General features: G+C 51.2%; 3 protein-coding genes across 8 annotated transcripts; 2 read left to right on the top strand and 1 right to left on the bottom strand.

Annotated features, from left to right (window-relative positions):
* Nucleotides 1-66,158: 66,158 nt before the first annotated feature.
* Nucleotides 66,159-73,279, top strand: NUP50 (nucleoporin 50). Of its 2 annotated transcripts, none has more exons than XM_020977474.2 (8): nt 66,159-66,501; nt 67,041-67,119; nt 67,288-67,371; nt 68,274-68,454; nt 68,857-69,459; nt 69,691-69,772; nt 71,934-72,052; nt 72,923-73,279. In XM_020977474.2, the coding sequence occupies exons 2-8, from the start codon at nt 67,051-67,053 to the stop codon at nt 73,123-73,125; spliced, it is 1,341 nt and encodes a 446-aa protein (XP_020833133.1). In that variant the 5' UTR covers nt 66,159-66,501; nt 67,041-67,050; the 3' UTR covers nt 73,126-73,279. The 2 variants fall into 2 exon arrangements, with proteins under 2 accessions (XP_020833133.1, XP_020833132.1); XM_020977473.2 differs by lacking the exon at nt 66,159-66,501 and adding an exon at nt 66,646-66,727.
* Nucleotides 73,280-75,880: 2,601 nt separating this feature from the next.
* On the bottom strand, nt 75,881-110,521 carry KIAA0930 (KIAA0930 ortholog). Of its 5 annotated transcripts, XR_013483818.1 has the most exons (11): nt 110,082-110,521; nt 88,647-88,804; nt 86,006-86,113; nt 85,586-85,663; nt 84,580-84,681; nt 83,950-84,090; nt 83,387-83,581; nt 82,272-82,434; nt 81,704-81,862; nt 76,974-79,619; nt 75,881-76,441 (listed from the first exon to the last, which is right to left on the bottom strand). XR_013483818.1 is itself a non-coding variant. In XM_020977475.2 (10 exons), exons 1-10 carry the CDS (start codon nt 110,272-110,274, stop codon nt 79,579-79,581), a joined length of 1,338 nt encoding a protein of 445 aa, XP_020833134.1. In that variant the 5' UTR covers nt 110,275-110,521; the 3' UTR covers nt 75,881-79,578. The 5 variants fall into 5 exon arrangements, 4 of the variants coding, with proteins under 4 accessions (XP_020833134.1, XP_020833138.1, XP_020833136.1 ...); XM_020977475.2 differs by having other exon boundaries at nt 75,881-79,619; XM_020977479.2 differs by having other exon boundaries at nt 75,881-79,619; nt 83,950-84,009.
* Nucleotides 110,522-131,086: 20,565 nt separating this feature from the next.
* Nucleotides 131,087-140,888, top strand: UPK3A (uroplakin 3A). The gene is made up of 6 exons (XM_020977467.2): nt 131,087-131,208; nt 131,692-131,847; nt 133,738-134,017; nt 135,525-135,607; nt 138,349-138,481; nt 139,867-140,888. The coding sequence occupies exons 1-6, from the start codon at nt 131,157-131,159 to the stop codon at nt 140,024-140,026; spliced, it is 864 nt and encodes a 287-aa protein (XP_020833126.1). The 5' UTR covers nt 131,087-131,156; the 3' UTR covers nt 140,027-140,888.
* Nucleotides 140,889-141,103: the final 215 nt, after the last annotated feature.

The following is a 141,103-nucleotide window of genomic DNA, read 5'->3' as shown; positions in this document are numbered from 1 at the left end:
CGTGGAGAGGCAGAAGTTTCAAGAATCCAAGACATGATAAGACTGTGGGAGAGAGCAGTATTGTCCATTAACACAAGGAAGCAGCCTGGGACTGAGAGTCAGGAGACAAGTATTCTAGTCCAAAGGTGTCAAGTACAATGTGGCCCATAATCCTCCTGAATACAGCCAAATCCAGATGAAAATGTAATTGGGAGATACGTAAGCAAAGAAAAATACATAAAACATAGATATTGCATCTTAAAACTAAGTGAGTATGCAGTCACAGGGATCCTAATTACAGATGAAGGGCCCCCATTTCCGTATGAGTTTGATACTACTGTTCTAAACCAGCTTTGCCCTTGGCCTCTATACTTTTCTGCTTGGCAACTATATTAAGTGCTTGCTGACAAAGGAGTTTTTAAGGCTCTTTTGGTCTCCTCATTATGGCAGATTTTTACATCTGTTAAGTTTTTGCATGAAATCATTGTAGTCTCTGTCTATGTCCATTCTTCCATTCATATCTCATTTTTTATTATCAATAACTTTTAACAATGGATAACAATGGATCTCTGAGAAAGAGAGGGAGAAATATATATGGGATACTGTGGTGATGATGGAAACAGAAAATACTGGTAAAAACTTATTTTTAAAATGTTGATCAGTATGGGATTGTTTACATTGCATCCTACATCTTTTCCCTTTGGGTTTTTTTTTTCTTTCTCATAGTTTTGTCCTAATAAGTTCATGGAAAACAGACTTCGGTTTTTGTCTTTGTATTCCCAGGACCTAGCACAGTGCCCATCTTCTAGCAGATGCTTAATAAATCCTTTTTGCTTGACTAGCTTGGCCTTTGAACAAGTCAGTGGCCTAACTGTGCTCAGCTGATCAGGGGATGACTTCATGGTGGGAACAAGTCATTTTCTGCCTCTTCAAATACAATCAATTTCATTTTTGGTGATGTTATTCTATGCCACGTTCAGTACCTTCTGATGCTTTCCTCCAAGAAAATATTTGTCATGTATAGTGATGAGGCTTCCAAGGATTCTAGAGGTCTTTGGATTCTCTCATGTCTTTTTTCCAATATATTTTTCACCATCCTCCCTTATTCACACCTTTGCTCAGAAATCTCCAACATCAAAGTATTTATTGATTTCATTTGGAGTAATTGGCAATAATGATTCCATTGATAAGGGGAAAAACTTCAGGGGTGCACTTTGGAAGGCCACATCAAGTTCTTCATAGACTATCTCCTTCTTTGTTCTCTACAGCACACACTGCAGATCTTTTCCTAGTGGTCTTTTTGCAAATATTTAGAATGAGTACTGCAATGTAGGAGGGCCAAACAAAATGAAAGTATGTTTCTTCTTGGCTTTGGACCAACGATAAAACTGACTCCATCACCTCCTTTTTTTTGCCCCCCCAAGAAGTACTTGTGAGCCATCCTTCTAATCAACTTCCTTCTTTCTTCTGGTTTCCTTTACAATAAGAAGGTCCAGATCGATAAGATTCTCTTCTCCCAGCAGTGTGTCCCACCTGTTGGTCACTGGACAAGGATCCCACCTGTAGAGTTGCAGCCCAGTTAAAGTTTGCATTTGGTCTAAAACCAATGATTCTTGGGCTCTTCTCTCCCCTTTCCCACCACTCTGCAACTGTCACTATAGAAGCCCTGAGGGCCATTTTCTATTTTTTCATTATTCTGTAATTTGCCAGGGCCAAAGAATTAATCACCAGGTGTCCAGCATCCAGGTACTGGATGAACTGCTTGGCACTTAGTTAGACTGAGTCATGGAAAGCAGACTGTTATAGCCAGGGAAGTACTCAAGCCCTTCCTCTGTGGTAACAGCTACTGGGACTTGCATTCTAGTTGTCAGAGACTTTAAGGATCCAAGGTCCCCATTATTGCCTCATGAGGCATCCTAAGAGTACCCTGGGAAAGATGATTCCAGCTTATACCCTGAGAGCGCCTGAGGTTGCTCAACTCATTTAAGCCTCATGCTAGGACAGCCTAGGGAGGCTGGAACTGTGGGCATTAGTATACAGATTTTACAGATAAGAAAAATGAGGCTCACAAAAGAGAAGGAACTCACTTAGAGTCACACAGCTAGTAAATGTCAGAGGTGTGATCTGAACTCAGTACTTCTGGATCCAGTACTATGACTAGGCTGTGACACTTTACTGCTATTGTTCTATTATCTATTATCTATATCTATGTATCAGTTTAAATGGAGTTAAGTGAAGGGCAGGGAGTGAGTCTTATGCATCCAGAACCAAGCTCCAGGACCACTCCCCAAGGATGTAAACAACCAACACCTTTTGAATGTTTTGTATTATCATTACTACCATACAAACAAATAATACCTTTTGTGGTCTACTTTCCAGTTAAGAGACAACAAAAAATAGTGGGAGGAGCATGGGATTTGGGGGTAGAGGTACTGGGTTCTCCTTCCATCTCTCCTACTTTTTGCCTGGTATGGCTTGGTACAGGTCACTTCAATTTTTCACTTTCTTATATGTTCAGCTTAAATTTTCTCATGTATAAAATGCAGGGACTAGAGAACATCAAAAGGTTCTTACTCTTTTAAATTCTAGTCTGGTCCCCATTAGAGCCCCATGAAGTAGACAGGGCAGGTAGCTGTATCTCCATTAAACAGAGTAGAAGCCAAGGCACAGAGGGTAAGTGACTCTCTCAAGGTCACACAGCTAATTGCATCAAAGCCAGGGATTGAACCATGATCTCCTGATTTCTGCAGTCCACTAAAACCCACTTGCTCACATTCACTTCCACCCCTATCTAGGTACACCTCTCCTATCCTGCACTTTGGGGTAGAGAGAGAGGAGTGTTAAACATGTGCAGGCCTACATATTTATTAAAATAATGTTTCATCAAATATAAAATTAAATTCCATTCAACATAAATTTGCTTGGAATATATTATGAAGGCAATGAGTATCACCACATAAAGAAGTACCTCCTTCAATCAGGTGATGTTGGGGAGGGAAGAGGTAACTTAAAAAGGACTTTCCCTCCTCCCAACAGAAAAGAGGAGGAAGGGGTCCTTCCAGATGACAAATTCCTCTCCCTTCCCCCTTTCCACCCCCCCCCAGTTACAGCTAGCCTGGCTATAACAAACTGGGAGTTTCCAATTTTAACCTAAGGGCAAAGGTCCAAATCCACATAGATCCATTTCTCTGGACTTTTATAGAGCTTTTTTAAAAAATACAGGTTATTAATAAAATCATCACAGGTTGGCTCCCTCAATTCAGAGTCAATGTCTGACCCCTTGAACAGAGTTAAGCCCAAGACCTATTTAAATCTTGTATATGGAAGCTAGCCACTAGCATCTCCCATTTGTACTCTGTGTGCAATTAAAGACTTACATACACCCAACGCAATTAAATTTTATCTGAAGATTGCTGACTGCTATCTAAAACAGCAAAGAAATAGCTTAAAAGAAATTGAGAGCTCTGGGTTTAAACATCTGCCCTTTCAGATGAAAAGAAAGGGGGGAAAAGAAAGAGGCACTGTACCAGCCACTCCAGCTTCTTAGGCAGGAGAAAGATCGCCAATGATCAGCCATCCCATACTCTGGTCAGCACTCTGCCATCTGTCCCTCGTGGACAGAGGTTCTGACTGCCTCTGCTATTGACCCATCTGTGCATCTTTGTGTCTGCCTCTCAGGCTGCTGCTGGAGCGACCACAACCTGCTGCTCCTCTCCAGAACCAAAAGCCAAAAACCTCCACACTTTTGCTACTCATGCTGCTCTATCTCACACAAGCCCTACCCAGTGGAGCTGCAGTGCTCATTCTTGGGTTTGCAATCCAAGAAAGTTCAACTTCATCTATCCTCATGCACTTCTGTGTCTCAGACACACTCTTTCTAACAGCAAGAAGCAGAGGAGGGGAAAGCAAATTTTAAAAGAGTTCACCAAGATCCAACTAAGCAGAATCCTCCATGAAACTGAGGTGGGGTGATAGGTGTGGCAAAGATCTGTGAGGATGTTTCAGAGCACCCTCTTTTCACTGTGAAGGACAGCAAAGTCACCACATTTAGGATATACCACGACCTTCTCAGCTGTGCTGACTCAGACAGTAATAGGACTAGGGTGTGGAGGGTTGGGAGAGCAATTACCCTCAACCAGTTGTGCTTAGAACAGGTTCAAACTGGGCATGACACAATTTGAAAGACATTGCGAAATTGATTCATAAAGTGTCTGAAGGAAAGGACATCGAAGGCTTGGGGAGAAAACTCAGACCTTAGTATTGTCACCAAAAAAGAATCACTTGCTGAGTGAAGTGAGCAGAGACAGGAGAACAGTGTACACAGTAACAGCAACTGTGCAATGACCAACTTTGTCAGACTTAGCCCTCCTCAGCAATGCAAGGATTTAAGACAACTCCAAAAGACCCATGATGAAAAATGCTATCCACATCCAGAGAAAGAACTATGGAGTCTGAATGCAGACTGAAGCATATGATTTTCTCTTTTTCTGTTGGTTTTATTTTTCTTTCTCATGGTTTTTCCCTTTTGTTCTGATTCTTCTTTCACAAAATGACTAATGTGGAAATATGTTTAATATAATCATACATGTATAGCCTATATCAGATTGCATGCAGTCTTGAGGAGGAAGGAGCGGAGGGGGGAATTTAGAACTCAGAATCTTATAAAAGTGAATGTTGAAAACTAAAACTTAATTAATTTTTAAAAAAGAATCAAGGCAACTATATCTATAACCAGCTATCCCCATACCAAAATTTCCATTTCTATGGACTGGGTTCCATCTATAAAATTTTATGAGAATAATTCACAGACATCTTAAGGTCATCCTTGATGAAGATATAAGAAGGGAATGACATTCTTCAACAGAGTTCATCTTTACAGTGCAGCAACACACACTTGCCATTGAAATAAGAACATAAACATTGTAGTTGTACACAGTAACAGCCACGTTGTGTGATGACTACCATTGATAGACTTAGCCCTTCTCAGGAATGCAAGGATCTAAGACATCTCCAAAAGTCTCATGATGAAAAATGCTATCCACATCCAGAGAAAGAACCATGGAGTCTGAATGCAGATCGAAGCAGACTGTTTGCTACTTTTTTTCTTCTCTTGGGTTTTGTTTCCTCTTTCTGGTGGTTCCTCCTATTGGTTCTAGTTCTTCCTTACAACATAACTAATATGAAAATATGTTTAATAGGAATGTATATGTAAAGTCTATATCAGATTGTGCAACGTCTTGGGGATGGAGGGGGGGAAAGAGGAGGAGAAAAATTTTAAACCCAAAAGCTTATGGAAGTGATTGTTGATAAATCAAAATAAATTAAGAAAAAATTTTTTAAAAGAATATAGACAATACATGACTCCCCTGTATTTATTGAATGATTATTTTTAAAAACTTCATTCAGTAGCACAAAATATCACTTTCAAAGCTCTCCTAAACAAGCTATCGCCCACCTAAGTCACAGAAGATTCCTTGACAAGTGTGACAAGATGTATAACTTTGCCCAAAGATCTTAGATTACAAATATTAAGCAATACACGAAACAGAGAGAAGTATCTTTACCAAAGGCAATTAACGCTGTCATGGAGCTGATCACCTACAGATAGCGAGAGCCTCCAAATGCCCAAGGCTGCAATCCATCGGTCAATCAACAAGCATTTTATGATCATATATTATGGACCAAGCCCCTTGCTAAGTGCCGGGGATATGAAGAAAAAAGTGACACTACCTTCTGTCAAGGAAGACAACAGGTACGTGTGTGTATATGTATGTATATACACACAAACACATATGCAAGCTCAACTGAACTTTGTTAGGAAAACACGAGGAGGATGGGCCTCCTGAAGAAGGTGTTTAAACCAAGTTTCAAAGAAAGCCAGGAATTCCAAGAGGTGAGGATGAGCATTCCAGACAAGAGGGAAGGATCACTGTTCAAACAAAAATACTGGACACACACTGAATAAATACTGGCTCACACACAGACTGGTATGATTGTTTTTAATGTATGTAGATGCTGTTTTGATGAATTAAAAAAAATTAAGTTTAAAATGTTAATGAATTCATAGTTGCTTTTTTGTCTATAGGTTTTCTCTATCAATATGTACCAATGGTAAAACTACTATTTTATGGATGTCTGTGTGTGGGTGTGGGTGTGGGTGGGTGGGTGGGTGTGTACACTTTTTCCCCTCAAGGGATTCTTTTACTCAAGTGCAAAATCTTCTTTGGCATTCAAAGCCCTTCATGGCCTGTCCCCTTCTACCTTTCCAGTCTTCCTACACCTTACTCCCCAACACTTACTCTTCAGCCCAAGGACAGTGGGCTTCTGGGGTTCCACCAATGAGACTCTCAATCTCTTGGTTCTGGGCATTTTCTTTAACTGTTCCCCATAATCTCCTTCCTCATCTCTGCCTCCTGGCTTCCTTTGCTTCTTTCAGGTCCCATCTTCTACAGGAAACCTTTCCCAGTCTCTCAGTCCTAGTACCTTTCCTCTGCTAATTATTTCCTATTTATCCTCTATATATCTTGTACATCCCCATTGGATTGTAAGCTTCTTGAGGACAGGAACTATCTTTTTGCTTCTTTTTGTATCCCCAGTACTTAGCACAGTGCCTGGCACACAGTAGGCACTTAATAAATGTTTGTTGATTGAAAGTGAGTCAGGAACCACCGGTCTAGCCCACATTTATTTTGTCCACAGGAATAGCATAAAAGACTTCAAATATAATCATCTGGGGAAAGCTTTTTTGTGGAGAAGGGGCCAGCCATACAGACAAACTATGGTCTCCCTCTCTCCCTCTCTCCCTTTCTCCCTCTTTCTCTCTGTCTCTGTGTGTCTGTCTGTCTCTGTGTATATGTGTTTCTCTCTCTCTCCATCTCTCTCTGTGGTTGACCAATTGCTGGGCAAGAAAGTCAGTGTACCTGAAGCAACCAGGACCCCTGAGAAAGAGACAAGAGGAAGCATGTTCCAGGAAAGTCAAATCACCAGTACCACCTTGACCACCATCTCCCCTCCAATGCAAATGAGATAGCCCAAGAGCCTTGGGAATAGGAGTGTCTCCCAAACCTGCTTCCAACCCAGCCCCCAGAGCCATTAATGAGGGAAGAAATCACTGTGGAGAGGGGGTCCACCTTTCTCATCACCATCAGCAACAGCTTCTGGCCAACAGGGAGCTCTGGGAATGGCAGCACCCCCCAGATCACCAGTCCTACTTCCAGCCTAGCCCTTGAAACCATCCTTTTGGGAAGCAACCCCCAAGGGGAAGCAGCCTGGCACCTGCTTCTGCTGGGGCTGTAGCCACAGCTACTGAAGACTCAGAAAAGAACATTCTCACTCACCAAAAAATACAGTAACACTGCCAAATGGTTCAACTTCAGAAACAGATGTGATTGTATTGATAGAAATGACACTTAAGAAGATAATCACTGTCTGATTAACTCCCAAGGACCACAGGCCTTTTTCCTTGTGCAGCTGAACCATCCTGTATGGGCTGGCTCCTGTGAGGATGTGAGTTCCTGGAGATCAGAGGCTCTCTTGCTTAACTATTGGCATCCCCAGCATTTAGCGTAGTGCACAGCACATAAGTGTTTAATCATGCCTCTCCTGGGCACTAAGCACATTCTACCTGACACTGTGTCAATATACTGCCTGCCCAACAAGATCGTGAGCTCCACAAAGTCAGGGGTAAGCCCCAAATGCAGAGTCTTGCCTAGTGAGGACATTCAATAGATATTTAATCAAATGCTCTTTCTCTGTCTGCCTCTGTCTTTGTCTGTCTCTATCCATCTCTCTCTGTCTCCCTTTGTCTCTCTGTCTCTTTGTCTCTGTCTGTCTGTCTCTTTCTCTGTCTCTCCCTTTCCCCTTTCTCTCTCTCTGTCTCTCTCTCCCTGTCTCTCTCTGTCTCTCTGTCTCTGTGTGTGTTTCTGCCTCTGCGTGTGTGTCTGTCTGTCTCTCTGTGTGTGTCTATCTCTGTCTCTCTGTCTCTGTCTATCACTGTCTCTCTGTCTCTGTCTCTCTCGCCTCTTCTTCTCTGTCAGAAAGTGCCTGGGCCAGGAGCTCCCCTGGAGCAGCAGTCTGTTTTCAGGTGCTGCACATACTATCAAAAGCTGCAGCTTTGAGGTCCTCACCTGCTGAGCCCAGGGCCTCACAGAAGTTTCTATTATTAGTAATAACTCTCCAGTTAGTACTTTCATGCTAAAATCATTCTACATTCCAAAGAAATTGTTCAGTTCTCTTTGGAACATGAGGCACTACTCTCTTCATGTATGTGAGATTTAAAAAAATGCCTCAGGGCATCCATTCTCATAACCACTTAGAATTCATTGTCTATCTGCCTTTAGTAGATGGGGTAGGGGGAGCAGAGCAGGTTTTGTACTGGGTTCAAATCCAGCTCTGCCGCTAACTCATCCTATGACCTTTCATGCCTTAGCATCCCCATTTCCAAAACAGGAGTAAAATACTTCCACAATCTACTGTGGAGGGGGTCATGACTGGAGTTTCCAAAAGACCCCCAGGTCTGTACATAACACCACCACCCATACCAGCTCCCATGTTCATAACCTCAGGGTCATCCTTGACTCTTCCCTGTCCCAGATCTCTCCTCTTAGCAGCCCCACTCCCATCCCCCCACCTGTCTTTTCCCATGCTGTGACCCTATGAAAACACTCATTACCTTCCACCTGAACCATTGCAATAATCTGCTAACAGGACCTATCACTTTCACTAAGCTTTCCTTTTTCATGCTTATACGTGGTTATATTTCTTCTCCACTTGAAAATCTTCTGTAGCAACTTGTTGCTAAGTAAAATGGAATGGAAGCTCCCCTGCATAGAATCCAGTGCCCCCCTCTCCCCCACCCACACCCCACCATGATCTGACACTGCTCAGCTGGAGTCCAGTGGGCAGCAGCATGCCTTGGTCTGGAAGTAGCATGGTTTTCTGGGATGGAGGGTTTCATGGACCCATGATTTCATCTACTAGGGAATTCCTGCCACTGATGCCACTTATCCATGGGTACCATGATATTCCCCTCTGTACCTTCCAGACCCCAGCCAAACGAGATGGTTCTCTAACCCCCAGACACATCCTGCTCTCACGGGGCTTCTGGAAAGGACACATTTGGTGACATTGTAAATCAGTGTAGACAGGGGAACTGTTCATGATAAAATGAGGTCAGATGAGATCGAAGGCTCAAAGTGCTTTACAGATGCTGATTTGAGCTTGCCACCCTCAGGATGGACACCAGGCCACCCACAGTAAAGTAGCATCGGAAGAGGGAGTATCTACATTAGGAAGTTCCCTAATGGATGAAATCATAGGCCCAGGACTCCCTCCTACTTCCCCCCTCCCAAAAGACTCCTAACCCCTGAAGGAGATAAAACAGCAATATTATGGCCATGATTACTATCACAGCATTGGGCAGCTAGGTGGTGTAGTGGACAGAGCACTGGGCTTGGAATCAGGAAGACTAATTCTGGCCTTAGACACAGACAGCTGTGTGACCTTGGGCAAGTGACTTAACCTATGTTTGCCTAGGAGGCAGCTAGATGGCTCAGTGAATAGAGCACTGGGCTTAGAGTCAGGAAGACCTCAGAAACTTACTAGCTGTATGACCCTGGGCAAGTCACTTAATCTCTATTTGTCTTAATCTACCAGAGAAGGAAACAGCAAACTGCTCCACTATCTTTACCAAGAAAAGCCCATGGACACTGTGGTCCAAGGGGTCACGTAGAATCCAACACAACTGAACAACAAGAACAAAGAGAAGCTGGGAACCAGGGCCACCACCCACCCTTCTTGGGAACTCCTGTTCCTTTGGGGAGTTGAGACCATACTTTCTTCCTGAGGAGAGAACATGCTGCCAAACACCCTCTGTTCATCAGAACAGCCCAGAATAGACAGGTACAGCTTGTGTCAGTGGAGAGAAGCCAGAACATGGGGCTGCTCGCACTTACCTCTTCATTTCCCTTTGATGTATTTTGGTTCTGCTCCAGCTGAGAGGTGTGAGCCCACAGGTGTGGTCACCTTAATGGATTCATTTTCCAAAACATCAGTTTGTCTTGCCCTTGGTCTGAGTCCACTCCTCCCCACTTAGGATACGAAGCTAGATCCTACACTGAACTCCATAGAGCAACTCAGTAGAGCTGTGATAACCAAGCCTTAGCAAATGTGTGGTATCTGATGAGCACATTTCTGAACCTCCATTGTCTCCACAAGATATAGGGAGCTTAGTGACTGATTAGACATGAAACCCAGATGTAAGCAGACCTATTTCAGGGAGAGTAAGAAACATGTCACAAGACAAATGCTTACCAACAGAGTCTGTGGCCATGTTTCATTATGGCTTCACCTGTAGTAACCTGATCAAACTCCAGCCAGCCCTTGGCTTCCTCTACTACCCAGAAATGATCAGAGATTGTAAGGGAATTTTCTTCCCCTCCCCCTACTTTGCCACTGGTCATGACACCTTTGAAGCAGATCTATTCACCCAGGAGGAGATACGTTATCTAGCAATTCCTACAGTTCATCAGTTAGAGAGAGTTTGAGGCATGACTGAAGGGACAGAGGCACATGCTTTCTAGACAGACACAGATGCAGAGAGTCAGTGATTCAAGGGAGGAAGTATTTCAAAGGAGAGTGACCCCTGGCAGTATAGAAGAGAGACAACTTTGGATTCAAAGGAGAAAGAGCCTTGGCAATAGAGAGAAAAGATAATAAGAGGAGCAGTCCCTGGAGCCCAGCCAAGCAGCCCACTTAGAAAATATGTACCCAGCAGGGATCTGCATGAGGACTCCAAGAGAAGAGAAAGAACATTAGGATTTTGCAGCATGTGACATTCTGAGTTGTCCTGGCTACATGTGTCCCCCCTCCTATGTGCCTCAATACCAAGTACTATACTCTGAACAAGTACTGTACCTTGAATGGGCAGAATTTTGACAGCCCAAGCTATGAGTTTTTATTACCAATATCCCCTTACAAGGAGACAGAGCCTTTCATCACTTAAAGTGTTGACCCAATGCCATATAATTAGTTAGCTTCAGAGTCAGGGCTTGAACTGTTCCAAGCCTGGAGCTATTAAGTTTTTACCCACTCTTCCCATAGAGGTTTTAAAACCACTGTTGTGGTTATCATCTTAGTAAACACTTTTGACCTAGTTGTGTCTGCTGGCTGATCATGAATGGGAAGTCCACTACTGGGAGCTTATCAGCCATAGTTTTAGTACTGCACACTAACAGAACATCATACCTAAAATCTGGGAGTAGCAGCTGTACTCTAGGAACCCAGTCCACAAATATGAATGAATGTAAGCTAGGAGAGTAGTCCAAAGGAGGTGTTACATAAACAAATCAAAACAGCATATTGACCAAATCTGAACATGTGTGCCTTATTCTGACTTTCAGTTGACCACAGGGATTCCTAACTTTGTATCATGGATTCCTTTGTCTGATTGGTGAATTTTACGGACCCCTTCTAAGTGCACAAAATAAAGCACATAGACTTACAAAGGAAGCCAATTACATTTACATGAAGTCATGAAAATGCTTTTAAAACAAGGTCACAGCCCCCAGGTTGAGAATCCCTCTATTATTTCTTTACCAAAAGATGAGAAACATGCCCCACTGTCATGACCCTTTTCAAAGTACTTAAAAACATGTTTAGTTATTTGAGTCTCAGAAAAGCCCTGTATGCCTTTCTTTTACAGAGAAGGAAACCAAGACCCAGGGAAGGAAGGTGACTTTCCCAAGGCCACAGAGTCATTGAGGAGCAGAGCTGGGACCAAGCCCAGGGCTTCTGACTTCCAGCCCTGACACCCTCCTCATTTCCTCTCAATGAAGGATTAACAAAATGCTGAGAAGGAGAATTAGGTCAAGTCCAAATTCATACACTCCCCTGTCCTTTGGCTTCCTGCTAATGCATGTCTTGAGTTCTGAAAACTGATAAGGATGACTAATGATAGTGGGTTTAAGAAATAAGATCCTGAGGGGCAGCTAGGTGGTGCAGTGGATAGAGCACTGATCCTGGAATCAGGACCACCTGAGTTCAAATCCAACCTCAGACATACTCACTAGCTGTGTGACTCTGGGCAAGTCACTTGACCCCAATTGCCTCACCAAAAAAAAAAAAAAAAGAAAGAGAAGAAAAGAAATAAGATCCTGAGAGTCACGAGTCCTGGGATCTAGTTCTGATTCTGTAGTTCCCTGGTTGTACAGTCTTAGGCAAACCTTGGAAGACTTTTCTCTCTCCACACATGACCAAAAGTCCTGCCCTTCTATGGAGATGGCAGACACAACCCTGCCTATACTTCAGGACCTCCCCACCTAGGAGAAACACCTTCTCTCCTTGCTAAGTGTGGGGGATACAAAAGCAAGAATGACACAGTCCAGGCCCTGGGATCATACAGCTAATAAGGGTCTGAGTCAGGATTAGAACTCAGGTCTTCCTGATTCTCAGTCCAGCACTCTATCCACTGTGCCACCCAGCTGCCTCATCAAATCACAGCCTTAGAAGCGGCAGGTACCTCACTGATCACCTAGCCCAACTCCCTCATTTGCCAGACAAGGAAATGGAGGCAGCAAGAATTGCAGTGCTTTGCCTTAGATCACATAGCTGGGGAGTAGGGGGCAGCTAGGTGGTGCAGTGGATAGAGCACTGGCCCTGAAGTAAGGAAGACCTGAGTTCAAATCTGAACTCAGACCAAACACTTGACACTTACTAGCTGTGTGACCCTGGGCAAGTCACTTAACCCCAATTGCCTAAAAAAAAAATTGGTCACATAGCTGTGGAGTAGTTAGTAGAGGTGGGGTTTGAACCTGGGTCCTCTTACTATAAATCACAAGCTTCTTTCCTCCATTTCTAGTATATTTGTGCCACAAATTGTTCAGCCATGACAATCGGAGCACCCACTTTTTTCTGGCTTTTTTCCTCTACAATAAAAAGGTTGTTCTTGTTGTAGTGGTCAGGAGGTGCCCTTCAATCATGGAATGGCTGGACACCTTACAGGGTATGGATAGAATGGTGAACCATTTAGCCATTAGAAAAGATGAAAGGGATGGTTCCAGTGAAACCTGGGAAAACTTGTCTGATTTGATGCAGAGTGAAATGAGTAGAATCAGGAGAATGATGTATGCAACAGACACTGTAAAGACAAACAACTTGGAAAGATTTCATGCTGGCTAGTTTCCCCTGAAGGTATCAGCAGCCTCACTTATTATACTTCCAATTCAACAGGTCCTCAACTGAATTTACTGTCTTCACCAAAAACTTTACCATCACCACCAAAAGGTTGTCCTTCCCCCAAAGTTCTCTATTTCTATTGACCCAATTTAATAAGAAGTTTATTAAGCTCCTACTATGTGCTAGGCCCCACTATGTACTAGGGGCAGCTAAGTGGCGCAGTGAATAGAGTACCGGGCCTGAAGTCAGGAAGACTTATCTTCCCAAGTTTGAATCTGGCCTCAGACACTTCCCAGCTATGTGATCCTGGGCAAGTTACTTCACCCCATTTGCCTCAATTTCCTCATCTGTAAAATGAGCTGGACAAGGAAATGGCAAACCACTTCAGTACTTTTGTCAAGAAAACTCCAGGGGGCAGCCAGGTGGTGCACTGGATAGAGCACTGGCCCTGGAGTCTGGAGGACCTGAGTTCAAATCTGGCCTCAGACACCTGATACTCACTAGCTGTGTGACCCTGGGCAAGTCACTTAACCCTAATTGCCTCACCCAAAAAAAAAATAGAACAGGGGATATCAGAGCTGGGAGGGACACTCAGGATTGGGTCCAACAGCTTCATTTTACAGATAAAGAAAGAGGCCTCAGAGGGAGGGAACCTAGGACTGATCCAGGACTAGAACCCTCATACCTGTTCATTTATAGTTCAAGGATCTTGTACCTAAGCTCTCAAGAAGGTCCCTGAAAGTTTTCTTTTCTCCTGGAGAAGTAAAGTTACATATGCCAAAATGCCAGAGTTATTTTCTAAAGGGGAATGCCATGGGTTGGGTTATTTTCTTTCCTATCCAAGCTGAACAGGAGCAAGTCTACACCCTGTGCTATGTTTAGGAACGAGGGAGGCATTTTTGTTTATTAAAAGAAATGAGAGCAGCCTCCAGTATAACAGGGATGGTTCAGCAATCTTGAATTATTTAACCTCCTTTCTCCTTATTGAGAACATGGAGCTAAGATATGGGGGGGGGGTCATGGATCCAGGGGAGAGAAGCAGTTTGGGTAGAATGTGCTGGATTCATCCCCCTCTGATTTGGGGGGGGGGTAGGAAAGAGAGACAGACAGAGAGAAAGAGAGACAGAGACAGAAACAGAGAGAGACAGAAACACACAGAGAGATACAGAAAGGAGAGAGAGAATGTGTCAGGAGCCAGAGATGGCAGAGAACTGGGGTCACATCCAACCTCTGATACTACCTAAATGAATTTTACACCCATTACCACAGATGAACATCTGAACATCATAACAACCATTTACTAAATGGTCTCTGAAGTCCTTCCAGTTCTAGAAATGTTTCTGTGATCCTATGGTTTCCAAAGGTCTCTTCCAACTCTAAATCTGTGATCATCAGAGTTGGGTTTGAATCCCAATTCTGGCAGCTACTAATCATGTCACCTTGAGCAAGGCCCTTAATCTCTCTGACTCTCAGTTTTCTTATCTATAAATGGGGCTATTAGCACTGGCAGTATCTACTTCCCAAGGGTTGTTGGGATGTTCATCTGGGCTAATGGATGTAAAATTCATCCCAAATGAGATGTGCCCACCATCCATGACAATAATGACAATTCTCTGAAAGTCTGCCCCTTCTTTCAGCATAGGGCCCTCAGGGAGGGCTTGGTGCCAGGCTTATTGGCCAAATGGTCCCTCTAGCAGAAGCTGATGACAAAGACAGAAGGCCCCACAGACATTCATCCCCTGAGGACCTGGAATTCTGAGGAGGATGGATGGGGAGAGCTAGAAAGTCCCATGAAAAGGGTCTTGATAAGCAGAGGTCAGAGCTTGGGGTAGGAGGGACTTGCAACACATTTTGGCAATATACCAAGACTGCTTTCTGAGCAAGGGCCAACCCTCTGTCTCTGAAGGGCCATGTCACCTGCAGGCTGACCCCTTGGGAATAGCTTCTTAGGCCACAGCAGCCCATTGAATCAAGGAAACCACGCCTTGAGGTATACACAGCATGCTCTTCCATCTTGAAGACCCTCTCTCCAATCACCAAGGCTCCCAAATCTGCACCATTAAGAATTTCTGAAGCATCCACCATGACTGCACCCCATCCATCCTACCCCCACTGGAAGTGTTAGTTTCTTCTGAGAGATCTTTCTATTATGACAATTTTTCATTCTGCATAAAAGGGGTAGTAGTGTTTGAGACAGAGAAGAGAACTTGGACAAGGTAACAGAATCACTAGCAAGCCGGGACTTGACCTCCAGCTCCCTCACTACATGTCAGCACATGACCATCTCTATAAAGTGCATGCCAAGTACATCCTACATTTCTATGACACACTTCACAAAAGGTTTTCCCTCCAAACAACCTTGTGGGGTTACATAATATCAGCACCCCCATTTTACAGATGAGGAAACTGAGGCCCAGACAGGTTAAGAGCCTTGGCCAGGTCAAACAGTTGGGATGTGAATCCAGGACATTAACTCAGGTCCTCTCCTTCCAAATCTCAAGTTCTGTCCATTCTGTAGCTGGGACAAGCAGGGAACACTGCGTCTTAGCTGAACCTTGTATCTCCCGCAATCTTGGTTCAATAGTTTGTAATGAGAGAGTCCTGGCTTGGGAGACAGGAGAATCTGGGTTCTCTTCCCATCTGAGCCAGAGTCATTTCAAGCATCCCAAAGCTGACATCGCAACAATGCCAGAAGTTCTGAGGCACAGGTATCACTGTTCATTTTACTACTGTGCAAACTGAGGAGCTGTCCAGGGTCCTACAGACTGTCAGTCATTAAAGAGAGACGGCAGAGGGAAGAGAAGTGGGAGGGGCTGAGAGCAAGGAGTTGAGGCAGGGAAGGCCACAGACACTAGTTTATCCCTTGGCCTCTTTGCTGGAGGCAGTTGTGGTACAGGCCAAGAATACAGTCCCAGCAGCTTCTGGCCAAACAGCAGGAACCAGCCTAAAGTAGTCAGGAGTGAACTGGGAGAGGGCAAAGCACCTGAAGGCCTATAATGGGCACACACAGAACACAGACCCAGAATCATAACAGTGTCCAAATACAGATGATTCCCCACCCTCCCCTCTGGCACACCATGGCCACCACCTCCACGTCTCCTATCCAGCCACAGAGAGACAAGGGGTGCCATAGCCCCCAGAATGGCTAGCATCATGGCCTCCCACTGTCCATCAACTTATGGACAGAGGTGAAGAAACAAGTTTGCTATCCAGGTGCAGAGGTAGGAAAAGGGAAAGAGACTAAGTTCCCCCAGACTGCCCACTCCTCTCTACCCACCCTGCCCTCCCCTTTCTTCTCCCTTTCTCCTCTCCCTCCCTCTCCCTTGGGATGAGGCCAGAAAGCTGAATGAAGAGGACAAAGGGCAGGGGAAGTGAGAGCTGGGGAATGTGCGGCCAAAGGGACAGTGACTTTGACTCACTCTTTTCCTGTGCACCTTTTACTTCTTCCCTCACACACAGACACCTTTAGATTGATCTAATTGTTTGTTTTTTCACTGTGGCTAACTTAAATCTTTCTCCCTTTAACTTCTTCCCTCCCTTCTCCCCTATTACTGTGGCCAAGCCAAAAAGAAAAAAACCTAATCCCTCTTCCACATGTGACACCTTTTGATACTTAAAGACAGGGATCATGTCCCATCTAAGTCTCTACATCCCAAGTCACTTCGACAAATTTCCATATGGCATGATGCTGTGCTCTCCCCACTCCTGGGGATTCTAGTGCAGCCCCCACTTTGGGCTCATCTCCCACTGATCACTCATAATAACAGGTAGGGCTCCCCAAAGGCAGCTGACTACTACACCCCTCCATCCTGGGGGTTCTGGCTTCTAGCACTGGAGCTCTGAAGGGCTCGCTGGCATACTCCCTATTATCCATCAGTACTATTGGATTCCAGTATATTTTTACAAAAGTATTTCTTATGAAAGTATAGCAAGAATAGTTGTTACAAAGGCATCCCTCCCCCCAAACTAGAGTACACTCTACCCTTGCAGACAAGGTCTCTGGGAAGAGTAGATTGAAATAGGTACAAAGGGAGGCATACATGTAGGGAGACCTCAGGATTCCTGGCCCTGGGAGTTCTTTTTTCCCTTTGTGGACCCTCCTGAAATTCCCCTTGGGTGTAGCTTGTCTACTGGGCTCCAAATGCCAGTGGCTGTCTAGAAACCATAGCCAGCCCTTCACATTCCCTGAAACTGCTTCTGGTTTTGGGTAACTTTTTCGGTTGCTGGCCATTGCCACCTGAGTGGCCACTGCTGCCACCTCCAGTGGACTCTGTTACTAACTCTGGTTGCCAGGAGGATGTCTGACGATTCTGATGGATCTCTCCATAACAAGGTTAGCACCTGTGTGATTCCATCTCTGGATTCACAATCACCTAAGATCAGGGATGGACAAGCAGAAGAGAAACAGAGGTGCTGTGTGCTCATGGGCATATGGCAAACAAGTGGGAGATGCAGCAACTTCCCTCCTCATTCCTGTAAACTCACATCAGTTTTTTGCCATGACCACTTCCAAGAAGATGAATGAGACTAAGAGGCTGGCAGGCCATCCCCTCTGTATGGGACTCTGTTCAAACTCAGCAACCCAAGTCACCCATTACTCCATCTCTAGAGCCAATGAGAAGCCTATTCATGACCACAGAAGACTCATCCCTCAATCCCACATGGCTTCCTACACTTCCCATGATGCACTGGAGCCAGGCTGGGGAAATTAGCATGTGCTCTGTGTAACCCACCAGAGAGAACAAATCTTATGGTGCTCCAAGGACTGGGCTCCTAATACCCAGAACCCCCATTCCTCAGAATCCCAGAAGTGCCGGGGCATTCAGGAGGGTCTGGGCAGGTGTCTCCTCCATATGGTCCATGAGCTGCTCATTCAGGCTCTGCTTTAATACCTCCCAGTTGTGGTAAAACAAGGCCGGCTCCCCCAGGCAGCCCCTCTCACTGGGGGACAGATCCTATTGCTGGAAGCTGTTCTTTCTACCAATCCAGGACCTGCCTCCCACTAACTTCCAGGGAGAACAAGTATCATCCCTCTTCCCTCAAACAGCTTCTCGATAACTGAACATAGATCCAAGGTGATCCCCACCCCCACCTGCCCCAGCCCAATCTTCTCTTCCCCAATTCAATGCAATGTGCATTTATTGCACATCTGCCATGAGCCAAGCCTTGAGCTCAGGGCTAGGGATGCAGACAGAAATGAAGTAGGAGCTTACAGTCAAACAGACAAGACAAGGTGGATCGGTAGGTAGATACAACATAACTACAATGTAAAAGGAAGCGTTGCTCAGTGGATCGTGTCCACGGAGCCAGAAAAATCTGAGAAATTCTAACCTCTATAAGAAATGAGCAGGCAGACTTGAGAAAAACCTGGAAAGACTTACATGAATTGATGCTGAGTGAAGTGAGCAGAACCAGGAGAACATTGTACACAGTAGCACCCACGTTGTGCGATGACCAGCTTCAACAGAGTTAGCTCTTCTCGGCAATACAATGATCCAAGGCAATGCCAAAAGACTCATGACAGAAAATGCTATCCACATTCAGAAAAAGAACTATAGATTCCGAATGAGGATTGAAGCATGCTATTTTCACTTTGGGTTTTTTGAGGGTTTTTTCCTTTCTCATAGCTTTTCCCTTTTGTTCTGATTCTTCTTTCACAACATGATTAATGTGGACATCTTTCCATGATTGCACATGTATAATCTACATCAGATTGCTTGCCATATTGGGGAGGGAGGAGGGAAGGGAGGGAGGGAGAAAAAATTTGGAACTCAAAATCTTATTAAAAAATCTAGCCTTTGACACATTCTGGCTGTGTGACCCCAGACAAGTCACTTAATGCCTCAGTGACTTTCTAGGACTGTACAAGTTATGGAGAAGGTGTCCTTATGCATAGGTAGAAGAAGCTTCCTCACCTGGGAGGCCTCCATATCAATGAAGGCATAAACCTACTCCTCATCCCTCTCTCTAGATAAACAAACATAGCTGGGGAAAAGAATGCTAATGCCCTGAGGATCGGGAAAGGCTTCCAGGAGAGGGCACTGAAGTGGAGCCTTGAAGGGACCTAGGAACTCCGAGAGTCAGGGGTGAGGAGTGTGTATCACTAGCATGGCAGGCAGCCTGCTTGTAGGCATGCAGACAGGAGACGCACAGGGAACGGCAGGGAAGTCAGCTGGGTTGAAATGTGGAAAGGGTACCAAGCCTGGACTGTGACACAGATTGTTGGGGGCCTTCAATGTCTGACTCCAAAGCTTGTCCACTCACCATCCTGTGGGCAATGGGGAGCCACAGAAGCTTCCTAGGCAAGACCCGTGTTTCACATCTCTGAAATGCTCCCCACCTTCACCCCAGGGTCTGAAGAATGATCCAGCCAGCCAAGAGCTTTGTGTTTGAGGAAGACATGAAGGGATGACATGAAGGAAATGCAGGTCACTCCCCCTGATATCACCTCAAAGAAAGTTTAATTATTTGTGTGAATGTATTTTCCTCCTAATTAGAGTGAAAGTTCCTCAAGGGCAGGGAGCATGTCTTTTGGGAAGAATCTTAACATCCCAGAATCTTAAACATGGAAATCTTGGATCATGGAATCTTAGCATGAAATCATTGAATCATAGAGCCAGAGTATCTTAGCATTTTAGATCCATACAATATTAGAATCAGGAAATAGCAAAGATCACACTTTGGGGGATAAGGAGTCACTCTTCAGTAAAAACTGGGAAAAGTGCAGAGTCTGGGAGGAATCGGATTTAGACCCACATCTCACACCATACAAGCTCCAAGTGGCCATGGTGCCTCCCTAGAAACAGATGAGGAGCAGGGAAGGAGATGCTTTTCACAGTTACAGAAAGGGCAAGAGTTCTTTACCAAACAAAAGATGGAATCACAGATTCAAAATGGACAGTTTTGATTACATAGAACTAAAAAGTTTCCGCACAAACAAAATCAGTATAGTTAAAAGAAGAATGAAAAGTTGACAGGGAAAAATTCACTGATAAATTCTTAACATCCAAGATATATAGGGAACTGGTTCAAATATGTAAGACCAGGAGCTATTCCTAAATAGATAAAAGATCAAATGATATGAACAAACAATTATCAAAAGAAGAAAGTTGAGCTATCATCAACCATGTAAAAGTAATCACTAACAATAAAATAAAAATGAATTTTTAAAACTCTGAAGTTCCACTTTATACCCATCAGATTGGCAAAGATACCAAAATGCCCAACAAAAGGAAAATGGCCATTAATTGAAGGGCAGTGAGAGGTTGGGGACACAAATGCACTGTTGGTGGAGCTGGGGCTCTACTCACAAAAGTCAATAAACTATTCCTACCCTTTGACCCCATTTTACTACTACTGAGCTTTATATATCCCAGAGAGATCAAAAAGGGGAAAGACCCGCATCTACAAAAAAAATTTATAGCACCTTCTTTTATTGTAGCAAAGACCTGGAAACAAAGCATATGTCCATCAACTGAGGAATTGCTGAGCAAATTACAGTACATGAAAGGAATGGAATGTTACTGCACTGTAAAAAACAGCAAAAAAGGTGAATTCATAGAAACTTGGGAAAACTTGTGTAAACTGATACAGAGTAAAGTCTATAGAAGCAGGAAAATAACTTAAATGAAAACTGCAGTGCTATAAAGGCAAACAACTTGGAACTGCTCTCAAAATTCTGCCTGATGTAATGAACGGTCATGACTCCAGAAGCCTGGGGGTGGATCATCCCTTCTGCCTCTAGACAGAGAGGTGACAGGCAGAGGCCAGAAAAGCTCTGCATGTTCTACCATGACCAGGGTGGAGATCTGTCTTGCTGAACTGTATTTTTTTGTTACTAGGAAGGGCATTTTTAAAAAACTTCAAATTAACATTTTGTTTGTTTGAGGCAGGAAAGTTATGGGGTGATGATAGAGTAATAAAAATTAAAAAAAGAAAGACCATAAATGAAAGAAACATTTGTCAAATCCATCAAGCAGAGAAAAGGACATTCAAAAGGAGTCAGCCAATCCAGCTGTGTTGAGATGGCCATGTGAAACGTAGTACGTACTTTATTTTTTTAATTACACATAACTGAGGTTCATGGTTTCAAATGCAATTCTCTTGTCTGGTTCTTTGTAGACATGGAGATGGTCATTTTGTTGATGTCTGTCAAATTCCTGCTTAAATGGAATTAAAATTTTAAAAGAAGAATTGGGAGTAAGAGAGCCACTGCAATATTGTGAGGAGAGTTTGACATGTTAGAAATTATGTATAAGAGAGACAATTCTGACAGTAGCACGAAGGCATGGTAAGAGGGAACTGAGAGTCAAATTGGGGAAAATAAGGCCCTCAGCACCCCAGGGTCATGGAATCTCAAGAATGGGAAGGGCCTGAGGACATTCGGTCTGGTCCATCCCTCTGCTGCAAGCTCTTCTACAAAACCTCTGATGTCCAACCTTCATGTTAAGACCTTCCTCTACTGAGGGGAATCCCACCCCCAGAGAACATGGTCCATTTGGGGATCATCCCAGTTACCAGGAAGTCCTTTCATGCTTCAAGGCTAAATGGGTACAAATCACCAGATGAAATTTAAAAGAGTGTGTGTGTTTGCATATGTGCATACACTTCCCCCCCCCAACCTGGTTAAACATATCAGCCCCTGTACAATGCCGCCACCTCGCACACTGGTCCATAAACATTGTCTAAGCTCAGCAGGAGAGGGGGAGAAGGCTTGAGGAATGACCAGACTGGAGGCCTGGGAACTGGACACTGGAAATTAGTAATAATAACAATAGTCATTGGAACTTACTTAGTGCTTCAAGACTCTCACAGGGCTTTGCATCCCTCACCTGACTGGAGCCTTCCTACACCCCAGCATGACCCCCTTTGGCAGCCAGTCTGCTGAAGCTTGGAGATCCCTCTCACCAAAATGGTTTGCAAATGCATAAAATAGACTACAGAGGGTTATAAAGGAAACCAACCACACTGAAAGAGTTATCCAGGCATTTAAAGAATAACTAGCATTTAGGCCGTGTTGTTTGTATCTATCTAGCGGTAGCATTTTTGGTAATAGCTGACATTTATATGGGAGTAAAGTGTTAAAAGTCCAAAAAGATAGAAAGTTTGTGAAAAGCTTGAACAGGCTAATTGATTGAGGCATTTCCACATGACCCTAGAGGTAAGAGAGAGCCATGGGAGTTTACCAAGGAAGGGACAGTGTCTGGATTAGACCTATTGTTTAGCAAAATCACTTTCACAGCCCAGTAGGGGAGTGCCTGGAGGCCTCAAGGATCCTGCCAAAGTCTAAACCAGAGGGAACTCTAGTTGAACTCGGTGGGTGGCAGTGTCAGAGGAGAGAAAGGAACAGCGTTTCTTAAACTGTGGGTTGCATCTAGAAAAATTTGGCCACAGTAAAAGATTTCTGCACATGTAACAACCAAAAAGTAATTAAAAATCAAACTTGCGTAATGAATCCGAGGTGTTTCTGGCAGTGCTTGCCCATATTGCATCAGACAACCTCACTGAAGCCTTGCACAGTTTGCACGTGCATGCCCTCAGGCAAGGAAAAGCCAATGATCATTGCCAAAAGGTGGAAAGGCGTGTAGCCAGCAGAAAAATTTAGAAGCCCTGGTATAGAAAATGAAATGCCAAGATTTGACTTAGACTGACTATGTGAAGCACCAAGGATAGCCCTGAGCTTTCCAGCCTGGGTGCCGGGGAGGGAGGTACTGCCACAGTAGGAGGGAGGTTGGGAAGAAGAGTTTGGAACAGACAATGAGTTCTGCTTTGAACACGTGGAGCCTGAGATGTCTGCAGGACGGTCAGTTCTAGATGTCCAGAAGGCAGTCCGAGATGAGAGCAGAGAGGCGGGGCTGGCCAACCAGACCTTGGAGTCCATGGGAGCCGATGAAGTACCCGAGGGAAGCCAGAGAAGAGAGGGCCCAGGCCTAATCCTCAGCAGAGTGCCTCGGCTGGGGGTGGGTAGGACATGGAGCCCCCCGTAAGAGCTAACTCCAGCACCACCTCCTAAGGGAAGCCTCTCCTGCCCCTCCAGGTGGCTGAGGCTCTTTGGGCCTCCTCAACTCTCTCACCTGTGTTTCCTGCCTGGGTCTTACATCATCCGATGGAAGGGAAGCCCTTGACCTGCCCTCTGTCTGGGGATCCCCAGCATTGAACACAATATAGTAGACCCTTCAGAAAGGTGCTGTTGGATGAAACTCTAGATCTCTAAATTGGAGGGAGAAAGGGGCTGGACTAGATGCCCCAGAGGCCAGTGATCTGAGAGGCTCTCCCCTTGGGGGGGCTGAGGTGGAAGCCTTCTGCCTAGCACTGGTGGCCCTGCCTTCTGGATTGTGGCAGGCTGATGTGGGTACAGGAAAGGGGAAGAGGGGGAGGAGCTCAAGTCTGAAGGGAAACGTTACAGACCAATCAGAAGCCCAGGGTCACACAGAGAGTGGAGGAGAAAGCAGCAGGCCTGAACCAGGTGGAGACAAGAAGGTAGCAAGGAGAAGCAGGGGAAGGAGGCTCTTAATGCTGGAGATGATGACTCGGACTCCTCTAGTCTAGAGGACTAAGTGGTTTCCTTTCCATGGAAGTTTTGGAAGGCCAGGGGGCCCACACACCCACGTGCTCTCAAGCGGGCATGCATATGTGTGAACGCGCGCGTGCACACACACACACACACACACACACACACACACACACTTCCAAAGTTCATCAAAAAAGCGTCCCCACTGCAAGGCAAATGTCTTTGGTCATTGCAACTCGGGAAAATAGTTCAAAGTCATGGTCAGATTGGGATCTGCCTTGATATGGGCACTCCCCATACCAATGTAACCACAGAGCTGCCCAGCCACTAGTGGACCAGGGATGATTAACATGTACTATTAAAACTCAAAGCTGGCCTGTCCCTAGACCTCCAGGGTTAACAGGCATTAGGCATTGTATAACAGTTAATTATTTCATCCTCACTACACCTTTGGGAGGCAAATGACTAATCTAAGGTCATACAGTCCCTTCTGCTTCCCCTGATTACCCTGAAGATTCAGCTCCTCCCCAGCCCTCCCCCACACCCACCTTCTTCTGGAAATCTTTCCTGGTTCTAGCTGCTAATGCCTCCCCCCGTGATGATGGGTACTTTTTATCTGCTTTGATGTGGTTTCTATATTGCTATACAGTTATTCATCATATCCTCCATTCAGATATGAGTTCCTCAAGGGCAGGTCCTGGTTCCCTTTTGTGGCAGCACTTGCCACAGCTCCTGGCCACAGAGGAACCCCTTAATAAAAATTGATTGAAACTGAAGCTGGCAATGCTGGTAGACAAGAGTGAGAACCAGGGCCTCAGGCACCCAGTGCCTGCCTCTGCTGTGAAAGCCGAGCAATCTTACACTGATTTCTGTTCTTCTGGTTTGGGGGGTCTGGGTTCTGGAGGTTTGGGGGGAAAGGAAGAGAGGAAGGCTTGTGCGAGGCGTTAACACAGGCTGAAGACAACTCCTTAGGTGATGGAGAGAGCTCAAAGTAGACAATGCTCCAGGAAGAAATACAGCCCTAGCCCAAGAGGAGGAATGTGAGTGAGCCCGGGCTCAGAATGAGATTGTCCATTCTCCAGTTCTCTCTCCTCAGGAGACAAATGGAGTCTTTGTAGAAGGCTCTGGGAGAGTTTTGTTAACTACATTGTATCCTGAAGACAATGGCTTGTGATGGGGGGAGGGGGGCTCATTGTCATACAACCCCATTGTTACACTTTCTACTCAGGCTTCCTTTTTCAGAGCCGGTGGGGAAATGAATGGGGGGGGGGGGAAGAACACAGTGTTTGCAGAACATGTTGAGCGCATTGACAGCTAGTTAATGGAAGTTACATATTAATTAACGATGTGTTAGTGTTGGGTGATATTTACATGTTTCCTGAACCCCTAATTCTGCACAGGGTCCAAAATGTCACTTTCTTGGAGCTTGACTAGCCCATGACTTTAGGAGAACTAGAATGTCAGAGTTAGAAGTGACTCAGAACACAAAGCATGGAATGTCAGAGGGGGAGGGGCCTTAGAACAGGGGATGTCAGGGCTGGAAAGGGCTTCAAAGAGCATCTTGTTCATCCACCTTAGTTTCCAGATGTGGACACTGAACAGAGAGGACACGTTTCATGTAGGGGCAAAACCAGGACTCTCCCTCTCCCCACCCCTACCCCCAGGTCTCTTGACTCCAATGGCTGGTGGTACTTTGTCCCCTGTCTTGGCCACGCAGCAGCTTCGAGTCAGCACACCAGGCTCTCTTGATTAAGTGGTGGACCCCCTCTGTGTAAAGGGCCATGGCTGGAGGCGGGGGAGGGAAGAAGGGGAGGGGAAACCCCAACTTTCAGAGGTTATTCCAGCCACCCACAGTTACAGAGGACTTCCCAACATAGAATCAAAACTTGCCTTCCTACAGCATCTCCTGGCATACCTGGGTTTGGCGTCTGGGAACAAGAAAGCAAACGCCATCCTTCTTCCCACCTGAGGCACACCCACTTCATCCCTCAGTCTAGCTGCACCTCCCAGGGCATCATCTCCAGCCCCCATCCTGGTCTCCTTCCTGTGGACTCATTCATGTGTGCAACCTCCTTCCTCAGATGAGGTGCCCAACCCTAAATGGGGAGGGCCCTCGGAGTGGCCTCCCTGCTCTGAGATCCTTGCACCTTCTGAGCAACTCCCAGGCCCCAGGAGCCAGCTGGCCTCACAAAAGTTGGGGGATGCGAGCCTAAGTCATGGGGCTAGAGTTTTCTTGGGCCTCAGTGAAACACCATGCAGCATCCTCAGCAAGCCCCCCTGAACCTCATTCACCCAGCTCCAGCCCTTAAAGGCCCCTTCGAAACCAGGCCAAACTGGAGCTGAGCTGAGCAAAGTACGCTTTCCTGCCCAGAACAGACCTGCATTTCATGCTTGGATATGGCCCGAATCACTTCAGCTCTGGCTGTTCTCTCTCTTTTTCTGTTTCCTCCCCTGCCCCCCACTTCAAAGCAGTGTGTGTGTGTGTGTGTGTGTGTGTGTGTGTGTGTGTGTGTGTGTGTGTAAAGTCTCTTGAATTAAGAGCAGCACCATGACTAGGTTGAAAAAGAAATGAAATTGGTTTTAAATAACACAGTTATGGGTGTTTAAAAGATTGCATGCTGAGCCTAGCGCATACATTAGCCGTCTTCGCTTCAAGGAAAAGAGAACCCCAGGGGCTGTGCTGCGCCTATTCCTACACTGGACAGACCCCCGCATCCCCCACTTTGGCAGAGGGAAATTATTGTCCCTGTTGTATTTGATTTCGGGAGGAGGGGTGAGAAGGAGGAGCCAGGAGCATGAACAATGACCAGACTGCCAGGTTTAAAAGGAAAGGAAAAGCCCCACCTTTGTGGGCCAGTATGAAGGCCACAGTGCCCACTGGCCCCAGAGGAATAGATGCTGGCCAAATCCCAGCAGGTCTATATGGAGAGAGAGGGGTGTCCTTGCTCACGATCAGGAACAATGAACACCTGATGGGGGGGGAGGTCTGGGCTGTGACCTTAGATACTAAACAGAGAGCCAGAAGTGATGGACCAAGAGAAGATGGGACGTCTGATCGGCAGGCAGGCTGCGAGGTGGGAAAGGAGTTCAGAGCTCAGCTTCCCAATAGAGGTGGTGAAAGCCAGTTCCTTCAATCAATCAATCAACCAGTAAACATTTACTAGGTTCCTACTATGTGCCAGGTACTGTATTCAGTACTGGGGATCCCAAGACAAAAGCTAAATTGCCCATGGCCTCAGGGAGCTTCCATTCTAAAGAGGAAGACAACAGGTATCCCTACAATTGTATACAGAATAACTTCAGGTCGCTGATGAAGGGATGACATTCATGACTGAGAAACCCAGGCAGGCTTCCTGGAGGAGGTGGTGCTTGGGCTGAGTCTTGAAGGACAGCGGGGGTTCCAAGAGGCAGAAGTGAGGAGACAGAGGATGCCGGGCAATGAGGATGCCTATTGTAATGACACAAAGCCCGTCAGTCAGTCAGTCACCAAGCAGTGATAAGGTGCTTCCTATGTGCCAGGCACTGTGCTGAGTGCTGAGAAAACAGCCCATCCTAGAGCCCTTCACATTCCATCAGGGGAGATACTGTTACATGCACAGATATGTGCACATGCACACAGAATAAAAGGAAGTAAATCTCAGAGGGGAGGCACGGGCAGAGCAGGAAGGCCTCCTTGCAGAAGATTTGAGCTGAGACCTGAAAGAAGGCAGGAAAACTGGGAGGGAGAAGCTAAGAGGAAGAATAACCAGGCATGGGATGGGGAGCAGGGTAGTGAAAGGGAAGAGTGATGGGGGGGTGCACGTGTGTGTGTGTGTGTGTGTGTGTGTGTGTGTGTGTGTGTGTGTGTGTAAAACGGGGAGGGGGTCATTATGGCTCTACCACAGAGGATGAACAAGAGAATAATGTGTAAGAAGACTGGGAAGACAGGAAGGGTCCAGGATCAAAAGAGACTTCAGCGTCAAACAGGAATTTACATTTGATCCTGGAGGTAATGGTGAACCACTTGAGTTTATTGGGCAGGGTTGACATGATCAGAAGACCTGGCTGTGTAGAGTTGGTAGCAATGAGGCAAGGAAATGGATTTAGGAGTCATTAGAAGAGTCCAAGCAGGAGGTGCTAAGGTCCTGCACACCAGGATGATGACATCATCAGAGAAGAAAGTGGTTCAGAAGTAGAGACAAGAGGCACTGTGAAGTTAAGACCACAAGCTCTGGCAACAGGCAGCTGTTCTGAGCAAGTAGAGGCATGGGTGGGAGCCTGGGAGGCTGGGGATGCCATCAGATCCAGCTCATTGTTCTGGCTGCCCTGTCACCCACATCATAATGTGCTTGGAGATCTTTTGGCATCTAACCAATCAGCACCTAGAGGCATTCTGCAGGCGCGATTGCTTGTATGAACTTATGTCAGATTTAACTTTATTTCTATTTAATTTCATCTTACAAGATGAAAGTATTAGGGCCGGCTTCAAATATCCGAAAGCCAATCATGGGGAAAAGGGATTAACATTACCATGCAGGACTGTTGGTTATTAAGGGATTAATATTCCACAATAACATTCAGTGGTGTTATGTAGTAAAGACGTGCTTTAGAAACCTTAAAGTGCTATGTGGTTTAGTTATTATTATTGATGTTTCTAGGCCCCCTCTGAGCTCTGAAATTCCTTGTTCTAAGGCCCTTCCCAGTTTGGACATTCCCTGTTCTAAAATCCTTCCCCCTCACATTCCCTGTTCTAAGGCCCCTTCAAACTCTGCCATTATGAGGCCTCTCCCATATCTAACATTCCCTGTTAAAAGGTCTGACCTTTTATGTTCCAAGGCCCCTCCTAGTTTTTACATCCTCTGTTTGAAGGCCCCTCCCAGCCCTGACATTCCCTGTTCTAAGGCCCCTCCCAGCTCTGATATTCCCAACTCCAACATACTGGGATTTTATGATTGGAGGCTCAGAGTGGTTAAAGTTTGCCCTTGAAAGGTTCAGGTCAGAGAAGCAAAAGTCAGTATAAAGGTTTTGGGTTTGGAAGGGATTGGGGACCTGGGCCCTCTGGGCCCAAGGACCTAGCCAGCCTTCAGAAAGATGGATAACTAACACACAAATACAGAATGAATTTCTTTTTTTTTTCCAAACTTGGTGACTTTTGTTCTGCAGAAGTCACCTGAAGTCATCCCGTGAGTCAATGCTAGGGCCAAGATCCCATCCCAGGTCTTCTGGCTTTACTTTCTCTGCTCCTGCCCTCAGGGCATTGGGGGAGGGATATGTTCAGGATGGGGGCTACACAACATTATGAAGAAAATACCACAATAGCAGTCCTACTTCTGCCCCTCCATACAGCTCACAAAATAATTTCTCCATAACGTCCTGGAAAGTAGGTCATTCAATGATTATAAATCCCAATGTTTCAGATCAGGAAACTGAAGCCCAGAGAAGGCAAGTGATAATAATATTTACAAATTGATTTCCTCAGCACAATTCCTGAGATGTGTAGAAAAATGAACATTAGCCTCATTTCACAGATAAAGAGAGGGCCAGAGGGTTAAGCACCTTACCAAGCTGTGGAAGCTGAAGTCAACATTGTTCTCACTGTATATGCCCCTACTCTTCCCTGTTGCTCAGAGCTGGTTGTGGGGAGTGAGAGGACCAAGCTGAGGGGAGGACTCCAGGCCCCAGATGGTGACGTAGTTCCTTGATGGGCTGTCTGCTGGAGCTGCTCACTCCACTCCATGATGGGCTCACTATGGCCAGATGAAATTAGATGTCCCAACCTGGACAAAAGAGCCACTCGTAGGAGACCTCCTGCCAGGAAAGCTTTGATCTTTTCCTAGGGCCACACACATCTCCAGTCCACTTTCTTTCTGTGCCTTGAGTCCTAGGCCCAGATTTCTTTCCTGATTCCTGACTCTTTGCTTCCTGAACCAAGCATTGAGTGAAAAGTAAACAAACTTAAACTGTACATTTCCTAGAACTCCTAGGAAATGACTTGGAACTACTAGAAAAGCTGCAGCTCAAAGACTTTCAGATGTTTGATCTGTTATGTATTGTGATCTAGTTATCATACACTATTTGCTTATTCATTGAGTCTAGATAAAAAGTAATCTCTATAGGCAGCATCCGAACTATTGATGTTAGACCAAAGTCATGTGCACTGGAATTCTGCTAGCTCAAAAAGACTTTGGGGCTTTACCAGTAGGTGGGGGCTCAGAGCTAATGTCTAGTTGAGTAGCTCTTCCCATCTGCTCACCCCTTGATGATTAGTTAGAATTGCTCTACACAGAGAGCTGGAGCTTTTACAGCCCACGAGGTCTTTGGCTCCATGGAAACCTAAGAGAGCTTGGTAGTCATTCAGAGCTATAGATGCACCTGTACATGGGCAAAGCATCAGGATGCCTGGAGACTTCCCCATTGCTTAAAATATGATACTTAAAATCAAGTTCTCTCCTGTGTAAGGATATGCTTGGTACTGCCTAGCACAAATCACAGAGAGGCCAAAGATGTCTCCTTATCTACCTATTCCTTTGTTTGAAATGTCCACCATTAGACCCTCTCCTCTGAGTAAAAGCTATAGTGGACAGTGTTTTCAGAATGGCATGTCAAGATAGGGGTGGGGTGGGTTCTGAGAAGTCTAGTCATTGAAGGGAAGCTTAGTCACACTTTCTGCCATGACAGTGTTCTCCTAGCCAATATTAGTCATTAACACCTTAGCATGACTAAATTTATCAGAAAGCTAATGAGACCTTGGCATGTAGGGATAGGGACAAGGAAAGAACCCAGAATATGGCCTGGAAGATAGATCTGTGTCATATAATGGGGAGTCCTGACCCCCAGTAGTAGCAGCACAGGGAGGTGAGTGGGAAGACAATCAAGGACTTCAGGATCTTACAACTGTAAAACCATTATGGGTGTGGGGGTGGCAGCTAAGGGGTGCACTGTATTGAGTACCAGGCCTGGAGTCAGGAAGTTCAAATCTGGCCTCAGATACTTACTAGCTGGGTAACCCTGGGCAAGTCACTCAGTCCTGTTGGCCTCTGTTTTTTCATCTGTAAAATGAGCTGGAGAAGGATATGGTAAACCATTCCAGTATTTCTGCCAAGAACACCTCAACTGGGGTCACACAGAGGGTCAGACATGGCTGAAATGACTGAACAACAATAACCACAGACCCATGGAATCACATACCACTAGAATCATAGACTCTAGAACTGAAGGGTTGGAAAAGACCTTATAAGTAATCATCTAGAGTTCTAGACCGACTTCTCTCCCAATACAAACATCCATCCTTTTGCCAGTGGTCACCTAACCTCTTCTTGAGAACTTCCCTGGATAGGGAGCTCACTACCTCTCTACAGTAACAAACATCGCCTACTTCCCAGGCTGGGCCCTAGTGACAGCAGCCACATTCTTCCCCCACATGGGGCATGCTGTGGATTGATGGCTCCTCCCTTCTGCTTCTCAGATATCACCTGGCATGATTCCTGGCCTCAGACCTTCTTGACCCTCTTGTGGCTGGCAAAGGGAGACTAACAAGCTGCCAGGCTGGGGAGATGAGCTGAGTGAGTCGGCACACACGTGGGTTCAGGAACGAGGCAAAATTTACACTCACACTGTGTCAACAGCTCAACTCTATTTTTGTCTGCTTGGTGTCTTCAGGATTCTGATTCATCCATGCTGTTTAAAGATGTCTGTATCTTTAGAACTCAGAGAGGGGCAGCTTGAGAAGATGCTAGGGAGAGTGTGCGAGGAGAGCTCAAGGCTCTCAACTGAGATCTACCAGTTTGCCATCCCAGAATCCTTAACTAGCTGCCTGGGAAGGGCTTCTGATCCATCTCACACCCAGTTCAGGCTCCCACAATTGTTTATCCGGATCTCACTTTTCTCATCAGTAAACCAAAGGTGTTGGACTAGGCGCTGTCCAAGGTTCTTTCTGGCTCTAAATTCCACAATCCTGACCCCTGGTGGTGGTGCCAGGCACGGCAGAAAGAACCACGACCTGGGAGTCAGGATCTTAACAATTACAAATTCATTCTGAATATTGGCCCTGCTGCTCCAAGGTGGGTGACCTTGGCATGGATTGAATTTCATTTCTCTGGGCCTCTATTTCCTCACCTGTAATGTGAAGATCAGAATCCCTGCCCCGGAGCCTTAAAATGAGATCACAGAAAACACACCATAAACTTCAAAAAACAAAAGGGACTGGACCTGTGAGGTCATTGGCATAGGGAACCCCCGGGTGAGCAAACTCCCTCTACCAATGTGTATCAGCACCTCCTCTGATTTAATCTTAGAGAGCTGCCCAGAGGACTTTGAGGCAGTTTGTGTCAGAGGGGAGACTTGAACCTGGGCCTTCCTCCCTCCAATTCTGGCCCTACACACACTGTGGAGCATTAGATAGGGGCAGGATAGTCTTACATCCCACAAACTGTTCCATTGTCTCCCCTGCCACCCATGTCTCAGGGGCCAAGGGACTCTGGTATTTTTCTCACCACCTTTTCCCTTAAACAAGAGGATGGGAGTGCTTTGTTCCTGCCTTTTTCTCCCCAGGGCCTCCTCTGAGGGTCCAACAGACCTGTGTTCTCACTGACACAGCTCCTTCCTACATCAGGGTTGCCAGCCACCCATCCATATATGCTCTCGTTCTATGTGGTTCTTGCCCAGGCCTTCCAAAAGATCAGCTCCAATCCATGTACTAGTGGCCTGTCTCCAGATCACTTGACATGACATTGGTCTGCGTGCATTGGTCCATGAACACAACAACACTTCCTTGGTTACCCCAGCTCATTCGTGTAGCATCAATCCTCCCTGTTTCAAAGAGGTTTTAAATCTCTGTGATGGTATCTTTTATGCTGTCCTGGGCACACAATTCTACACTAATACTGTGTTGTAGCCCACTGGGCCCATCTTCTTTGGATAATTTGCAGCCTTGTCTTTGGGAAGAGTGGCAGTACAAGATTCACTGACATAGCAACACTTCTGCTTCAGGGAGAAGTGTGGGGGTGTAGCTGGATAGTTAGCTTTCTAAATGCAAAGCAGTCCACCCTCCTCTTCTTCAGTTTTGGGCCCAGGGCATTGTCCATCCATAGTGTCTGTCTGAAATATCTGTGCTTGATAGATGAGCTTCGGAGGCTGCCCATCTAGCTGTATAGTTTAGTCTAGCCATTTGGGATTCTTTATCCACTTGGTTTTTCCTGTGTGGATAGTTAGGCAAAACTCTGATTACACTATAATTGATTACTACGTGAGTACAGATCTCTCTTAAGAACTGTTCTAGGGCTTGATGCAATGAGCACAGTGTCATCTGCAAACAGGGACATCTGGAGAATCTCACTGTCTATGGAGAATTCTTCTTGCATTTGGACCCTGCACTGAATATTCTACATGAACTGCTGAAGGCTGAAGTAAGCAGAGTCAAGTAAACAATTTACACAGTAAATGGAAAGACCAATCACCACAAAACAACTGAAAAGGAAGGTTCTAAATTACACAAAACAAGGTTGGCCCCAAAGGATTAGGGATATGAGAAGAATCCTGCTGCTTTGGGGGGGGGGGCAGATCTAGAACACCGTGTACACTGCTCCAGTGTGTTAGTGCTTCTTCCTCCCTTTCCAGTCTTCTTCCATCTTACTCCGCCCATGTATTCTGTGGTCCACTTATGCTGGCATCCTGGCTATTCTTCACACAGGACACCTTAGATTCTGACCATTTTCCCTGACTGTTTCCTATGCCTGGATTTTCAAAAATCAAATAAGAGAAGTAGGGGGGAAATTGGGGAAAGGAATGAGCAATGCAAGAAAATCATGAAAAAAATCATGGGGAAAAAGTCAATAGCTTGATAAAGGAAGAACACAAAATACTAAAGAAAATAACACCTTATAATAAACAGAATAGGCCAAATTGCTTTTTTTTTAAAAGGCACAAAAATCCACTGAAGAAAAGAACTACTTAAAAAGCAGAATGAGCCTAATGGAAAAGGAGGCATAAAACTCCCTGAAGAAAATAATTTTTAAAAAATTAGAATTGGGCAAATGGAATCTAATGACTTCATAAGACAACAAAAAACAATAAAACAAAATCAAAAGAATGAAAAAATAGAAGAAAATGTGAAATATCTCATTAAAAACAACTTATCTGGAAAATAAACCAAGGAGAGACCATTTAAGAATTATTGGACTTTCTGAAAGCCATGATCAAAAAAGAGCCTAGACTTTATATTTTGAGAAATTATCAAAGAAAACTGCCCTAATATCCTGGAACCAGAGGGTAAAATAGAAATTGGAAGAATATGCCAATCACCTCTTGAAAGAGATCCCAAAATGAAAACTCCCAGGAATATGATAGCCAAATTCCAGAGCTACCAGGTCAAGGAGGAAATATAGCAAGCAGCCAGAAAGAAACAATTAAAATATCATGGAACCACAAGATTTCATAACTTCTACATTACAAGATCAGAAGGTTTGGAATCTGTACTTCTAGAGGGAGCAAAGAACTAGGATTAACAACCAAGAATGACCTACCCAGTATAACTAAGTATAATCCTTCAAGGGGAAAATGGGTTTTTTTAGGCAATTGGGGTTAAGTGATTTGTCCTGGGTCACACAGCTAGTAAGTGTCTGAGGCCATATTTGAACTCAGGTCCTCCTGACTCCAGGGCTCTATCCTCCACTGTGCCACCTAGCTGCCCCCCCCAAAATGGATTTTTGATGAAATAGAGGACTGTTGAGCATTCCTGATGAAAAGACTGAATAGAAAATTTGACATTTAAATACAGGACTCAAGAGAAGCATAAAAAGGTAAACAGGAAAGAGAGATAGTAAGGTATTTGACAAGGTTAAACTTTTCACATTCCTAAATGGGAAGATGATACTTGTAACTCCTAAGAACTTTATAATTATTAGGAGAAAGGAAAGGAGAATGAGAGAAGAGGAAAAAAAGAGGTGAGGAGAGGAGATGGGAAAGGAGAGGAGAGGGAAAGGAATCTAGCTTTTTGATTTAGGGAAAAGAGAAGCAATACAGAGAGCCAAAAAACCTGCAAGAGAGCAAGACAAAAGCAAGAAGCCAGAAGGCCCAAGCTGGAAGGGCCCAACTCAGCTTCCTCTAAGATCAAGCTTACATCGTTCAACATTACAAACTCTGGAAGCTCTTGATGACTGAGGGAGGTGGTACCCCTTCTCCCAGGAAAGAGATTATTTGGAATTGAGGGAGACCTCCTTCATTCATAAATAGAGAGCCTTCTGGACCTATGGGGATCACAGTTTCAAATCAAGGGGGTCCTGCCTTTCCTAAAAAACAGAAATGTGCCCCTCGATCTACTCCTTGTTGGGGAATGACTACCTTTCTCTGAGACAAGCTGCCCAAGCTGGCGGTGACTAAGGGAAAGTCCAGGTCATTATTCTCCTTGTCTTAACAGCTAGAAAATACCTTGCTCTAGGTGACTAACTACCATTACCCCCAGGATGGATGAATGGAAAGGTTCATAATAGAACCTACTGATAAAGGAAGAGAACAACAGAGCATGAAGGGACCACTATTATGGTGAAGAAGTCCCAACCTAAGTCAAGGAACAGGCTGCATTTTGCCACCAGCACCACCAAGAATAAAGTCCCTCTGCCCTGGAGAAAGATGGGGCACCCACTCGGCTCTGGGTTGTTCTCCAAAAGTGCCAGGCAAAGTTCTTGCTTAGATTACTACCTGCCTTGTACCCCCAACTCCAGAATCAAAGGATCACAAGGTAAGAACTACAGGGAAATCTCAGAGATCATCTCATCCAACTCCCTCATTTTACAAGCATGGAACCTGAGTCCCAGGGGTGTAAAGTGACTTCCCTGAAGTCACAAGGGTGGTAAATAGTATAGCCAGAATTTGAATGCAGCTCCTCCAACACCAAACCCAGCAGTCTGTGGTCCTGACTAGCTGTGAGGGTGACATGATGGTGGTCTGATCCTGCATATCCTTGGAATAACCCTCCCCTAAAACTACCACTATGAGTGGCCCAAGTGGTCAGGTGGAGACACCCCTGTATCCTGGTGGACTACCCTACTGAATAAGTGGTCACTAGGTTTCCAACTGAAGACCTGCAGTGACTTGGGAAGCTCACTCCCTCCCAGGCAGCTTAGGCCCCTTTGGACAGCTCTGTGAGGCTGTCCTTTACAATTTGTAGTCTAAATCTGCCCCTCTAAAACTTCCAATCATTTATCCCTAGGTCCATTCTTGGGGACCAAACATCTATGTTGAATTTGCTTTTCCTTGTGCTAGAGCTTCAGATATGTGGAGAGACTTATCAGGGCCCCAGGAAGACACATCCTCAGCATCCGAAGGGTCTTTAACAGCTGTAAATCTAAATGGTGACTTAGAGCCATGCCAGGAACCCTGGGGCAACCACCTGTCCATTGGATGAGGGGACCCATCCAACAGTGCCAGATTCCCTGCCAAAGAAATCTTCTGACCACCACTCTTTGTCACAAGGAGAGGGTGGCTCCATTACCACCTCCCTGGGGCAAATGCTTTGTTTTTTTCTAGGAAAGTTTGGGAGGGGGGTGGTGACATTTTCCATTTCTATTTTCATTCATCAGCGTTAGTCATTGCCAACAGCTCCTGAGTGAGTCTCCCTCCTTCAGCTGCCTGCTGGATATCCCTTTGGGATGGTGCTTCTGCTAACCTCCCAACAGAGATCTCCCTAGGAAGTCTGTGCCATGGGCCAAAATGACCCTGGTCATTTACAGAAAACCAAACCCCAATCAAATGTCCCTCAACAAGCCATTTCCCATATGTGGGCCTCACTTTCTTCATCTTTATAATGGGAACACTCATATCTGCCCTGTCAGGCTTACCAGCATGCTGTGAAAAAAGACAAAAGCACTTTGAGAACCTTCCAGTGTGACAGGTAATGCCAGGCTCTGTCATTCCACTGGGTCACCAGGGCTCCCTCTCTAACACAGAGTCCAGTGCCTCTAGGAAGCTAAGAGGGGCTATGCACCAAAACATTCCTCTCAGCCTTTCAGGCCACCTGTGAGCTCATCATCTTCCTCTTCCCCCCACCCCTCCTCCCACTTGGCGCACCACAGGAGGGCACCGCCAGCTCCCAGGTACCCCAGGGCATCCTCCCAGCATGAGCCTCACCCCCTAGTTCAGGCTTACATCACCTCGTGGCTGCTCTAGTACATCAGCCTGCATTAGTCTCTCCTTTCTACAATCACCCTCCACAAAATTGCCAAAAAGTATTCCTAAAGCATGGGTCTAGAATATTCAGTGGCTCCCCAGCACCTAAAGGGTAAAATACAACCTGCTCAGCTTTGCTTAAACCCCTCACAGTCTGACTCTGGCTGACCAGGTCTATTTCACAGAGTGTCCCTCTTACTCTTTGGCCTCTTCCATCTCTGTGGAACAGTGGGATTTCAACCACCCAGCAGAGAGACAGACAGAAGCAGCAGGCACACTGCGGACCCCAAGGTCCCAGCCAAGAGCAGGAGAGTGAACGGGAAAGCCCCATGCCAGGCAGCCACGGTGAGGCAGGGCTCCAAAGTTTTGAGTCAAACATTCATTGGGAATCACATGATCCTGTCCACATCCCTTTGCCTACTCTCCGGAGGCCAATCAAACCAAACTACACTGTTCTGGGAAGTCCTAGGTTCAGAGCAGCCTGTGAACCATCTGGGGGTGGCTGGAATGGAAGAGAACATGAGGGTGTGAGGTTGGGCAGAAGACGTGTCATGACCTATCATTATTGACTTTTACTGATCTGGATCGTGGCTAGGCATGTTGTCTGTGTGCCCGTGGGGAGCCTTGTTGGTACAGTCAGACAGCCCACACAGTCCCACCAGATATTACAGCTGTGCAGGGCACTGGAAGAAGACCCCTTTGGCTGGAATGGAAGACACAAGAAGGGAAGCCTGGAAAGATGGGCCAGAGGCAGACCCTGAAAGGCTGTAGATGCCCAATCTCAGTGTTGCTGTTTTGTCCTACAGACAACGGGAAGCTGCTGAAGTTTCATGAGCAAGGGAGAGGCACAGCCAGATCTGTCCCATCACCTACCCCCGGAGTGCCTTCTGTAAGGGATTGTCCTCCTTGGGGGGGGCCGCCAGGAAGCAGCCTCACCTCTGGACTCCTAGACCCCTGCTAGGACCCTGGTCCACCAGAGATGCTCAAGCACAGTCCACTGGCCCTTTCCTATCTCCCTCCACCTGCCCCACCCAACCTGTGGCCATCAGCTCCTCTCTGGCTTAGATCCACCCTGATGCTTCCTCATACTCTGACTAGAGTCACACAAGAGGCCAAACAAAAGTGATACAGAAAATTAATGCAGGAGGCAGGGCACTGGTGCAGAGGGGGCAGGGAGTGAAGACAGCCCCTCGCCAGACCCTGCTCCAGGGCTGATAAAAAATGTGATTATCCCCATCTCACCGAGGATGGACCGAGCCTCCAGAACACAGACTGATTTGTTCACAAACACAGAGCAAAGCAAAAGAAAAACCACAGGAGATGCTGGGCTGAGGCTACCCTCAGAGCATCCAATGCCCTCATTCTACAGATGAGGAAACTGAGGCCCAAAGAGGGGAAGTGAACTGTCCAAATGCATCCAGGTAGTAAATGTTAGAAGCCAGGTTTGAACTGGGTCCTCTGGATTCCAAGCCCCGTCCAACTGCCTTTCTAGCAGAAACCCAGACTCTATTTGATGTCCTAAGGTTCCTACCAGTTCTACGTTCTATGATTGAAGGTCTTGGCATGCTCTTAATCTTATGTTCCACCTCCAACATCACACAGTTCTTTCTATTTTTGGTTCTGAAGATTCACTGATGTGTGCTGGTTTTACATTACAAACAATTACAAATTGCTGCTACTTCTCGAGAGGTCAAACAGCTAAGGAAAACGAATGATGGAGTGACCTCATTCGAAGGTCCACAACACATCCCAAATGTGGCTCCCACACACCACTCTATTTTTAAAAATTAGCACAAATCTCTTTTCTCCCCCACCTGATTGAAAAAGAAACAAATGCCTTGTGACAAACGTCCACAATGAATCAAAACAAATTCCCTGAATGCCTACGCATAAAAATTCAAGCTGTCCCAAATGTCTTAGTGCAGGTTCAGGCTGTTAAAGCTCAAAATTGCACCAAGACCTTTGGGACGCCCTGCGTCTGCATCTCATTCTTCTCCACAAATGCAGGACCTCTCTCTGCTGGAGGATACGTCTCATCACTGGTCCTCACTGTGCTGACTTTGGCCTCTTGCCTGTCTGCAAAGGCGTTTGACGGCCTCGTTGTCATTGGCTACGTCATTCTCCTGGTTCTGCTCCCTTCCCCTGGGTCAGTTCAGACAAGTCTTCTCATGTCTCTGAAATCATCTCACTCTTCATTTCTTGCAGTGCAATCATTCACCATCACGTTCAGAGACCACAGGTTCTTCAACAGCTCCTAAACTCACAGGCTTCCCCTTCATTTCCAGGTTTTGGTGAGAGAGAGAGAGAGAGAGAGAGAGAGAGAGAGAGAGAGAGAGAGAGAGAGACAGAGACAGACAGACAGACAGAGACAGAGAGAGGAGAGAGACAGAGACAGAGAAACAGAGAGACAGAGACAGAGAGAGGAGAGAGACAGAGACAGAGAGAGAGGAGAGAGACAGAGACAGAGAGAGAGGAGAGAGACAGAGAGAGAGACAGAAAGACAGAGAGAGAGACAGAGAGAGAGAGAAAGAGAAGCACAATTCAACAGGATTTCACTACAGCTCCATTCAGATGGATTAGACTGGGAAGCATCAAAGACTCGGGAAAGGGCATTTGGCTCAAAATCTGGGGCCCTGGAGTTAGAATCAAGACCGCTGGCGACTCTGCTTTTCCCGTCATGGCTGTGTTCTCCCATTCTGTATTGGAATGATGGGGACAGAGAGAGGAAAGAGACAGAGACAGAGAGAGAGACAGAGACAGAGACAGACAGACAGAGACAGAGGAGAGAGACAGAGAGAGGAAAGAGACACACAGAGAGAGAGGAGAGAGACAGAGAGAGACAGAGAGAGAGAGACAGAGAGAGACAGAGAGAGAGAGAAGCACAATGCAACAGGATTTCACCACAGCTCCATTCAGATGGATTAGACTGGGAAGCATCAAAGAGTCAGGAAAGGGCAACATTTGGCTCAAAATCTGGGGCCCTGGAGTTAGAATCAAGACCGTTGGTGACTCTGCTTTTCCTGTCATGGCTGTGTTCTCCCATTCTATATCGGAATGATGGGGTGAAGAGGGATCTGAGAGCCTGGAACACAGAATGTCAGGGCCAGTAGGCATTCCAGATCATTAACATCAGAGTTGGAAGGGATCTTAGAACACATGATGTCAAAGCTGGAGAAGCCTTAGAACAGAGACCATCAGAGCAGGGAAGGAGATCAGAACATGGGATGTCAGGGCCAGGAAGAACCTTACAACGTGGAATGTCAGAGACAGAAGGGTCCTTGGACACCACCAAGTCAAACCTCTTCATTTTTTCACATAAGGACTAGGAAGCCCTCCTTCAGCCTCTCAGCTAATTTTGGTTTCTTGCACAAAGCCATCTCCCAGGCTGCTTTTCCTCCGGCCTGAATCTGTGTGGTGACTCAAACCCCCAGAATCCTTGGAAACTAACTCTGTGACACCCTGGGATGGACCTCGCCATGGCTTTCAGAGGGAACTTCTGGAGGGGAAAGCCACATAGCAACTCCCTGAGAACTGTCTTGGAGCTGCCCCCGGAGGAAGAGCTGGGAGCACATGGCTCGTGTCTGCTCACGGAATGCTTTACTATGCACCTGCAACACTTTAACAAGTCAAGCCCAACAATCCTCTTTGAATCAATCTCTCGTGTCACCCTTAGAGATGACTTCCTTTGGCTTAAACACTGATTCCTGTTACATGCAGTGTCCTGGGGAAGCGGGTCCCAGTGGAAGTAGGACTTAATCCCTCATACTTTAGTGTGAATAAAGGATTAGGGATTTGGGTTTATACTGAGGCAGCTAGGCTGAGCTGTGGATAAAGTGTTAGATGTGGGGTCAGGAATTACTGAGTTCAAATCTTGACTCAGACTACGATGTGACTCTGGGCAAATCATTTAACCTCTGTGCACCTCAGTTTCCTCTTCTGTAAAAGGGGAATATAATAATAGTACCTGCTTTCCAAGGTTGTGGTGAGGATCAAATGACTTAATCTTTGTAAAGTATGTTCTTTGCAACCTTAAAGTTATATAAACATTAGTTAATGTTGTTATTATTATTACCTGTATGTTGATTTAAGCTTAGAAGGCCTAGACAGTTGGTGGTCTCATAGGTCCTCTCAATAACCCAGCAATCCTGGGTACCAATCTTGGCCACTTCTTATAGGGGAGAGGTGGCTAACTAACCCTAGCACACACAGTCAGCAGCAGAAGTGGGGAGAAGCGAAGGCTTCTCACACCAAGGCCAATGTGCTTTCTGCCGAGCCTCTTAGCCCAGGCTCATGTGCTCAGGCACATGGTACAGGCTTAACGTGTTTGTTGACTGACTGCCTGCCCCATCTCTCTGAGGAATTAGAATTTAAAACAGCACCTGCAAGTGTGTATGGGGGGAGAAGGGGGGCAGGACAGGTGGTACATCTTATTTTAATTAAATTCACAGACTGAGAAGACTAAAAAACATATAGACAAATGGGATTTTCCAAAAACATTCCCTTGGGATTGATCCTCATTATAAGAAAATCAGGCTTCTCAGACAATTCTTGTTATTAAAATACAAGCAGTTGAAACTAGAGGAGACAGAACTTTCTCCAGCAGGGCTCTGGGACAGCAGCTGGGCAAGATGAGAGGCACCAGCCACCCTGAGAATTAGGACATTCAACCTGGAGGGACCTCCCCGATGGTCTGGGCCACAGCCCAAAGAGGAGCAAGACTGAGCCCAAGGTCCCCAAACGAGTGATGGGTGAGGCCTGGAACGAAATCTTACGATTCCTGGTCCAGTACAAAGTACTCTGCCGGTTTCTTGTAATTCACAAACTGTCCCACGAGCTAGAATGGAAGACTGGCAACACATCACAGGACTGAGAGCTGGAGGGAACCCCAGCTCTTACTTACAGAATAAGGAAGTCAAGAACAAATACGGGCACAGAGGGGCACAGACAGTCGCCCAAGCGAGGCAGTGACTTCAAGGGGGGTGCCCCTTGCAACAAAGGAAATGCCGCTGGGGGCTCAAGGAAGGAATGCCAGTGAGCGGGAGCTGCGTTCACCCACAGGCACACATTTTCCGGTTTGACTCATTCTCCCACGGACCCATAAGTATCTGTGGCACACTGTGCCCAGATTTGGGGGGGAGGGAGGCTGGGCCTTCTTTCTGTGTCACCTGAGTGAAGGCCCTTCTCTCCAAAAGCTAACTGAAGCCTGGCTGACTGATGTTCATGGAAAACCCACAACAAAACTCCTACCCAGCCTCCCTAGGACTCTGAAGACAGCAGCAGGCAGTGGACCCTGTGAGGATCCAGAGCATAGAAGAGAGGGCCCCAGAGAGGGCCTGGCCAGTCCTGTCTGGCCAGCCCCCTCCCCAACCACCCCTCCTAGGCAGCGCTGGGTCCATGAACCACAAGTGGGTCCATCCTGCCATTGTTCTTGATGGAGATCTGCCCCCCTTCTCCACTGTGGCCACGCTCACTACCCCCACCACTCTTCAAAGCAAAGTGCCCTCCCTGCCTGGTCTCCCCTCCCACCAGAACATAAACTCTGCAAGCAGAGGCACCACCTGGACGTCCATCTGCAGGCCCACTAAGCACCGAAAAACTTCCTTCATTCCTCTCTTCTTTAGACAAGGCCCCCTGTTCCTCCTCACAAGAATTGCTTCTGTTTGTGCCGTATTTCTGTGGTGTTTTAAGTTTGACAAAAGGCTTTCTTCAAAACAATGCCATGAGGCAGACAGACATTGAAGACAGTATTATGCCCATTTTACAGAAGAGAAAACTGAGGCTTAGAGAAGAGCCTTTTGCTGAAGCACAGGAGGGGTGGAGTAGGCATTGTCCAACAATGGGTCAACCCATCACAGCCCACAGAACCACTTTCTCTGTCTAACCCTAACCCTAACCCTAACCCTAAATACCAATGAGAATAGCAAGAGCTATAACCCTCCCCACTTCGGACTGGTGGCCTGCCCTGCAGGCGCTGTCTGCCTGTGGCTGGGCTCCAAGCGCTTTCCGACAAGACGAAGCTTGCCTTGGGAATGACCTCCGGGCTCACTCACCCAAGGACCCTGCTGAGCTCCCCCTCCATGGGCACACTCCTTGTCCAGGTTCCCTTTTTCCTCTTCTTCCACTACAAGGACAATGAAAAGGCCAAGAGTTGCGAGGGTGCCAAGAAGAGGCTCAGCAGCTGCCGCTCCACCTGTCTGCAGGTGCCAGCCAAGGGTGGGCTCCCACTGTCTGAGGCCCGTCCGAGCAGTCAGCCTCAAGCATGAAGAGGAGGAGCAGTGCTCCAAGGCCCTGGCTCTTTCTTCCCTTGTCCTGCCCGATCTGCTCTCCTCCTCCCCTCCCATCTCTCCCTTTCTCTCCTTCCTCCACATCCCCCACTCAATTCATGGCCCCTCTCTTTGGCCAAGCCCTCGGCTCTCCTCCTCTCCCATTTCCTGTCTTCTGCCTCTTCTCTCATTGCCCTCTCCTCAGCTACTCCCACCTCTCAGTCAATCACCAAGCAGTTATTAAGCACCTACTCTGTGCTAGGGACACAGAAAAAAACCCAAATGATCCATGCTAAATTACAGCCCAATGGGAGAGACCCTAGATGGTGGATGGCCACTATGCACCAGGAAGCTGACCTTAGAGTGACCGGGGATCTGGAAGGAGCCTGAAGAAGGTAGCCTCAGAGATGCAGGTGAAAGAAGGCAGGGACGCTCAGTGGGGAGGACCAAGCATCATAGGTATGGGGGGCAGCCAGAGCAACAGAGGATCCTCTGGGAAGAACAGCAAGTGAGCTAGTCTGATCGGGCCAGAGTGCATGGAAGGGAGGAAAGGCAGGAAGGGGACGGATTGGAGGAAGTGGAGAAACACAAGAAATCCCAAGGTGATGCCTCCAGATCCATCTGAGATGTCCAAGAGGGAGCTGGAGACATGAGCCTGGAAGCAAGGAGAGAGGTCAGGGCTGTACAGAGAACTGTGAATCACCTGACCATGGAGATGACCAATGAGCCCGTGGAGCAGATGAGTCCCCAGACAAGACAGAGGAGAGGGCAAAGAACAGAGCACCCGGACGAGCCGGCGGGATGTCCCGCCCTATGGATGCCAAATCCTGCGCATCTCCCAATTCTCTCAGGAATGAGTTTCTTCCTCTGTGGTACTCCGGGTGTTCTCTGGGCTATCTGGCTAGCTGAGGTGGGGACAGTGTCCTCCCTTCCTCAACACTGTCGGTTTAGTGCCCTCTTGGCCAAATTGGTGAGTCTCTAGATTACTAATGGTCTACCAAACATCATTAGAAACACTCCATCACTGGCCCAAAGCCCATGGTTGCTATCCAAAACTCATTCTCCAATATCAAATCTGTCATACAGAAAAAAAAAAGAACTCTCCCTAACAATGAAAGCTGGTCAGAAGTGGGACGGTCTCGTTGGGTCTACAAAGGCTGCCTTGTTGGACTAGGTGACATGGCACTCCTCTGAGATTCTGGGGAAGCCTCCCCTCTCAGCTTTATATCCTGTCTGTGATCTCATTGACAGGTCATAGCTCTCTGAGCTCAGCAGGGTTAATACTTCTTACCAATGAGGAAATGGGGGTCCACAACACCATGGAGCTAATTAATGAAAGAGTTGCTGCTAGAACCAAGGGCACTTTAGTATCTGCTGAGCGCTCTTCTCTGTGTGTGTGAGGATGGCAGGGCATGTCAAGGCTCTCCAAAAGGGGCTTCTTTGTTTAACTGGCTGAGCCCAAGACCCTGCCATGTACAGTACCACAAAAGTGATGAGGCATGTAAACCTGAGCATTGAGCTTGTGAGTCAGGAAGCCCTAAATTCAAGTCCTGCCTCAGACACTTATGAGCTGTGTGGCCCTGGGCAAAATGCTTAACTGCTGTCTGCCTCAGTTTCCTTATCTGTAAAATGGGGTGTTAATAATAGATAATGCTTCCAAGGGTCGTGGTGAGGATAAGATGAGACAATGTTTGCAAAGCACTTTGCAAACCTTAAAGAGCAATATTGATGCCATTATTGGTATTGTTTTTATTATTGTTGTGATGATACCTTTTCGTTGGTTGAGAGGAATATTCTGCATTTTTGCTCTCACCCAAGCTGCTGCCATGTAGGGAGCTAGTCCTTTATTTAAAAAGTGAATCCATCACCAGGAGCCCGCCAGGTTGTGCTAGGAGCTGGTGCCATGGAACCGGGAAGCTCCCAGGGAGCAGGGAAAGATGGGGCCATGCCTCATCATCCTAGAGCCAGTTTCTCAAGGACACACGTGGGCCCTTGGCATCCTGCACCAAGGGCTCTGGGTTAGAGTCCTGTGCCCAGCAGCCCAGCCCAGCCTGCCAGGACCTAGAGAGAGGCCAGAGGACTTCTAGACAGAATCCAGATGCCACTGCATACAGACAGAACACTGGGAACAGCCTTCAGATGGGGAAACTGAGGCACACAGACCATAAGTGACCCATTCACAGTCACAAAGACACTAAGCTCTAGGTCTAAGAAGTAGATCTCCTCTGCCTACAATGCGCAGAGTCATGGACTTGGGATCAGAGGACGTGGCTTTGAATTGCATCTCTACCACCTCTCAATGCTTGCATGTTTCTCAATCTCCCTGGACCTCAGTTTCCTCTTCTGGACATGAGCAGGTTGGGCTAGAAGACATCTAATAAAGAGAGCCAGGAGGCAGCATGGAGCACCCCCACATCCCCTCGGGCCCAGAAGGAGACACTCAGGACCTTAGGTGCCAGGAATGAAGCCCTCCCACCAGCACTATCACACTCCTCCCAGGAAGGCCCCAGCCCCCCACCAGAGCCATCCCTGGAAGAGTGACCTCCCTGGAGGGGGTGCCTTGCCCACATCTCCAGAGGCAGCAGCCACAGCTACTGGAGACCAGACAAGAAAGTCCTGGGTGCCGCCAGATGGTACAACTTCATAGACAGACACGATTTAATTAGTGCAATGGCATAAGGAAGAGGCGTTAAAGCCCTCTTTGCCGAAGGACCACAGAGCGGTCGCTCCCAGAGAGCAGACTGTGACTTTGCTCTTTGTATCCCCAGGGCTTGCACACAGTAAGTGCCTAATGAGAGCTTTTCCACTTATTCATCCATCCACCCATTCTGCCACATCGATCTGCCAAGAGAGGTGGCAGGACCCTGCTAATGGCTTCCAGGGCCCTAGAAAGGCTAGGGAGCAGACCCCACAGTGAGTCACAGAAAAGACCTGGAGGCACCCAGCAGAGGTGAGCGGAGCCAAGAGGGCCAAATACACCAGGGCCACGGGCTGGCCCTGCACAGAAGGTGAGCAATGAACCTCTCTCCTTTGTTGGAAAAGGTGGGGACTATGGGTGTGGAGTGTGCCATACAATTGCGGACCTTCCAGATGAGGTCACTGGGTCCAAAAAAGAACGCAATTAAAAAGGCCTCTCAGGGGCTGGTTAGTGGCCCAAGCCCCCCTCCCCTCCTTGGGCAGGGCTGCTGGCCATGGGCAGCTCTATGGATGCCTGCAGCACCACGCTCACGGATGGAAGGATCGCACTGTGGGAGAGGGGCCACGGGTCACATGCTCCTAAGAGTCAGAGCTCATGGGGGTCTTACACTGGGACTGTCCCCCTCTAAATATGGACAAAGATGAGAGGGCACACCCTGCTTCCCACAGGCAGAAAATTACAGAATGGAGCTTCCAATCCAGGTCTCCCCTGGCTCTCCCCTAGAGCCCAGGCCAGGTGGGAGAAGGCCAGGCCAGCAAAGGCTGCACACACAAAAGGGAATCAGCGAGAAAACAGACCCGGAGCTGGGAGGGGGGAGACTCAGCTCACTCTGTGTCTCCAGGCCAGCTGCCTGCCCTCTCTGGGCCTCCCATTCCTCAGGTGTAAAAGGAAAGGCTCCCAGCAGGCAACGGCCGAGTCTCTTGCCACCTGAACGTTGTGAGGCTTCTGTGCAGATGAAGAGCAGGCCGAGGGGCAGCTAGGTGGGCACGGTGGATAGAGCACCGGCCCTGGAGTCAGGAGGACCTGAGTTCAAATCTGGCCTCAGACACATAACACTTACTAGCTGTGTCACCCTGGGCAAGTCACTTAACCCCAAATGCCTCACCAAAAAAAAAAAAAAAGAGCAGGCCCAGCCAGGCAGGCACTGAGGAGCAGAAGCCACATCCCCAGCCCACAGGGAGTCTGCTGAAGCAGTCAGGCCAGGGCAGCACGCTGATCTGGGGGGGGACACCTCCTTGTCAGAGAAGCTTAGGGATTTTTGAGGCGCCTTTAGGAAGTAGAACAGCAGATGTTGTATGGTCCTGGAGTAGGAAAGGCCTATGTGACCCTTGGTGTGTCACCTCCCTTTTCTGTGCCTCAGTTTCCTCATTAGTAAAAACAAGGCGGGGGGTAGACTCAATAGCCCCTGAGGTCTTTTCTATCTCTCAGCCCTGGATGCTGTTCCCCAGACACACTGCCTTACACTTGGCCGGCCTCAGAAACGTGCACCAGGTAGGGGACCGTCATCCTTCTGGTACACACTGGGAATGTGGGGAGTCATGGGGAATAGCCCAGGCACTGGCAAATGTCTCCCCCAGGAATGAGCCAGGCCTGCATGACAACTGGAAACAGCTAAGAAGGGGGCCAGCAAGCAGCTGGGGTGGGAGCAGGCAGCTCCCCATCAGAGGCAGCTCCCTGCCCCCCCCCATACACACACAAGTTGGAAGGAACCCTAGAATGTCACAGCTAGGAAGGATCTTAGGATCACCTGATTCAGCCCCTGCATTTCCCAGAGGAAAAAACTGAGGCCTAGAGAGAAGTGACTTGGCCAAGGTCACACAGCTCAAACTGAGATGTGAAGCCAGATCTTCCAATTCCCACTTCAGTGTCCTCTCAGCATGATCTCCCTTCCCTCCCTTCCTTGCTCTCTCCCTCCTTCCTTCCCTCCTACACACACACACACACACACACACGCACGCACGCACGCACGCATGCACGCATGCACATACACTCTCATGCAAACACACTCAGACACAGAGCTTAGACCTGGGAGTCAGCCTTTAGGATAGAACTATGGGCTTTATACTGGGATCCCCTGGGATTCTTGCCCTAAGTACCATGTCAGGCATGAGGCAGAGAGAACAAGGAACTTGGCAAAGAGCTGGCAGAGGTCCAGGCTCTCCAAGATGGAGGGAGAAAGACAGTCCCCTTCCCATGGCACCCTTCCTTCCTGCAATGTCCATTGGGTAGCAGAGGGCCCCACAGAGCTGGCTACATAGGTGCCTGTCCGAGCTGCTACCCCACCCCCAGCCCAGCCCACATAGTCCCTGGGCCTGAAATAACAGCTTTGGACTCTGGAATCCCACTCATGCCTTGCAGGCCCACCTGGCTTACTCAAACCTGTCGGCTGAGCCAGGAAAGGGAAGGCAGAATGGGAGCTGGGTCCCTGCTCCTCATTTACCCAACCTGACTCAGCACAGTCTGAGAGGGGGGCAAACGAGTCATTTTGGGTGGGGTGGGGGCATAGCCATGCTCGTGTGTGAGCTGGGGCCTGGAGGGGCTGGTGTAGACTGGAGCCTCAGCCTTTATGACTCACTGAGCCAGTGGAAAGAGCTGGGGGCCAAGAGCCTGGAAACCTTGTACAGAGGCACAGTCCCCATGACAGAGCATGACCGAGCAAAGGCTAACCCAGCACCCTTGGGAGACTGTAGAAGTGCCCATTCTGGCATGGCTTGGATACAAGACCTCAAGGACCACTCATTCCTGTGACTCTTTGTAACCCACGTTCACATGCCAGCCAAACTAGTGAAGAGAGTGTCAGTGCAGTGTGACTTGGGAAACAAATCAGAATTGTAAAAGAGAATTCCAAACTTGCTCATATCTTGGGCCTCAGCGTTCTTCTCTGAAATGGGAGGGTGTGACTAGCGAGGGTCTGAGGCCCCTCCCAGCCCTAGCTTCAGGAACATACAGTTCTATGACCCCGGTCTCTTACTATCAGCTCTACCCTCCCAAGGAAATATGTGGGGGAATAGTCATAGCAGGATGGTTTGTGACAGCAAGACAGTAGAGAAAAAAATACATTCCTAACAATTGAGCGATGACAGGATAAATTGGGGCATATGGATATGATGGAATATTATCACAATGGGAGGAATAACAAATATGAGAAATTCAGAGAATACGGAGAGATCTTGATGTAAAGTGGACAATGTAGAACCAGAAGAAATATATCAAGTTATTACCCCAATTACATGTAGAAGCTTTAAGGAGCTACTGGGGTGGTCCATGTTATTCAGCCACTTCTCCTTGCCCCTCCCCCTACTCCTGACTCTTTGTCCAGGTGGGCATAAGTGCTGTTTCACTATGAGAAGAACCATCAAAAGATCTGTAATTCTTGGTCCCCAGCCCCCAACCAAAGATTATACTTCTGGCAAAACACCTCAGTGTGAGATCCGTCTCTATCTCTTCTCTGGAGATGTTTTCTCCTCAGTTGACCCGCCTTGTTCCAACACAGCAAATTCTTAAAGCAAACATAAATAAACTCTTCCTGCGCTCAGAAGAAAAGAAAATGATGCCAGGGTCCCATGGCAGAGCTCAGAAGGAGAAAGAATATACAGGTTTACCATCTAGGAGTCTCTAATGGGGGAGAGGGGCCAGGGTTCATCAATACAGCTCATGCATAACCTGCCCTAGCACCCAGGAAGAACAACGGATACAGCCCTAGGCCTGCCTAGTATCAGGAAGACCCAAGTTCACATCCAGCCTCACGGCAGCAATCATCAAAACTGTTTGGCATGGATTAAAAAACAAGAACATAAATCAATGGGACAGACCAGATGAGGCTGAATCGGCAGTAACTGAACTAAACAACTAAATACTTGATCAGCCCCATCACATCAATTACTTAGAGAAGACTTGCTGTTCGACAGGCTGGGAAAAGCGGGGAATCGTCTGGCAAAAATTAGAGTGAGGCCAGCATCGTACACCATCTCACAACAAGCTCCAAATGCATCTACACGTGTGATGTTAAGGACCACAGCATAAAAAAACAGGAAAAGAGTACCGGATTGTGAAAGGAACCAGAGTTCCTGCCATAGCTATGGCTATGGGTTGAATTCTTAACCAAGCAAGGGCTAGAGGCAATTACAAAAGAGTAAATACGAAATTTCAATGAAAACTTTTGCACTAACAAAATCAATGCAATTCGGATAAGAAACAAAACAATCAACTGGAAAAAATTTACATTGCTTCTGATAAAGGTCTGGTATTCAAGATGTGTAGGTAACTGCACAAATATATGGAACCAAAAGCCATTCTGCAGCAAATAACTAGTCAAAGGATTGGAACAAACAGTTCTCAAAAGAATTCCAAAGTACTGACTGCCATAGGAAAGGCTCCAAGTCACTAATCATAAGAGAAACGCAAATCCAAACAACCCGAAGGTTTCACATCATGCCCAGCGAATTGGCAAAGATGACAAAAGATGGGAATCGTGGATGTTGGAGGAGCTTGGGGAAGACTGTTCGTGGAGGTGTGAAGTTGCTCTACCATATGGAAAACTATCCAGAATTGTGCTAAGAACATAATTAAAGTGTCTAAATAAACCTTTAACTCAGAAGTAGGCTAAGCATCTACCTCAGTGGGGTCAAGGATGAAAAGCTCAGGATCATCCCCACGCAGTTGCCTCCCAGCCCTACTCTCCTGACTGAGCTCCAGCCCCACCTTACCACCTGCCTATCGGACAACTATTTCAACGGCCTCTCCTGGCCTTCTTGCTTCAGTCTTTGCCCATCCTCCCCACAGCTGGTAAAGAGATCTTGCAGGGCCACATTTCCTCTCCTACTTAATAGACCTCAGTGACTATATATGCCTCAGGAATCAAATACAAGTTCCTCTGACATTTAAAGCACTTCACAGCCCCACTACAACCTACATCCCAGGCTACATTACTTCCCTGCAAATACTTTACAATTCATCCATATTGACCTTTTTTCTGTGCTTCACATACAACCGTCCACCTCCCATACCCATGGCCTTCCACAGGCTGCCTCCCCTCCTCCGCTCTGCCTCATAAATTCTCTAATTTCATGCAAAGCTCAGCTCAAACACCACCTTCTACATGAGGCCTTTCCTCCCCCTAAAAAATCCTTACGTACATTTGGTGTATTTATAGCCAGGTTTTGGGGTCTTCTGTTCCACATGTAGTTTACATGGGTGATAACCCCTCTGTTACCATGCTACTGGCTCAGTTCCCTCATTCATTATTATCTCATGTTCTCACACAATCAAGGAGTATTTTTTGCATTTCCTCATAAATTATTTAAATTGCAACATATCAGGGGCAACTGATAGAGCACCGGCCTTGAAGTCAAGAGGACCTGAGTTCAAATCCGGCCTCAGACCAAACACTTGACACTTACTAGCTGTGTGACCCTGGGCAAGTCACTTAATCCCAATTGACAAAAAAATTAATAAATAAACAAAATAGAAAATAAGTAAATTGCAATATATCTTTCATTGGTTAATTAACTAGTTCTGATTCTCCAACCCAATTTATTAAATAAACTGGGTAAACTTCTTTTCCCATAAGCTTTTACCCATCTCTTTCTCTCTCTCCCATTTTCTCCTCTTCTTCTCTCCCTCTCTCATCCTCCCTCTCTCCCTCTTCTCAAATAAACCCCAAGGTTAGAATGCCAGGAATGGGGAACTTGCAGCCTTGAGGCCACACATGGCCCTCTAGGCCCTCCCATGTGGCCCTCTGACTGAATCCAGACTTCACAGAACAAATCCCCTTAACAAAAGGATTTGTTCTGTAAAACTTGGACTCAATCAAAAGGCCGCACAAGGCCCTAGAAGGCCACGTGTGGCCTCGAGGCCACAGGTTCTCCCCTAATTTATTACCAGCGTAACAAATAATAAAACAAAGACATAAATATTTATAATGCATCAGCTGAGATATTTCACCGATAAAGTCACCTTTATATCATCATTATAACTGATGACTTCTCAACTTTGGAAACATGAGGCCACCATGCAGATCTCTCAGGCTACCGAGTAATATTACTCTTTTCTCAAGAGCTTTCTTCATGTTTCTTCACAGGGTAAAGAGTTAAATTCCATCCTCCCAAGAAATAAGCAGTCTCTGTCCTTTCTGGCTGTCTTCCTGCCAGTCTCTCTTCAGCCATTAGAGTTAATTAACTCTCCAGAAAGTCGGTTAGACTCTCAGTCTGATCACAGACTTCTCAAAGAATGAAGATTAGCTACAACGTTCCAAGAGTCTGTTGCCTCTTAAAGACACAGCAACAGATGTGTAGAGTTTCTGTCAGACAGATTATTGAAGCTGGTATTACATGTTTCCTATGAGAAGCAGTGTGGAGTACAGTGAACTGGTCTACGTGTCAAGGATAGCTGGGGTCCAGTCTCCTCTCTGACACATACTGAGTGACTCTCTGAGACTATAAGTGGCCAGGAAAGTGCCAATAGAAGTAGCAACAGCCAAGAGGAAATGGGTGAGCAGAACTGGAGAAAAACTGAGAAGCCACCAGGAGGGAGCGGTTTGTGATGAGTCAGGGTTAGGTCCCTGCAGAACCCTGCAGCAAAGAATTCGGACTAAAAGTTTCAGGGGGCGTCACCTCCTTACCAATGCAGGTAGGCTCCAAAAGGCGTCTCATCCATTACCTAAGCTATTTTCTGTCTCCTGATTTTGCTTCAAACAGAAAGAAACTTGGAGTTGGTTATGAAGGTTTTAGATTGTGTACTTTAGTCCATGATGAGAAAAGGTAAACAGAGGAAGCCAGAAGTTGGCTGGAAATACACAGAACTTAAATTAGAGCAGAAAACAAAACCTCTGTCCAAAAATCAGGACTTTTCCTACCTGGGGAGGGCTCTGAGAGAGTTTGCTTTTCAATTCCATGAACAACAAAGAAAGGCATTAAATGGACTTGCTGGCCATCAGGCCCCTAAGGTCCAGGCTCCCTTTCTCTGATATTTTATGGCGCTTGTATTATATGAAAATTGATTAACAAACTATCCCTCCAGAATAAAATGAGCTTAATTGTTTTAACAGAATGTGGCTGATTGAGTCTGTAGACTTCAACATGAGAGAGGAGGGGAGAAGGGAGCAGAGGCTGTAACTGAAGAGAAGGTCATCTACCCTAAAGCCCAGGGAGGAAGTAGGGGAGGCCTGGGAGCGCTCAGCTCTACGCCCTTCTGGAAGGGAGACAGGAGCAGAAAGCATCTGGTGCTGTCCTGCCAACTGTACCCTCCCCAGGGAGGCCATCACACTGTGGGCACATACTCAAAACCTATTCATGCTTGCAGCTAAGATGAAACACACATGAATAGATGGATATATAGATGAGCATTACATAGAGCAATATAAGAATTAGGGCTGTAAAAGAAACAGTTTTTATTTAGGAATTAAATGTTACATACTATGTATGTAATCCTAACAAGCCCTACAATATATCCCAATTTACTAGCGAGAAAGGATTTTATGGAAATGTAAGGGGAAAGCACCCACAAAAGAAGGGGAAAAGGGAAGGTGATGGCAAGCAGAAAAATAAGAATCCTCCACCTATGATAAAAGCGGGGGGGGGGTTCAATCTCAGAGAAGCATAAGTCTTAAAAAGTCTTAAGAAAAAGACAGATTTCCTTTACAATTTTAATAATTGGTGGATTTATTGAATAGTTACATGGACTTCACACCTCTAGCTGACACAAAAAAATAGGTGATGATGGAAAACAAACCAAATTTCTCCCTCAGAAGGGTCAGTGTGCATACCCTTGGACCACCACCAAGCCCGTCCTCCAGAGACAGCAAAGAAGGGGGGAAAACATTCACACACACCAAAACAACACTTATTTTGTGATGGTAAAGAACCAAAAACTAAGGGGCATCCATCAACTGGGGAAGAGACGAACCAGTTATCATGTGGGGATATTGTGGAGTATGACCACACTATAAAAAATGCTAAAACTCAGAAGGATTCATAAGAACAGATGCAGAGAGGAGTGAGCCGAACCAGGAGGACAATTTATCCCATAACACTGTAAAGAAAAATGACTTTGAAGACCCAAGATCTCCGATAATGCGATGACCAGCCACTGTTCTAGAGAACCAGTGATGAAGCATGCTGCCCAGCTCCTGGCAGAGAGGTGGTGGACTGAGGGTGCAGAATGAGACATACATTTTCAGACCCAGCCAATGTAGGAATTTTTTTGTTTGTTTGACTATATTTGTTATAAGAGCATTCTTTCTCTTTTCTTCAATGTGAGAGGAAAGGATAAGGGGAGTTAGGGAACACAGGAGAGAGAGTCAGAGACACAGAGACAGAGACACACACAGAGAGACAGCAACAGACAGAGACAGACACAGAGACAGAAACAGAGACACACAGAGACAGAGAGAGGGAGGGAGGGAGGGACATCACTGATGCCTCTATTCTTTAATGGAGAGTAAAAAACAGAAGGAAGGCCAGATAAGAGGATACACAGATTTACCCTAGAAGGGAAAGCCAGCTGAATATAACAGAGACCCACATTTCGATGCACAATCCTCTTTTTCTGGTCTGTGCTGTATAAACATATGCCCATTCTAGTTTTCTTGCTCTTCAGTCATTTCTGTTGTGTCCAATTCTTTGTGACCCCATTTTGGGTTTTCTTGGCAAAGATACTAGAGTAGTCTTCCATTTCCTCCTCCAACTCTTTTCACTGATGAGGAAATTGAGGCAAACAGGGTGAAGTGACTTGCCCAGGGTCACACAGCTAGAAAGCATCTGAGGCCAGATTGGAACTCAGGGAGATGAGTCTTCCTGACTCCATGCCTGGCGCCCCCCCCCCAGCTCCCCAACCATTCTATTTGGTGCCTGTTAAATATGGAATAAAGGTAGAATTAGGAAAAGAAATAATAAACATCAATAGTCTAAATTCTTTTATTTCAAAACATTATAGAATGGATCTAGAAGCAAAACCCGTCAACATCAGTACCAGGAGGCCCATTTGACCATCAGAACGTGTCTCTAGCAATCTTGGGCAGCTAGAGGGCACAGTGGTCACAACACTGGGTCTGGACTCAGGAAGACCCGAGCTCAAGTGTGATGTCAAAGCAGCATTATTGTACTTCATACATGGTGTTTCGTTCCCCCTCTCCAGGCCGGTGCATTAGCTGTTCCCCCTACCTAACTGCACTGCCTCCTCATCTCTGCCTCTTCAAATACCTGGCTTCCTTCAAAACTCAGCTCTGGAGGTCATGCCCTACAAAGAATCTTCCCAATCCCTCCAGGTTCTGGCACCTTCCTCTTTGGAAATGTTCCCTTGGATTTACTTTGCATGTATCCTGTACCTGCTTCCACATGTACATTTTGGCTCTCCTGGTAGAGCTCCAGCTCCCTGAGGGCAGGGGCTGACTTTTTTTTTTCTCTCTGTAGCCCCAGCATACAGCACAACACCTGGCTGGTTGAGAGTGCTAACCAAATGCCTGTGGCTTGACTAACAGGAGAAGCACATGAAGAGGAGGAGGAGGAGGGGCTAGGACATGGGGGTTGGTGCTTCCACAGCTCCCAGGAGTCTCTGAGACCAAAGCCAGCCTTCGACACCAAGGTCCTAGTGGCCCTCTGCCAGTGGGGTGATCAGATACCTCACATTTGAACGACGGGTCACCCAAAGTGCCTTACCAAGACCTTGGCCATCAGGGAGGCTACCCCCATGGTAGCGAACACAGGGGCCTCCATCTTAGCTAAACTGGGCATGCCCAGAAGACCAGCCCAGGTCACACCTTGGCAGGAGTGAGAGGTAGCCTGCTTCCCCGCATCCCAGCAAAAGCACCCTCTGACACATCAGAAGCATCCAGTGCTTAGTACAATGCTGGGCACACAGTAGGCACTTAATAAATGCGTGTTGACGTCAGATTCCAAGGCAAAGTCACTAGTCCCAAAGCATATATTCCCCGGGAGGATAATGTGCCCCTGTAAGCCGACTTCCCCCTGGCTGGAACCCACATTCCTAGGCTCCTAAAACAAAATCTTGATCAGCGAGGGAGGGACCAGAACTTCTCTCTGGCGCCATCTAGTGGCTGTAGCTGGGGGAGCCTTGGAACACATCTGCTACCGTACCACTGTACTGTGGCTACCGTATCCTGAGGACCAGAACTGTTTCATTGGGAATCGGAGGTGGAGAGAGCAAAACAGACAAAGCTGAAATACCGTTAAGAACAGTGTGTTTGGGAGGCCACAGCCATCGGGATTTGGCTGTGAAGAGGTGATGAAGCCATGGCAGGAGGAGCCCTGAACGAGGCAGACATCAGAAGACATCCCTCATCGGTCGGTTCCGCTCTAACGCTGTTTCTTCATCTCTCAGATGAGGCCCCTCCCAGCTCCAACATTTTGCCCTATCAACAAAAGCCCCCTTTTCTAGAGCAGGCACCCCTTACCGGGGGAGACACCATGCAAACAATTGCGCACATACAAGCTGTGCACAGGACACAGTGGAGATCGTGTCAGAGAGAAGACACTGGAATTTAGGGGGTCAGCAGGCTCTTTGGAGGGTCGGCTTTCGCCGAGGCTTGGAGGAAGCCAGGGAAGCCACAAGCTAGAAGCATGGGGGCCAGCCAGAGCAAACGTCTCCTGCTCTATGCAAGGAACAGCCCCGGGGGCCAGGGTCCCTCCATCCCTGAGCACTGGCAGAGCAGGAAGGTGAACAAAGACTGCAAAGGTCCAAGGGAGCCATGTTAGGAAGGACTTTGAGAGGATTTCATATCTGATCCTGGAGGAGCTTATCGACTAGAACCTGGACGTGGGCAGAGCCACCCTTTGGGAAGGTCCCTCTGACTCTGGAGCCAGACAGAATGGGGCTAATCCCCCCTCCCTGGGAGCCCTTCAAAGGCTTGAAGCCAGCTCTCAGGACAAGCAGACCCAGCATCTCCAACCAGTCTTGACATCACCATTCTGGCTACCTCCCTCCAGCCTATCGACTTCCTTCCTACCAAGGAATGCCCAGGACTCAACCCAATGCTCCCCAGACATTCCCAGAATACACAGCACATTTGGCAGGAGGACTTCTCTCAGAAGAATCCTGAGATGATTCTTGAGCACGAGATTGAAGCCATGGTTCCACCCTCTACAGGCTGCATCCTCTGAGCCTCAGTTTCTTCATCTGTAAAAGGAGGTGGGTTGAATTAGAGGCTCTAGTTCAGTTGTCTTAAGACCCACATGCTTAAGGCTAGGGGAGGGGGAAGGGCCAGCACATGGAACAAGGATTCGATTTTTTCCGCTTGGTGAGGAGACCCAAGGAGGCCTGTGAAGAGAAGTTGCCAAGTGCAAGGAAAGCTTCCTAGCAATGACTGTTGTCCCAAAATGGGATGGATCTCCTAGAGGGTTGCGAAGCACCTGGCTAGCTGCTAATGGCCATCTGTCAGGAATGGGGCAGAGGCTACTCTGGGCCAGGTACAGCTTGGACTGGCTGGCCTCTGGGCTTCCCGAACACCCTGGAGATGACACGGCCCTGCTTAGGCTCAGTATTAGGGAGGCAGCTAGATGGCGCATTCCTGAACACAGGGCATTCAATAAAGCTTGGGGGGGGGGCTGCTCTGCCCCCCAGGAAAGGAGACACTGGGAAAGAAGCACAGACTCTGTCCCTGAGGAGGCCGCCCCCAGGATTGGCTGAAGTTGCCGGGGTCTGACAGCAGCCATTGTGAGGCACTGCCTGGGTCACAGCAGTGCCTCTTGATATTGTGTTTGAAGGTCTCTTCCTCAGGGACCAACCTGGGACACTGAAGAAGAGCCTGCCTAGAACGGTGACTGGGCCAAGCTGCCTCGCCAATCCAAGTCCTCAGAAGCAGGGGCCAGCCCATTCCATGAAAGCACCCAGCCTGCTATAAACGCCACCCAGCCACATCAGAAATGAAATTTAAACTGAATCTAAAATACACTAAGTAAGTAGCTGCCTTTCTCCACCCACCCCCAGCCCCCGGTGAGGAGGCCCAGGGGCTCACAGTCCCTCCCAGGCTCCCCCTAAATGACAGCCTCTCAGCTGCTGCTGCTGAAGCCTTCCTTGATATAATGGCACCCATGGGTGCTAATGAATAGACCCCCACCACCACCACCAAGTGCTATGAATTCTGTGTAGGAGAGATCACTGTGCGTTGGGTGGGTGTGAGAAGGGAGGGAACTCCATCCTCACCCTGCTCCCTGTGTGGAGGGGAGCAGCTCTCAGTCTCTGACCAAGTCGTCAGTCAGAGAAAAGCAGATGTTTGTTCTCCTTTTGGCCAAGTAGCCAGATGTATCAGTCTCATTTAGCATCACACTGGCAATAGATGTATGGAAGATGTAGGCACGTCTAATCAGTAGTTCATGTGAAAAAAGATCTGGGGGTTTGAGTGGACCACAAGATCAATCTGTGTGTCCCACTGTTTCCTGGTTAGAGCCACATCTATCTAGAGGACATGGTTCAGTCTGGGGGGCTACGGCTCAGGAAGGATGTCAACAATAAGCCCTTTGACAAGTCCAAAAAAAAAAAAAGAAAAAGAAAAAGAAATTGGGGCAGCTAGGTGGCACAGTGGATACAGCAACAATCCTGGATTCAGGAGGACCTGAGTTCAAATTCAGCTGTGTGACCCTGGGCAAGTCACTTAACCCCACTGCCTAGCCAAAAGAAAAAAAAGAAGAAGAAAGAAAAAGACAAGTCCAGAAGAGGGTGCTACCAGGAAGCTCTGACTTCTGATGCTGCCCAAGTGTGTCCCATGAGGTGATGTTCCTTATTGTCCTGGGCTACAAGAAGAAAACAATTCCTTCAGTCCCATCTCCAAGGATTTGCGAACTCTTCACAGTCACATTTTCTGTCTTTTGGCTTAATTTAGATGGAGAAAATGTCAATGTGGATGGTGTGTCATTCTTCCAGTAATGCCGCCTGGCCGCTGGCCAAAGATGGTATATTTAGAACACCAATGGTAAAATTCATGTGTGGAGGTGGCTTAGAAGCATGTGATTCTCAGCCCCAGTCAGCCCCCTTCTCTACCACTCCACCTCTGCTGCAGTGGCAGCACAAGGGGCCACCTGGGCTCTGGGCTGCCGGGCATTTTTATCCATTTCAGGGGTTGCAGCAACCAGAAAGCTCATCCCCTCTCACAGCCTGCCTTCTGGGGACTAGTCTCTGTGCTCAAGTCCTTAGAACAGCGAGTGGTTCAAACCCTTCCTGGCTTGGTGGAAAGACATCCAGAACTTGGACTGTGGTGACTGACACTGAGAGAACCCAAAGAGGCCTGGATGCCCCAGTCAGGCAGCCGGGAGAGGGACAGCAGACTGCATTCTTGGTGGAGGCGTGAAGACACAGCCAGCCAGCTCTGTTTTAGCCAGTTTTAGACAGCAGCAGACCACATCTCCACGGCCACTGACTGGCTTTAAGTTCTTAAAAAAGATGTTTTCTGAAGGCTTTTTTGGTCTTCCCATCCTGTTTCCCACCCACCTCCACAAAGTGGAATTCTCCTTTGTGACAATGAAAAGTGATTTAGCAGAAAACACAGGCTGCAGAACACTCGTCTGATGACGTGTGCGCTATCTCCTTCCAGGGGTCCCCCTCCTCTCTCTGTTGCGAGCAAGGAACACGTGGGATGGTGGCTGGTTCCCTTGGCTCTGCCCTGCTCAGGGTTCAGCCTCCTTTGGGGGACTTCTCTGAGCCGCCTCAGTTGCTGGATGGATTATTGTTCTCCGGATTGGTCATTCTTCATCAGGTCACACCAGTCTTCCTCCTTTCCCCAGAATTCCTCCCTGGTGCCCCTTCTTACTGCCCCACAACATCCCTTTGGTGTGAGCCAGGGCCCTGGCACCTACACCTATCCTTAGTAGATAGCGGGCTGGCTATGAGGTGGTCCTGGATTGCATCATGGGCAGATTTGGGGTGCTAACAATGGGCTTGCACCACATGGTACCCATAAGGATATCGGCAAGCAAGTTCTTCCCCCAGCACATCCACCCCACTTCTTGGGCAGGTCATTGTCTAGCAGGAGCGCCCAGACGAGGATGAATGCATGACACAGCATTTGCTGATGGCTTCCTCTGGGCAGGCACAGTGCCGTGCACTGGAGACACACGTACAAGCACGCAGGACAATCCCTGACCTCAAAGATTTGGCATTCTAAGGAAGGAAGACGGAACACAAAGAGGCCCAGGGCGCTGGGCCTGGAGTCAGGGAGACCTGAATTCAAGTCCAGCATCAGATACTTAATAGCTGTGCAGCACTAAGTAAGTCACGACCTCTGTTTCCCTCAGTTTACCCCTCTGTAAAATGGGGATCATAATAGCACCTCCCTTCCAGGGCTGTTGTAAGGAGAAAAGGAGACAATATTTGTAAAATGCTTTGCAAACCTTAATACTGTGTAAATGCTAGCTAACATTATTATCAGTAGCAGGCATAAATCAAGGGCACAAATCCTTCTAGTACAAGGCAGAATATAAAGCTGTCATAATAAATGTCTTCAGGTGTCTCAGAGGATGATAAGATTTAGAGCCAGCAAAAGCCTTCAAGACCAGCTGGTCTAATCCTCCCATTTTACATTACAGATGGTGAAACTGAGGCCTGGAGAAGGGGCACTGACTCTAATTTGATTACAGAATCAAGAGGCTAAGAGCTGGAATGGAAGAGGTTCAGAGTGTCCTGTTTAATAAGAAAAGGGAAAGGGATTCTGGGAAAGTATCTCAGAAGAAAAAGGCGGTTTAGCACAGAATCCCCCTCTGGGGAGTAGGAGTCCACACTTTTGGGGTTTCCATTGCATTTTTAGAACACTCTCCCTGTTCATCCCCAAGGATCTAATGGCTACTGACCGACTGGTCACTGGCATTCTTCCCAACACAAGCCCCAGCCTTCCTTCCCACAACGTGGTTCTTCACTCACCCTGTGGGGCCAAGCCACACAAGCATCCTCACCGCAGGACAGTCCCTCAAACACTGTGCACAGCTATCACCTCCCACCCACCGCCATCTTTTCCTCTCTCACCTCCCTGGCTGCCCCCTCTGGCCATGCTCAGAGCTGTGATGAACAGGGAAGACTGGTACCTCTTTGATGCCTCTCTTAATTACCCTGAAAAGCACATTCAAGGTCTTGGCTACGCATAGTTGACCAAGACTGACTTTATCGCCTCCCAGAATTCCCAGATCTTTTCCCCACAAGCACCATCCCATGCTAGTAAAGTTGTGTGTGCCCCTACTCCATTGTATCTTACTCAGTTCAGCTGGTCACCCTATCAAGACTGTGGCTATTTAAAGAGCTAGCTCTCCCTCCCAGCTTTGGTAGTCTTCAGGAAGCTCAATTCTGCCCCCCTGTGTCTTCATCATTGGTTAACAAAACAAACATTGAACAGGCCACAGCCAATCCCTGGGGCACTCCCCTGGACACTCCCCTCCACGTTGATATTGACTCATCAATAACTGGCCAATAACTGAGTGTGATCGATCCATAAAGCAAACCTTCACAGCCTCTTCCTTGTCCCATCTGCCCTGAACCACTGGGCTCCCATCCCTTGGTACAAATGAAAATTGTTGCCCAGCAGAACTGGGCAAAGCAGGCACATGGAGCCTCAGGGGCAGTGGGGGAGCTCTTCGTCCGTCCCCGGAGGTCTCTGAGAGGAGGAGGTTGTCAGGCCTGTGACAGCATTCCTTTGGGGGTCCAGCGTGGACACGACACTGCTGAGGCCCCTTTCCCTTTTTTTTTTTTAGGCAATTGGGGTTAAGTGACTTGTCCAGGGTCACACAGCTAGTAAGTGTCAAGTGTTTGGTCTGAGGCCAGATTTGAACTCAGGTCCTCCTGACTTCAGGGCCCATGCTCTATCCACTGCACCAGCTAGCTGCCCCTTTGAGGCCCCTTCCTTCCACACTCTGATGCCTTCCTTGCTGGCTTCAGTCCTGCCGGCCCACCCCCTTATGGGATGGAATGCGCTCGGCTCAGCTCAACCCCCAGTCCCAGGGTTCTGAAGGCATCTTGCTTGTCAAGAAGACAAACCCCGCTGTTTTAAGGTGAGAGACTCTGGTGTGTCCTGGAAGTATGCAACGGGCAGGGCCTTTCTATCACCAGCATCTGGCATGTCAGAGCTACTTTAATGAACACCTGCTGACACACTGACTGATTGATCTCATCAGTACTTAGTAAAGCAGCCAGATCGGTAGAAAGCCAATGGACCAGTTCCTTTTTGGGCCCGGGAGGGGCATCAGGTGCTGGAGCTAGCTCCAGGGGGCTCCAAGAGGTGGTTGTTAAATGTTCAGTGGGAGCATTTACAACCTTAGAAATCAGCAAATAGTGAATGTCGCAACTGGGGCTTGATTTACCATTTTGTTCATTCTATAGACTCAAGAACACAATGGAGAGAACTATTAATGATGCAGATTAAACTGAAAAGTGTGGGGAGATCGTTTTTTGGGCAGAGAACCAGTCATTACATATTTCCCAGCAGCCCCCTGACTGGGGAAGCCTTCCTGCAAGGCTCTGGTCAGGTCTTTCTCTGTTTGTTGGAGCAGAAATCATGGCAATGATAAGGAAGATTTCAGACATGGGAAGGGACTTTCAGCAGGTACAAAAGGAGGGATCCTTCATTCCTTGGAATGAAGGCCTAGCAAGGCCAGAGGCAGGAGAGAGAGAGCACACCCTGGCTGCCTTCCGAGGCCTCAGCCTGCCCAGAGGCAGAAGGGCGACAGGCGTTAACCAGAAGAGGGCCAGAACAAGCAGGGAGTGGGGGAAATAGTAAGGCCAGTGGGCTGACAGAGGGGCCACCACTCAGGCTTTGAGTGGCTAGTGTGGAAGGGAGTTGGAGATGGGAAGGGGAAGATGGAGAAGGGGAGATTCACAGGGGTCTGTCCTGGTAGGAGGTAAGGCCCCAGGCAGCTCCAGGAGAGAGACACAGCAAATGCCATCCAGCGTGGGGAAGCTGGAGGGTTTTGCAGGGTCTAGTTCTCTATTCCATCTCAGCTCACTCCTCCTGACCTGACCCAGAATCCTCTCATTTGAAGGGCGTACCAATCAATGAAGGCTTGGGCCTTGGAGCAGGACCTCCGGGTATCTGGCGCCAGATCTAGAGTTGTTCTCAGACCCGATGCCCATGGTACCCAGCTGTCCAGAGGCACTGCTCCCCTGCCTCCCACTGCCCAGTGCTTGGTCACATAACCACAAGAACACAGCCTGCGGAGAGGTTCCCGAGCCCCCTGTGGGATCATGCCCCCCTTCCCCACACAGAAAGTCGCCCAGGGTATGGACAGAGCAGCACCTGGTTTCAAAGGTGTGGAGGCTTACTCCCCTTTGATGCTCTAGAATGCCTGTGCTCAGTGTAGATTGAGCAGGAAGTGGCCATGTTTCTCAGCTTCTGGGCTGGAGGCCAGATTTGCTCTGTGTTTCTCCTTTGAAGATGCTTCAGGGTGCCCCAGACCTTGGGGTTTCTAGGATCACACCCCAGCTCCAGGGCACACAGCAGGTGCTCCATAAATTAATGCTTGCTGACTCTGCATTGATGAAGGGGCCACCAGAGGCTTCCATTCCAAGTCCGTCCCAGTGAACTCCAAATTCAGAAGCCTGAGCCTAGGAAACCTTCTGGTGCAGGCCTTGACTCCATAGCACTGGCTGGGGAGGGGGCCATCTGCTGTCTGAGGGCTGAGGGCTTGAGGACCCATGCTGGCCCTGCTGGAGGCTCTGTGTTCCTCCAGCGCCTGAGCCCTGCGACGGTCACCCACACCTCACAGTTCCAAGCCTTTCCCTCTCCCATGCCTCACTATTCCTGCTCCTCCCACAGGATGCTTCTTTCTCTCCAGCGACAGCAAACATATCTTTTAAAGGGAGGAATGGGGGCTCTGTCCCAGGCTCTCCTCTCCTCATCATCCTCCTAGACCATCCTTCACTTGACAGGGGCAGGAATCAAAGCTCTAGAGCCAGTCAAGGAGGCCGGGAGGGAAGTGACCAGGCAGCCAGCAATGCCCCGCTGTGTTCAGGAGATGCCGGCCAGGAAGCTCTAGGCCCCTGGTCACCCGGGGAGGCCCAGCAGAGCCAAAGCAGGAGGTTGGCTCTGAGCCAGTGCCATCTTCCTGACCAGTCACAGGCCTGGGGCCAAGGAAACCACCAATTACTGGTTGGGCAGCAGATGCCTTGACCCCGGCCCCTCCCCAATCACATCATGAATGTGACAGCTGAGGCTGCTCCCCAAGGGAGCATCCTCAAATTCTCCCAAATTTCTCTAGAAAGACAGAGAAATAATGTTTTCTAAGGCCCTTTCCTAATAGCTTGGAAAAGCCCCAGGGAAAGGTGAGTGGGATAGTTCAGGATCCAAGGAAAAAGGGCCTCTCATCAGCTGGATAGATCAAAGGGAGTAGGAGAAGAACAAACAAGCAGAAATGGAACTGAGAGGATGTCTGACGTGCAGAAGAACAATTCATCCTGGATAGTGTGGCCATCTAATGTCCATGTGCTGCTTCTGCCCCTGAAGGGAATAGACCCAGTCCACCCAGCAGAAGGCACCCTCAAAATCCTGCCCAATGTTCATTTTGGATTCTGTGGGAGGAAGAATTTCAGTAATTCCTGGAGGAGTGGGCCTAGGAGAAGACCTGAGTTCAAATTCCACCTCAGAGGATTACTAACTGCATGACCTTAGACGAGTCTGCTGGCCTGTTTCCTCATCTGCAAAATGGGGATAACTGCACCTATCGCGAACAGTTGTTGTAAGGATCAAATGAGGTATTTGTAATGCTCTGAGCCCAGTATATGGCACCTAATAAGCACTACAGAAATGTTAGCTATCCCAATACCACTGCTAGGGCTTTATCCCAGAGAGATCATATAAATGGGAAAAGGACCCACATGTACAAAAATATTTATAGCAGCTCTTTCTGTGGTGGCCAAGACTTGGAAATTGAGGGGATGCCCATCCACTGGGGAATGGCTGAACAAGTTGTGGTATATGAATGTAATGGAATACTGTTGTGCTATAAGAAATGATAAGCAGGCAGACTTCAGAAAAACCTGGGAAGACTTGTCTGGTCCGATGCTGAGTGAAGTGAGCAGAACCAGAGAACATTGTATACAATAACAGCAACATTGTACATCGATCAGCTGTGAATGACTTGGCTCTTCTCCACAATTCCCAAAGACTCCTGATGGAACATGCTATCCACATCCAGAGTCTGAATGCAGATTGAGGCATACTATTTGCACCCCTTTATTTTTTTAATTTTTGTTTTGTTTCTTCTTTCTTGTGGTTTTCCCCTTTGGTTTTAATTCTCTTTCCAACATGACTAATGTGGAAATATGTTTAATATGATTGTATATGTATACCCTATATCAAATTGCATGCTGTCTGTCTTGGGGAGAGGGGAAGGAGGGAGAAAATTTAGAGCTCAAAATCTTACAGAAGTGAATGTTGAAAACCAAAAATAAAATTAAAACAAAAAAAAGAAATGATAGCTATCATCATTATTGTTCAGGATTCTGTAAATGTTACCTGAAATCTTCTTGGGGCAGGGACTCAGCTCAGAGAACTAGGCCTTGGATGTGGACTGATGGTAAATGAAGTAAAACAATCAGAGTACAGCGTTATTATCTATAATGTTTTTTTCTTAAATGAGCGAATCCCATCAGAGGTAGTAAGAGGCTCTGCTCCTGCCTGTGACTCACAGCACTGGATGAAGGCTGTAAAAGTGGCCAGACTGGGACATCTCAGAGTCCCTCCGCATAGCTGGGCCAGGGCAGCCCACAACAGATTAGAGTGCACTGAAGAGAGTAAGGAAGTGAAATGCACCAGAGCGAGTGCTGGGGGCCCCTGCTCTACATGAGCGACCGTCCACAGGGCGTGGGGGGAGAAGCCTCCCGGCTCATTTCTTCCGCCCTGCCCTCTGCCCAGTTTGCCTCATTCAGGGTCCCTGGAGACGGCAATGGCAAATCACTCCGGTATCTTTGCCAAGAAAACCCCAAACAGGATCACAAAAGAGTCGGGCACGACTTAAAAGACTGTACAACACGGGCAGGATCATCATCGGAAACAATCGGCCGGCCGGTCACTACCCGTCCTTGGCGTTTTTAATCCCTTCGGTGCCTCAGTTTACTGCCTATGAAACGGGCCCGAGAACGCGCGGAAAAAAGCCCCGAAGGCAGGAGCTGCCCAAGTCGGAGGGTCTCGGCTTTCCCTTCACTCCTAGCTCTCCGCCTCTAGGCTGACCCTTAACAGCAAAGCGGGCGAGACCGGAACCCCGCGGCGAGCAGGGCCCGGCTCCGCCCCCACTTTCGGCTATGCTCCGTGATTGGCTACATATCTAGGGGACTGCCGGCTCCGTCTTCCTCCCTGCCATCCGGTTCCGCCCCGAAGTTCCGGGCAGCGAGATCACGTGAGTCCACGCTAACACACGCACGCACGGCGCGCACGCCTTCCCGCCCTTCCGCCCAATGGCCCCTCCGGCGCCTGCTCTGGTGGAGAAGGAGGCCTCGTGGCGCGCGGGGCGGCCGTTGGCGACCGTTGGCGCGCCTGCGCAGCGTCGTGCGGCGGGGCGCGGCGCCTGCGCGCCCGGAAAGCCGACGCCGCGGCTGTGGGACGCGCACCTTTCCGGGTCCGCTCCGGTCGCTCACGCCTCCTCCCGTTACCCCCTCCCGCGCTTGGTGACCACCCCTCCCCCCCGTGTCGGGGGCGCGCACGCGATGCGGACACGGGCACTTAGGGTTGCGGCCTCCTCGGGCTGAGGCGGAGGCGGAGGCGCCCGGGGCGATGCTGCGCAGCCAGGCCCGGGGAGCGACGAGGAGCCGCCCGGCGGGTGAGGGCGAGGGCGAGGCGGAGGCGGGGGCCCGGCCGGGGCAAAGGCGCAGGGGCGGAGGGGGGCGCGGGCTCACGAGGGCGAGATGGACGGGTCGCAGCTCCCCTCGCGCCTTGAAGGCCGCCATGGCGGGCCCTGGGGGGGAGGGGGCGAGAGGCCCTGGGTCAGTCCGGTGTCTCCTGCTGCCGAGAGACCCGGGAGAGAGCAAGAGGACCGAGAGCGCAAGGTCTGAGCGGACCTCGGGGGAGGGGGAGGAGAGGAAGGAGGGGGGATGAACATGGGGTCAGAGGGTTCCCGAGTGACCGAGAGAGGGCGGGGTCTGAGTGGACCTCTGGGGGAAGGGGGGAAGGGCAATGGGGTGGGAGTGTTCCGGGTGAATCTGGGGGCTCTTCAGACCCGGGGTTCTTGACACATTCCAGGGCCCCCCCCAGCCTGGGGAAGGGGCCGCGGGGGGACTCCCTCTGACAGTTAAGGAGACTGAGGCAGGGCCGTTGCGGTCCCGGTCTGGGCTTCGCTCCTGACTTTGGGCTCTGACTCAGGTACAAGAAAATGGCCAAAAGAAACGCGGAGAAGGAGCTGACGGACCGGAACTGGGACCAAGAGGACGAGGTGGAGGAGGTGCGGCAGGAGTGGGGGCCGGGGGATGCCAGGGTCTCTGCCTTTGTTTCCACTGGGCACGTTCCCCTGCCGGCGCCGGCGCTGCTTCGGGCCTGGGTGTCGGAGGCGGCAGTGTTCTAGGAGCTGTAGAACCGCAGGCTGACACTGGTCCGCTCCTGTCCCTTGCAGGTGGGGACGTTCTCAGTGGCGAGCAAGGAAGTCCTGAAGAACAGAGCCATCAAGAAGGCCAAGCGCCGCAGCGCCACCTTGGAAGTGAGTCAGTGAGTCTTTGCTGACCGCCCCACCTCCACCCTGTACCCCCGGAGTTACGTGGTAGCTTTGAGCCAGAAGCCAGCTCCTGGTAGAGGATGCTCCTTGTCCTGGCCTTTTTTATCCCCGCGTTAGTGAGGAGCATAGAGGCAGGGCCCACCACCCCCAGCCCGGCTGGCCTTGGGGGTGGGGGTCATTGCTACCGCCTTGGCCGGGAGGTGCCTTGCAGCTCCCAGAGTCCTTGGGGAGCTCTCTGGGCCGTCCCCACTCCTGAACGGTGAGATCAAGGTTCAGCTGATGATCAGAGAGCTCACGGGACACGGGAGAGCAGCTAGGCTCGGGAACCTAGTTGGGTTGTGTTTTTGCCTGGAGAGCCGAGTGCAGCGTGACAAGTGACCTTCCCTGTTCCCGTCTCGGCCTTATGCCAAGCCCTCCGGAGAGCCGGTTAACGTTGGCCAGAGGTCTGATGTGTCCAAGGCACGCTCGACACGTTATCTAGTTTCTGCCCCATGAGATGGGGGCGCTGCCAGGAGCAGCAAGGTTCACAGAGGTGCCTGAGCCAGCCTTAGTGTCATGGGCAGGATTCAAACTCGGACCTTTCTGCCTCAGTCCTCTGCTCCACCCGTTGTGCCGGCCCTGCCTCAGTTTGGTGGCAGAAGCCATTTGGGGGAGGGATACCTAGCCTTACATTCAGGAGACCCCAGTTTGTCCTGATGCACAGACACATAAGAGTCTAAGGTAGGGCTGGTGCCTTCCTGGAGGCGGCTGTACCTGACAGAAGCCAGAGCGAAGAGGTCCCGGGAAGCTCATGGGGAACTGGCCCTCATCTGTTGTCTCCTGTCCTGGGGCGCCTGCACCATGCGTGCCCCCCGTCTGACTTGGCGCTCTCCTGCTTTGCTTTGCAGTCTGAAAGCGGAGGGGCTTTTAAAGGCTTCAAGGGCTTTGTTGTGCCTCCTGGAGGAGGGGGGCTCTTTGGCAATGGCACCAGCATCAGGCCTCTGGAAGGCCTGTCCAACGGCGGTAGCATGTCCTCTGTGCCCACCTCTACGCCCACCAAGGCTGCAGCAGAGAAGAAGGTGACCTTTGGTGAGTTTGCCCGGTGTGTGTGAAGGGGGCTTCCCCATGGGAGCGAGGCTCTGCCTGAGCCGGAGCCACATCTGTGCCTGATGCCTGGTCACTTCCAGGCAGACGGACGCATGGTGAGGGCAGCAGAGCATGGGGGAGGGGTCCTCGAGTCCTTCAGGGCCGGGGAAGCATACTTGGTGACTGCTTGGTCTCGTGCCCCTTTTGTCCGAAGCAGCTCCGACATTTAGAGGCTCCCCCAGATGCTCGGGGGGTTGATGGGACAGGAATGTGAATGGGGTGCAGCCTTGGAGGATTGTGGTGTGGGGCCTGTTTGTGAGCTGGAGGGCGGGCAGGGGGCGCGGGGAGGTGGCTGCTGGCCGGCACGAGCATCCCCCGTTCCAAAGAGGTCTCCTTGCTGGACAGGCCGCGTCACAGCCAACGGCCCAATGCGTCCCGCGGGCACGGACAAGAAAGCTGCCAGCACCAAGACTAACGGAGACAGCCAGCAGCCTTCCTCCTCCGGCCACAGCCCCAGTGCCTACCACAGACAGCTCGCTGCCTTAAACTGCTCCGTGCGTGACTGGATCGCAAAGCACGTGGACAGCAACCCGCTCTGCGACCTGACGCCCATCTTCAAGGACTACGAGAGGTACCTCCTGAGCATCGAGCAGCTGGCTGGCAGCGGCGGCAGCAGCGACAGTGGTGTGGAGAGGGAGGCCGGCCGACAGCAGCCCCGAGACGCCCCCTTCGTGTTTGACGCAGACAAAGCCAATGCACGGGCAGAAGCGCCTGCGGAGAAAAAGGTGGCCCCGGCCGTGGGAGTGGCCTCCGTCGCCTCCTTCCACTTTGGCCAGAAAGTCAACAGCTCGTTTCTGGGCCCCTTGGGCACTGGCCCCACGGCAAACTTCTCCTTCTCTCCTGGAAGTGCGGGCATATTTGGCAAAGATGTGGCCCAGGCAAGTTCTGGCTCTTCCTTCTCCAAGATGCCAGAGAGCCAGCCGGATGCATCTGCTGCTGAGAGCAAAGGTGATGAGTTGGTGACGGGCACCCCACCATGCTAGGGGGATCTCAGGGTCACATGATGGTGGTAGGTGGGGGGAGGCATGAGACAGGGCTGTCGGGAAGCCGTTAAATGGCCACATGTCCCCTTGGAGTCCCGTCCTCCCCCCCCCCCCCTGTGATGAGTTAGAGGTTAGAGGCATGTAGCAGAGTGAGGAAGGGGGCCGTACCCTGGGCCTGACTGTGGGTCTGTCCAAGGTGCTGAAGAGGATGAGAGCGAGGAGCCGCCCAAGGCCATCGTCACCGAGGTCAAAGAAGAGGATGCCTTCTATTCCAAGAAGTAAGTGTGGCCTCTGCTGGGTGGGTTTTCTCTTCTGGAAATGACCATGTCCTTGTGTTGAGTTCAGCAAATGGTGAATCCTTCCATGCCCCAGCAGCATGGGGGGAGGGGAAAAGCTGTGGCCCAGCGGGGCCACTGGGAAGGGGGCCGGCAGCTGGGCCCAGCCGAGATATTCCCCACTGCCGCCCTTGCTGCAAGGGCTGAAACTGTTTGGCTGCGTCTTTGTGGATAGCGTAGTGCCAGATCTGGAGCCAAAGACTTGAGTGCGAATGCACACTCCTCCTCGGCCTGCTTGGCCCCCCTTCCCCTTGCAGAATCCTCTAGCTAGAGCTTTAGACCTCTAGGGATCCGCTCCCTCGTTTCAGGCCCAGGCATGTTCATTGGTCTCTGAGCCCTGGCAGCAAGTGGCCCAAAGGAGGCTAGAATATTCACAGACAGAACTGGGTCCCATGCAGAGGCGTCATGTACACGAGGGCTCAGGAAAGAAAAGGCAGTCTGCAAGAACCCACGAGTGTCTGGGTCGTCCTTTCGGCTGCCCAGCAGCAGCATCGCCTTCCCCAAGGCTCTCCTGCCCCTGGCCCGGGCTGGTCTTTGGGGCTCTTTGCTCAGTCTTGCTCACCGGCAGACACAATGGGCCTCTCCTTCCTTTGCTGGAGGCCCGGCCTGTCTGCTGTCCTCTCCTGTCCACCCCGCCGGGTTCCTTGGAGCTCCCCTGTCCTGGCCAGCTCAGTGCACCATGTTGTGACCTTTGCCCCAAGACCTCCGTGCCCCTCCAGGCCCAGGGTGCCTCCACCACACCTTGTCCCTCAGCGTCCTGACCCCACAGCCCAGTCCTTGCCAGAGCTCACCATTTGTGCTTGGGCGGCATCATTGGCATCCTGCCCCTTCCATCCCCTGCTCTCACAGATGTGCCCTTTAGCGGGCCTCCAAGCAGCCACCTGAGGGGTGTGAGTGCAAGGGAAGCCCCATCTCTCCCGCACAGCATACCTCAGGACAGACTTGGTGTTTTGCCAGAAATCCTCGTTCCTTCCTTTCTGTCCAGGTGGTCTCTAGTCTCCTTTCCTGTTTCTTGTCTCCACTGACCTCCTCTCAAACATGCTCTCCTGTGAATTTTTCCTTGCTTTATGTCCTGTTCCAGCCATGGCCCTCATCCCACCAAAGAGGTCAGTTTTCCCACTTGAGCTGCAGCCGAGAGCCAAGAGTCGCAGGCCTCATCCCTGGCCTCTGCTGAATTTTCTCTCTCCCGTAATGCATCTCTGCTGCCCTTCTCTCCTATTGCGGCTCTCTCTGAGGCAGAATCTGAGCCCGTTGGAGTATGTGCGAAGCTGCGGGCCTGGTCAGTGCGCTCCTCGCCCAGTCTACCCTGCTGTCAAGATGCGCACCTTTGCTACCACGTCCTCAGTTCTTTGCCCAAGACTTAGCCATTCTTGGCATCACTTCTGTTGGTACCTACACACATCCCCAGAGTCATGCGAGCATAAAGGTGGCCCTTGAGGTGAAGGGCCAGGCTGCTGACTCACCAGGCTGGGCCATTGCGAGGGGCTTGTGAAGCTCGCCAGTCCAAGACAGCAGAAGCGGGGCCTGGGCTGAGTGGAAAACCATGGTGACACTGCCAGCTTCTGACACGAAAGCCGCCATGGCCTCGCCCATGGGCCCTTGGTGTCCTGGAGCCTCAATGCCAGTGATGTCTCTGGCATTAGAACCAGACCAGGGCCGGGCGCAGAACTGGAGACGGAATTGGCAGGAGGCTTCTTGGTGGCCCCTCGAAGGCCGTCGTCCCAAGTCACAAGAGGTCTAGGGGCTCCTGAGGTTGCTTGGCAACACCAAGTGATGTAAGAGACGGGCAAAAAGGCTGAGTGTGTGGGCATCCAAGTCCACTGTGGCTGCCCGGAGGTGTACCTACAGGGTTAGTGTAAGCAGTGTAGGTGCCCTAGAGTGGGCAGATGAGAGTGGGAGTGAGACCCAGGGCCAGCGTGGGGCTGGGGGCTGCTGAGCCAGCCCAGGAGAAAGAAGGTCACCATGCTGGCCTCACACGCTTCATCCTGTCATCCTTGAGGCTCCCCTTTTTTCTGCCTTTCAGCTCCCAGGGACCACCCTCCACTTAGGCCTGGAGGGCCCTTCAGGATGCTAATAGAGCACCCTTTTTATTGACTCTCCCCAGGTGCAAACTCTTTTACAAAAAAGATAATGAGTTCAAAGAGAAGGGTGTGGGCACGCTGCACTTGAAACCCGCCGCTAATCAGAAGACCCAGCTTCTGGTTCGAGCCGACACCAATTTAGGTGAGTGACTGGGCACATCTTCCTAGGGCCTGACTGTATGTGAGGAGGGTGATGGTGGCCAACGGCCTGCACTGCTGAGTTGCACTGTCATCCTTTGGTCGGCCCACGCGGTCCCCCAGCATATCAGTTGGATAGAATGGGAAAGGCTTTTGTTAAGTAAGCCCAGGCCTTCAGATGAGGGGGGAGGGGGCGGAGGTGATGGAGGCAGGCCTCAAAGCCACCATCATGCTTCTTGACATCCCATCATAGGTAGCTGGCTCTCGGGGCCCTTCTAGGACACTGTCTGCCAGGCTGCTGGCCCTAAGTGGGAAACGTATCTGCTGACTACCCCTTGCACCAAGACAACTCCCTTGTTCCCTCACCTCGCCCCAGAGGCCCTCTGTCCTTGCCTGTCACCTCCAAGTCAGTGCCTGGTTAGCGGGCTAGTTTTCCTTCCAGCCCTCTGCACTTGCCGACCAGGCTAAGTGGGTGGTCTCCTAGGGGAAGAGGCAAAGGCCCACATCTTATTTGCTTCATTAATTCTTGACCCAGCTGAGGAATAGATTGAGTTTCAAAAGTTCATTTCAAAGTCAGAACCGATTTTTGCCCTCAAACAAAACAAGTTTGTTATGTGGATCTTGGGGTCCAGGGTTCCTCCTTGGTTGTGGATAGCAGGCAGGCCTTAGGACTGACTCGGGAGAGGGGATCGCCTGCCACACTCTGGGCCTCGGCTTCTGGACAGGAGGGCAAGAAGGTGGAGACCCTCGCCGTCCCCAGGCCGCTGGTGGGGAGTGAGGAGCCGGGGCCACAGAGAAGGGGGCAGGAGCGCTGCGGTCCCTGTACGTGGGCAGGCGCCTCACAGGGCATCTCCCTTTCTCCGTTCCTGCGCAGGTAACATCCTCCTGAACGTCCTGGTTCCGCCCAACATGCCCTGCTCCCGCACTGGCAAGAACAACGTGCTCATCGTCTGCATCCCCAACCCACCCATCAGCGAGAAGAATGCCACCATCCCCGTGACAATGCTCATCCGCGTCAAGACCACCGAGGACGCTGATGAGCTGCACAAAATCTTACTGGAGAAAAAGGAGGCGTGAAAGTGGCAGAGGCACACCTTTGCCAAGTTGCTTTTTTCCCTTAAACTTATTCCTTTTATTCTTAACTTTCTACTTTGACATTCTGAGAACTTGGAGGTTTTCTGAAAGGTTTTGTGGGGAAAATTACTATGGCCAATAAAAAGCTTTAACTGAATGCGGGACGGCGTCAGGAGAGTGTGTGGAAAGAGCACCCCCGCGCAGGGAGAGACAGGATGACGCCCTCCTGGATGCCAGGCTCAGGAATCGCCTTTTTGGCATGGGGGGCTCTTGTTCCAGAGAGAATGCCGAGCCCCGACTGTGCTGCCCTGGAGATGGGCACAGTTCAGAAGTGAGGAGCCCAAGGTTGACAGGAAGAGGAAGCGGACACGCGGCTGTTCTGTGGGGACCAGTTTGCTTTGCTCTCGTGGGGCTGCCCTGCGGGCCCTGGCGTCACTCACATCCAGATCCCTGGGGACCTGGTGGTGGGTTTTTAAAAGATGAGCTCGGGGTTAGTGCCAGGGACTCCTGTGGTTAAAACAGCGTTATCCTGTGGCTCACATAAGTGACACCAGCTGACGGGCTGGTCCAGGGGCCTCTTCTGAATGCTGAAGGGGGAGGGTCAGGCTCGTGTAGGGATGATCTCGGCATGTTCCTGGCCCTGCATTGTTTGCCATGGTGTGGGGTGCCAGCATCTAGGCCCAGGAAAGTGCCGTGGGTGGGTGTGGTTCCCAGGGAGGACCCCACCTGCTTCTTCCGTGACCTCTGCCCAGGTGCTCAGAAGGGTGTGTGTGGGGGGGGGTGTCTTTTTTTTTTTTTAGAGTTAAAAGTGTGTGTGGTGAGAACTCACTTTGCTGGTGGTTCAGCCATCGCTGTTTCTGTGAGAAAATAATAGGGAAGTGCCTGGTGGGTGACATGCCCGTGGCTGGGACATGGGGCAGCGGGCATGCTGGTCAGCCTGGGGTCAGGTTTCTGGACCCCCGGTGGATGATTGACTTCAGCTGTGTTGAACCACGGGGCTAGTTCCTTGCCCAGAGCAAACTAGAGACCTTTCAAACCAATGGATAAGAACTACATTTTGCGTAGATTTTGAGTTTGAAAGTTAGCCACTGAATGTCCAGCCCTCCCCGCCCAGTGTCTGCCTGTGGGGAGCTGAACCCTCCCCCAGGCGCATTCCCTTGCACAGAAGGCGTTTTAATCTCCAGACGTTAGTCATTTTTGGCATCGAGGAGCGACAAGCCGACGTGTACATGTGTCCTCAGTCTGATTTGTGAGCATTTTACTTGGTGTTACTCAGGGCCTGCCTTCTGTTGTCTAGGCTGCATGCCAAAAATCTACCCCTCGGGGAGCGGCATGGAGGGGCTCTGCATCCCCCACCAAGCCCCTGGAGGTGAAGGACTGCAGGGGAGCTGAGTGGACAGGCCACCTTGGGGGGGGGCGGGGTGGAGTGCACGCCTTGAGCTGATGAGGCAGGCGGGTGGCCAATCCCTTGGGATGCCAGTCTGCATTCGATGCCTCAGGCCCGCTATCCACCAAACACAACAAATGGTAAATCCTTTTCTAAGACCAAAACCCTCGGCCTGTCCACTGTCAGGTCCCACTGGGACATGTAACAAATCCACAAAATGTGAATAAACGGAAGTGAACAAAACCAAGCCGTTTGGCACCTCTGCTGTTGCTACTTCTGTCCTCAGCGTCGTGGCGTGACGGCTTCCATGATGACCGACCGAGAAAGGAAAGTAGCACCAGAGAGGTGCCGAGGCACGGTCAGTGCAGTAGCCAAGCTGCCTTTATCCATGCAAAGCTGGCGAGCTGAGGCAGGCAGCTTTAGCTCTGTCCGTCCTGGGTTGGCCCCTCCACCTCCTGACCGATCTGGGGGAGACGCAGGCATAAAGCCCTGGGACTAGAAATGTTTAGATCATCCTTGGGATGGGCTGAAAACACCATGGCGTTGAGTGAGGGAAAATCAGGCCTTCCATCCCGCCTTCCTCAGCCAGGCAAGGCTTGTATGGGCAGACGGGATGATGGCCGCCCCCGGAGAAGGTTCCTTTGTGCTCCCTGGGTGTCCACCTCGAGCTGGCACCTCAGTGTTCAGACCTTAGCAAGGCAGCAGTCATTCCCGACAGTTCAGAAGGCCACCCACCACTAGTGGGCTTCAGCCCCTGGACACCTCCACTGCCCTGTTTAGACCCTCTCTCGCTCACAGTAACAGGAAAGGGCTGGGAGCCCCCTGCCCAACAGCTGTGGCTCTTTGCCAGGTGACCAGCTTGCCTGGGCCCAGGGCCTGGAGCCAGTGGTGACCAAGGCCAGGGTCCCTTCCCCCACCCCACCTGAAAGTCCTTCTCCCTGGTGACCTCTGCCAGGCTAGGCAGAGCTCTAGATGATGGCTGCTGACAACTTCTTTCCTGGCTGGCAGGACAGTGGCCCCACATGCTCCTGATGCCGTGTCTCCATGGCTTGAGGCCCATTCAGCCTCCTCAGATGGCGACTCCTTTCAGGGGTTCACCATACCGATGTCATGTCCTCAGGCAGATTCCAACCCTGACCCCAGAACCCCTAAACTCAAGGGATCCAGCAGCCATAGCTTTCCTTGGGAGGGAGTAGGATTTCTAGGTGTCTGCCACCCATTCCTAAGGCAGGAGCCATGAGCTAGCTACCTTTAAGTATGCTGGGTTTTCCCTTGTAATCCCAAGCTTTTTATGAAGTTAAAAACGTGATGGTGGCGTCCAGGACACACAAATTGGGAAAATGCCAATTTACCCATTAGGCCTCACACTGCTGGATGAGAAAACGTGTCATTTAATGGCAAAGCAGCTAGGGCAGGAACATTTAGTTTGAAAACTACACCAAGAGTAAAGTCAGAAGCAATGTGGTGCTCTGGCCCCAGATAAGCCGCACTGGCAAATCAGCTGCTGGTGGGGGGACCTTCACTCCAGCCCCACACTGCAGCTGGCTCCCAAGCCCAGACCTAGGAAGGGACTGCCACCTGCTTGTCACTGGAGTCCTTTCCACAGGACCACGGGCTGACACAAATACCCCGGCCCTCATTAGGTGTCCGCAGGCTGGTGCCTCTGGGGGAGGAGCCCCGAGGCAGAGCTTTGGCCTTATTTCACAATGACAACCTTTCATCAAGTGTAGTCATGGAAGGAGGTGATGGGGGGTGCGCCCTGTGTGCCAAGAATGTTAAAAAAGAAAAAACACAGACACTGGCACACCTGTGTCACCTTCAGTGTAATTAACAATGTCGACGCCAAAACATGTTTTTCCAAAGAGCCGGGAAGCCTTGAAATGGTGGGAGGAAACTCCTTTGAACAGGTGTTTACAGGTGTGACTACTGGACCTGGAATCAGGAAGCACACACAGAGTATTAACACCTTCCCATCCCCCGCCCCCCCTGCCAAAAGAGAGCACCCTGGGGAGTGGGCGCCTGGCTGCTTCCCAAGCTCCTGGGGGACTGGGGTCTGGGGACAGGAAATAAAAATCCCTCCTGCCTCAGGGGCACAGGAAACTGTAAACTGCCCGGCAGCGCATGTTTTGGAGGAGGAGGCCTCTGCCCTGGGAGACCTCATCTGGGAAGCCCATGCACCTGCCCACATATCCTCCATTAACAGAGGGTCCATAGAGAGGGTCCAGGCTGCAGGGTGTGAAGGCAAAGCCGGGAGGATGACTCTTCCGAAGGAAAGAGGGGCCCTCAGTTCTAGGTTCTAGGTCGTTTGGCAAATATAGGAGAAAACATCAGAGCGTGGCAAACGTAAAGGGAAGATTACTCCCAGAACGTGCGGTGGAGAAGCCCTTCCCAGAAGCTGGCATGACAATGACAGGCACACTGCAAGCGTTCGTTGTCTAAAAACAAGGGTTCTGCGCAGGCCAACCTTCTCCTTTCTCACTGCCCCAGGCTGTCTGTGCAGCCCAGGCCAGGGGGCAGGGCAGGCTGTCATCACACCTTCTTGAAGGCCCCCAGTCACAGCCATCATTCTGCTGGGCAGGAAGCTGGAGGGATGCTGGCTGCAGATCTTGGGTCCCTCCTTCTTTCTGTCCTTAGCTATCCCTACTGCCCACCATCTGTCCTCGAGGCAAGGCTAACCCAGCTTTGGCATCATGATCTTGGGGAAAGGGGGAAGCAGGAGCCACTGGGCCCCACTTAGACACAGGGGAGAGAAAAGACGTGGAGTGGCACAAGGTGCCGGCCCTTCCGCTCTCTGGGCCTCAGTTTCCTCAGCTGTAAAATGATGGTCTTGAAGGTTCCTTCCATTCTGAATCCGGCAGTCAGCCCCAGTCCAGGTTGTCAGGGCGGCTGTTCGAGTCTCTCCAGGCCGCCCCCTCATACACATGCTGCTTTCCTCTAAGACACAGCCTCTTGGTCCCTGTGATGGTCAGGCTGAAGCCTGTGGCCCGGCTCCTCAGAAGGAAATGCTATAACTCAGGTTAGCGATGATAAGAGATGGCATTTTTCCCCAAGTTCACAGATACCTCCTCAAAAAATACAGGGTCCGTGGACCCTGGGTAGGAGCTCCTGATCTAAAGGGAAAACTGTGCGTGTGCCCCAGATAGCGCTAACGAGCAGCAAGCAGCCGGCCATCTCCCGGGGAGTCTGTGGGCTTAGGGCCCCGAGGTTCCTGCGCGAGCCTTAGTCCAAGGTCAGTGTCTTCTGCAAGGATTAAGGCTGCAGGTGCTGAGGAGAGGGCGACCCATGCCAGCCTAGAGCTGGGCTGTCTAGGCTAAGCCTCTCATTTTAAAGGTGAGGGAATGAGTGCTAGAGCTGAGAGTCGAACCCAGGTCCCAATCCAATTTTCTTCCTGCTAATGTTAGCACTGCTCTAAAATGCTGGTGGGTGGGTGTCTGTCTGTCTGTCTGTCTGTCATGCACATGAGCACAGGGGATCAGGCAGGTGTACTTCCTCCACAGGTACAGAGCCAAGCCCTTCCCAGGGGCTGGCTGCACCCTTCCCATGCCAGCATCGGAGACACCTAGACTTGTTTCTCTGGAGAGGCAGTGGGAGCTCCCACTCCTGGGAAGCCCCCAGAGGGAGAAGAAACACACTACCTTTTGGCACTTGGCTCAAAACGATGGTGGGACTTCCAGCTTTGGATGGCATTACCTGGGGCAGGACAGATGTCCCTGTGACCCCCTCCCCCAATAGTGTGAACACTGTCCCTGTGAGGGACCTGTCTGTTGTCCTTTTCACTCTCTTGACACCCTGTGAGGTAGGTGATTGGCCCCATTTTACAGATGGGTAAACTGAGGCACCGAGAAAGGAAATCACTTGCCTGTGGTGTTCTCACCCCTGCACTAAGGCCAAGCTTGGGAAATGTTTCCTCCTGGAACCACTGACCACATGTCACCAAGAGCCCTCCCTGCCCCAGGCTGGCTCCCAAACCGGCCACAATGGACTAGGTCACCGGTAGGAGGTTTATTCCAGATGGACCTGGAGAGCGTCTGTCCTCCCCAGGACAACAGAACAGGCCCCCTTGTCAGTGGGACAATGGGAATCCCCCTCGTGCTGGGTCATGGATGAAATTCAAGCCTCACACTGTGGAGCCACTAGTCCACCAAGGGAGAGGAAAAAATGGAAATCAAAAAATTCACACTTCCATCCAAAGGTTCCTTCCTCCATTGGGCTGTCCTCCCCCAACCCCCCGCCATCTTCAGCAACTCCCGTCATGCCTCAGTGCATCGGACTGAAAAATGGGACCAACAGTCAGAGGAAAAAGAGGACTCCCCTAGCCCCGGCCCCCAAGATTCCAGATGACATCGCCACATCTGACCGGCCGCCATCAGGGGTCCCTGCCGGCCACGGGCTGGAGAGCCCCACCAGGCATCCAGCCTCACACTCCGCCTCTCCAGTGGGTGGTGGGTATTCTTTGGCTGGAAGCAGAAGGGGGCTGCCAGTCCGGGAGACCCCCTTCCCACAGGGCACTTAAAGGGACTGCCCTCAGCCTGGCCAGACCCCAGCCTGAGTAAGGCCAGGGGCTGCAGAAGAGTCCTGGGTCCACTCCTCCCTCAGCCCCTGCCCCTAGCCACAGAAGAGGGGCAGTCATGGGACATCACTGGGAGACCCTCCCCTCGGGGGGCGGTTCAGACGGTCCCCAACAAGGCTGTGGACACTTGGCTTGTTCTCTTCTGTTGGAAAATTGACTGTTAACAACCATGTGAAAGAATGAGGATAGTGCGTCTTGGTTCGCTCTCCTGGCCTCTTCTAGACCCACGTCCTCATCAGGGCATCTGCGGCACGTGCACGTGGGGGCCAGGTGGCGTGGGAGGAGGAAGAGGCACTTCAGTCAGGGCGGCTGGTGTTCTTGGACAGGCTTCCCTTGGGCAAACCTGGCCGGGGGCAGGGGTGGGGGGAGCAGATGCTGGGCTCTGGACTCCGGGCGGTGGCGGTGGCAGCAGCGGCGGGTGTCACAAAGAACCACGGCAGACAGGCACTTGCACTTGGTGGCAGCACCCGGGGCGATGCTGGCTCTCCGGGGCTCACCGCTACGTCATCAGGATGGGTTTCTGCCGAACCTCTAGGATGTCTGCAGGGGTGAAGCAGGGAGGAGGGAGGAGGGAGGAAGGGAAGGAAAAGGGGAGAGAAGAGAGAGGGGGAGAGAGGAAGGAGAGGAAGAGAAAGGGAGAGAGCAAGAGAGAAGGGGAGAGAAGAAAGAGAGGGACAGAGAAGGGGAAAGAGGAAGAGAGAAAAGGGGAGAGGAAAAAGAGGAAGACAGAAGGGGAAAGAAAGGAGAGGAAGAGGGAATGGGAGAGAGAAAGAGAGAAGTTATAAAAGAAAGGAAGTAAATAAGGAAAGATAAAGTAAAGGAGCAGGAAGTAATGAAAATAGGAAGAGGGGAAATGAAGTGGAATGAAGGAGAGGAAGGAAGAGGAAAAGGGAAATGAGAAAAGAAGTGAATGGAAAAATAGGAAGAAACAGGTGAGATAAGAGAAAGGAGGAAAAGAAAGATGAGCAGGAAAGGGAGAAGAGGGGGGTGATTAGAAAAAGGAAATAGAAGAGAAGCAAAAGGGAGAAAAGGAAGGAGGAGGAAGAAAGGAAGAGACCAGGGGAGAAGCAAGAGATGTGAGTGTGAGAAGAAAAGAAAGAATGGAGAAAGGGGAAGGAGGAGAAGAGAAACCCAAAGAAGAACAAAATTATGAAGCGATGGAAGGGGAAGAAAGAGGAGAAAAAGAGGAGAGAGAGAGAAAGGAAGCCACAGGGGAAGAGAGAAGAGGGAGAACAATGGAGTGAGTGGAATGGCCCCCATAAAATCCTGTCCTCTCAAGGGAAGAACTCAAAGTCTTGGCAATTTTTCTCTCGACTCCAATTACATGCCCACATTCCTGGCACTCGCCGGCCACCCCCACCCCTCGCCGAGAACTGACCAACCCTCCTTTCTCTTGGAGCTTGACTTTAGGGGCTAACCAGCTCCACGCTAACGGACCGCAAAGCTTTATGTCCCCCCTTGTCCCTGTACTCAGCACCTCGCCTTTACCAAGCACAATGCCGTAGCCCGTGTCTGCCTCTATTCTCCCCTCCCCGATCCCACCTCTATCTGAATCATTGCTCAGTTCCTTTAATTCCCCTCCAAAGCCTCCAGTGGGTCCCCACTGTGCGCAACACAAGAAAATTCAAGGCTGGCTGGGCCAGTCCAGGGTCCCATCTGCAGGGATGTCGGTCAGGGTCCCCAAGACACTCCCTCTGAGCCAAGGAGAGCCGCAGTGGCCCCTGGGCCCTGCCTCTTCTCCTAAGTATAAGAGGCCTCCTTTCAAGGGCAACTCAGACAAGTCCTGGCTGTGTGACTCGAGGCCCTCTCTGTGGCTGTGGATCCCGTGGGCCTCACACAGTCCAGCCCCCTCATTGCCTCTCCCCTGGCCACTGTTTCACTGCTGGGCTTGTCTCCCCATGGAAGAGTGTAAGCTTTATGAGGACAGGCACCCTCTTCGCACAGTGCTTCGTACACAGTAAATGAATAATAAATGCTCCTCCATTCACTGCAAACTCTGCCGTGCTCATCTCACTTTGGATCAGCCTGGCATGCGCGTGCGCATGTGGGTACATCCAGTGCTTGAGTGCAGATTTTGTCCAGATTCTGATTCACAGCCAGGGTGGCTAAGCACCCAGCCCCAGGTCCTGCCCCAGATAAACAGATTTATCCCCACTACACAGAGGAGAAAACAGGTTGAACGGGGAAGGGGGGGGTGTGCCAGCAAGCCACAGGTAGACGGAGGCCTAGAACCGCAGAACCTTCCCTCTATTCCCTCTCAATGTGACTTACTTATTAAGCACCAACTGTGTGCAGAGCACATGCTGGGGGAGAAGCAAGGTCTAGACAAAACATGGCCCTGGTCTATGCCAGCTCATGGTTTAAGAGTGGACCAGAGGGGGCAGCTAGGTGGCACAGTGCGTAGCACTCTGGCCTTGGAGTCAGTACAACCCAAGTTCAAATCCAGCCTTAGACACTTGACACTAACTAGCTGTGTCACTTAACCCTGATTGCCTCACACACACAAAAAAAATAGAGTGGGCAAGACACCCACACCCCACATTTCAGCCAGACTGTTCCCCTCTCAGGGGCTGATGCAGAGCCCTGGAAGCCCAGCAGGGAGAGAGGGAAAGCCAGGAGGCTACCTGTTAAAATCCGATGCAGGGGCAACGTGACGTAGGTTAAGTGTGCATAGAGGAGAAAATTTCCATCGGCCCGGTTTAGTTTGAGCCATGACCCAACAAGCGACCGCCCTGTCCCAGAGAGAGACCTCGACCGTAAATTGGTGGCGTTGTGAAGATCTGCTAAAGGAAGAGAGAGTGTGGGCTGTCAGGGCTGGGAGGGGGCTGAGCACAGGGGCTGTCGGGGCTGGGAGGGGCCTCAGGACAGGGGATGTCAGCGCTGGGAAGGTAGTTTAATTCATTTCCCATAAGCAAACAAGACCCCGGGGGCCGCTAAGTGATTCGCCCAAAAACCCACAAGTAGCAAGCATGAGAAGCAGGATCTGAACTCCTCCCCAGAGGCAGCACTCCCTCCCTCTTCCTTGCTACACCTTCGTTTTACAGGTGAGGAAGCCAAGGTCTCTAGAAGGCACAGGGCTCCCAGCTGGGCCACTGACTACCAGCCTACAATGCATAGAGCCAGGCATAGAGGCCGGGGAGCCCAGAGTCCTCCGCCCACATCCTTCACAGCCAATAGGTTCCCGGGCCTTACCCTCACTGTCGTCATCCCGGAAGAACTCCTCACTGTCGTTGGCCGAGTGGGACTTCTTCATCTCCGCGATCCGATTCCGGGGCACTTTGCGCTTGAGGGAAGGGGAGAAGAAGGACGGCCGATTGTTGCGCTCTGGCGTTGGCGGAGTGCTGAAGGACGTCACCTGGGGAAACAGCAGCCAGCATCACACCCCCTGTCCTTGGGGGGCTTCCCAGGTGCACCCCTGGCCGCAGGAGGTCAGGAAGGAACCGTGCACCGCTCAGAGCCTCTGCTCTGCCACCCATGAGCCGGAGGACCCTGTGAAAGTCTTCCCTAATCCTCTCCCCAACCTCCCCCGAGGCTCAGTTTTCTCATCTGTCAAACGGGACAGCCAGGCCAGATGTCCTCAGAACTTCTTAATGGAGCTGACATTCTGTGATTCCAGGGTCAAGAGCGGGCTCGAGAGCGTCTGGCCTCTGCCACTGGTGCCAGAGCCAAGACCCAACCCCAGGGTCCGCAGTCCCCCAGGCTGCCCCCCGTGGGTGTGACTGGTGAGGATAGTTGTATAGAAATATGCTGCACACACATTCTTCCTGTGCGCGTGCACACACCCATGCACACACTGGCACGTCTAACAGAAACGGCTACACTGAGAGGCAGCGCGGTGTAACACTCACAAGGCTGGCGTCCCCCCTCTGACACCTCCCGGCTGTGTGACCCTGGACGAGTCACTGCTTCAGGTCCCAAACAGAAGCGGAGCTGCCTTGGTGGAGGGATCTTCCTCACCCAGAGTTCTCTAGCTCAAAGCCTTTGCAGTCTGGACCACAAACCCAACAGAAAACCTCACCTCTCTGCTGCTGCCCCACTGGCCATCATGGAGGACAAAGACAGCCCAGACCACATGAAATACTTTACTAGATGGATGTCTGTGAGTGACAGGCCAGAGCCTGAGTGCCCCTCACCCAGGGGCCAGGCTCACATTCACTAGAGGACAGACCCTCCCCCCACCCCGACCCAGAGAGAGCCTGGATGCCGACCGTGCCCATCACCTTTCCCTGTCCCCATCCTTCAAGGCCCAGCCTAAAGGCCACCCCCTCCAGGAAGCACTCCCTGACCTGTGCCCCCAGCACCCTTACTCTCTCATGCATGGGTGAGGCTGGGCTGGAGTCTTCCTCAGTGCCATATGGGGATGTGTCACCCGTGGAAACGCGGCTGACCGCCATCTCGGCGTGCCCTTTCCCCTGTGGCCCCTTCATTCGCACAAACTCCATGTTGTTGTACTTGTAGAAGCCAAAAGACATCCGCTGGGCCATCTTAGCTGCCACGCTCACCTGCCAGGTAGGACACAACAGCTGTCAATCAGAGAGACCTCCAGGCATGGACGAGGCCATCCTAAAGAGCCCAACCACCTCTTGAGAGAAGACATTTAATTCCACTACAAATTATACAAGTAAAACTCCTATCTGTAAAAGGGAAGGTCAGAGGTAGGAGGGGGCCTGAGAACAGGGGATGTCAGGGCTGGGAGGGGCCTGAGAACAGGGGATGTCAGGGCTGGGAGGGGCCTGAGAACAGGGGATGTCAGAGCTGGGAGCAGCTTCTCTGGCCGGGCTGTCCAGCCCTTCTGGGTCTGGCCACTCATCTCCTAGCCTCAGTCCCTGCCCTGTTACCCGGGAGCCACAGTCCAGCTTGAAGGTCTCACCCGGTTGTCGTAGACTTTCTTGAGCGCCTCGTACCGGATGGAGCCTTGGAAGATGACGCCCTGGAAGGTGTTGGCCTTGTCACTGGCCACCAGCTCCACACAGACCATCTCGCCTTCGCCCACAGCCATGTCACAGAAGACCTGGGGGGCAGTGGGGCAGTGGGGGGCAGAGCCCAGCCCCCACTGGGGCCCCATCACTCAGGGCCTGGGGGGAGGTCGCCCTGCAGCTGTCAGGGTCTCAGGTTCCGGGCCTTGAGGAGGGGACACTCGCCCCTCATGATGGCCACCCAAACTGTGACATGCCTGGGCCCACGCATACGCCCCCACTGGCACTGAGACCTGCCTAAGGTCTGACAGGCCTAGGACCGTGACAGGGAAATGGGTCCCAGAGCCAGCAGGGAGCCCCTTTTTGTACCGAGGAGGAAACCCAGGCTCGCAGAGGGGGAGAGAGAGCCAGAGTTCTCCCGCCAACACCAGCTCTGTTATCCATGTGGCTCCCAAGCCGTCCCTCCTAGCCTATGCATTTACTGAGCGCCAGCTGTATGCACAGCACCAAGGAAGGCCAAGTTTGAGTCATGTTCACAGCGGGGCCAAGGAGCCCTGCCTCAGTCTCCCCAGCAGGCCACTCACCTCCTCAAAGTTGTCAATCATGAAGAAGATGTTGGGGTAGCTGATCTTGGACTCCTCACCCTTGCTGTCCATCGGATGCTTGCTGGGAGACGCAAACACTTGCTGGAAGAGGTTTGCAACCTGGTGAGTGAGTGGGGAGGCCCCCAGAGCCCACCTGGTCTGGGCCCCCCTAGAGGGCAGGGAGGCCAGAGGCTAAACAACAGGAAAATGGTGGCAAATGGGGGGGTGGGGCACACGCACAGGAAGTATCTGTGTGGGGGATGGGAGAGGAACAGGAAGGGGAGAGAATGGGGAGGAGGAAGAGGAGGAGGAAGAGAATGGGGAGGGGGAAGAGGAGGAGGAAGAGAATGGGGAGGGGGAAGGGGAGGGCAGGAGTAAGAGAGGAAGAAGAAAGAGGAGGGGGAAGAAGAGGGGGAAGAGAAGGGCAGGAGGAAGAAGAGGGGAGGAGAAGGGGGAGGAAGAAGAGAGGGAGGAGAAAGAGGAGGGAGAGAGGGAGGAGGGAGGAACAGGAGGAGGAAGAAAATGGGGAGGGGGAAAAAGAGGGGAAGAGAAGGGCAGGAGGAAGAAGAGGGGAGGAGAAGGGGAGGAAGAAGAGAGGGAGGAGAAAGAGGAGGGAGAGAGGGAGGAGGGAGGAACAGGAGGAGGAAGAAAATGGGGAGGGGGAAGAAGAGGGGGAAGAGAAGGGGGAGGAAGAAGAGAGGGAGGAGAAAGAGGAGGGAGAGAGGGAGGAGGGAGGAACAGGAGGAGGAAGAAAATGGGGAGGGGGAAGAGGAGGGGCAGAGAGGCCCCCCGGCCAGGCCAGGCAGGGTCCTAGAGGTATCCCATTTCAGGGACGATACAGGGATCCTGCTTCCCAGAGAGGGAAGAAAAGTCTCTGAAAGCCGAACAAATGGCTTTTTCAGTATCGATGGGTTTGGACTATCTGAGGTCGGCACTCCCTGGAAACAGCCCCACGCTCCCCTGGGATGACCCTCGAGCCACAGGGGCTCCTAGGCAGTGACCTCACCTGGGATTTCTTCTTGTGGATGTGAATGTCGCCTCCGTCCGAGCGTGTGCAGACAGCGCATGTCACCATGTAGTCAAGCTGGAAGAGTCCAGAGTGGGTGGGCGGGAGGTTAGGGGGGGCAGGGCCCTTATGGGCTCCCCGGGGAGGTGGCTGCCCCTGAGGCTGCGGCATCTCTGGCCTCGAGGCCTGCCCTGGCTGCTCTGGCACAGGGGATCCTCCCTATCCCTCCTCCAGGGAGCCCACCCTGATGTGCTCTGCCCCCGGGCATGGTCACATTCATGGCGGCTGACTTCCATATGAAGCAGCCTCCCGGGGGGCCTGAGTACCCCAGCCCCCCATGAGAGCTGCTCAGTGCCCCACAGGCATGAGGGTACACGTGTGTACACACATGCACACACACAGACACACACACGCTCAAACCTTCTGTAGGATGAGGTTCAGGCAGACACTCTCCTCCCAGTCAATGTCAGGGTCCCCGAGGCCAGGCAGCTTCTTGGAGTCCCGCCGGTAAACCTCCACATCTACCTGCTGGGTAGGAGCCGGAGATCCGTGAGCCCCCCGAGCCCATCTCCCTCCTACCCCAAGAGCCCCATCTATACTTCCCAGCCAACCTCCCCCAACAGTCAGCCTCCACCCTGTCAGCTCAACCCAAATCGAGATGTTCCCAAAAGGTTCCCTGGAGGGAGGGAGCTCCCCGACACCATGGAAAGCCCCTGGGCTCGGCCACGCACACACACACACACACACACACGCACACACACACACACACACAACACACGCCATGTGCCCTGCTAACATGAGTCTCCCAACTCTGCCTCCCTATGTCTACCCCGCCAGCTCTGGGCACAGTGCCAGGCACACTGGAGGCACTCAATAGATGCTCCTCGATTAATGAGCCCTTTGGGGAACCCCAAGCCCCCCCAACAGTGGGGACCCAGTCTGAGCTGGAGAAAAGGAAGCAGGAGGGTAGAGAGACCACAGCCAGGGACTCCTGCTAGGCAGGCACCCCAAATGCCTATAAAACTGAGGGTGGCCCAGGAGGCCCCATGATCCACGGGCATGGCCAAGGTCACCTGGCTAGTCAGGCCAGGATGTCAGTCTGCCAAGGGACTAGCCAGGCAACCCTATTAAAAGGGAGTGGTCATACGGCTAATTATAACGTCCAAGCTGGGCCCCACAGGAAAGGCCCCTGTCCTCTCTCCTTAGCAGGGTGGGGGGCTCTGGGAGTGCAACGCTGCGTGCAGTGGCCAGGGGCTCTTTTTTCTGAACTGTTCTTTTCTCTCCATTTTGTTTCTTTATTCTTCATTAGAAGGCATTGGGGGTGGGGGGGAAGAAATATTCAAACGAAGGCAATGTTTCAGACAAAATGTTCAGTATGGTTTTTTTAAAAGAGAGTTTAGGTCCTTGATCTTGTCCTCAGTCCTGAATATTCCATCCCCTGCCCCCCAGCACCAGCCCCTCATTGCCATGTAGTAGCCCAGCAGCCAGCAGGGATCAGCACCGGCCACCCTGGTCCCTCACCAGCTGCCTTTGTAACCTCAGCCCCTAGCACAGAACTGGAACACCCAGGAGGGGCCGCAGCAATGCTCATGGAAGGAAGGGAGGAAAGGAGGGAAGGAGAGAAGGGAGAGAGGAAGGAAGGAAGGAAGGAGGGAAGGAGAGAAGGGAGAGAGGAATGGAGGAAGGAAGGAGGGGCTCTAGGGACATTCACTCAGTGGCCCAAGGACTGCATCCTCCCAGATCCCAGGATGCTCTGGGGACAGAAGGAAGCCCCAGCAGGGCCAAATCTGCAAAGGGGAGAGAGCCACAGAATTGCAGCCTGGAGCTCTGTTAGCCTGACAGCACCCTGAGGGCAGGTACTGACTTTGACCTCTTCTTGTATACCCAGCACTGAGCCTGAAGGAGGGCTTAATAAATGACTCTCATTGTTTATGGACAGGGGAGCTGGAAGAGACTTTGGAGAGTGAGTCCAATCTCATTTTGCAAGAAGGGAAACTGAGGCCTCAGCAGGAGACCTGCCCTGCCCGGGGTCCCCCAGGTCAGAAGAGGCAAAGCTATGAGTGAAGATGGCGGTATGAGCTAAGGGGCCTCAGGCCAGGTGCTCCCCTTCTCTGGGCCTCAGTTTTTCTCAGGGAAGGACCACATGGCCTCTAATGGCTCTAACATTCTGTGATCCTCATTTTATAGATGAAGACGCTGAGGCCCAGAGTGGCCATAAGCAGAACCCAGAGAGGGCTGCATGGGAGGAGAGGACATTGCTCTCTACCAGGGTTTTGTTTTCATTTTGGAGATCCAGCTTTTATTTGAGGGATCAGAGGTCTTGGGTTCAAATCCTGTATCTGACTCTTTAATTCAAAGCACCAAGCATCCATTAGGTTCATGCTACATGCCAGAAAAAAGAAGACAGTCCTGCCCTCAGGAGGCTTCCATTCTACTTATATTCGGCTAAGTCTCTACGTAGTGATTTCATGAGGGCAGCTGCCTGCAGCAGGGGCAACTGAGAAAGGAGGAGGCAACATGGAGTGAGGGAGTCATGGGCAGGTCCTGGGCTCAGGACAGTCCCATGGGCTGCTGGGGGTACGAAGCCAGGGGGAGGAGAGGCAGGGAGGCCACTGGGAAGAGACTGAGGCTACAAAGACACAGGGGAGAAAGGACCAGCAAGGCCTGGCAGCTGGCTGGGCACGGAGTCCTGAAGGGAGAGCGGGAAGAGCAGACCTGGGGTGCCCCCCCCCAGGCCATCCAAAGAAGGGTCCAGTTTGAGGACAGAGGCCACGCTCCATTTCAGATGCAGATTGGAGGCATTGATAAGAAGCAGCAGAGTCGGGCAGAGACAAGGCCTCCCTCAGCCACAATCAGGAAATATCCTAGCTGGCGGAGTGACTTTCCCCCTCTCTGGGCCTCAGTTTCCCCCTCTGTGGAAGGCAGTCCCCTGTCCGAGGTCCCTTCCAGCTCTTACACTGGCGGGCTTCTGCTTGACGCGGCTGGGACACGGCGGCAGTGGACGAGAGGCCGCCTGGGAGCAGCCCTGACGCCCAGGGAAGGGCCCTGCACGGCCACTCACCTTCTTCCCATCGTCGCTGGGGCTGTCGCTGCTCCCCATATAGGAGAGCTTCCGGCGCACATAGAACAGCATGTCATCCTGCCTCGGGGCCCACTTCTCCATGAAGCACGTGGAAAACATGCGGGTCCAGAAGACAATGCGGTCATCTTTGAAGCACCCTGGGGAGGAAGCCGGAGAGGCCGGTGAGGAGGAGCTGCGACGTGCTGAGCCAGGGGAAAGACAGGACGGCAGAAAGACAGCACATCCGGGAACTCTGGGGGCCCCGGGGAAAGCCCTGCCCCACTCTGGGCCGGGGTCACCACCTCTAAAACCAAAGGGGTGACTAGAATCACGGCACCCTACGACGACACAGGAGGTCCCCCGTAGGATTCTCTGACAGGCCCAGGCTTTGGTGTCAGGAAGGTGTGGGTTCCAGTCACACTTGCATCCTGGCTGTATGGCCTTGGGCAAGTCAGTGAACTCTCCAGGTGACTCTCTGAGGCTGCAAATTCCCTGCCAAGAGTTTCCACTCTGGGAGTTTGCTGTAGGGGGAGCGTGGAGGCGGGTTAGGGGCACGCAGGATGTGGGGGCAGAGAAAGGCAAGAGACTGAGGACAGGAAGCGAGGCACAGGCAGGAGGAGGCTCAGGGAAAGAAAAGGAAAGAGGGGAAGGAAGACCTTTCCATGAAAGCCCCCAGCACTTCTGAAGGTGGCTCCCAAGGGCTGGGGTTCAGAATCCCTTCCCCCACCAGGCCAGGTGAGTGAGCTTCCCAGATTACCAGCTGGGGGGGGGTGGAGCTCTGAGTGGGAAGGGCAGAGCTAAGCCCACCCCCCAATCAGGAACCAGAGGGGCCTGCACCACAGCCGTTACCTTTCCCAACTGACCCACACCCCAAGGACTGATGCAAACAGGAAGGACAAAGAAAACCCTAGTGAATCCGGTCCAACTGGGTCAGAGCCAAGAAAACATGTATTTTTCTGAATCTGCTACTTGTTCACCAACCCCAGTCGGGTATTCTGGGATAGAAAATGACCCTCCCTTTGGCGAAGCTCCCCACTGCCATACATGAGCTCACGACAGCCTCACAAGAGCTTTATGAGGGAAGGAGCATTTTACAGATGAGGAAACTGAGGCACAGAGGGGATGGTGAACAGACTGGCCTCATCCCTTGTGAGCATGCATGGGTAAGAGTTCATGTGAAAAAAGATCTAGAGGTCTCAGTGGACTGACTACAAGTTCAATGACTCAGCAGCAACATAAAACAGCCAAAAAAAAGCAAATATGATCTCAGGCTACCTTGCTGGCTGCTTGCAATATTTTCTCCTTGACCCAGGAACTCTGGAATTTGGCTACAGTATTCCTAGGAGTTTTCCTGTGGGGATCTCTTTCAGGGGGAGAGCGGTAGATTCTTTCAATTTCTATTTTGCCCTCTGCTTCTACTATATCAGGGCAGTTTTCCTTGATAATTTCTTGAAAGATGATGTCTAGGCTCTTTTTTTGATCATGGCTTTCAGATAGTCCAATATTTTTAAAATTGTGTCTCTCCTGGATCTATTTTCCAGGTCAGTTGTTTTTCCAATGAGATATTTCACATTGTTTTCTAATTTTTCATTCTTTTGGATTTGTTCTACTGTGTCATGATTTCTCATAAAGTCACTATCTTCTGATTGCTCTATTCTAATTTTTAAGGAAGTATTTTCTTCAGTAATCTTTTGGACTTCCTTTTCCATTTCGCCAATTTTCCTTTTTAGGGCATTTTTCTCCTCGTTGGCTTTTTGGACCTCTTTTGCCATTTGGATTAGGCTATTTTTTAAGGTGTTATTTTCTTCAGTATTCTTTTGGGTCTCCTTTAGCAAGCTGTTGACTTGTTTTTCATGATTTTCTTGCATCACTTTCATTTCTCTTCCCAGATTTTCCTCTACTTCTCTTACTTGCTTCTCAAAATCCCTTTTGAGCTCTTCCAAAGCCTGGAATGGATTCATAGTTTTCTTGGAGGCTTTGGATGTAGGAGCTTTGACATTGTTGTCTTCTTCTGGTTGTATGTTTTGATCTTCTTTGTCACCAAAGTAAGATAATATACTCTGACTCTTTTTGTGAGGTTTGCTCATGATCCCAGCCAACTACTTGACTTTTAAACTCTTTGTTAAGGTAAGAGTCTGCTTCCAACGTGGAGAATGTACTGTCCCAAGCTTCAGGGGTTTGTATAGCAGTTTTCAGAGATACTTCTAGGGACCTGTAAATTTTTCAGTTCTTCCAAGGTGCTATGAAAAGGGTCGAGGTATTTACTCTTTTCCTGGCCTGAGCTCTGGTCTTTGAGTGACCGGCCACAAGCAGTCTTTTCTCTCTTGGAACCGTGAAGAGGGTTTCCTCACCACTGCCACTACAAGCTCCACCGCGCCAGCGCTCCTCCTCACCCCAGGACCGCCACCCAGAACTGTGACCCAGATCCAAGCACGGGCAAAGCAAGAGATTTCTGCCTCGGCACCAGCAGAGAGATCCCTGCAGTCCCCCTCTGATCAGCCACTCGATTCCCCCTCAATCTGTGGGCCAGAAGCTCAGGACGCAGCCACCGCCCTGGCACCCGCACTGTGCACTCTGGAATTGGCTCTGACCTAGCTCTTCTCTCACCACAAAAACAGACTTTTCCCACTGACCTCCCTAAGTTGTCTTTGTCGTTTGTGGATTGAGGAGTCTGGAAGCCGCCACAGCTGCCCGTGATTCAGTCCTCTGAGGCCTGCTCTAGGTTCGCTGCGGCCTGCGAGCTGTGCTGTGCTCCACTCCCAGCCTGGAGCAATATTCCTTTCCAATCAACCATCCAGGCTGTCTTGGGCTGGAAATTTGTTTTACTCTGTCTTTTTGTGGGTTCTGCTGCTTTAGAATTTGTCTAGAGCCATTTTTTTATGGGTATTTGGAGGGGTTTGGGGGAGAGCTCAAGCAAGTCACTCCTTTCACGCCGCCATCTTGGCTCCGCCCCTCTCAGGCTACCTTAAAAGGGGCATCTTTTAAGGATCTGGGGCTGTGGAGCCTGGAGAAGACCATGGCTCATGAGGGGAGGCCAGACCGTTGTCTCCATCTAACTTGAAGGGCTGTCACTTGGAAGAGAGGTTAGATTTATTCTGCTTGGCCCCAGAGGGCTGGTCTCAAAACAAGGGATGGACACTGCAGAGGCAGTCAGGCAGAAAACTCTCTGGCCAGAGCAGAATGGGCAGCCTCACTGATCCTCAAAGGGAGGCTGGGAGGCTCCAGGCTTCCTTCCCCACCTCCCGTCTCTGCATAAACAGCGGCGCCTCTCCCAGCCTCTACAAGCCAACCCCCCACCCGGGGCTCATTCCTGCCATCCCTCCTCCCTGCCCAGCCCCTCCTTGGCAGCGTCGGGCAGGAAGCCCCTTCAATGCTGCCACTCCCTCCCAAAGGGCCTGGTCAGGAGCTGCTTTGTAAAGTCGCACCTCTTGGTGTTGACTCCACGTCCTCGGTTACAGGGGCACTGGCTGCGTTTCCCACTCCGGGAAGGGCAGCCTCCTGGGCCCTGGGAGAAGGGGATGCACACCCTGGGGCCCCAGGGCCGCAGAGCCTAGCCCAGTGACTAGCACCCAGAGGCCCTTCCTCCTAAGTGCCAGCGGATCGATCTCTGGGACAGAAGGTGAGGGGATCAAGGGGCCCCCAAACAAAAATGGGGACAAAGGACCCTGCAGACCTGCCCAGGGGCCTTTTTCTCCTGTAGACCCCTCAGAGACTCAGACCTACGACAGACTGAGAGGGGGAGGGTCCACTGGGACAGAGCAGGGGACTTGGCATCGCCGGTGGGGCACAGTCATAAAGCAAGAGACCCCACCACACAGACACCTCCTGTTCCACCGTCCTCATGGGGAGCAAAAGCTTCAGGCTGGTCAGGTGCCAAGCAGGGGTCTGGGACAGATGCTCAGGGGATATAATAGAGGGATTCCTGTTCAGGTTGTGGATTAGACCAGACCAGGTCAGAGATGGCCCACCCTCCAGCCCTGACATCCCCTGTTCTCAGGCCTCTCCCAGCCCTGACATTCTCTGATTTTTCCCCAAACAGGCCTAAGCATCTCAGCCTTCCTCATTTCTCATGTCTCGTCAGAAATCTCCCACATTCTCCCAGCTCTCCCATCTGTTCCTCTCAAGGTTTCCCACAAACCAAGGTGCTCATTCACTGAGTTTTTTCTTCTTCTTTCCTTCCTGTTCCCAAGGGCGCCATCACCTCATCTCCACATGCTGGGAGTGCGGTGCTCCCTGCCCAGTTAGGGGGATCTTAGCTGAAGAGGAGGCCAAGAGTCAGGGTCCAGAGCTAGGCCTGGAAGGAGGTGCAGGGGCTCCTGTCCACCTCTCCTCTCATAGAGGAGAAGACAGAGGCTCAGGGCACGAAGGGCCCTACCTGGGGTCCCACAGGAAGTTGGACCCCTTTCCTTATAGGGTTGGCTGCTTCTGCATTTTCGTACCTCCCGAGAACCCTGAGTTCATTCTTCAGTGGATCAGGGACGCCCAGGTCCAGTCTTCGGCACCCACACAGACACAGACTATGTGTCAGCTCTCTGGGGATTTTGGCCCCTGGCTCTCTATGAACTGTCCACCCAGGATCTCTGCTCTGCAGATTCTCTTCCTGGAGTCCCACGGGAAACAGGACAGCGCCGTGTCTGGCCACCAGTCACCCTTCTTTTCTGGTCTATATGCCTGTGACTTGGACAACAGATGCATTTGGCAGCTCTCCTATCCATGAGCCCTCTGGGCTGCAGCCTCCACCAGACTCTCCCTCATACAGATTTCCACATCCCTTCAGGATGCTCCTTCCTGAGGCTAAGGATGCCAGCCACACAGTATCACTGGGAGATGGTGATGGCTGGGGGAGGCAGCACCTTGGGGCTCCTGGAAGCCCAGCTCCCTTTCCCCAGCCTCTTCTCCGCCTGCTCCCAGTTCTGGTGGGGCTGGCGCGACGTGCACTGTGCTGTCCACCCTCGGTGCCAGAGCCTGGGCTGATCTTGCCTCTGTCTCTCCCAATAGAAGAGAAGCTCTTGGAGGGTAAGGATTGCTTCTCTGCGGTCTCCACAGCCCCGGTGCCCGCACAGTGCCTGGCAAAGTCCACACTTGCTGCCCAACAGTCCTTGGTGCTGACAACCCATAAGACCTTCCCGGCAGTGAGCATACGCCCTTGGAGGGGCAACAGACGCCCCAGATGAGCAGTGCCAGGCTTGGGCACGGGCCGCCACAGGCCTCTGGGGATACTGTGCCCATTCCTAGAGGACTCGACCGACAGCAGAAGATTTTGGTGTGAGCTCAGACCTGCCTCAGGACCAGGCTCCTACACAGAATCATGGGAACTCCCCGCCAGAGGGCTCCTGAGTTCAAGAGCCTACTTATAACCAGCGGCACATCACGTGAGTCCCCTGAATAAATCAGCTGTTGGACGCACAGAAGGTCCCGGGAGCAATCAGCAGCTGTGCCAACAGGCTAAGTGAGGTCTCCCTGACATCATCTCGCACTTGCCACTTGCCTCCATCTCCACACAGTGGCCCTTCCCTTGCCCAAGCCACACCTTGGGTCCTGCCCCTTCCTATCCCCCTGCCTTCACACATGCCCAGATTTCCCCCCCTTGTTAGAGAACCTCCCCCAGACCCAGCTGCCCCTTCCCAAGCCCTCGCCCCAGATCTCCCCTCCTTTCCTCAGCCCAGTGAAGGTCTCCAACTTTCTGACCCATCCTCCACCACACTGCCGCCCAGGGGGGACCACTCCGCAGCTCCTCTGGTGAGCTTTATAAAGAGCCCCAGCCTGGTTCCAACCTTCCTTCCCAGGACCAGTGGTCATTACTCCATTCTGCACAATGTGGCCAAGACGGTCTGCATGCCTCTCCCATTTCCACGCCTTTGCCCAGGCTGTGGCCACTTCCCTTCTTGCCTCTGGCTCGGAGCCCACCACACTTTAAATGCAGCCCAAGCGCCCCCTGCTCTGTGAAGCCACTGCTTCTTCTGGTGACCTCAGAGGAGCTCTGCCTTTCACTACCACAGTCACCCTGGGTGAGTCACTTGGCCTTCATTTCCTTCTCTGTGAAACGAGGGGTGGACGGAGCAGCCCCTGAACTCAGAGCCCCAATCTTCTGTCCCTGCAAGTTTGCACAGACCGTTCCCTGGGTCTAGTGGCTAGTGGCACCTCCTCTCCAGGGCCTCAAATCCTTCCCTTCCTGCAAGGCTGAGCTCAGGTGCCCCTCCCCCACCCCATCACAGCGCTAAGTACACAGAAGGCATGTCACAAAAAAGAGAGCTGTGAGGACTTCTTGTCAGGGGTACTGAAGGGCCCTATAGCCCCTCCCCCACTCCCTCCAGGTCTGGCAATTAACCAGAAGCCCCACCCTTGCCCCTAAGGATGGTCAAGGACTTGGGCCCTGCCTGGGCCTCCCTCTCAAATAGCTCAAGGGCAGGGAAGGAGAAAGCTCCCTGGTAGTTCCCACACATGCTCAGCTACTGGGACCCGAGCTAAATGGCCCTCTGTCTGCCCTGAATGGCACCTTTGATGGTTGGCCTGTCCCCCTGGAGAACAAAGAGGCCCTATCCCAGGACACAGGGCCCTGGACAGGCCTAACTAGGGCCTTGTAGCACCCTCAAATCAAAGGGAGAGAAAGGAGCACCCAGTCTGAGGTCCTTCCAGGTCAGGCCTTGAACTCTTTGAAGTGTCCTCAAGGAAAGGCTGGGATGAAGGAAGCCTGGTAGCCCAGCGGGCAGCTCCCTGACTCAGAATCTTATCATTCCCGTCATTATTATGGTCTCATGGGTGCTGGGCACCTGGGGAGAACCCTCCTCCTACGACTGTGGGCTGTGAAGCCTCAGCTCAGAGAGCCGCCTACCTGGGCTCCGAGGGGCAGGACTGGCCGAGGCAGCACGCCACCTGCCTGATGGTCACTCTTATGTGCCTTGGTGTTTTTAACAGCCTGAGCTTGCAGCCTCCTTCAGCCCCCATCAGCCCCCATGAGCTCTCAGCAGCCTCCATAAGCCCCCATCAGCTCTCAGCAGCCCCCATCAGCCTCCTTCAGCCCCCATCAGCTCTCAGAAGCCCCCATCAGCCCTCAGCAGCTCTCAGCAGCTGAAATCAGGGGAATGCATGAGAGTCCACTCGGGATTCCACCACTTCAGTGCTGGCAGACCCCAGGGAAGGAGCTCTCCCTCACTGAGCCTGTTTCCTCCTCTGTAAAATGAAGGGCATCTGAGGGCTCTTCCAGTGCTAGGAGCCTGTGGGAGCTGACGGGCTGGTGCTCCAGACACCAGAGAGATAGCTCTCATTCACCTTAGGAAGGTGGTTTGGCCTCCAGGGTCTGCTCCTCCAGGAAGCTCCCTGGGGCTGGCCTCATGGGGAGGGGGAGGGACTCAATGAAAGAGCCATGGATTTCAAAGTCCAATCTTGGCCCCGCCTCTCACTACTGAGTAACCTTGGGCAAGCCCCCTCCTAGCTAGGGGGTGAGACCGGATGGTCTCCAGTGTCCATGCCAAGAGCCCAGAGGGACCTTCGGGTGCAAGCTTTCATTCGACAGAGTGGAACCAAGGCTGGGGGCCAAGCGCCTCCTCTTCTAACCACATGCTGCCTGAAGGCATAAGGTTCAGCCCCTCATGAGGGTGGCTATCCCAGCCACTCCCCCAGGGCTCTCCTGGTGCCGGGAAGTGGGCAGGGAGGCAGGGAGGCGGGGAGGCCGCAGCTTTGGGCACAGCTGGGGACTGACTTCTGCGGCATCCTCTGTGGCACTCCTCTCTACCCTCCTGCCAATGGACACACATGCACACCGCCAGCATGATGAGGAACCCAGAGTCCTTACTTCCTGAAGCTGCTGCAGGCCCATCACACACACACACACACACACACACACACACACACACACACACACACACACACACACACAGAGCAAGTGAGGTCAGTAGAGCCTCAGCAGCAGGGGCCTACAATACCCTCTGAAGCCCCGAGGGCTGTTTCTGGATCTACTGAGGGTCAGCTGAGCCTCACAACAACCCAGAGAGATAGCAAGCTGTTCAGGAACCCCCATTTTACAGAAGGGATGGAGGATAAAAAAGAGGAAAAATGACTGGAGGCCCTGACCTCAGAGAGCTCATGAACAAATCAGGGTGAAGAAAAAGCAGGGGAACAGTAACTAGGGCAAGGCAGAGCTCCAAAGGGGCCCTGGGGCCCTGGAGGAGGGAAGGAGGGCCCAGGAGCCTTCCTGGAGGCAACATTCATGGCCTCAGCTGGGCACAGACAGGGGTCCACAGGGGGGCATCTGCTCCTGGCCCAACGCGGAGCCTGGACCTTGTCTGAGACAGGACAAGATTGGATAAGAACAGAAAGAAAGTCACCATAAATACTGAAGGCAACTACAGGCATACCGCAGAGATGTGCGTTGGGTTCCAGACCTCCGCAAGAAAGCAAATATCACAAAAAAGCGAGTCACAATTTTAGGCTTCCAGTGCATATCAAAGTTATGTTTACTCTATACTAGTCTGTCATGTGGGCAATAGTATGGTGTCTAAAAACAAGATGCATGCCTTAATGAAAAATGCTTTATTGCTTAAAAAAAAAGTACAACCATCCCCCGGGTCCTTGGCGAGGGGTCTCACCTCAGGGTCGATGGTGCTGACTGGGCAGGGGTGGCTGGGGCAAGTTCTTAAAATGGGTCCAGAGCAAAGCCTTTGCCTTGAGCCCTCAGAAGCCACAGGAGGGTCACTCACTGGCCTAACTTCAGTATTGTTGTGTCTGGGGAATAGGGACCCGGGTGAAGAGGGAGGGAGAAGGGGCCAGCTATCGTGGAGCAGTGAACACACCGGTGGGGTCTGCGGTGCCCCAACCATGACAAGTTACATCACTGTGATCACAGATCACCATGGCAGACACAGTGATGATGACAAAGTCTGAAATGCCATGAAAATTACCAAAATCTGACAGAGACATCGGAAAAATGGCCCCAATAGCCAAGGCTGCCACAAACCTTCAATAAGGAAAAGCGCAGCCCTGGGAGGCCCCCTGAAACAGCCGCTGGAGGCCTTGAATGCCAGGGTCAGAAGTTTGGCCTTGACCCTGGAGAAGGGAGGAGAGGGGGCCCCTAAAGGATCTGGACTAGGAGAGCAGCCAGGAAGAAGGCTGACTTGGGAGGTGACTCATAATCCCCTTAAGATCTTAGACTACAAACATGGGAAGTCTGTCCTCATTCCACCTGAGACCACCCCTGGTGTCTGAGCTCTGTCCCTGCAGCCTCGTTTTAGGAGGGGCACAGTCTGCCTGGCATGCCTCAGGACAGGCAAGCTTCATCAGGAGAGGGAAAGGCCCCTTCAAATGCTGCAGGGCAGTCATGGAGCAGAGGGAACTGGGGGGGGGGGAGCTACAGAGACCTACTGAGACTTAATGTGAGGAGAGACTTCCTGAGAATCCACCCTCTCCAAGTGTAAGCTGGGCTGGCCCTGGAACTGAGGGGCTCCCCCTGGCTGGACTGGCCCTAGAGCTGGGGGGCTCCCACTGGCTGGGCTGGCCCTGGAGCTGAGGGGATCCCCCTGGCTAGCCCCCCTATCAGGGAGGCTCCAAAGTGACTTCTAGTCCTGGAGCAGTTGACTAGAGGCCTTTAAGGACCCCAATCCTAGCTCAGGGAGTCTGGGAGGATTCTGGCTGCTCTGTGGGGGATGGGAAGGTGAAGAAACTATGCGGGGAGACTGTCATAGTACCCGCACCCCTACCCCCACCAGCAGCCTGTCAGGTCTCTTGGAGACAACTGAGAGTAAAAGCTGATCCCTTTTTAATCCCCAGAAGCATGATCTCACACACACACACACACACACACACACACACACACACACACACACACACACACACACGCCCTCTGCAACCCCAGGGTTGTAGCTGCTCCCTAAGGGGGCACGGCACCTGCCAGGAAAGCCAGCAGGCAATAGCCTGGGTCCTGGGCAGCCAGCAAGTCCTGAGCCAGGACACCCTGGGACTCATCAGTGCTAGAACAGACTTGGGTTTGTAAGGACCTAGGGGACAGGCAGCTAGGCGGCACAGTGGATAGAGCACTGGCCCTGGAGTCAGGAGGACCTGAGTTCAAATCCGTCCTCAGACCAGACACTTGACATTTACTAGCTGTGCGACCCTGGGCAAGTCACTTCACCCTAACTGCCTCACAAAAAAATAAAAAAGAATCTAGGGAACAGAACCAGGACTGAAACAGGAGACAAGAAGCAGATGGGCACTCAGCAGAGGGACTCATTTCCAGGGGGACGAGGGAGAGGGCCTGCTCAGACATGGGGCAAGGGGGGTGGGGCACAACAGGACTGGACAACCTCTGAGTATCTGGGAATAGAGAACAATCAGGTGGCCTTCTCAGGAGGTGGTGAGCTCCCCGTCACTGAAGGTCTCCATGCAAAGGTCCAACAGCCATCTCTCTGGGAGGCTGTGGGACAGAATGCCTATTTCAGGCCAGAGTTGTCCAGAGTGAAAAGAAAGGACTCACAAAGTCACCAAGAGCCAGGATTCAAGGCCCCAAGACTGGGCCAATCTCATACACGCTGCCTCCCTTGCCTGCCTTCAGTACTTTTGTTTACCAGAGCTAAAAAGCCCTCCAGAGAGGCTGTAGCCAGGGCAGGCACACAAGGATCCATCCTTGACGACTAGAGAGACCTTGGGACCCAGAAGGGCCTTGACATCTCTGCACTTGGAGCCAGAGGGGGATGAGGGGACAGCTTTTCCAGGACCAGAATCAGTGAGGAGCAAAGCTGGGCCTTAATGTTCAGTCCCCAGGCTCCCAGCCAAGGGTCTTCTTGCCTCTCTTCTGAAAGTAGCAAGCTGTAGCCAGGACGCCCCCCTCCCCCAGCCCCTACACTGAGGCTCTGGGACAAAGGTCAGGTGAACTTCTCCCCCTGTGGTCCTAGAGTGATGACAAGACTGTCTTATCCCCTTTCCCAGAGGAGAAAACTGAGCAAGTTGGCCTGTGAGGCAATGGCAAGGCTGAAGACTGGCACCCAGGTGCCCTTCCTTCCAGGCTCTACCAGCTTTCAGTCTAGCTGGGGAGGTGAGGCTGAGGTGGAACGACCAGGGAGAAGCAAGCACAGGAACCACAGCTGCAGTGGGGGAGGGGAAGGACAGGGTGGCAATGGCAAGGGTAAAGGAGGAAAGCCTAGAACTGGGCCTCAAAGAGTGTACAGAATTTGGCCTGCCTTGCCCTTCCGAAAGCTGCTCTGGAGCTCCTGCGATGGAGAAGGTCCTCCCGAGGGCAACAGTATTCAGTCAGAGAACTGAGGAACAGAAGGAGCAGGCCTGAAGCAAAGGGAACTGGCATCCATCCCATTGAGGTCAGTGCTGCCCTCCCCAAAGTCACCTAGGGCAGAGATCAGGGCAGGTGAGACAGGAATCATCCAGGGTGGGCGGAGGCCAAGAAACCATCCAGGCCCAGCCCTGGGAAAACCAAAAGGGAAGGAGCCAGAAAGTGAGTGATAGGAGAATAGGAGGAAAAATGACTGCGATGACCAAAGACCTTGTGAGTGAGAAAATTCAGTTAAACACTTTGAACATAAACAGATTTAAGTAACAGGGAAGATGTTAGTAACAGAAAGGACCATGGCCTCTAAGTAAGCCCAAACATCTCTGGATAAATACTGTAAGACAAAGGAAAAGGAATCAGCACTCAAGTCACAGGACCCTGTGGATTCCCAAGGCAGCAAAGAACCCCAGGAACATGTTCCATATTGGTTAAGAGAGAAATGAGAATTGACAGCCTGTACGGGAGAAATAAATGGCAGAACAGAAAAACTTGAATCCATGGTGGCAACCTTTACACAAGAAACAAAAGAGAAAACAACTGATTGGAAATACAGAAGTAAAGGACAACCTGGAAGAAGAGGAGAAAACACAATAATATTAAAAAAAAAAAAGACTGTTTCCACACAAGCAAAACATGTTTATTTCAGAGACAGGATGCAGAGACTTACAGATCATAGGTTTCCCAGAAGGACCCAACAAGTCAAAAAACTTAAATACCAGAATGCAAGAAATTACACAAGAAAACTGCCCAGAACTTCTAAGCACAGAAAACAAAGCACTTATCTAAAGAATCTATAGATCACCCTCAGATAAGTGCGCAGAACCCTGGGAGAGAATTACACAATGACCACAATGCTGTAAATAAGAACAACTTTGAAGGACTTTAGAACTCTGCAGAGAGCTTCTCCTTAGAGAGAGACGTGTGTTGTCAGACATATACAAGGTAGGGATTTCCACTCCTTGACTCTATTTCCTGGCTACGAGGAAGTGGAGGGAGAATTGACAGCAAAGTGAGAGTATCAGCGAAGCTTCCAAAAATAGAGAGGGGAGAGCTGAAGGAAATTCAGGAAGGGACACAGGCAGGCAATGTTAGTACTATCACACTAAACTGAATACGCACTGCTGAAAAACAAACAAGTTCACAGCTCCATTTACAACACTCTGTTTTCTTTTCATTTAGAAATGTTCAGGTTTGTTCCAATTAAGTTTATAATTTTAAAAGGACATTTTTCAAAGTTGAGCAGAAATCTGCCTCCCTGTGCTAGCCACCCACAGTGCCTGACTGCCCTCCGGGGCCAAGCAGAATGAGGTGGATCCATTAATCCCAGGCAATGTGCAACTACAAATCTCTGCTCCAAGCCTGGTCCTGCAGTTCAGGGCTCTCAGCAAAGGCCAACCTCCTTATCCCCCACCCCAGACTATGCTCTCCTGAGAGCTGCCAGGCAGAGGGAGCTGCCCCTAGAGCCGGGGGACTGGGCTCTGCACATTGGCTGCTGCGTGGCCCTCGCCAAATCACTTCTCTGCTCTGGACCACCTTCTCGTCATTTGTGAAAAGGGATATGATCTCAGCAACACTTGGGGGGTGGACAAAAGGGTCTCCAAGCCCTCAAGCACCAGGGCCTGAAATGACTCCGTGCAGAGTAGGGCATCAGCTCCTCTACAACCTGTGGAGCAACCTAGGATCCCAACTGTGAGGTAAAGCCCAGGGGCCGCAGCTACTCCAGAGGCAGGACCTCAGCCCGGGGCTTCCTAACTCCAAGGCCCATTCTCTGGCTACTAGGCAACACTGCCTCCCACAGAATCACCCATTTAGAAGGGACCTACCCATGGTCACTCAGCTAGTCCAACCCCTTCACTTTACAGAAGAGGAAACTGAGGCAGAGGCCCAAGGTGACAGGGCAGGCAGGATTCAAACCCAGGCAGGTCCCCCACTTCCCAAATCAGGGCTTTCTAGTGAGTCCATCGCTAGTCACTCTCATTATAACTCCTTCCTGGAGGATTCCCGGAATGACATGGACATGCCCTGGCGGAGCAGAAAGCACAGTGGGCCTAGGCAGAGAAGCTGGGTTCGAATCCCACTTCTGGCACTGAAGTTGCCTCCTCAGGCGAGTCCCTCCCCCTCTAGGCCTAAGGCTCTCCTTGAAATGCACAGGCTGAGAAGGTGCGGAGGCTTGAGGAACGACAATTCGCGTAAGATCCTCCAATGAGAGGCAGCAGCTGAGAAGACCTGGGTTCAAATCCTGTGCTCACTAGCTATGTGACCAACCCCAGGCAAGTCATTGCCTTTCTCTGGGACTCAGTTTCCTCATCTGTAAAATGAAGATCCCAGAACCTGTTGAACATCCCTCCCAGAGCTGTTCTGAGGCTGCAGTGAGGTCACGTGTGGAAAGTCCAAGGCTTGATGGGTAGGAAAGGGGCCTGGGAGCACAGACCTCACTATTTTACCAGCCATAATCATCCAAGCACTTTGGTGCTGGGTAAGAAGAAGAGGGGCTGATTGGTGGAACCGATCAGGATATAACATACAGGGGCAAACAAGCGCCTTAACGGAGTACTGGATCGACCCAAAGACCTCACCATCCGCCAGAGTCTCTGGGGAGACCGGACAGCAGCCTGGCCTCAGCCAAGGTGAAGTGAGACACAGCACTGTCCTAACAAAGACGCTGCCACCCCGTCCACGAATGAAGGGTGAGCTTCTGACCAGGCAGAGATGAGAAGCTCCCACGAGGCAAAACGGGTCACCTTGAGGATGCACAATGAACATGCTTTTGCACCAACAAAACCAACCTGAGTAAAATTAGGAAGAAAACATGAAGCAGGGGGAAAATAATCCTGCAGCAACTTTCTCTGATAAAGGCACTGGTACCTCTGAAGACATAGGGAATGACCTCACACTTACAAGCATATGAGCCCTTCTCCAATGACGAACAGGCACTTTTCAAAGGAATAGATCCAAGCTATCAAGGGCCATGGGAAAAAGGATGCTCTAAATCACTAGCAATTAGAGAAATGCAAATTAAAGCAATTCTGAGGTTCCACCTCATACCCATCAGATTGCTCATGGTGACAAAAATGGAAAGCGACAAATGGTGGAAGGACTGTGGCCAAACAGATGTGTTAACGTCCCCTCGGCGGAGCTGTGGACGGGGCCAGCCCTTCTGGAAAGACACTTGGAACAGTGCCCCAAAAGCTGTTAAACCACAAATAGCCTTTGGCCCAGCGATACTGCTAATGGTCTATACTCCCAAGGGATCACAGAAAGAGAAAACAGCCCATATCAACAAAGATGACAGCAGCTCATTTTGTGCAGCAAAATGAGAGGACGTCCATCAATTTGGGGATGGCCGAACAAGTTACGGTGCATGAAGGTGATGGGATGGCAGAAATGTTGCGGGAGGTAGGTTCAAAGAATCCTGGGAAGACTTGCATGAACTGATACAGACTGAGCAGAACAAGTTGTACAATAACACTATTATGAAGAGAAACACTGAGGAATTCTGATCAGCACAATGGCCAGCGACAGTTCCAGAGGACTCAGGAGGAAGCCTGCTGCTGGCCCCCAGAGGGAATGGAAGGACTCTGAGGCAGATCCTTTCGGACATGGCCGCGAAGGGAAGTGGTTTTGCTAACGAGATGCATTTGTAGCAGAGGCTTTGCTGTTCTTGCTTTCTCAATGGCTGGGATGGTAAGAGTAGAGAATGCAAACTTGAAAATAAAATAAAATTAAGTTTGGAAAAATCCCTCTAAAGTAAGAGCTACAGAAACAGGAGCTGTCAGGAAGGAGGGAATCACAGATCCCTGGGAGCCCAGCAGTGAGTGATAAACTCAGCTAGAAGCAATCTGCATTCCAAAGCCAGGAACCTTCAGCCCATCCAGTCCTGGGGCAGGGGGGAAGGCAGGGGAACCAATCAGCCAAGGAACTGAAAGCTCTGATTCATGCCCACCCATCCCACTTCCGGCATGTCTGAGGCAGGAGGAAGCCAAGGGGCTTCCCATGCTTTAAAAATGAGTGGAGGCAAGCCCCTCTGAAGAGGGTTCCCACTCAGGTGGCTGCTGGTGGGGTCTTCCATTACAGCTAGATGGGAAGGAATCTCAGGGTGCATGCCCGTCCAACCTCATTTTACAGAGGAGGAAACTGAGGCACAGAGGTACACCGGCGAAATCACTTGCCCAAGGCCACCCAGCCAGCAGGTAATGGAGGAAGGATTCAAACCAAGCCAGACTGCACATCCAGGGCTCTTCATGGGTCCCCACAGCTGAAAAGTTCACTCCTGGGGGCTGACTCTGGGGCACTGAGTCCCTCCCCACCATACCCAGCTGGCCTTCTGGCCACAGACAGTTTGGTCCTTCCCATCCCCATAGCAACCTTCATGGACAGCCTAGAGCTTGGGCCCCACTAGCAGAGCCTTCTGGAGCTGGGATCTCTCTCCTCTTGTCCATGAAGGGGTGGAAGGAGGACAGTCAAGTCTTTGATTTTACCAGTTTAGGGAACTCCTAGAGAGAGGAAGTTCCCTCGGACACTGCAGCTGCAGCTGGACAGCCAAACACTTCCCTATGCTCCCTCTCTGGTCCCTGAAGCAAATTTGGGAAGGAGGTGACAAGGACCTTCCTCCCATTTCTCAGATGGAACCCAAGAGGCAGAACAAGTGAAGCAACTTCACCCGGACCACAGGCTGCCACCCAATCATTGGAGCTCTCCTGGCTTCAGCCTCCCAGCAGGAAAGCTGTGGGCCACCCCCAGGGAGAAGGGAATAGAAGGGGCCTGGTGCCCGAGGGGCTTTGTAGCCTAATGGAAGGGGCTGGGCAGCAGAGAGTGACTGGGCCTCAGGGCCCTCCTACCAAAGGAGGGAAAAGCCTAGGCTGGGCTCCCAATGGGGGCTGGGGGGCTGGCTGGCAAATTCTTCTCTTTAATATTCTTCAACCGTGTTTAAACAGAATTGGTTTCCTGTGTAATTTTATTTCAAGCACATAAAAACAAGACTCTGAGAAGTCCAGGGTCCCAGGCGTTGCCAGCCTGAGTGTCCCAGGGGCCGGCCCATGCCTGGCTGTAGGATTCTGGCCCAAACTGTCTCTAAGGCGGGCCCAGCTCTGAATGCTCTGCCTGAAGGGCCCTCCAGCCACCATTCGCCATTTCTGCCACAGAGAAAACAGAACCTCTTTAGGCTTTCGATGAGAGGGCCTGGTTCTTTCTGTTGTCTGAGTCCAGGGCCGAGCCCAACGGCCAAGCTTCCAGCCCTTCAGGCTGCCCCAGAGACCGGGGCCCTCTGCACCCAGCCTTCCAAGAATGCACTTTGTTAGATGCTGGATCCATCGGGTGCTCCTGTGCAGGGGCAGGCATGGGGTGGGGGTGGTAAGAGAAGGCAAAGAGCACAGTGCGCCTGGAGGGCCTTAGGGAGCCATTGAACCCAGCCTTTCCACTTCCAGGGGAAGCTGGCCTCAGGAAATGACTTGCCTAAGGTCATGAAGCAAGTTACACTTGAACTCAGGTCTTCAGCCTAACTGAAGCTCCCAGGGATCTTGACGGGAGGTGGCCTGAGTCACCTCCTCCAGGCTCCTATACGTGAAGGCAGCCCAGGACCACAGGCTCACACACTCCCTCCTCCAAGACCGCCCAGGACCCGTGACCATCATCGGCGGAGAAGGCACCACCATCGCGCCCCCATCCTTGCTACCATCGCTATCACCCACCACTGACCCACTTCCTCCGCAGCTGCCGCCGCCCAACCCCAGCCTCCCCAGCTGCCACGACTCCTGAAGCCCCTGAAGAGGAAGTGATAGCCACAGAATCATGGGACTTGGGGCCTTGCAGCATCCTGCCCTGGGAGCTTCCTGGCACCGCCATCTCCCCATAGAACTGGAGCTCCTGGAGGAGCCCAGACTGACTGAGTTTACCTTGCCCATGCCCTGCATGGCACACAGTTGGCACTTAACCAGTGCTTTTTCCTTCATGCCTTCTGACTCCATAGTGCCACCCATCTGCCCCCTTAGGTAAGGCAGGACTAAGGAAATAGGAGGGAAATGGGGGGGAGGGGAGCCTCTGTTTAGAGCCAAAGGGACCCACAAGGCCAGACTATGCATCAGCACAGAGGGGGGTCACCCACCTGTCATGCTCCCTGCAAGGCAGGCCACCAGGGAGTGGGGAACAAGAAGGGATCCTAGGGAAGAGTCCTAAGACCTGGATTTGAATCCCAGCTCAGACAAAGACTAGATGGGAGCTCTGGGAGGTTCAGTGGGCTGAGGGCCAGGCCCAATTACAGCCCTGACTCCCTGCATGAACACAGGCAAACTAGTCTGGGACTCGGTTTCTCCACCTAAGACGGATCATCACCATCACTGCCGGATCATGAGCTAGGTGACAGAAAGAATGGGAAGACACTTGGGAAAAGACTGGTTTGGTCTGGAGCAGGGATTTCATTCCTGGCCAGAATGGCCCCAGAGGAAGTACCCAGGACAGCCGCTCCTTCTGGTCTGGCCCTGCCCCAGCTCCTTGGCCGTTTGCTGCCCTCCCTCCCTGGGGGTCTGCCCTTTCTCTCTCTCTGCTCCAGCTCTTAGCCTGGGCAGGCCCATGAGAAGGGCTTAACCAAGGCTTTCTCTAGCTTACCATCTCTCACAGGTGCAGGCAACTCGGGATGTCAGAACCCCTCTGCCAACACAGACTGGCACCTCCCTGCTAACTTAGCATCTGAAAGCTCCCGGGGGCACCAACAGTTAAGTGCCTCGTCTGGGGTCCCACCACAGCAGATGTGGGCCTCAAACCCTGGCCTTCTCATTCCAACACAGACCTTCTTTCCCCCAGCTTCACTGCTCTCCTCCACTCTAAAAGCAGGCACTCTCCTCTGCGGACCAGGATGGCCCAGGGAGCTCCAGGGAAGGTTCCCCATCTCGGCCCAGCTGCGTCCTCCCCCGTCTGTGGTGAGACCACTTACAGAAGACCTTGACAATCCATGCCGCCACCACCGCCTCTCTCTCTGAACCCCTTACAATCCACTTCAGCCCCCTTCATTGCCCCCAAACTGCCCTCTCCAAAGTCACCAACAGCCCTTCTCAATCCCCATTCTCCTTGGCCTCTGCAGCCAGGGCACCATCGTTCCCCCGTCTTCCCTTTGTGTCCTCATCCTACTCGGCTCCCTCTCTGACTGCTTCTTCTGTCTCAGGTCATGCCCTCTGACCTCAGCTGTCCTTCAGGGTGCAGCCTGGGCCCTCAGCTCTTCTCCTCATGAGCTCTCAAAGACCATGCTCAGCTCTACCCATCCCGCCCCAGACTCTGCTGACCTCCACTCTCATCTCCAACAGCCTTTCAGACATCTCCAACCGGACGTCCAGTAAGCACCTGAAACTCACCGGGTCCAAAAGACAGCTCATTCTCTTTACCCCAACCTTCCCCGTTTCCTACCTTCCCTATAACTGTTGAGGGCCCTCCCCCAGGTTCCCACCCTAGGAGTCATCCTGGACTGCTCTCTCTCTCTCATCCCTCACCCTCCCCTTGCCCAATCTGGTGCCAACACTCATCGATTTTACTTTCATGAATACACCTGCTTGTCTCCTCTGACCCTGCCCATATGCCCTTGATCCTAGATTACAGCATTGGCAGCTGGGGGGGGGGTCTGCCTGCTTCAGCCTCTCTGCCCTGTACTCAGCGGTGCCCCCCTAAAACCCAAGTCTGCCATGTCATGCCCCCAGCCAATATCCAGGAGCTCCCTAGTACCTCTGCTTGGCATTCAGAGCCCTCCATAACCTGCTCCTTCCCCCTCTCCAGTCATCTTCCACCTGTCCCGTCCCGCATCTCTTTGGTCCTGGTGCCCCGGCTGTTTCAACAACCAGAGTCTCCATCTCTGGGCTCCTGGCATGCCTGGAATGCTGCCCCCTCACCTTGGCTTCCTGCCTCATCTGGCTTCCTGACACCCTGCCCTCCACAGAAAGCCCCCTCCAGGCCCTCTCCCTTCTAGTACATGGCCTGTTCTTTGTATTTCCATGCTTATCTGCCCCATCCGACCGGGAGCTCCTTCAGGCCAGGGACTGTCTTTGGCCTTCCTTTGCAAGCCCAGCACTTTAGCACAGCACCTGGCACACAGCAAGCATTTAATAAACGTCTGGCTGACTGAGTGAGAAGGGAGAGGGATGCCTATGCCAGCTGCAGAGACTACCTGCTAAATACCTGTACTTGGGAAGTGACAGGGGAAAGGCAGAGGTCGCCCCTGAGGTTGGAAAGGAGCTGGCTCCGACTCCAGGGGCGTCATCGCTGCAGACTTGGAGGCGTTTGACAGAGGGAAGGGGGCCAGACCAAAGAGAAAGAGGTCAGTTGTAGGCAGGGGCATTTGGGACACCTAGGCGACTGGAGGTCAAGAGGCCACAGGGTACCTGCTCCTGTGGGACCAGAGCCCAAGTCGGGAGAGGTAACTCAGGCAGGAACACAGAGTGTGGCCCTGCTCATGTGCAGCTGATCATTCCTCTGCTCAACGCCCCTCACTGGCTCACTCCTGCCTTCCCCGACCCCTGACCCTGGCAGTCAAGGTCTGGCACAGGGCGATTCCAACCTAACTCTGCAGCCTTGTTTCCCACGAGGTCTTAGCAAAACAGAAGGTTCACATCTGACCATGTTCCCCACCACCCCTCTTTTGCCCACAACATCCCCTAAGCCGTGCCAGCTGCTGAAATCCTCCGTGGTCTAGATCCAATCCCCCCGACCTCATCCTCAGACCACCCTGCTTGGCTGAGAAATGGCCCTTTTGCTGGAGAAACTGAGGCTCAGAAAGGATTCCCCAGAGCTTAGAGCTAAGAAGGCCTGTTAAGCCAGGGCTCAAATAACCAACAAATGACTGTCTCCTGCCCCTTGGAACAGGGATTGCTCTTTGCTGTCCCACTCCCATCCCAAGAGGTATCAATTCCTCAAGGAACAACAATGTTGGGGGGAGGGGGAATCTAAGGGATTTCCTGGCTTTTCTGAGGGCTACAAGGGTTCTGAGAGCCTAGAGCTCCTCCTGGCTGGGTCTCCCTCTGGTTGCAAGAAAAGCCCTGTGACTATTCACAACTCCAGCCCCATGTCAATGGTCCCCAGTAGGAGCTCTCATTTCCAGGCTTCCCAGGACCTCTATCCTCCACAGCCCCTCCTTAGGGGGCAGGCAATGCACAAGCCCCAGGAGCTGGAAGGGGCCTCAACACCCCCAACCCATGGGCCCCAACCTCCAGGGTTCTCACAAAATACTGATTTGGCCAGGCCTCGGGGTATAGGGAAGGGACTGGAAAGGCCAGCTATTCTACGCCCCTCATTTCACAGAGGAGGAAACTGCAGGCCCGAGGGGGCCTGAGGTCACCCAGGCAGGCAGGAGGGGAGGAAGGATTTGAAACCTGGGTCTCTGACTCCCAGCAAGCTGGAGCTGAGATGCCAGCTTAAGTTTCCCATAAATCTAGTCTAAACCTGGGACAGGAGCTGAGCCTCCTGCCCGGACTGGGAAAGAGATGAAGTCATTCACCTGGGTGGGAGGGGGTGTCTGACTCACCAAGTGTCTGAGGAGGTGAGAGGCCGGGATGGGGGTGGGGAGATTTCCCTCTTCTACCTCCCACCTCTGGCACTTCATCCCCACCTCTAATCCCAAGGGCACCTGGAGCAATGGGTAGAGGGTAGGCCACCCCGGTCCACCTGCCTGCTTGATCCCCGCCCAGACACACCAGAAAGGTCGTCCCCTGGGCCCGGGACCCCGCACTCCGGCGTGCTGGAAAGGGCCTCAGAGGGGGGTGACGAGCAGAGTGCCCCAGAGACCACCCCGCCCGCCCCAGCGTCCCAGCCTCCACAGCCCAGCCCGCCCCAGCCCGGGAGACAAAGGCAGCGAGCGCGAAGGGAGCTTCGGGAGCTGCCATCGGGGATCTCCAAGCACCCGGACCTGGGGGCGCTCTCCTTGCACACCCAGCACCCCGACAGCTGGCCCTTTGCGGGCTGCTCTCCCGACCCAGGCGCAGGGACCTGGGCCTGGGGCGGAGGGAGGTAAAGTCCTTCAGGAAGCAGGCGGCGCCCTTTCCCCCACCTCCGCCTCCTGCGGGGCTGGCTCAGCTGCAGGTGGGCACCGCCGCTGCCCCCCCAGGCCCCCTCTGCCGCTGCCCCTCCGGGCGACCATCCGCCGCTGCCCCCCGCCTCCCAGGCCCCCATCCACCGATGCCCCCAGCCCTCACCGAGGCCGCTGATCTCCTGGCGGAGGCCGAGGCGCCTCCGCTCCTCCGCGATGGCCCGCAGCATCTGCTGCAGGGAGCGGTCGCCATCGCCGTCTCGAGCCCCGCCGGCCCCGGGCCCCGCCGCCGGCCCCTCCTCCTCCTCGTGGCTGGGCTCGGCGGACCGGACCGGGCCGGGCGTCCGCGACATGGCCATGGGCTCATCGCAGGCGCGGGGGCCCGGGGAGGGGGGCCCCTGGGAAGGGGGCCCGAGAGGGAGGAGGGGACCCCCGGGAGCGCCAAGGGGGCAGGAGGGCGGACGGGCCGCCGCGCTCCGGGGCACCTCCTTGGACGTTCGCGGCGTCCGGCGTCCGGCCTGAGCCCGGCAGCAGCGGCGGCTGGACCGGCAGCGCCCCACTGGGGGGGAGGGGAGGAGGGGAGGAGGGCAGGAGGGAGGGAAGGGAGAGGGGGAGCTTCTGCCGCCCCGCCCCCTCGGGCTCCGCCCCGCCCCTCCCCAACCCACTCTGCGCCTGCGCCGAGGGAGGAGGGCGGGACAGCACGGAGAGCCCACCCCCCACCCCCAGCCCAGCCTCGGGCTGGCTGCCCCGCCCCCGTGCCGGTGCCCACGCGGTGCCAAGACCGCCGCCGGCTCTGCGCCCTGTCCCCTCTCTGTACCTGGAGGCTGCTCGGCCTGGCCCGGGCTATTGCAACCCTAGCGGCCATGTCCCCGCACCGCGGTCAAAGGCCTCAGTTTTCCCCCCCGGGAAACAGGGCCCGAATCTCGGATGAACGAGCCCGGAGGCCCCGAGAACCCAAGGCTGCGAAGGGAGCAACCGCTTTGTTTTACAAAGTTACCGGGATGGTTACTAGGATACAAAATAACCTCTGACTCAGGCCTCGCGGGACCTTGGGCAAGTCACTGCTCCCTAGGCCTCTGCATCCTCTAGCTTGTGCGGCTTGGCCTCTGAGGACCCTTGAAGCTGTTTGCCCCTTTGCGGGCCTCAGTTTCCTCCTCTGTAGAATGAAGACCTACAGCCCCATTGTTCGGGGCAGGTGGAGGGAGGCCAGGGGAGTGTTTGGAAAGGGCTCCGCAGAGTTCAAATCCAGCCTGAGACTCTTGACAATCACTAACTGTGTGACCCTGGGCAAGTCACTTAACCCGGATTGCCTTACCAAAAAGCAAAGCAAAACAAAACAAAAACCAATCCTTTTTCCATCAGCATTCTGCATGGAGCCAGACTGGTCTGGAGGCTAGAACCTCGGAGTCCCAATTCTGTTTTAGCCCTTGAGGGGAAGGTAATCACTGACAGGGGCTTTGAATGACCATTTCCCAGTGTTGTGACCAGTGAAACCAGCTAGGTGTGAAACTAGACGCAAGGCAGAGTCCAGGTTCCTTCTACTTGACTCCAGCCTCCAAGGGCTACAAAGCGCCCCCAGCCTTCCAGTGAGGAACTTGGGGCCGCCCAGGAGGATCTCACACGCCTTCCCTAAGGAGTCAGGAGCTGGTAGGTGGGACTCGTGGATTTGCTCCCCCCTCCTTCAGTCATGCAGATCAACCGCAGGAGGTGTTCCTGGAATGAGGACTCCCTCCCTCACCTCAGCCTTTAGAATCTCAGACTCCAGCTCCTCCTGGAAGCCTCTCCCAGTCCCCCACGAGGTAATTCTTTTTCTCCTAAGTAGATGGGTTAGCGTTAGCATAAGACTTATAAATGAGTGGGTGAGTGGGAGGGTGGAGGGATGGGGTGGGGTGGGGGGAATGAATAGACTGATAGGTGGATAGATGAGGGGTGGGGGTGGGTGGAGGGATGGGGGATGGGTAAACAGGTAGGTGGGGGGATGGGGGAGGGATGGGGGAATGAATAGACTAGGTGGATAGATGAGGGGTGGGGGTGGGTGGAGGGATGGGGGTGGGTAAACAGGTAGGTGGGGGGATGGGGGGAATGAATAGACTAGGTGGATAGATGAGGGGTGGGAGTGGGTGGAGGGATGCTGTTGTTGTTGTTTGTCCTTCTACTGGAAGAGGGCGGTGGTCTCAGCAAGGTGATGCCATAACTTGCAAGTGAATTGGATTTAAGTGATGCTGGGCTGTGCAAAGTCACCAGCCTCACTCCTCCAGAGCCTTCTGGGTCCCGTGGCAGGATGGTCTAAAGATGGTCAGGATGACTAAAGATGGCCCTGGGGGTAGATAAACAGGTAGGTGGAGGGATGGGAGATGGGAGGGTGAATGAAGAAATGAGGGATGGGGGATGGGTGGAGGGATGAGGGAAGGGGGATGAGAAAACTGGTAGGTGGAGGGATGGGGGGATGGGTGGGTGGGATATTTTACTATTTTTCTCCAATATGTAGATGTTGTGATTAATAAAGTACTAATTTATTAAAAGCACTACAGAATTCACAGTTTCTTGTCACCATGGATTTTCTTCATCAGCAGACTCTTCCATAGTACAGCTTTGAGCTTGGGGAGGTCTCCTGAATATTTAAGGTTGACAGGAGGTCTTTGTGCTCCCAAAAGCTGAGAATGCTGGCCTGAACAGGGTAGACCTAGGCAGCAAGAGGAGGCAGGAAGAAGCCCAGACTTCCTCAACTCAGGGCACGAGCTTGGGCTAGTTGGATAGCTTGCCTGTGCCTCAATTTCCTCCTCTAGAAGAGGCTAATAATAACCCTTGTACCACCCACTAACGGCTCATCTGCCCAGTGCTTTATTCACAATGCCAGAAGGTAGGGACAGCAAGGCCCTCGGCCTGCACCAGCCTGGCCTTGGCCATCTGGCCTCTCGCCCCCCTCTCCAGCCAGTGCAGGGGCCTCCTGAGCCCCCACCCCCATCTCACACACTGTGAGGAGGGGGTGCCCATCTCAGAGCTGGAGTGAGCCCGGGGACAGGTTTGGGTATTGGATTCTGAAGCTCTCAAAGGGCCTCCCCCTCCCCCCCTTCCTCTCTTCTTGTTCAAACATTAATAAGCAACCCCATGCTATCCTCGGGACCAGAAAGAGTCTGGCGATCCTCCACCCTCTGGCTCTACTAAGATTCCCCATGATTCTGAATCATAGGAGGCCAGGGTCAAAGCTTCCTTTCCTGGTCTGGCTACGACTCCCCTTTTATTAAGGATTGTTAGGCGCTTGGCACTGTGCTGGGAATGCAACTACAAGCAAATAGAAGGATATTCCCTGCCTTCCCGGGGCTTAAATCCTGAGGGAGAAAGACAGAAGAACATCACCAGATGATGAAAGGGGGGGAGGGAGAAATATGGGGGGAGGGGAGAGGGAAGAGGGAGGAACGGTGGGGAGAGGGAAGAATGTTGGGGGGAGAGTCAGTCCTGTTTCTTCTGGGTTCCTCTCTGGCTCCACCGGACCTTTCCTAGTGCCAGCCTTATGAAATCTCAGTTCTCTAATTACAAACTGTCCTTCATATTAGACCTGCGCTCTCCCCAGCGCTCTGGAAATACTGGGAACATGTTTTCTGTTGAAATGGTCTTTGTACACGTGGTTCCTCCTCCCTCGATAAAATGAGCTGCTGGAGGCCAGGGGCCGTTTCTTTTTTTGCCTCTGTGCTCCCAGGTGCTTGCAGACACTTAGTAAATCTTTGTTGAATTGAATTGAACTGAACGGCTGTCTGAGGATCATCCTGGCTGAGGGTCCAGAGACTCACCACCAGGGAAAAGATGGCTGGCTGGTTGTTTCTGTTGTAGAAGAGGAGCACAATGACATCGCTCTGTCAGGGTCAAGGCACAGCGTGTCCACCCATGGCTGATCAGACCAAAACAAGCCCAGAAGGCTCTACTGCATGTGGGCACACATGGTCCACATGAACATCTGGGGTGGACTCTCTAAATTTGTGCTTCTTTTGAGCTGCTTCAATTCTGCTTTGCTAGTAGAGCACAGCCACTTCTCTGATGAGGGCACACCATGCTGGGCCGTCCTGTGCCAGGGTCTCCCATGTCCCACAATCAGTTCCAAAGTTCTTAAGAGAGACCTTAAGAGTGCCCTTGTATTGCTTCTTCTGACTACCATGTGAATGCTTGCCCTGTGTGAGTTCTCCATAAAAGTCTTTTTGGCAAGTGGATGTCTGGCATTCAAACAACCTGGCCAGCCCACCAGACTTGTGCTCTCTGCCATAGAGTTTAAATGCTTGGCACTTTAGTTAGAGAAAGGACCTCAGTGTCTGGTATCTTCTCCTGCCAGGTGATCTTCAGAATCTTCCTAAGACAATGCAAGTGGGAGAGACTCAGTTTTCTGAATCCAGGTTTCGCAGGCACACAACAAGGAGATTAGCACAACAGCTCTGCAAACCTTCAGTTGGTCAGTCTAATACCTCTTCTCTCCCAGTTTCCTTTGGAGCCTCCCAAAGGCTAGTCTCCCACGAGCTGAACTAGCTCTGGCAACACGCAGATCAACCTCACTACCAATGTGTACATCCCTGGAGAGTACACTACCAGGGGAAGTGGACTTAACCACAGCATTCAAAACTCCATTTGCTGTCACCGATGGTTCCATGTATGGATGGCGTTGTGGTGGCTGATGGAGCACCTGTGTTTTCTTGGTGTTAATTATCAGGCCAAAATTAGCACAAGCAGCAGAGAAACAATCCATACTTTGTTGCGTCTCCACTCCAGAGGCTGCACTGAGCGCATAATCATCTGCAAACAAAAAAATCATGCCCCAGTACTCCCCTCTACTTTAGTCTTGGCTTGTAGCCCTTTCAAATTTACCATTCATAGCTCTCCTTGCTGCTGTGTGTCTTCATGAAGGGCGCCTGACAGCATGGCTGAAAACATCATACTAAAAAGCATGGGAGAAAGCACACAGCCTTGGTTCGCACCATCAGTGACTGGCAAATCACGAGAGCGTCGTCCATCATCCAGAACCTGGGGGAGCATGCCATCATGCAAATAAGGGGAAAATGGGGAGGGGGCACCCCTGAAACTGTCTGCTCGGGTGTGGGGGCCAGAACACCAAGGAAATCTTCAATTATTCTTCGTCAACAACCACTGATTAAAAGCCTACTGTGGGTAGGGCAATCCCTGTGCTGGATGGTTGGAGACAAAAAGCTGAAAAATACCAGTCTCTACCCTCAGAGAGCTTCCCTCAGAGTTGAGATGGGGAGACTGGGCACTGCTTAAAGGGTGTGAGTAGGACAAAGTATCCATCCTGACCAGGTTCTCTGAGAAATGTGAGGAGGGAGAGGACACTTTCAATTGGGGGAAATCAGGGAAGGCTTCCTGAAGGAGATGACCCCTGAACTGAGGTTTGAAAGGTACTAAACAGTCTGAAAGATGGAATGAGGAGGGAGTGGCATGCCAGGGGTGCATTGCCTTTGCAAATGCACAGAGGTGGGAACCAGGAGGTAGAGTTCCAGAAACAGCTAGGCCAGTTTGGCTGGAACACAAAAGAGGAGTGTGTGTGTGTGTGTGTGTGTGTGTGTGTGTGTGTGTGTGTGTGTGTGTGTGTGTGTGTGTGTGTGTGTTGTGGGGGTGTAGTCTGGAAAGGTAGGTGGGAGCTGTTAAAGGGTTAGGGTTAGGATTAGGTTCAGATATTTGTATTTTATCCCTAAGACAATAAGGATGAGGAGCCTCTGGGGGTATCTGAGGAGTGACAGGGCACACCTGGGATTTAGGAGGATTTTTGGCAGCTGAGAGAAGGGAGAGTAGAGAGAGATTGGAAGCCCAAGACCGATCAAGAGCTGGCAATGCACAGCAGGGGAGGGGCTGGGGCATGGGGTGGGGGGCCCGGACAGCTGAGGGGGGTAGGGGCAGTTGTGGAGGTAGGGGGCTGGGGAGGCAGGTGTGGTAGGAGGTGGGGCTGGGGCAGGTGAGGGGGGTGCCCCAGACTGTCCCTGTGCTTTCCTTCCTTCCAGGAGGGCAGGGCCTGCTGGGTGTCTCCCTGGGCCTGGCACACCAGAGGTACCTGACAATGCTTACTGGTGGAGTGCAGCTTAAGCCCACCTGCTCACCTCACTGCCCTGCCCTGCCCTGCCCTGCCCCTTCCCCCTCCCTACTTCCCACTAGCCAAGGGCCTCTCTCCTCTCTAGACTATAGGAGCCATCTCTGAAATGGGTGTCTAGTGGTGCCAAGCTCTTCCAATCCATCGTTCCACACTTCAGAGAGCCCCTAACCTGTCACTCCTCAAAATGCCTCCTGACCAGCATCTCTACTCCTCACCCTGACATTCAAGGCCCTGGGGCCCTTCCCACTCTGCCTCCACCTACCGGTCAGCCTTATCTCTATGTCCCCCTTCACACACTCTCTCTTTGGGCCAGGCTGGGTGGTCCTCCCCACTCTGACCCCATTCTCAGCCCACCCTCTCCCACCTCTGTGCCTTTGCCCACACTGCCTCCCAGCTCCATCTGCTGAGGTCTCTCCCTTCCTTCAAGGCCACCTCCTTCATGGAGCTACTTCAGCTAAAAGGAGCCTTTCCTCCTTCCTCCAGCTCCTCCTCGTCCTCAGCCTTGAATCCGGCCTTTCAGGCCCCCTTCCCATCCCCTGATGGACTGTAAACACCCTGAGAGCAGGAACTTTGGGCCATCTGAAGGGGTGCTTGGCTGCTTGTACTCGGACCCTGCTTCCAAGATCATATTTCTCCCTAGCTGCAAGGCACCATCTCTGACAGTTTCTTTCCAGCCCAAGGACCCCTATCTCATGAGAGGGCCCAGGGAGGCAAACTCTCTCTCCCCATTACAAGAACAAGCTGACCTCTGTAGAATTTCCCTTCTTGTACCAGCAGAGCTATCAGGTACTGATGCCCACGGTTACCTTATATGGTCCAGAGGTCAAGCTACAGACATCAACTCCCGAAGCTATCTTGTTGCAGACATAACAGGCCAAAAATGCACCCTTTAGGACCCCTGTCCCCCGCCCCTTTCCAGTAGTGAATGACATAGCTGTATGTTATCACTTAATTGGCATACTTGCACATAATCCACTGCTTTTCCTATATAAGCTTTAGCATCATGCCTGTTAGGTTGCTAGTTCCCTAAGGAGCTCTGCCCACCATGGCAGAATTCCTTAAGGACCTCTGCCCCCTGTATAGAGTAACAATAAATCTTTGCCACCTTGACTTAAAGAATTCTTGAGTCTCTGAATTCATTCCAGATGACCCCATCCTACACTCTGGTCTTAGAGAGGTCAAAACTTCTCATACCTCAACACATCCACCCTTACCTTCTCAACACCAAGGCTGGGTCTCAGCCAGGGCAGGCTCTTCATAGTGGCTGGATGGAATCTGGCTCTGGCGGGATCAGCCTCCCCCTTCTTTGTCTCCTCCTCCTCCTCCTCCTCCTTCCTCACTCACCATGCCACAAATCACTTTCTTACTGCAAGAAGTTGGTTTTTTAATGACATATGCCTTTTGTCTTGACACCATCTTGACTTCCTTCCTCAGAAAGCCAGTCCTGACTTCAGGTCAGCAAAACCAATAGAATTGGACTGTCCCACCCTTAGCCCTCCACCCCCTCTATTGCTAGTGGATGTGACCAGAAATCCCCCCCCTTTTTTTTTTTTTGCTTTTGTTAGGCAATGGGGTTAAGCGACTTGCCCAGAATCACACAGCTAGTAAGTGTTATGTGTCTGAGGCCAGATCTGAACTCAGGTCCTCCTGACTCCAGAGTCAGTGCTCTATCCACTGTGACACCTAGCTGCTCCTGAAATCCCCTTTTTTTGAAGAACAGCGATAGGGCTACCTCCCCCAGGCTTGATGGGAAAGGTCTTCCTTGGCAGGCCTGGTCCAAGGGCCTGGATCTGCTCAGCCTCAGGGGGCGGAACTGACACCTTCCTCCCAATGCATGTGAATGGTCCCAGGGTGTAATGGGCACCTCCGAAGGTGGTGAGCTCCCCAACCCCCAGCCTGTTCGCCCTCCATTCAGAGGGCTGCATCTGAGCCAGGCCTGGGGAGGGGTCATCAAGTCAAATCCCCTCAGAGGGGCCTGAGGCAGCATCTCTCTGCTAACACTCAACAGGATCATTCCAGGATCAGATGTTACAGCCCTGGGGCTCAGAGCCAGTTCTCCAGGTTACCCCACTTACGGGGCCCTCTGTTTCCTCATCAGTAAAATACAAGTGGCTGAACAAGAAATCCTTTCCAGCTCTGGATCCAAGGTCCTAGGATTTTGTTTTGTTTTATATTCTGCTAGGGGGCGCTGTAAGTGCACAGGGCACCAGGCTTGGAGTCAGTAAGACTCATCTTTCTGAGTTCAAATGCAGCCACAGACACTTAACCAGCTGTGTGAGAGTCACTTAATCCAGTTTGCCTCGGTTCCTCATCTGTCAAAGGAGCTGGAGAAGGACATGGTAAACCACTCCTGTGTCTCTGCCAAGAAAACCCCAAATGGGGTCGTGGAGAGTGGGGCATGAGGAAACAGCAACAATCCACACCACTGGGAAGCCGAGAACAGGCTGTCTGGAGTTTTCTGAAATGCATGTGTGAAGTTGGCCCTAGTTAGGTGGTGAGCTCCCTAGCAAGCTATTCAAATGACACCTGCATGACCTCTTTTCTGGGAGGCCAGCGAGACGATTCCTGCTCGTAGACACAGGTTGGCCTGCTGGGCTCTGAGAGTCCTCCCAGCTTTAGGACTCTAGAATACAGGATCCTGTGGGGGGAGAAGAGGGGTGGGGGAGAAGGAGGAAGAGGAAGGGGGAAGAGGAAAAAAAGAGGGAGAAAACAGAGGAGGAGAGGGGAGAAGAAAAGGGGAAAGGAGGAGGACAGGAAGGTAAAGGTAGGGAGAGAAAGAGGAGGAAGAGAAAGAAGGAGGGAGAAGGAGGAGGAGGAGGACAGAAGGAAGTGGAAAGGAGGGGAGGAGAAGGAACACAGAGGAGGACAAAGAAGGGAGAAGAAGGGAAAAGAAAGAGTGGAAGAGGAGGAGGGCTGGAGGAGGTGGGAAGGAGGAGGAGAAGGAAGAAGAGAAAGGAGGGAAAGGGGGGAGGAGAAGGGGGAGAAGAAAGAGGAAGAGGAGAGAAGGAAGTGGGAAGGAGAAAGAAGAGGGAAATGAGAGGGGGAGGAGGAGGGCTGGAGGAGGTGGGAGGCAGGGGGAGAAGGAGGGAGAGGATGAAGAGGAGGAGGAGGGCCGGAGGAGGGAGGAGAGCTGTGCTGGGAGTGAGCTCAGCCTTGGAGCCTGATGCCGCCTGCATTTTCCAGACTGCTGCCAGCAGGACGGCCCTGTGCCTTCCTCTGCTCCTGGATCCCTTCACCTTCTTCCACGTTCTAGAAGCCACACCGACCCCGACTCCCCCTGCCCCCTGGAAATGCCCAAGATGGGCTGGCTCTGGGTCCAGCATCAGGGATGCTGGCTGCTCCCAATGTGTGTGGCTACCCAATGACATCAGCTGTGGGAAGAGAAGGATGAGCTCATGTTCCTCTTTAAAGAGACATGGCCCTTTTGTTTCCTGTTCTCTGCAGACTTCCAGGAGCACTGTCAACCTACCCTTAACCAGGATCGAGCCTCGGCATGCAGGGGAAAGGGGAGCCTTGATCCAGCCTCACTTCAGGGGTAGTGACTAGGGCAGGGTCTCTGCTGACAACGCCGGAGGGGACCTAGGTGATCCCATGTGATGCAGCCCTCTGGGGGGAGTTGGTTTAGTGGTCCCCAAGGTCGCTTCCAGAGATGGTAAAGAAGAGAGGATGGTGAAGCTGGAAAGGGCCTCCAGAGGACCTGAGACAGGAGATGACTAACCCAGGGCCACAGGGCTGGGGCTGGAGCCCAGCCTGCTTCTAAAGGATCCTCAGCCGACACATCCCAGACTTCATTCAACACCAATAAACATGGCCCCTCAGCCCCACAAATCAAATGAGATTGTGTTTGTAAAGCACCTGGCATGGAGCCTGGCACATAGTGGGCGCTGAATGAGTGCTTGTTGCCTTGCTCTTTTCCCCAGCCCTAAACCCACCTTGGTCCAGAAGGTTCAAGGTTTGTTTTCCTTTTTAAAAAATATGCCAGCCCTGCTCATCCATAACATGCTCACTGAAGATTAAGAGCAGTGAACCCACAAATAAACGAAGACTAAAGGTGCCCAATGCCCTGGCTGGGGGCGGGGGCAGAAGGAAGCCCCTGCAGACTGGCAGGCAGGTGGAGCCCAAGGGGATTCCCAGTAATCCCCCCTTCCCCAGGCCAGTCCTCGCAGAGTCTGAGCCACCCGCCAGTAGGGCTGTGAAGCCAGAGGTGGGGCTGAGCTCACCCAGACACTCCAGCCACAGGAGTGACCAGGAACTCCTAAGGTGCAGAAGAAAAGCAGATGGAGTTGTGAAAAGCATGAACGTGAGAGGGCATTTAAAAAAAAAGCCCAGGTGATCTCAGTGGACCACAAGCTTAACAGGAGTCTGCCAATGACCAGCAGCTAACAGGACCTTAGCAAGGGAGCTGAGGCCCCTCCTGCCCCGTGCCCCCCCAAGCAGAACCTCAAGAAAGTTCCAAGGATGCTTAGTCAGAAGAAGAGCAGACCCAGGGAGAACTTGAGAGCTGACGTCAGCTATCTGACAGGTTGGAGGAGGGTTCAGCCTTGTCCCCAAGGTGCCAAAGGGCAGAACTGAGAGAGAAGCTCCCAGCCCCACCCTCACCCCCACCTCCAGCTCAGCCCCAGCCACCTTGCCAAGCCCTCTCCTACCTCTTACTGAGGGGGGGCAATAATCCAGTCAATACCACCATGAGGCCACTGTTCCTACGAAGGAGATAGTCCAACTCCCCACCAGCAGATCCCCAGACCTTCCTGCCCCGTCCCCCCCACCCCAGAATGGAAGCCGACTTGTAGCACCAGCACCTAGCATGGTAGCCCAGACAAAGACCAGAAGGGGGCATCACCTCAACAATTCCCTGAGCCCGACCTGGGTCACTAGTCTGGCAAAACATCAGCCTTCAGTCACAAGCTGGCTGGATTTTCCTTCCTAGCTGATTATTTAAAACAAATGTTCCTGAAGCTTTCATGGCTGGGCTGCCCCCATGGAAGCAGGCTTGGGTGGCAGCTAGGGCTCGGGTTGAGCTGGGAACAGGGAAAATGGTGGGGTGCTGACCCCCAAGGGGCTCTTCCCATCCCATGGGGGCAGTTGGTGGGGGTGCCAAGAACAGAGGTGGGCATCTCCACCGGTGATTCCTCTTCTGGATGATGGCTGTAGGCCTGGGCCGGGTCTGGCTCTGGAGGGGGGGTGGGGCAGTGCTATTCGTGGGGCTCTTGGATTCAGGTTAGTGGGCGGGCTCCATCAGGCTCCAAGGGGAGATGGTGGCGGTCAGGCGGGGCAGTGGTTCGGCCTCCAGTCTCTCTCAAAGCAAGGCTAGCTACTTGGGTAAAGGCTCTCTACACACCACTTTCCCCCATTCTGGGGGTTGGGGCTGCCTAGAGAGCATCTTCCCCCATTCTCCACCAGAGGGCGTCCCAGGTCCAACACTGAGCTGATGGAGAGCACCCAGTCCCTTCCATCCTAAGGGATGATTTGGCCCCACCCTCATTGTACATGGGGGAAACTGAGGCTTATTGAAGGGAAGGGACTAGGCTGTGGTCACCCAGGGATGAGCCAAGATTTGAACTCAAATGGGTCCAGCATAATAAGAGCATCCTCATAGGGAAGGGCGATTGGAAAGAGGAAGGGAAACAGTCTTTGAAGGAACCAGGGGAAGAAGAAAGTTTTGGACTTGGGTAAGTACATGCTGCTAACTTAAGGGAATAAAACAATATGGATTTACTTAAAAAGAAGAAGAAGAAGAAGAAAGTCTTGGATGCTCAAAAGACCAACCCCTGTATCCCAACATAAAGCCCTTCTAACACCCCAACAACTTGTCTCTCCCCCTCCTTCTCTGTCTCCCTCTAAGTGTTCATAGCTCTGCTCTCTTCTCATTCCCCTCCTATCTGTCTGCTCTGTCTCCTTTGCTAGACCTTCATCCAGAGGCTGCCTAGCCTCTGCTTGCAGACCTCCAGGGACAGGGAGCTCACCACCTCCAGAGGGAGTGCATTCGACTTTTGGATGGGTTGAAATGTGAGGGAGTCAGTCAGTCAGTCAACAAGCAATTATTAAGTGCCAAGGACATTTCTCCTTAAACCAAGCTGAAGACTGTCTCCCTGTAATTTCCCACTACTCCTAGCTCTCTCCTCTGGGCTCAAGCAGAAAAAGGAAATCCCTTAAGGCACAGAATCATAGACTCTGAGGCCTGGAAGGGACCTAGGACCACGGCTAGTCCAGGATCCCAGAGAACCTGGAACCCCCTGCACAGTATATTGGCTGATGTGAGGGGCGGCTCACATGTGCTGTGATACCTCTAATGACCAGGAGCTCAGGCACTCCCAAGGTGCATCAGGGGCAGTGCCCGGTGGAGATCATTGCTGCAGCCTCCCCACTGGCCTCCTCGCCCCAGATCTCTCCCCAGCTTCAGCCTCACCTTCCTATCGCTGCTAAGTGACTTTCCTTAAGCACAGATCTGCGCAGGGTACTCCCCCTACTCTGGCTGCCTATCACTTCAGTTCTTGTTGCTCAGTGGTGCCTGACTCTTTGTGACCCCTGGGGTGGAGGGAGAAGAGGAGAGGGACCAGGCTGGAGCCAACATTCATGGCTAGTTGGGATCCCCTGGATGAAGGGCTAGCAGAGACTGAGACAGAGCAGAGAGAAAGACAGGAGGGGAACGAGAAGAGAGCAGAGCCGTGAACCCAGAGGGAGACAGAGGAACGGACAAAGCGGACAAAGCGGGAGAGACAGACTGAGGGAGGGAGGGAGAGAAACAGACAGAGACAGAGGGGGAGGGACAGACTGAGGGAGGGAGAGAAACAGAAACAAGGGGGGAGGAAGAGAAACAGACAGAGACAGAGGGGGAGGGACAGACTGAGGGAGGGAGGGAGAGAAACAGACAGGAAGAGGGGGAGGGACAGACTGAGGGAGGGAGAGAAACAGACAGAGACAGGGGGAGGGACAGACTGAGGGAGGGAGGAAGAGAAACAGAGACAGAGGGAGAGGGAGAGAAACAGACAGAGACAGGGGGGAGGGACACACTGAGGGAGGGAGTGAGAGAAATAGACAGAGGGAAAGGGAGAGAAACAGACAGAGACAGAGGGAGAAGGACAGACTGAGGGAGGGAGGGAGAGAAACAGACAGAAGGGGAGGGACAGACTGAGGGAGGGAGGGAGAGAAATAGATAGAGGGAAAGGGAGAGAAACAGACAGAGACAGAGGGAGAGGGACAGACAAAGGGGGAAAGACAGACAGAAACCAGAGTGGGAAAGATAGGAGGAGAACCTTCTCCTTTCTAGCCCCCCATCATTGGTGTCTGAGCTGTTCTTTCTCTCTAGCTCTGGGGTCAGATGGGTCTGGCTCTGAGACACCACATGACCATTGTGTAAAGTCCTGATCAGACCCTTTTCTGGCAGATTGAACACAGCTGCATCTGGATAAGGTCTGAGTGAGTCCCAAGCCTTCCTCCTGCAACTCCTGACCTTGCCTCCTAGGGTTCTTGCTTTTCTCCCTGGACTCCCTTGATGTAGCTTTGCCCCTGTTTCAGGCCAAAGGCTCCACCGTATTTCTGGATGAGGAATCCTAGAGCCCTCGACCATCAGAGCCAAGAAGGATATTAGAGACAATCCCAGACCACAATCAGGAGTCAGAGCAGCTGAGCTACTGGGGCAGAGAGGCAGCAGTAGCCGCTATTATTGGCCCAAATAGGGGCACTAGCCCCTAGCCCACACACAGGCAGCCTTACTGCCTGAAGGCCACAGAGCCAGGCTGAGGGTGGGTGGGCCAAGGAGCTGGGCCCTTACACCAATGTGGCAAGGAAGGAGAAGGAGGAGAAAGAAGAAAGAAGAGGGTTTCTCCGAGGCAGAGCAGGGCGGCTCTCAGCATCTTTGGTCCCTGTTTGTCCCTGTGGGGATGTCCAGACACGTCTAGTGTACTTGGCGAGGTTGGGAGCTTCTTGAGGTTTGGCCCACAGTTTGGGCTCACCTGAAAGACCCAGCTCAGAAGGGGACATCGAGAACGCTGCTCTTCTTCCAGGGCTGTGCCGGAGGGTTCCAGACCAAGGATCCAAGGCAGTGGACAGAGCCCAGAGTTTCCAAAGCAAATTTGGCCACAGAATACTTTAGGGGCTAGTATGGATAGTGGCAAGCCATCAGTGTTGGCCCAGAGAGTCTTCGGGATGAGTACAGCCCAGATGGAAAGGGGAGGTTGGCACACTTTGGAGCAAAGCAGAAGAGAGGAAACCCATTCACTGCTTGGGAGAAGCATTTCAAATGCACCATTCAGTGCAGAGTTTCTGACAACTACCCAAAGGAATGTCTCTGTAATGGAGTATCCAGAGGCCCTGCTCCTTCCTGTCCCTCAAGTTTTCTGCCTCTTCATCTGGCTCAGGCCAGAGGCTCCTGGGAAACATTAAAAAGTAACCCAGAAACATGTGAGGTCAAGGGAGTGGATGAAGGGAAAGGTCAGCATGCTGAAGGGGGGGAGCAGAATGGGGCCTTCAATCATTGACTTGACTCTGGGAGCAGGGAGGGTCCTCCGAGGCACCTGGTCCTACCTGTCTGGGCCTCCCCTGACACAGAAACACACCACCACCGAGTCACCCAGATTGATCTGGAGAATAGATAAGCCCATCCCTGCTACAGCAAGTGGATTTTTGCCAGAAAGAGCCTTTTGGTCGATCGGCTGGTTCCTGGGACATTTGACCTAATGAGAATGGACCCGGGCCTGCCAGTGGATTACAAGTTGTGATTTCTCCCTGATCATCTAGCACCTCACTTGAATGGACAGTGCATTGGCTGAAAAATGAAGGTGTCTAGAAACAAGCCTTTGAGCTGTTACTTCAAGGTGGGCCCAGCCAGACCTTCAGGACCATTGATAGGAGGCAGAGGGACCAAACCCCTCACCTGACAGAGGAAAGAAGGAAGAAGGGAGGGAGGGAAGAAGGGAGGAAGAAGGGAGGAAGGAAGAAAGGAGGGAAGGAAGGAGGGAGGGAGGAAGAAGGGAGGGAGGAAGAAGGGAGGGAGAGAAGAAGGAAGGAAGGGAGAAGGGAAGGAGGAAAGAAGGGAAGGAAGAAGGGAGGGAGGAAGGGCTTCACTCATACCCATAACATTGTCACAAGCAGGATCTGAACCCAGGGCCTCTGACTTCAAAGCCACCTGTTCCACTTCTTCAGTTTCCATCCACAATGGCAGATGGCATAAGCCACAGGGAAAGTTTAGGGCCTGTCTTTCCTTCCCCCCTGAGCCTCAGTTTGCTCTTTTATAAAATGGAGCCAGTCATAGGTCCCCATGATGGCAGATTGTAAATTCCTGGAGAGCAGGAGCTATGGACCAGACAATGAGAGGGAGGAAGGGTGCAACATCAGAGGAACATGTGCCTGCTGTCTCCATCCAGAGAATGTAAGCTCTCGGAGGGCAGGGACTGCTTCCTTTTGTCTTCCACCCCTGGAGCCTGGCCCATAACAACACCCAGCAGTGGGGGTGGGGAGGAAGAGAGGTGCCTTGCAAGGGGACAGCCTCCAGCTGTTTGTGCTTCTGCATCAGTCCATCAGTCACTGCAGCTCAAGGCACATGAGTGAGGAAGAAGGGAGCCCTGGCACCAACCAGTGAGCCAATCAGCAAGCATTTATTGAGCACCTACTGTGTGTCAGGCACCATGCCAAGCAAAGGGGCTACAAAGAAAGGAAAAATGTCCCTGCCCTCAAGGGGCTTCTGCTCCAATGGGAGAACCCAAACAAGGCACACACAAAGCAAAGGGCTCTCCACCAAAGGCAGGGGATGGGCGTCAAACCTCATCACACACATTTCTCAAGGTGAGCCTCACTGCTCTCAAGGGCTAAGCTCACTCCTCTCATGGGGGCTGGGTGTGTTTGTGGGAAGGAGTGAACCAGGTTCTTAGGAGAATGTTTTGCATTGACTGACTTTACCATGTTGTCTGAGCAGACACCTTTGATAAAAAATGGCTGCATTGGGCACCCGAGGACCTTCCGTAGGAGCAGCACAGTCTCTGAGAGGTATCTCTAGAGTGTGAGTAGCTGCCCTCTGGGGACCCGACCTGCCCATTCGAGAAGTTAGAGAACGCTGCTATTTCTTCTTCCTCCCCCTCCTTCCCCCTTCTTCCTTTTTCCTACTCCTCCTTCTCCCTCTTCCCTCACCACATGTGGTCCCCTTCTCCACTTAGGGCACCATATCCTTACATATAAGTTCTCTGTACATAGGAATATAGGTCTTGGTCAGTTACACTTTGAAAGATGTTGGTGTTTGGAAGCTAGCTTTTTTAATATAAATTTTAAATTTTGTTTATTTAGTTGTAAAAAGCTGGGACAGTTTTTGTCCAGTGTAGTTTTCACATGTGATTTCTTAAAATACAGCTCTGAAAAAACAGGCTTTTAAAAAGCCTATTGTGTTTCAAATGGAGCTGCTTGACTAGCCTTAAACCCAAATCACTCTGGCTTTCATTGAATGGCTGATAATAGCCTCCAGCCACAGTGGCTCATTGTTTAGATTTGGATGACTTAGAGCGAGTATAAATAGCAATTTTCTGTAAGGGCAGAAATTCTAGGGTCCTCCCCTCCCAGAGTGACACCTTTGTAATGGTAAACTAGGCCATCTTTTGTTGCAATTCTTATCTAGCCCTTAGTTATAGAATGGGTGTTGCCTCTCACAGACACCTGGGAAATCCTTTATTCAGAAAGGCCAAGGTCTCCCATTGCAACCCGGCCATCGCCAGTCGTCTTGACTTTTGTCTCAACAATGGACTCTGATGATTCTGGAGGAGTGAGTGAGGCTGATGACTTTTCACAGCTCTGCCTCACTAAACTCCAATTCACAAGTAAGTCCAGACATCACCCCATGATATCAGTGGGCCTCTTCGGGAACCCAGGACAAATGACAACTCTGAAGAAAACATGAATTAGCAGAATTGGAAGGGTGTACACAGGGTGGGGTGGATTGAGGGAGGGTATAGACTTGAAATGAAGCCGTCACCCCAGGCCAGGTGTGGGCTGTGAGGGAGAAGGGAGAGTCAAAGCAGCCCCAGGCTTCTTGGACCACCTACCTGGGCGTCTGGAGGCTCGCTCCTCTGGCCCCAGGGTAGATCTCTGTCCTTCCTAGGGGTCAAGTTGAAGGGCTGCTCTTGTTTTAAGGAAGGAAGAAAACATCAGAGCATTCACATGGAGGAATGAAAACCTCAATGGAGAGGTGGAGGCTATTTTGGCTTAATTGTTTTTCTGTGTTACAAAGGAAGGCTCAGTGGGGGGGGGGTAGGTGGGTCTTTCCAGAAATGTCTGTGGTTAAAAAAAGGAGATCCACACCCCCACAGCCCCCCCCCCACACAGCCTCAGAGCTAGGAGGGGCCTTTGAGGGCACCTCATCCCACCTGTGCCCAAGCCTCTCTCAGACCTGTGCCAAGTCGTCTGTCAGTGCCGGTGAAGGGAGCTCATTGTTTCCCTAGGCCCATGTTCCACTTGGGGAAGTTTTTGCTTCTGTCAACCCCAACTCTGCCTCTGCCTCTCCCTTCCACCAGGTGTTTCCATTGATCTTCCCTCTGGGGCCCAGCAGGACATGGCTCATCACTGCTTCCCATGACAACCCTTCAGATCCCTGAATGCAGCTCTCATGCTTCTCCCAGACAGAGCCTTCTCTTCTTCAGACTTATTGTTCCCAGCTTCTGGCCCCTTACCTGTTGGTTATCACCGTCCTCAGGAAACACTTGTTTGTCATTCTGAACCTGGGACCCCAGCAGCAAGGACAGGACTGGGGGAGGGGCAGAGCTGACCTATTCAGATGATACGAGGACCATGACCTTCTCTCTAAAATCACATGGAGGAGGGGATCTACTCAGATTATACTTTCTGTATAAAATCACATTGGGAAGACTGCCATGTCACACTTCTGACTCACATTGAGCCTGTGGTCCATTATGACCCCAGATCTTTTTCACAAGACTGGTTATCCAGTTGAAGAGGTCTAGGGGTTTTGGAGTGCTGGGACCCCAAGATCGCAGTACCAGGCCCTGTCTGAAAGAATTCCACTCAAATCTTCAGCCAGAGGAAAAGTTTATTGGTGGTAAAACATATAGGCCAGGTGACACCCGTAAGGATGAGCGGGCATGACAGGTTCTCAGCCTTTTAAACATGAGATTCTCAGCCTCTGAATGAGGGCCAAGGTGGATCTTAAATACTAAAGTAACTTTGGGTGGCCAGAGAAGGGGGTTGGGTAAAGGGTGTAGGTAATAATTCTAATTGGGGAGGTCGGCAAGATTGAATAGACAATGGGAATAGATAATGGAGGAACAGGAAGGCAGAAGTTTGAAAGGCATATGCACAAAATCAAGGTGGGGCTAGGACTTTCAAAAGGAGATAAAGGAAGGCCTTTCTGGGGCCTATAGACAAGAGGGAGCCTAAGGCTTTTAGGACGCATCTGAATAAGATTAAAAGGTAAAGCTAAGGCTTTCAAAGGGAGATGAGGGTCTGGGGCCTGTGAGTCAGATTCCCTTTGAGGCAAAGGGTGAAGATCTTGGCTTGGGCCCCGCCCTCATCACAGTTTCATCCTTCCCATCTTGTCCATGTGACTGTGATTTTTTTGAATAGGACCTTATACAGACCCCGACAGACTAGGAGGTCTACAGCTGCTGTCGTTTGTGGCTCTGTGGTGTGGGTCATGTGAGCTGACAGACCCAGTCAATAAGAAGGAATTAATTTCTAATAACTCAGGTCTTCATTCCAGAGACAGCCAGACAGGTCTGGGGTTGCCCAACTGCCTAAGCCCATAAATGTCACTGCAATGTGAGAGCCTGGGTTTTCTGACTGCCTGCATCCAGCAAAAGCTGCCCTGAAGGGTGGAAAGGATGCCAGCCCAGCCCCTGCCCAGGGCAGGACATCCTTGTGTGAGTGCCAAGCCTCAGCATCATCATCTGAAATGAGAGGGGTGATGTCCAGGGTTCCTCTAAGCTCTGGCATTCTCTACCAGGCCTGACGGTCTGGCTCCTGCCATAGGATCACAGGCATCATTAGCCAGCCCTGCTGTGGGAGAGGTCACAGGATGGACTATGGTCTCTCCCCACCTCCCATCACTCCCTGCAGGGGGCACCACTGAGGCAGGCAGCCTTACATATCAGAGCACACGTCTGAAGATGGATCAAGAGTCTTTGCTTCTTTAGATTTGCGTGTGAATGCATGGACCAGGCACTCCCACAGGGGCCTGAGGGTGTCCTGTCACCCCCCCTCCCTTCCCCCACAACTTACTAGTCGATACCCCTCCCCCATTCTCTGCCATTCACGCTGCTACCTTTTGCATATGCCCAGATGCTAGCCTGCTCTCTCCCTTACTAGACTGCAAGCTCTGTGTGAGGAAGGACAGGGTTTTTGCCTTTGTATGCCATGTGCTTGGCACAGTGCCTGGCACATTGTAAGTGCTAAAGAAACGTGTATTAACTGGCTGACTTGGCTTCCCCAGGCCAGTAACCAAAGGACTCAGACCCCCTTTCATAGAATCATGAAGCCTGGAATGTGCCTGGGGTGGGCAGGATTGCTGTGGAAAAGGAGAAAGAGAAAGCTGCCTTTGCATGGCCAGAGCCTCCCATCCTGCACACAGTAGGTGTTTATTAGTAGACTAGAGACAGTGGAGGAAAAGAAGCAGAAGTTCCAGGTTCAAATCCCTCCTAAAGTCCCCTCTCATAGCCTGTTTCCTCTAAAACAAGGGCTTGGACTGGAGAACCTCAGAGGGCCTTTCCATGGGAAATCCCCTCAATGCTGACTAATTATTGAATGTTTTGGTTTACACCACCCCAGGGATAGGGACAAATCTCAAAACCTGCACAGGGGCCCTATTTTCACCAGAACTAAAAGAAGTCAATTCATCACCAGTCTCAGGGCTGGCCTGGGCTCAGACCCCAGAGATATTGCAAGAGGCATGCTAGAACTTTGCAGGTAAAAGGTTGCTTATACATTTGAGTCTGGGATGAGGGCAATTTCTGGAAAGCTGTTGGCTATTATTTTGAGTTTTTTAAAAAATTCTGTCCATATTTGGGAAAGCAGAAGGTAAAGAGCCAGAAGGAACTTTAGAACAAGGGATGGCAGAGCTGGGAGAGGCCTCAGAACAGGGGATGTCAGGACTGGGAGGGGCCTCAGAACATCTAATCTCATCCAATAAGCATTATGTCTCCAGTAGGCCCAGTGCTAGCTAGAGCTGGGGACCAAGACAGAACAGAAAACAAAATCAAACAATCTCTGCCTTCAGGAGCTGACCAGTTATTGGAGGCAGAGAAGCCTTGGTATGGTCATTTGAGGAGAGAAGGAGCCTGGACACCTAACTGGGGGAACAGGAGAAGGTTTCCTCTAGGGGAAAGAATATGAGCAGAGCCTTGAGGGAAGCCAGGAGCGTGAGGGCAGGAGGAGAAGGACAATGACTGGATGGCAGAGTGAGAGCAGTGCAATAACCCTAGAATGGTAGGTGTGGGCCAGCTTGTGAAGGCCTCCAAGGCCAAGCTCAGGACCGGGGATGCTAAGCAGCTTTTGCAGGTCCTTGAGCAGGACAGGGCCTTAATCAAGAGTGTCTACTTTGTGCCAGGCACTGTTCTGGGTCTAGGGGTGGTGCCAAGACAAGTGACACTGTTCCTGTCTTCAGGGAGCTCCTGTTGAGGGAGATGTCCACATCCCCTTGGCAGCTGTGTGAGGGATGGATCAGAGAGGGGAGGCATTGCAGGCAAGGAGGCAGTGATGAGGCTGTTGCCACAGTCCAGGGGAGAATTGATGTGGGTCCGGTGTGGCTGTGTGAGTGGGAGAAGGGGAGGCAGAATAGAGTTGGGGAAACTGATCCCACCCAGAAATCCCGGCTCTTAGAGAAGGGCGTCGGTCGGGCTTTCACCCCCAGGAATGCCTGAACACTGACCATCTAAGTACAAGATCACCATCATGGTGTCCTGATAAGCAGAGGAGACACATGGGGGGCGGGGCAGAGAGACAAGAAATATCGGTTCAGGTCGCCTTTCCTCCAGTCCCTTCTCACTAGGTGAGCAGGAGTGGGACGGTCTGCAAAGCAGACAAGGGTGACGATTGGCCAGGTTTGGGCGGGGGCGGGGCAAGCTCTAGGTCTCCAGGGCCTCCAGGGTGAAGGAGCAGGAGCCAAGCCCAGTTACTCCATCCTACTCCATCCCATCCGCACTCTGCCCGACTCTCCCCAGGAGTGCGGCCATGTGTCCCCTGTGGGCTATGCTGGCTCTGGGCTGGCTGCCCCTGAGCCTGGGTAAGTGAGCACCCCCTCTCCACCCAAAGCCGGGGTGACAGGCTGGGGAGCCTCAGAGAGGGCAAGGGCCCGAGTGAGGGAGGGAGGAACACCTAGTGGGTCTGAGAGCAGAAGACTGAGGGCCTGGCAGGACAAGTGAGCTGTCCAAGGTATCCTTGTTGTAGCCATGTGCTCTGACACATACATAACCTAACCTTCCTTCCCACTGTCCTGTAGAATGCTGGTGTGAGGGTTGGGGAGTTGAGAATGTGGAATGTGGACCTTGAACTGAAAACGTGTCCCTTACAGTCAGAGAGCTCCAAACTTGGGGTCAGGGAAGACTTGGGTTCAGATGGTGCCTTGGATATTCACTGACTCTATTTCTGCACAAGTACTTTCAACACTCTGAGCCTCATAGCTGTAAAATGAGGGGCTTGGACTCCCTGGCTTCTGGGGTCTCTCGCAGCTCATCTGATCTTCCCTCTGTCCTGTTTGCCTCCCCAGCAATGGACCTGGAGCCTCAGCTGGCCAGCATCACGTTTGCCACAAACAACCCCACCTTGACCACCATCACCCTGGAGAAGCCTTTTTGTATGTTCAATGTCTCCATCCCAAAGAACGTCTCCTATCAGGTCAACCTGTACGTGATGGTGAACTCCGGTGAGTTCAGTTCTTGTGCCCAGCTCCTCAGAGGTCAGGGCTGCCAGGGTCCTTGGAGATCACCAACTCTACCAACTCTTCACTGACCAGAGGAGCAGGGCACAAGTTCACAGAGAGAGGTGACGGCTGAGTCACACCAAGTCTCCTGAGTCAGCTTTTTCTGCTTACTCACCTCCAGCTTGGTCTAGCATATGACCAAGAGAAAGGGAAGGAGGATGGGATAGCCTAGGCTCCTCCCATAAGAAAGGAGAGAAACATGGGATAGCCAAAGTTCAGGATCTCTGAGGCCCCAGGAAGCTAGGTTCAGGAGGTATAGACAGGCATTCAGGAGGCCAAGGTATCTCCCCCTGGGGGAGATGCTCTGAGCATCTAGATAAGGCCCAGAGGTTCTCCCTGGGCTAGCATCCGCTCCTGGCTAATTATTACTAATAAGCATCATTTAGCCTCCTCTAAAAGCAGTCCAGGGATCTCTACCTCCCAAGGCATGCCATGCCACCATTGCCCAGACCCTGTTGTTATGAATTCCTTACTTAAAAATTAGTATTGTTGCAACTTCTATCCATCGTGGAGGTGGGGTTAGAGTAGATGCTTTTAAGTGTTTTAGGGGCTGTCATGGTCAAGAAGGATTCATCTTGTTCAGCTTAGCCCCATTTAGCAGGACAGGGAGCAGTGGGGGAAGATCTGGGGAGCAGGAATCCTTCCTAACCATCACGGCTGTGTGAACATGGGGTAGCCTCAGAAGGTAATGAGCTCTTCATCCTTGGAGGTATTCAAGCACAGACTGGGATCCAGATCTCCCCTCTGACACTCACTAGCTGTGTGACACTGGGCAGGTTATTGAGGACCAGAGTGCCACAGATTTAGAGCTGGGAGAGACCTCAGAGGCCTTCAAATCCAACCTCATAGAGGCTCAGAGAGTTAAAGTGACTTGGGTTCCATAGCTAACAAGGGTTTGAGGCAAGATTTGATGTTGGGTCTCACTGGCCCCAGGCAGCTGGTGGTACAGTGGATAGAACACTGGGCCTAGAGTCAGGTAGATCTGAGTTTGACTCTTGCCTCAGACACTTACTAGCTGTGTGTCCCTAGGCAAGTCACTTGACCTCTGTTCACCTCTCTTTCCTTTACTGTGCAATGGGAATAATGATAGTACCTACCTCTCAGGGTTGTTTTAAAGACCAAACAAAAATATATTTGTAAGAAGCATCTAGCACAGGGCTTGGCGCATAGGAGGTGCTTTACAAATCTTCCCTTCTGTCTCATGCCAGGCCAAGGCTCCACCTGCTGCTCTCTTAACTGTAAAACGAGGATAATGATAGCCCCTATTTCTCAGGGTGCACAGTGGGTGGCACAGAGTGGGTGCTGTTTAAATATGTCTTCCCTTCCCAGGCCCAGGGCTCTCTCCATGGCTCCCATAACCTTTGCCTGCCCCCATTTCATAGAATCATAGGTCACAGGCTTAGATTTTGAGGATTTCAAGAGGTCCACCCATCATTTTACAGTGGAGGAAACTGAGGCCCAGACCTATTTGATGACTGGCCCAGGGTCATGCCCAGTAGGTGCCAGAAGTGGGAGGCAGTCAGCTTTCTTTCCACTGTGCTGGTTTTTTGCTGGGAGCATGGGAGGGAGGGGGAAGCTCTACAGGGGCTGGGGTCACACCTGCCTCGCAGGACTGTGTGAAGATGGCAGAAGACACAGGGTATTTATAAAATGCCACATAAATGCCAGCAATCGCATGGTGCTTATGCTGTGATTAATCTCAGCCTGTCTTGCTCTCCCAGTCCTGGTGCTGAGGGAGGACCAAGGTGGTGCTCCCAGAGGTGGCTGCTGTCCACATGGAAGGTGCTGATCATGATAATAATAATGGACCTCCCACTGGGCTCTGCCTTTCAGGGAGCATTTGGAATGCAGCTGTCAAGGACAACCGAAGCTTCCCAATCAACAGCACATTCCAGGAGACAGCTGGGGGCCAGACAGCACCATACAAGGCTGCCTCCTTCATCCTGCCCCCATGTGGTGACCTGCCCAACCTGGACAAGGTTGGGGACATGAGCAAAATTGCTGAGATCATGAGTACCTACCTGGTCAGGGTTGGAGACAATACCTACTGCTTACTGGACCCCAACTTCGAGGGTACCTGCAACCCCCCTCTTGTGAGGGCCACAGAATACAGGTAGGTAGGCTTCCCTTTCCCATGGAGCCCCTGAGTCAGAATCATGGGATGTTAGAGCTGCAAGGCCCTCTCAAGCCACCTGGGACAACTCATACCTGACTGAGAATCCCCCTGACAGCATTCATGGCAAATAGTCTCCCAGCCTCTGGCAGAAGACCTCCCACAAGGAGGCCCTCACTGCCCCCTGAGGTGAGCCACTCTATGCCAGGACTGCTATGCTTATTCAAATTGTCTTCTTTATGTCAAACCCAACTCTGTCTCCATGAAATTTCCCCCTAGTTCTCCTGATTTGGCCTTCAGAGACCAAGCAAAACAAGGATGGTATTCCATCTAATTCACCACGTATTTCTTTTTCTTTCTTAAAGCAATTTACTTATTAACTTTTAGTTTTCAACATTTGCTTCCATAAGATTTTGAGTTTTAAATTTTCTTCCCTCCTTCCTCTTCCCCCTCCCCTAGATGGTGTGCAATCTGACATAGGCTCTATTTATGTATTCATATTAAGCATATTTCCCATTAGTCATGATGTAAAGAAGAATTAGAACCAATGGGAGGGACCACAAGAAAGAAGAATCAAAACAAAACAACGAAAGAAAAGGAAAGCAAACAGTCTGCTTCCATCTGCATTCAGACTCCATTGTTCAGACTCTGGATGTGGGTAGCATTTTCCATCATGAGTATTTTGGGGATATCTTAGATCCTTGCATTGTTAAGAACAGATAAGTCTATCAAGGTCAGTCATCGAATAATGTGACTGTTACTGTGTACAACGCTCTCCTGCTTCTGCTCACTGCACTCAGTATCAGTCCATACAAGTCTTTCCAGGTTTTTCTGAAGTCAGTCTGTTCATCATTTCTTATAGCACAATAGTATCCCATTACATTCATATACCACAATTTGTTCAGCCATTCCTCAATTGATGGGCATCCTCTTAATCTCCAATTCTTTGCCACCACAAAAAGAGCTGCTATGAATATTTTTGTACATGTGGGTCCTTTTCCAATTTATATGATCTCTTTGGGGTACAGCCCTAGAAGTGCTATTGCTGGGTCAAAAGGGTGTGCATATTTTTATAGCCCTTTGGTCATAGTTCCAAATTGTTCTCCAAAATGGTTGGAGCATTTCACAACTCCACCAACAACACATTAGTGTTCCAATTTTCCCACATCTTCTCCAACATTTATCATTTTCCTGTTTTGTCATGTTGGCCAATCTGATAGGTGTGATGTGGTACCTCAGAGTTGTTTTGATTTGTATCTCTCTAATCAATAGTGATTTAGAGCATTTTTTCATATGATTATAGATAGCTTTAATTTCTTCATCCACCCTCTGTTCTAAAGCCCCTCCCAGCTCTGACATTCCCTGTTCTCAGGCTCCTCTCAGCTCTGACATCCCCTGCTGTAAAGCCCCTCCCAGTCCTGAGGTTCCCTGTTCTAAGCTCCCTTCCAAATCTTCTTCTGTCAGTGCCCCCATTCTCCTTCAGGACACCTGTTCTTTCTTCTTTCAGGTTTAAATATGTCTTGGTAAATACATCGAGTGGTTTTGTGGAGGATCAAACCCTTTGGTCGCAGCCAATTCAGACCAATCAGAGTAAGTGCCAGGAAGGACCTGGGGTGGGGTCAGTGGAGGTAATGGGGTGAAGATGAGCACACCCCCACTCCCATAGCTCTCTAAGGTCTAGACAAGCTCCTTCCTCATCATCTTCTGTATCAGGCAGTGCCAGGAGGAGCCTGAGGCTGAGAGTGCGTATGGGATGGCCTTGGGGTGACACCAGAAGGAAAGGGTAGAACCTGGATTCTTCCATCTTCTGGTCTTCTGCCCCAGGCTTTCTTCTCACAGGCCTCAGGTCACTCTCCTGGGTGCTTGTTAGCTGAGGTGGGGCTGCTGCTCAGGGTGGCCTCAGGTGATGGGTGATGTGAGGAGGCCATCCTCGTGGTCTGTGTTGGGCTGAAGGCATCCTTCCTGCCTCTGGCCCCTGGGGAATTGGTTGAAATGTGGCTTCTCAGGGTTAGAGGATCACTGGAGCAGATAGGAAGCTAGATCTAGAGATGGACAAAATCTCAAGGCTCCCAGTCCAAGCTCCTCAGCTAGGTGAGGGAGGACATGGAAGCCCAGGGGATGGACGGACCTTGCCTGAGGCTTCACAGTAGCCAGTATCAGAGGAGGCCCCCGATTCTGCGCCTCTGGGTCTCCCCTTTCCATCTCTTCTGCCACGACTTCTGGGCTCATCAGTGATATAACCATGGCTACAGTGGCCCACAACAACCTCCTGCTAGGTGAGGCACAGAAGGAGTCGGGTCTCCCGAGTGCTGGGAGCTCCGGGGGCTGATATCATGAACCTCTGAAGCTGTGGGTCCCTGTGGGGCCCAGGCTCAGACCCCAGTGCCCACTGCCCAGAAGAAGAGAGGAGATACATGGTCACGAGGACTTGAGGGATGAGACCAGGGAGCCGTGATTAAGCACCATGCCCTGGGGAGTGGCAGACCCCTGCCACAGAGCATCTTCCTTCCCTCTGCTCTGGGTGGGAAGGAGACCTGCTTGTGACTAGTGGGGTGACCCTGGGCAAATGCTCCTCGATTGCCCTCCCTGTAAAATGAGGGGGCTGGACGAGATGACTCAAGCCTCTTCTAGCTCTCCCACTGGGAAAATCAGATCTTGGACTTGAGGAGGATGGGACTGTTCAAGGCTCCACAGCAAGCAGCCAGTGGGAAGCCACCCCACTGGTTGGGGGATCCCAGACACAGTTTGTGAAAGCTTTCTTCCTATTTTCAAAAGTTATTTTAGTTTTTAACTTTCATTTCCACAAGATTTTGAGTTCCAAATTTTCTCCCCATCTCTCCCCTTCCCCCACCCCAAGACGATACTGCATTCTGAATACCCCTTCCCCTGATCTGCCCTCCCTTCTGTCTCCCCTTCCCCTTCTATTTTCCTTTTGGGCAGGATAGATTTCTAAACTCCATTGCCTGTGTATCTTATTTCCCAGTTGCACATAAAAACAATTTTTAACATTTGTTTTTAAAACTTTGGGTTCCAAATTCTCTCCCTTCCTCCCTACCCATCCACCCTCATTGAGAAGGCAAGCAACTCAATACAGGTAATTTATGTGTAGTCATGCAAGACACTTCCATAGCAGTCATGCTATGGAAAAAGAACTGTATTTCCCTTTATCCTACCCCCCTCCCATTTATTCTATTCTCTCCTTTGACCCTCTTCCTCTTCAGAAGTGTTCGTTTCTGATTATTCCCTCCCCCAATCTGCCTTCCCTTCTATGACCACCAACCCCCTTATCCACTTTCCCCCTATTTTCCTATAGGGTAAGATAGATTTCTATACCCAATTGAGTATGTATGTTGTTCCCTCCTTAAGCCAAATCTGATGAGAGTAAGATTCATTCATTCCCTCTCACCTCACATCTCTTCCCCTCTCTTCCACTCCAAGGTAAAAAGCTTTTTCTTCAGGGGCAGCTAGGTGGTGCAGTGGATAGAGCTCCAGCCTTGGAGTCAGGAGGACCTGAATTCAAATGTGACCTCAGACTCTTGACACTCACTATCTGTGTGACCCTGGGCAAGTCACTTAACCCCCATTGCCTCACAAAAAAAAAGCTTTTTCTTACTTTTATGTGAGATAATTTACCCCATTCTACCTCTCCCTTTCTCCTTCCCCCAGTACAATCCTCTCTCACCCCTTAATTTTATTTTTTAGATACCATCCCTTCATATTCAACCTGTGCCCTCTGTCTATATATATTCCCTCCAACTACCCTAATATTGAGAAAAGTTTCATGAGGAATGTAAACAGTTCAATTCTAATAAGTCCCTTATGATTTCTCTTTCCTGTTTACTTCTTCAGGCTTCTCTTGAGTCTTGTATTTGAAAGTCAGATTTTCTCTTCAGCTCTGGTCTTTTCATCAGGAATGCTGGAAATTCCTCTGTTTCACAGAATGTCTTTCTATTTTTTTGTTCAGTAGAAAGATTCTGGCCTGAGAATGGGGACAGCCTCTCTCTGTGCCTTGGTTTCTCCATCTTTACTACAGCAGTGTATCAGGGATGAGATGGATGAGATGAGGTGAGATGAGGGGTGCACAGCCTGCCGATACAGCAGCCCCAGCAGGCCAGTCTTTGCAGAATTGCAGCCTGTCAGAGCTGAGACGGCCCCTGGAGATCGTGTGATCCAAGCTCTCCTTTTGGCTGAGGCACAGGAGAGGAAGGGCAATGGCTGGCTGGACCAGGACCCTTGGAGCATTGCTGTTCAATGCTGAGCTAGCATTCTGAGAAAGTCCTTCATCCCTGCCTGCCTCCGCTTGACCAGGTCCCCTGTGTCTCCTCTTCCAGTTTCCCCATACTTGGAGATTGACACTTGGCCGGGCAGGAGGAGTGGGGCCATGATTGTCATCACCTCCATCCTGAGCTCCCTGGTGTTCTTCCTGCTACTGGGCTTTGTGGCAGCTGTCATCTTCAGCTTTGTGTAAGTAGCTGTACCTTGGGGAGATGAGACCCACCCTGGAGCCAGAGGGGCTTCCCTGGGGCAATTTTCTTGCCAGGCTGGGTCAGAGGGCTGGTCCTGTGCAGAGCAGTGCAGCCCCATTGGGTTGCTGGGACCCCTTTCTGCCCCAGTATCTCAAGTGACAAGAATGTTCAGTTAGGAAAGTTCAGGGACCAATAATCTAGGTCCCTTGTGTTACATGGCCCTGTCCACAGCTGTTATACACCCTAAAGTGTCCAACTGGACAGTTCAGGCCAGTGTGAGAGGGACCAGATGGTGCCCAGGAGGCGGCCTGCTACAGAGAAAGGCTTTACTGGAATATCCCAAGGAATGAGGAGCTCATTAGCTCACACACTTGTTTTGGTCAGTGAAGCCTTAATTAGTTGGAAATCCCCAATGGCTCAATCAACAGGCTCTTATTCAGAACCTACCCTGTGCTCTCCAAGACCCAACTCTATTTAACCAGGGACCAATAGGCCGAACATAACCAATACAATGTTTAAACAGGGCAAGTCAGTGGGTCAGCATTTATTGATTGCACCCCTTCCCCGTGTCTCTCCCTGCCCCCCAACAAAGCCTGGAGAGATCAAATGAGATCCAAGCAGACACTCTTCTCAGACACACACACCTCCCAATCTGCCTTCCCTTCTGTGACCACCAACCCCCTTATCCACTTTCCCCCTATTTTCCTGTAGGGTAAGATAGATTTCTATACCCAATTGAGTATGTATGTTGTTCCCTCCTTAAGCCAAATCTGATGAGAGTAAGATTCATTCATTCCCTCTCACCTCACACCTCTTCCCCTCTCTTCCACTCCAAGGTAAAAGCTTTTTCTTCAGGGGCAGCTGAACTTTAGGCGATAGTGGGTTGGCCACATCCCTCAGCCTCCAGCTGGCTCTGCCACTGATTTGCCTTGGTTTTACCGGCTACAACATGGAGATGACAATCTGTCCAGCCACCCTTATGGATTTATTATGGGGCTCACATGTGCCAGAATGCAGACATGTCTTATCTGTGTGAAAAGAGCTGCCAGGGCAGTAAGGAGGCCCAGATCAGTGGAGCAGGGCAGGGTGGGGAGTGAGAGTGGGGAGGACCACCCACAGGACCCTGAAGGGAGAGGAGTTCAGGGCTGGGCTTGGGGAGAATGGCCCGAGGCAGGGTGGCCCGACAGTCTGATAGTTTCCTGTTTTAATTAATTCTTCTTGCTAACTAGGGGTTGGATTCTGCTGCTTCCACATCACCAAAGATCAGCAAGCCCTCTTTTTAATTTGGTACCTTGGGACAAAGCCCTCATTACCCCACCCTAGTTATGGCTACCATTTACTTATGTATTTGTCTATCTCTCTCCCCTGATCTCTTTTGCTTAGGAGTATGGGAAGCTCAGACTTAGAGACACAGCATGAATCTCAAATCAGCCAGGAGGTGGTTCCAAAAGCCCAGGGAACCTTGGAGACTTCCTACTCTTCTGTGAACCGGAGGCAATCTCTGGACCAAGCCGAGGTCTACACCAGCAAGCTCCAGGACTAAGAGACTGACCAGTCAAACTCCTGGCACAGAGTGTGTGTGTGTGTGTGTGTGTGTGTGTGTGTGTGTGTGTGTGTGTGTGTATGTGTGTGTGTGTAAGAGTGTGGATATGTGTGTATGTGTGTGTAAGTATGAGTGGAGTGGGTGGGTATATGTATGAGAGTATGTGTGTGTGTGTAAATGTATGAATGGATGTGTGCGAGTGGGTGGGCATATGTGAGTGTGTGTATGAGTATGTGTAAAAGTGTGTATGTGTATGTAAGTGTGGGTGAGTAGGTATATGTGAGTGTGAATGTATATGAGGATGTATATGTGTGTAAGAATGTGGCTTTGAGTGTGTATATGTGTGTGAGTGGGGTGGGTGGGTATATGCATGTGAGTATATGTATGAGAGTGTGTAAATGTGTGAATGTATGTGTGTGAGTGGGTGGGTATATGTCAGTGTGTGCATGAGTATGTGTAAAAGTGTGTATGTGTGTATAAGTGTGAGTGTGTGTGTATGTATATGAATGTGTGAGAATGTATGTATGTGTGTATAAGTGTGAGTGGGCAGGTAGGTAGGTATATGCATGTGAATGTATGTGTGTCTGTGAGTGTATATATGCTTGTGTGTATATGTGTGAGTATATGTAAGTGGGTGAGTGTGTGTGTGACTGTGTAAATGTGTGTATGTGTATGTGTATAGGAGAGCATATAAATGCACTGTGTGTGTATAAGTGTATGTGTGTGAATGTGAGTGTGTGCAAGTGTGTGTGTGTGTCTGAGAAGAGTGTCTGCTTGGATCTCATTTGATCTCTCCAGTCTTTGTTGGGGGGCAGGGAGAGACACGGGGAAGGGGTGCAATCAATAAATGCTGACCCACTGACTTGCCCTGTTTAAACATTGTATTGGTTATGTTCGGCCTATTGGTCCCTGGTTAAATAGAGTTGGGTCTTGGAGAGCACAGGGTAGGTTCTGAATAAGAGCCTGTTGATTGAGCCATTGGGGATTTCCAACTAATTAAGGCTTCACTGACCAAAACAAGTGTGTGAGCTAATGAGCTCCTCATTCCTTGGGATATTCCAGTAAAGCCTTTCTCTG

This window comes from Phascolarctos cinereus, unplaced genomic scaffold (assembly GCF_003287225.1).
Source record: "Phascolarctos cinereus isolate Bilbo 61053 unplaced genomic scaffold, phaCin_HiC Scaffold_1;HRSCAF=81, whole genome shotgun sequence".
Classification (NCBI taxonomy): Eukaryota; Metazoa; Chordata; class Mammalia; order Diprotodontia; family Phascolarctidae; genus Phascolarctos; species Phascolarctos cinereus.
This window is presented reverse-complemented; position numbering and strand designations above follow the sequence as displayed.

Bases quoted from the DNA above. Each gene is read 5' to 3' on its own strand.
- NUP50 (XM_020977474.2), top strand. From the start codon at position 67,051: ATGGCCAAAAGAAACGCGGAGAAGGAGCTGACGGACCGGAACTGGGAC. The intron at 68,455-68,856 runs GTGAGTTTGCCC...CTTGCTGGACAG, and splicing joins AGAGAAGAAGGTGACCTTTG to GCCGCGTCACAGCCAACGGC. The intron at 69,460-69,690 runs GTGATGAGTTGG...GGTCTGTCCAAG, and splicing joins ATCTGCTGCTGAGAGCAAAG to GTGCTGAAGAGGATGAGAGC.
- UPK3A (XM_020977467.2), top strand. From the start codon at position 131,157: ATGTGTCCCCTGTGGGCTATGCTGGCTCTGGGCTGGCTGCCCCTGAGC. The intron at 131,848-133,737 runs GTGAGTTCAGTT...TCTGCCTTTCAG, and splicing joins GTACGTGATGGTGAACTCCG to GGAGCATTTGGAATGCAGCT. The intron at 134,018-135,524 runs GTAGGTAGGCTT...TTCTTCTTTCAG, and splicing joins GTGAGGGCCACAGAATACAG to GTTTAAATATGTCTTGGTAA.
- KIAA0930 (XM_020977475.2), bottom strand. From the start codon at position 110,274: ATGGCCATGTCGCGGACGCCCGGCCCGGTCCGGTCCGCCGAGCCCAGC. The intron at 86,114-88,646 runs GTGAGTGGCCGT...GCTCCTACCCAG, and splicing joins CCAGCGACGATGGGAAGAAG to CAGGTAGATGTGGAGGTTTA. The intron at 84,682-85,585 runs GTGAGGTCACTG...AACCTCTTCCAG, and splicing joins TCCACAAGAAGAAATCCCAG to CAAGTGTTTGCGTCTCCCAG.